Consider the following 115,858-nt stretch of genomic DNA (forward strand, 5'->3'; position numbering starts at 1 on the left):
TCTTGAGGAGCTATTTCAGTGATGTTGAGGGCACTGAGGAAGACTAGTCCTAAATCAGGTGAAAACCTGTTTTTGTCAAGTTTCAGCTTCCCAACACACAATGGTTGTCGAGTTTTAGCTTCCCAGCACACAATTAATGGCTGCCTGTGTGTTATTGTAGGCTGCAAGAGGAGCCGAATGGGAAAAGTAGAATTCCATATGAAAAGGCACAATGGCCTATCCAAAGGAGCAATGGCCTACCCAAAGGAGCAATGGCCTACCCAAAGGAGCCGAGGCCTATCCAAAGGAGCCGAGGCCTATCCAAAGGAGCCGAGGCCTGTCCAAAGGAGCAATGACCTGTCCAAAGGAGCAATGCCATATCCAAACGAGCAATGCTATATCAAGTCAAGAATCAAGCAATGCGCTGCAAAAGGCGACGTGTGCCGATTATGTGCCCAGGAGGGGGCAGTGTGGTTGCCTTTGGTTATGGGTGCACGACGGAAAGGTTGCAGGTGTGGCCAGTGTTTGGGGCTCTGACGGTTGGTCTTGCTTAAGGTGTGCTGTGGTTGTGACTTGTCTGGATCCAGCGTTGTCTTGTGCTTGGTTGCCATTGACGGCTCACTTGGGGGAGGACGTGGTGACTTGGATGGAGACAAAACTGAACTTTGACGCGGAGCCCAATGTCCAAGCTTGCCATATGACTTGTACCATTTTGTCTTTTTCTAACCTGCCACTGTTGAACTTGCTGCATTCTTTGTTCTACCCCCTTCGGTGTAGGGCGGCGTTGGAGCGAGCCGATTCCGAATGTCCAATTTTGCAATTCGACTTGTACCATTTTGTCTTTTTCTAACCTGCCACTGTTGCACTTCATCTAACCCTAACCTACCACTGTGGTACTTGCGTTCTTTGTTCTCCTCTAGGTGTAGGGCAGCATTGGAGCGAGACGGTAACGTTTTGTCTTTTTCCAACCTACCACTGTCGTGCTCGATCTAAGCTGCGTGTCCTTTGTTCTCTAGGTGTAGGGGGCGGTGTTTATGCGAGCCGGTCCATGAGGAAGACCTAATGATGCGAGCAGCGCCCAACTCATTGAATGTTCTGCCATTTGCAGGCCGGACGCAAAAGGGGGGGGGGCGCACGGCCCGATCCGACCCGGCGACGGTCACCAAAAGCAGCTAGTCGCTGTGATCAAGCAAGCAAGTGACCGACAACTTGGGGTGCTCTTTGAGTTTCTAACATTTGTTTCTGTTTCTGCAGATGGCGACCGGGACGTGACACAATCTGATCAGAGGTGGACTGACTGCTGTGGCATTGATCTGAAGTCGCCGAGTTCTGAGGGAGACCCGCTTCCCTGGAGGCGTCGACCTGCGCAGCTTCAACGTGTGAAGTGGATTTTTTTTTTTTAAATTACACCAGCGGTGTCCCAATGTCTGCTTGAGGGCTGCATACTGAAACAAATTCTGAATTATTTGACACAAATTCATTAAATCAATCACGAAATGTTGCCATTGATATTTTGTGCCACAAAGCAGTGTTGCGTTCATTCGAGTGGTGTGTTGATCAAGTTGCCCCGAGGCTGCCATTTGGACACCAATGGTGACATGTGTGTAGGGCTGCACGTGTATTGGAAAACTGACATATGGTGGTCTAGGTTATTGACATGCACTTTAAGACAGCAAAGATTTTTTGTTTCATGTCTCAAATGAAACTTGTTTTCTTGCCTAACTATTTGTAATGAGTTAAGACGATAAGTCATTGATGTAAGTTAAAGTTAACTGATCTCATTGCGATCAAATAGTTAACCTCCATCCAAGAATTTTGCACAACTTGCCTGAATGCAGTGGTCTGGCCCAATACTGCCATATCATTGATTTTCCAAAATGTTGTGCAGCCCTCATTGAGTGCCAAACGCGCAGCGACGGCTAGCGCAAGCGACCGCGCAGCGACGGCTAGCGCAAGCGACCGCGCAGCGACGGCTAGCGCAAGCGACCGCGCAGCGACGGCTAGCGCAAGCGACTGCAAGCGCAAGCGACGGCTAGCGCAAGCGACTGCAAGCGCAAGCGACCGCGCAAGCGACCGCGCAAGCGACGCCAAGCGCAAGCGAGACTTTTGTGCTTGTCTTGCAAGGTGGAAGAGACGATGTATGAAACGGAGGCCACAAGACCCGCGATTGGTGAGCGAGGTGCAAAGGAAGGAATCACCCAAAGAAAGCAGTCGCCAAGTGTTGAAGAGGAGCCTGATGCATGGCTGGCCAGAGGCGGTGGTGACATGGCAATCCAATCTGCAACACACTTGTTAGTTTTAATTTGATTTCCTTATTTGTCTGCCGTTCAGGGTTGCCAGGGCGGCGGATGGGACGAGCACCAGCCTGCACCGAGAGGGACTGGGCTGCACCCACAAGACCAGGGAGGGGGCAGGTAATGAGTACGTTGACAGAAGTGAGCCGCATGCAACTGAGTGCCGTTTTTCTTTTTGCACCTGTGCGAGGCGGAAGACGAGTCCAGAGAGGGACTGGACAGGACCGCGAGACCAGAGGGTAATAATAAAAAACTTTATTTGTAGAGCACTTTTCATACAAGAAATGCAGCTCAAAGCACTTTACAACAAAGAAATTATAAGCATTGAATTCTTCATATAGGAACAGACATAAAAAGAAAACAAAAACATTCATGTATGCATACGCAATTAATAAAGGGAGCTTAAAACAGGAGCAAGCTTTAAGAGACAGGTAATGAGTACGTCCACAGAAGTGAACCGCATGCAACAGAGTGCCGTTTTCCTTTTTGCAGTGGCACGAGGTGGAGGATGAGTCCAAACGGCGAATACCGGCCGGGGGGGGCGGCCGACCTTCGCCCGTGATGAGCGGCCGACACGAGACGGACGGGTGCGGATGCGGCGAGGGCAAAGCGCCCAGCCAGCATTTAAGGAGAGTATGACTTTTTTTTCTTTTGTCCTTTCTTTCTTTCCGTCCCTCCCTCCACTTTTTCACTGGGTGTGCACATTGGCTATCTGCATGATGCCTTTCTTTCTCAGCGCGGCGTCATTTTGCAATATTGTTGTTTTACTGTTTTTTTAATCATGAAATGAACTGTTTGTACTGTAATTGTGTGTGTGTACCACTGAACTGATATTAAACTGTGAACTGAATTCAAGTGGTCCATTTTAAACATTGGCATTGCCAGTTTATCGTGCATACAAACTGGAATCATTTGAGACATTCTCAATGACAAGACAATTGTAAAGTTAGGCTGAAACAAAATTGACTTGTTAAATATGCAGTGTCAGGCTTTGTATTATTTTTTTAACTACACAAAGAAAAGCTGGATGCATTCTAAATTGTTGACAAAAGCCAAGTAGCCAGACACCCATACATGCAAACGACAAGCGTACAAACGGTCTCTGTTGCGATCAATAAATCATCTTTGGCAACCCTGCTTTAAAATGGCCACCGAACTCAGAATCTTGCAGAATGTTGGTACATTTGTCTGTATGAATAAAAGCTGTTATTTTAATGTAGTCAGAGCCGTTTTTTTGAATCGTCATGCAGCATGCGGGCATTCTTGTGAATAAAATCAACTGTGGTGTGTTTGCTTCCTGTTGGTGGTCTTGTAAATAAAGTCAACTTTGGTGTCAGTCATCATTCGCGATGTGGCTCAATCGATGTTGCTTCTCTTGAATGTGAAACTTATCGCATGTTTTGTTACAGGGCTTGATGTCTTCATTGGCTGTCTGACTACAAAAAAGGCCGTTGCTGTACAGTCCAGGTTGCTGCTAAAGTCAATTGAATTTATAAACATAGCGTGTAACTTCCGGGACTTTAGCTTTCAATTCAAAGCAGAGTTTCGGAACTACACGGCCAGCCTCGGCACATGTACTGGGTGGTAGCACCCAGTTCAGAGTAAAGGCCAGAGTGGTCTTATTCATGCCGGCATCCTTATGAAATTGACCATATCAGAAAGGCTAGATGAATTCCAAGTGCTGCCACCGACTAGCAGCATATTTGCCTCAACCTGTCTGATGCTGGCTCAATGCGATGCACCTTTCATTGTTTTGCCCAAAACAACCTAAGAAATAAAGAAGTACTGCCAATGTGCATGTGTGTTAAAAGTACAAAACACTCATTTGCATGATAGACCAAATGCTAGATAGTTGCCTCAACCTGTCTGATGCTCTATGTAACTCTACGTGATCATTTTAATTAAGTACGTTACAAATGGTTGGGTGGCGGGTCAGAGCTTGCTTTGACAAAGGAAGTGTAAGGCGCTCCTTCCCTCCGCTAGCCTATGGGAGGTCCTTGGGCTAGACTGAGTACCCATTTAGCCCCCCCTTGTCAGGGTCACGATGAAGCCACGGGAAGCAGGTGGTGGATGAAATTTGAAGGCAGCCAGAGAGTATCTTTGTTACTGGTTTTGGACTTCGTCGTGCTGAGCAGAGGATACCCTTAGGTACAATGGTCAGGACAGCCGCCCAGTATGAAAGACATGGAAAGACATTCAATTCTTTGGATGACAGAAGACTGGAGGGCCGTGGCCGTCAATGCCTTTTCCAGGCAAGACACCTGATGATGATGATAAATGATAGGCGCCCCAATTAGACAGCTGGGTCAATGTGACCCGTCTTTTGCGGTTTGTTCTGCCCAAAGCAACCTAACAAATACACATAAGCACTGCCGCCATCTCGACAATGTGCATGTCTCTCAAAAGTACAAAGCAAACAAGTTCATTTGTATAATACACTTCTAAACCACACGCTAAAATAATTCATGTGATGCAGAAAGTCTTCTGTAGCTTGCTATGATTTGCCAATTTGAGCAATGACGTATCCGGACCCGAGGCTGGGGGTTGCCCGTCCATGTGCCTAATCGCTCGGGCATTGATACATCAGCAATGCTTCTTTCTAGGTCTCCTCATGTCCTCAGCACTGCAAACCTTTGTGCCGGTACACCATATGAAGTAAATGACGGAATGTTTTTTTTTTTTTAATGATTATTACACCTCCTCTAATGTGTATCAAGCATACCAGATCGTGTTTTAGAACAGCCTAGAATAGTAAATTACAAAAAGTTAAAAAAAAAAAACTTGTAAAGTCCTAAAAAATTATTAATTCACTTATTAATCGCTGAAAGTACAGGTAAGCGTCTGCCTATTCGTAGCCATCGCAATGTAGCGAATACCGCAGGTCGGCATATGCAGTAGGGAGCGCAGGCGGCAGAGAGCGCAGGCGGCATGGTGGGCAGAGAGCGCAGGCGGCATGGAGCGCAGGCGGCGCAGGCGGCGCAGGCAGCATGGGGCGCAAGCAGCAAGGGTGGGGAATCGAACCCTGGATCTCAGGTGTTCAAGCGCAGCGACGGAGCCACTCGCCAAGCGTGGCGAGCTCGGCAGTCACCCCGCTTTCACTTCGAGTCATTCTTAGACGTTCAGTATTGCGCTCCGCGCGCGATGGGTAAGTACAAAAGGGAACAGACCGCCGCCGGCTGTCAGGTCACACTGGCCGACCGGTTAGTGACACGGCTTCTTGCCCCGTACAGTCCTGGTTCGATCCCAGGGGTTAGCACGTTCACCGGGCCACTTTTGTAGGTGTCTGGATACATGCATATAGATTGCATATCAAAGTATTTATTTATGTGTAAACGCCCAGTGTGGCCCCGCCCGGAAGTGGGCGGAGCGATCCAGCTGGCCCCGCCCCCATCGAAATGACCCCGCCCCTGGCCCCGCCCCCTGCCCTACTAAATGACAGTAGGGTAGGGGGCGGGGCGAAGCCCCGCCCCCTGCCCTACTAAATGACAGTAGGGTAGGGGGCGGGGCGAAGCCCCGCCCCCTGCCCTACTAAATGACAGTAGGGTAGGGGGCGGGGCGAAGCCCCGCCCCCTGCCCTACTAAATGACAGTAGGGTAGGGGGCGGGGCGAAGCCCCGCCCCCTGCCCTACTAAACGACAGTAGGGTAGGGGGCGGGGCGAAGCCCCGCCCCCTGCCCTACTAAATGACAGTAGGGCAGGGGGCGGGGCTTCGCCCCGCCCCCTGCCCCATCAAAAGACAATTAAAAGTGTATTGAAAGACAATAGGGTAGGGGGCGGGGCGAAGCCCCGCCCCCTACCCTACTGTCTTTCAATACACTATTAAAAGACAGTAGGGTAGGGGGCGGGGCGAAGCCCCGCCCCCTACCCTACTGTCTTTTAATAGTCTTCAATTCAATTTCAATACACTATTAAAAGACAGTAGGGTAGGGGGCGGGGCTTCGCCCCGCCCCCTACCCTACTGTCTTTCAATACACTTTCAATTGTCTTTTGATGGGGTAGGGGGCGGGGCTTCGCCCCGCCCCCTGCCCTACTGTCATTTAGTAGGGCAGGGGGCGGGGCTTCGCCCCGCCCCCTGAAGCCCCGCCCCCTGCCCTACTGTCATTTAGTAGGGCAGGGGGCGGGGCTTCGCCCCGCCCCCTACCCTACTGTCATTTAGTAGGGCAGGGGGCGGGGCTTCGCCCCGCCCCCTACCCTACTGTCATTTAGTAGGGCAGGGGGCGGGGCCATTACGATGGGGGCGGGGCCAGCTGGATCGCTCCGCCCACTTCCGGGCGGGGCCACACTGGGCGTTTACACATAAATAAATACTTGGATATGCAATCTATATGCATGTATCCAGACACCTACAAAAGTGGCCCGGTGAATGTGCTCACCCCTGGGATCGAACCAGGACTGTACGGGGCAAGAGGCCGTGTCACTAACCGGTCGGCCAGTGTGACCTGACAGCCGGCGGCGGTCTGTTCCGTTTTGTACTTACCCATCGCGCGCGGAGCGCAATACTGAACGTCTAAGAATGACTCGAAGTGAAAGCGGGGTGACTGCCGAGCTCGCCACGCTTGGCGAGTGGCTCCGTCGCTGCGCTTGAACACCTGAGATCCAGGGTTCGATTCCCCACCCTTGCTGCTTGCGCCCCATGCTGCCTGCGCCGCCTGCGCCGCCTGCGCTCCATGCCGCCTGCGCTCTCTGCCCACCATGCCGCCTGCGCTCTCTGCCGCCTGCGCTCCGTACTGCATATGCCGCCCTGCGGTATTCGCTACATTGCGATGCCTACGAATAGGCAGACGCTTACCTGTACTTTCAGCGATTAATAAGTGAATTAATAATTTTTTAGGACTTTACAAGTTTTTTTTTTTAACTTTTTGTAATTTACTATTCTAGGCTGTTCTAAAACACGATCTGGTATGCTTGATACACATTAGAGGAGGTGTAATAATAATAATAATAATAATAAAAAAAAACATTCCGTCATTTACTTCATATGGTGTACCGGCACAAAGGTTTGCAGTGCTGAGGACATGAGGAGACCTAGAAAGAAGCATTGCTGATGTATCAATGCCCGAGCGATTAGGCACATGGACGGGCAACCCCCAGCCTCGGGTCCGGATACGTCATTGCTCAAATCGGCAAATCATAGCAAGCTACAGAAGACTTTCTGCATCACATGAATTATTTTAGCGTGTGGTTTAGAAGTGTATTATACAAATGAACTTGTTTGCTTTGTACATTTTAGAGACATGCACATTGGCGAGATAGCGGCAGTACTTATGTGTATTTGTTAGGTTGCTTTGGGCAGAACAAACAGCAAAAGACGGGTCACATTGACCCAACTGTCTAATTGGGGCGCCTATCATTTGTAATGTACTTAAAAATTAAAATGATTAAAATTGTTAAAAATTATCACGTACAGTTAAATAGAGCATCAGACAGGTTGGGGCAAATATCTAGCATGTGATTTAGACGTCTATCATGCAAATGAGTTTGTTTTGTACTTTTAACACACATGCACATAGGCGGGATAACGGCAGTACTTTATTTCTTAGGTTGTTTTGGGCAAAACAATGAAAGGTGCATCGCATTGACCCAGCATCAGACAGGTTGAGGCAAATATACTGCTACTCGGTGGCAGCACTTGGAATTCATCTAGCCTTTCTGATATGGTCAATTTCATAAGGATGCCGGTATGAATTAGACCGCTATGGCCTTTACTTTACTCTGAACTCGGTGGTACCACCCAGTACATGTACCGAGGCTGGCCGTGTGGTTACTCAACTGTGCTTTGAATTGAAAGCTAAGGTCCTGGAAGTTACACGCTATTTTTATAAATTCAATTGACTTTAGCAGCAATCTGGACTGCTCAGCAACAGCCTTTTTTTTTGTAGTCAGACAGCCAATGAAGACATCAAGCCCTGTAACAAAACATGCAATAAGTTTCATATTCAAGAGATGCACCATGGATTGAGGCACATCGCGAATGATGACTGACACCAAAGTTGACTTTATTTACAAGACCACCAACAGGAAGCAAACACACCACTGTTGATTTTATTCACAAGAATGCCCACATGATGCATGACAATTCAAAACAAACCAAAAAATGGCTCAGACTAGATTAAAATAACAGCTTTTACTCATACAGAAAAATGTACCAACATTCTGCAAGATTCTGAGTTCGGTGGCCATTTTAAAGCAGGGTTGCCAAAGATGACTTATTGATCGCGACAGAGACCGTTTGTACGCTTGTCGTTTGCATGTATGGGTGTCTGGCTACTTGGCTTTTGTCAACAATTTAGAATGCATCCAGCTTTTCTTTGTGTAGTTAAAAAAAATAATACAAAGCCTGACACTGCATATTTAACAAGTCAATTTTGTTTCAGCCTAACTTTACAATTGTCTTGTCATTGAGAATGTCTCAAATGATTCCAGTTTGTATGCACGATAGACTGGCAATGCCAATGTTTAAAATGGACCACTTGAATTCAGTTCACAGTTTAATATCAGTTCAGTGGTACACACACACACAATTACAGTACAAACAGTTCATTTCATGATTAAAAAAACAGTAAAACAACAATATTGCAAAATGACGCCGCGCTGAGAAAGAAAGGCATCATGCAGATAGCCAATGTGCACACCCAGTGAAAAAGTGGAGGGAGGGACGGAAAGAAAGAAAGGACAAAAGAAAAAAAAAGTCATACTCTCCTTAAATGCTGGCTGGGCGCTTTGCCCTCGCCGCATCCGCACCCGTCCGTCTCGGCCGCTCATCACGGGCGAAGGTCGGCCGCTCCCCCCGGCCGGTATTCGACGTTTGGTCTCATCCTCCACCTCGTGCCACTGCAGAAAGGAAAACGGCACTCTGTTGCATGCGGTTCACTTCTGTGGACGTACTCATTACCTGTCTATTAAAGCTTGCTCCTATTTTAAGATCCCTTTAATTGCGTATGCATACATGAATGTTTTTGTTTTCTTTTTATGTCTGTTCCTATATGAAGAATTCAATGCTTATAATTTCTTTGTTGTAAAGTGCTTTGAGCTGCATTTCTTGTATGAAAAGTGCTCTACAAATAAAGTTTTTTATTATTACCCTCTGGTCTCGCGGTCCTGTCCAGTCCCTCTCTGGACTCGTCTTCCGCCTCGCACAGGTGCAAAAAGACAAACGGCACTCAGTTGCATGCGGCTCATTTCTGTCAACGTACTCATTACCTGCCCCCTCCCTGGTCTTGTGGGTGCAGCCCAGTCCCTCTCGGTGCAGGCTGGCGCTCGTCCCATCCGCCGCCCCGGCAACCCTGAACGGCAGACAAATAAGGAAATCAAATTAAAACTAACAAGTGTGTTGCAGATTGGATTGCCATGTCACCACCGCCTCTGGCCAGCCATGCATCAGGCTCCTCTTCAACACTTGGCGACTGCTTTCTTTGGGTGATTGGTGATTTGGCACCCCGCTCACCAATCGCGGGTCTTGTGGCCTCCGTTTCATACATCGTCTCTTCCACCTTGCAAGACAAGCACAAAAGTCTCGCTTGCGCTTGCCGTCGCTTGCGCTTGCAGTCGCTGCGCGGTCGCTTGCAGTCGCTGCGCGGTCGCTTGCGCTTGTAGTCGCTTGCGCTTGCCGTCGCTGCGCGGTCGCTTGCGCTAGCCGTCGCTGCGCGGTCGCTTGCGCTAGCCGTCGCTGCGCGGTCGCTTGCGCTAGCCGTCGCTGCGCGGTCGCTTGCGCTAGCCGTCGCTGCGCGGTCGCTTGCGCTAGCCGTCGCTGCGCGTTTGGCACTCAGTGAGGGCTGCACAACATTTTGGAAAATCAATTATATGGCAGTATTGGGCCAGACCACTGCATTCAGGAAAGTTGTGCAAAACTCTTGGATGGAGGTTAACTATTTGATCGCAATGAGATCAGTTAACTTTAACTTACATCAGTGACTTATCGTCTTAACTCATTACAAATAGTTAGGCAAGAAAACAAGTTTCATTTGAGACATGAAAAAAAAAATCTTTGCTGTCTTAAAGTGCATGTCAATAACCTAGACCACCATATGGCAGTTTTCCAATACACGTGCAGCCCTACACACATGTCACCATTGGTGTCCAAATGGCAGCCTCGGGGCAACTTGATCAACACACCACTCGAATGAACGCAACACTGCTTTGTGGCACAAAATATCAATGGCAACATTTCGTGATTGATTTAATGAATTTGTGTCAAATAATTCAGAATTTGTTTCAGTATGCAGCCCTCAAGCAGACATTGGGACACCGCTGGTGTAATTTAAAAAAAAAAAAAATCCACTTCACACGTTGAAGCTGCGCAGGTCGACGCCTCCAGGGAAGCGGGTCTCCCTCAGAACTCGGCGACTTCAGATCAATGCCACAGCAGTCAGTCCACCTCTGATCAGATTGTGTCACGTCCCGGTCGCCATCTGCAGAAACAGAAACAAATGTTAGAAACTCAAAGAGCACCCCAAGTTGTCGGTCACTTGCTTGCTTGATCACAGCGACTAGCTGCTTTTGGTGACCGTCGCCGGGTCGGATCGGGCCGTGCGCCCCCCCCCCCTTTTGCGTCCGGCCTGCAAATGGCAGAACATTCAATGAGTTGGGCGCTGCTCGCATCATTAGGTCTTCCTCATGGACCGGCTCGCATAAACACCGCCCCCTACACCTAGAGAACAAAGGACTGCTTAGATCGAGCACGACAGTGGTAGGTTGGAAAAAGACAAAATGTTACCGTCTCGCTCCAATGCTGCCCTACACCTAGGGGAGAACAAAGAACGCAAGTACCACAGTGGTAGGTTAGGGTTAGATGAAGTGCAACAGTGGCAGGTTAGAAAAAGACAAACTCGTACAAGTCAAATTGCAAAATTGGACTTTCGGAATCGGCTCGCTCCAACGCCGCCCTACACCGAGGGGGGTAGAACAAAGAATGCAGCAAGTACAACAGTGGCAGGTTAGAAAAAGACACAAAATGGTACAAGTCATATGGCAAGCTTGGACATTGGGCTCCGCGTCAAAGTTCAGTTTTGTCTCCATCCAAGTCACCACGTCCTCCCCCAAGTGAGCCGTCAATGGCAACCAAGCACAAGACAACGCTGGACCCAGACAAGTCACAACCACAGCACACCTCTTAAGCAAGACCAACCATCAGAGCCCCAAACACTGGCCACACCTGCAACCTTTCCGTCGTGCACCCATAACCAAAGGCAACCACACTGCCCCCTCCTGGGCACATAATCGGCACACGTCGCCTTTTGCAGCGCACTGCTTGATTCTTGACTTGATATAGCATTGCTCGTTTGGATATGGCATTGCTCCTTTGAACAGGTCATTGCTCCTTTGGACAGGCCATGGCTCCTCTAGACAGGCCATGGCTCCTTTGGATAGGCTATGGCTCCTTTGGATAGGCCATGGCTCCTTTGGATAGGCCATGGCATCTTCTGATAGGCCATGGCTCCTTTGGATAGGCCATGGCTCCTTTGGATAGGCCATGGCTCCTTTGGATAGGCCATGGCTCCTTTGGATAGGCCATGGCTCCTTTGGATAGGCCATTGCTCCTTTGGATAGGCCATTGTGCCTTTTCATATGGAATTCTACTTTTCCCATTCGGCTCCTCTTGCAGCCTACAATAACACACAGGCAGCCATTAATTGTGTGCTGGGAAGCTAAAACTCGACAACCATTGTGTGTTGGGAAGCTGAAACTTGACAAAAACAGGTTTTCACCTGATTTAGGACTAGTCTTCCTCAGTGCCCTCAACATCACTGAAATAGCTCCTCAAGAGCCTCATGCGTGCTTTGTATAGAAGGATGCTGGCTGGGCAGCCTTTTCTAGTGCTACAAAAGACAAACAGAAATTACTGCAACAAAAATCTATTTTAATTTTATACATACTAAGTAGAGTTTTGCAGTTGAAAAAATATATAATCATTATATTGTCGTATATTATGATATTATTCAGGATTATAATTCATATTTTAATTTCATCATTCATTAACTCACCTCACATTAGATAGATGATCCAGGTTGGCAGCGTCCAAAACGGGAGAAAATAACTCGCGCAAATGTTTGTTGCGTAACGGAACGAGAGCGGGTGGGCGCCATCTTTGAACTGATTTGGTCCGATTTGGACATGACGTAACAAATTCGTTACATATATCAGTTTGCATAACACGGAAATGGCCCACGCATGATATAAAATAGTAAAAAAGTGTTCAGTTAACTAGAATCAAACTAACATTTCAGACAAACACGCGCTTATCGCCGGCGTCATTTACGAACCTTCAACAAACAAACGTATGAAAAAAATGCTGGCCAGCATTAACACGAAAGACATTTGAAATACCGTAGCGGCAAAACGACCAAAACGCGCAACTACGCGACGCAAAGTCGATTGTGGCGTGCCGTGCCCAAACCTCAAGCACTCCCTAGACAGCGAAAATCCTGCAAGAAATAATAAATGGCATCGTAAGAAAGAGAGACGACAAGAAACGACGATCACTTACCTGAGAAAATGCCACGCACTCGGTGGCACCGGCATTTGAGAACTCCCCTTGAGCGCGAAAATCGTGCAACAAACACGGCGTCCGTCGCGAAAAACGGCAGGAGACGACAAACATTTGCTAGCGTGCTAGCTTACCTGAGAAACCGTCCGACCGCCGCCACGCACTCGATGGCACCTGCATATGATAACTCCCCTTGAGCACACCTGCCTTCAATTTACCTAAAGCCCTGACGTCACATCAGTCGATCAAATCTTCTTCTCCTGATCGTCCAACGGCGCTTGGCACACTGACGCCAACAGGTGGTCGCCTGTCATGGTGACCACTGTGGAAAGGGTTGCTTCGGACTATCCGTTGAAACTTTGAACACCGAACATGTTTGGGTGGATACCCTATCAATATGACCAAATCTTTTTTGTTTCCGAGCAGGCTCTGGTCGAGTGGTTAACGCCATTGCTTTCAATCAAATGAAAATATTTGTATCGATAGTTCATCCTAAAATGAATTGTTCTTGCAAAAATTCTGCGGCCGTTGCAGTGCTCCCGTGGACTCATTTTCAATTCAGTTGTTAAGCAACACCACACCGTTGCACAGAGACAATATATGACTGAATATATGACCCCACCCCCTCCACGTCACTGACTTACACACACTCAAAAACTCTGGGCACAAAAAAATGGGTGCAAACAAATGGTTTCAATGTTGTGATGCTGTTTGTTTTTCACAGCGCCCTACGAGATTGCGCAATCATTGGCTCCACAAACAAAAAGTGGTCTCATGTGTGCTGTGTGTTTGGGTGGAAATTGTTTCAACGGGACAATTTTGTCGTCGTCGCCTAACATTTTATCCCAAAGCGATGTTGACGAGAGGAGTGTGAACCGCTTGTAATTTCCTTTTTGGAATGGCTCTGACTATCACCTGGTGGCTTTCCCAGGGCGCCCTGAAACAATGTCATTTCTGGCAGCCGGCAATTTGTTTTCTATTTTGCAAGTCCACCTGCGTCTCGGCACAGGTCACCTTAGCTGCGGTCTATTCATGGGATCCTCTGCTGACCTTTTACGAAATGCTTCCAAATTGACTTTGATACGTTTGTTTTGCCCGTAACCGCGTTGGCTCCTTGTTCGACTCTAGCCTATTTACATCCAAACGTAAAGCTTCTGATAAGGCGGCCTATCCCGGGAGTACGTCACCCGTCGAGGGGAAAGCGTTTACACCTTTGAGTGCTTGTTTTGCAGCCTCTCAAAGTGTTTGCACATATTCAACGTGAGAGAAAAAAACAAAAATGACAAGTGCTAAATGGGGTCAGTGGCAAAACAATAGCACAGCTAGAAGCTGAGAAATACATTTTCAACAGCTCAGTGAGTCATGTTTTGGAACGACTCCAGAACTTTGTTTCTTCCAACCAGCCGAGTGATGCAATGAAAGAGAATTTGCGTTTCAGTTACTCATTATTAAAAGATCCAAAAGTGTTCTGTAAGTAAAGCTGAGCTGAGTTGAATGCCAAACTAATGTTTGTATGAACAAGAAGATGTACTCATCGAAAGCTTCCATTCTTATCGTCAGTCTTTAATTTTTTTTTTTTCTTTGGCTACTCACACCGACACACATTCATCAAGTTACAAAGTTGTCAAGTGCTATTTTTGAGGGAGGATACAAATCAGGTCTTTGAATTGTAGTAAATACTGCATTGAAAGTACACACAACTATTTAACACAGAGTTGGCATAGATATTTTTTTTTTTGTACAAAACTCCTTATTGTGCTGTACATTTAGAAGCCTCAACCGGAGGATGACAAGTGCAGATTTTTAGAGTTGGCAGGTTTCACCTATTAAGCCAACTTTTTTTTTTAATCATTAAATAATATAAAAACAAAATGACATTCAGTATTGAGCGGACAAAAGCGAGCTTCCTTTCATGTGTTCTTAATGTGAACGACATTCGTCACAATATTGCTGCGAGACGACAGGCTCGGATTTGCTATCTATACAAAACCTAAGGATTCTCCTAATGGCATCATGTTGTTTGCGAAAGGACATTTTGTCGTCGGGGCCGATATTAAAAGGCAGCGTAAAACACCTCAGGATGAATTATTGTCGTCATCAGCTCAAAAAAAGGACGCACACGCAAACACGCACACACAGTGGCTGGAAGGCTTAAAGCAGGTCACTGCAGAGAGATTGTCTGTGAATGTTGGCATGCATTTCCACGTGGACACGTACATCTCACAGAAAATCTGTGCTTTTCATCTGGAGCGATTGTATTTTTTTCTCCATTTTTTTTAAGGTGCCATAGGAGTCCCATGCCGCTACCTCCGCCAAGGTGGTTGTGTTCGGATGATTCTTTACAAAACTTTATGAAGAGGAATGAAGATAAATTTTTACATTTCTACAGTTTACTTAAAGAAGACATTTTTTTTTCACAATTTTAAACAATTCACATTCTTTTTGGGAATCAGCCTGTTTTGAGGGGGTGCTCCCATCTCATGCAAATGAGCTAACTCCTCTCTTTAGCTTGAGGCGGCTCCTTCTTTTAAGAATAGCAAGTAAAAATGAAACCAGTAAGGCATGGATTGTATTTTCACTTATAGAGGCGAAACTTCACTCTTGTCAATTTGTGAAGCTGATTCGTGTGACACCAGCAGTATTGAGTATTGTTGATGCTAATGCTAATCAGTGCTAACACTGGAGCTCTGCTTAGCTTTTGGTTTTGATATGATAGTACTTGTGCATAGTCCAACCGTGGCTTGAAAATGTCGGATCGTCAATTCAAATTTGTTAAACACGCAATAAAAAGTCAACTTGACTTGATCCTTTAACTTCATGCAAAGCACAATTCAAGCATTTTCAGGAGCTGCTTTTCTTCCACGGGGTTGCAATTTGCTCCAAATTACAGTGGAACCTCAAATTTCAAAATCTTAAAAAGGGTTTTAAAGTATGGCTAAAGGTGAAGATGCCATTTGCCATCACTTGATTTTTACCATTTCCAGTGATGAACTATTTAAGGCTTGCCTCTTCAACATGTCACATCAGTGTTTAAGATCAAAAGGGTTTAGTTTCATTTTTGGTTTCATTTCATGAAAGTGCTGAGGAAAAAGGTAGTTCAGACAATTTAGTGAAGAAAAAAAAAAAAGCAAATTATTCTAATAAAAAATATATTGAAATATTGGTGAATTTGGAAATACGTAAAATTCAAAGTAGAATAAAAATGAATATAAATATGCATAATTATATAAACATTATGTACAACTTGTATGATGCAAGGATTTGTGAACGTATATAAATATGCATAATTATATAAACATTATGTACAACTCGAACTTGAGACGTTCCACTGTAGTCTGAAGATCCAATCTATCTGCTGACTACTGCAAATTTTGGGGGCAACGCGTTTTTTCTTGATTGTCCGGCCTTGGCGGAGGTCTTCGCCCTTGTGATTCTATCTTAATGTGCTTTGAGCATCCTCACAGACTTATTTTTTTTCTCATTTTGGACTTTTGGGATGGAAGAACAAGGAAGTGGAGTTTTTTTTTTTTCCTCTTTTACACAGTTTGGCAGTTTTTGCATTGGTTCAAGTGTTTTCACTCTAGCAGGACTGCAGCTCCACCACCTGAGGCTGCACCGATTGTCTCTTAGGACACAGGATCTTGGAGAAAGCCCTTCGGAAGCTGCTGTGGCACAGCGGGTACAGGAACGGGTTGATGGCTGAATTGAGCCACAGTAGCCAGAATGTGAAGTCGTACCAATAGTTGGCCACGCACGCGCCGCTGCAGGCGGCTCGGATGATCATCAACAGCGTGTAAGGCGCCCAACAGATTCCAAAAATGCACACGATGACGGCCAGCGACTTGGCCACCTTGATGTCTCGGGAAAGGCGGGATCCCGGCGCCCTGCGACCCGGCATTGCCGGCGAGGGTTGGAACGGCCGAGAGCTCCTCTCCCCTGGCGACAGCTTCTCCCTCTGCGCCAGGATCTGGCCGGCGTTGAGGTTGGCGCAGGAGGACGGCGAGACCCCGTCGTCGTCCTCGATGACGGCGGAGATGGCGGTGGGCTCGCTGCACGACACCTTTGTGACAAGAAACATATGATGATCACGTGTTTTATTTAAACATGCGACTGGCAGTGAAGAAAAAGATGGCGAATAACCTTGCGCGTCTTGACGAAGAACACGGACCACGCCGCGCCGTCCCTCTGCTTCTTGGCCGGCCGGGGGGTCGGCACCTCATGGGGGCTGGCGCTTGCATTTTTGTTGCGCCGGTGGATGTTCAAGTAGATGCTAAGGTTGAAGTAGGCCACCGACACAAAGGGGGTGAAGAACTCAAAGGTGGAGGCGCACAGCAGGAAGTACCAGGTGAAATAGAACTCGGCGTAGCACTCGTGCGCCGGCACCACGCTGTAACCCACCGCCGCCTCCCAAAAGATGATGGCGGGGCCGTAGAGGAGAAAAGCCAGTGCCCACACCGCCACCATCTTGAGCACAGCTTGACGGGTCATGTTGCGCTGTGCTCTGTATTTCACCTGAGATGAAAAACAACCACGGGGCGGGTGACTTTCTGCCATGCACACTATGGCAGTTTATATTGTTTGCTAGCACTAAGCTAAACAGAGACAATGTACGCTAAGAAAATTTAGAGTCATATTTTGGCTCGCTGAAGTTCAGGCACTTGTCCACACTGACTGCTCCTAAAACAAATCTACTTTCCAACACTGGCGATGAATTCCATTTTTTATCCTCCGCAGCTGTCGGCGTCTTGGCCAATCTGAAAAACACCCTCAGAGCGCCGCGTTTAAATAAGCCCAGAGTGCTGCCACGCTGACAGAGTGATGGCGTAAATAAAAAGCCACTCATGATGCTCTTATTTTGCCTTGTGTCAGCGCAGACGAGGGAGAGGCACGGGAGGAAGGCTACCGGGGGAGTAAGGCTGCACAGCTATAGATAAAACAATTAAAATCAAACAGTCAATCAAGTAGTTTGATTTGTCATATATTTGTTCAACTACCAAAACTCAAATAAATAGAATTTAAGAGAGCAATAAGGGGAAAAAAAATATCTAAATTTGTAAAAAAAGGAAAGTATTGTAATAGCAAGAAAAACATTAAATAAAATTGCTATGCGCCCGTTGGCCACTAGGGGGCAGTGTGGTTGTGTATATGCTTAGATTAAAATAGAAGTAAAAATCACATTTGATCTTTTTTTTTTTTTCCAGATTAGAAAGTACATATACTTTCGAGTATTGCTACATTACCTGTCTGTATGTATTGCGACAGCATTTGTGTGCTGCTGCTAGCATTAGCAGTGGCTATGTTTGTAAAATAAAAATAAATATATGTGTAATCCTACACAAGCAACACGGGGTGCTTTGAAACACATGCTGTGCCCTTTGGCACGTTAATTGCTTTTTCTTCGAATCTTATATTTCTTTTATGATCGTGAGAAGCCAAAAATCGAAATCGATTAAATTTTGATTAATTCCGCAGCCCTACTGGGGAGTATCTATTAGGACAGGCTATGGGCGACAGGAGAGATTGTAAGAGACATCTGCTTGCACACTTCATTCATTCTCGTCATCATCATCATCATCTTTGTGGCCATCATGTGAGCATCACCCCATCTTCACTTCATCGCCACTCAGCCGAAATGGCAGCGTTCAAAGAAAGCACCGCTGCTCCACTGACACGTCAAAAAAAAAAATGAGTGCCTCGCACGTCAAATATGAAAAAGAAATAGCCATATAAAAATGAGTGGTTAGCAAATCTGCCTCGCAGTCAGAAGTTCTGGGTTTGATTCTCAGCTTCAGGGTTTCATTCATGTTCTTGCTCTCATTGTTAGGTGTACCGAAGACTTGAAATCAGGATTTGATTTTCCTCCAAAGTGGCCTGTGAAGCGTAACGGATATAAACTTACTTTTGATACATTGCCACTGTCTGTTGTGCTGTATGCTCTCTTCCATGTTATGGATGATTTTTTTTTTTTTTTGACAGCGAGGGGAAGTGAGGAGGGGGGGGGGGGGGGACAGGAAGCTTAAGCCATTTGCTGCCAATATACTACATCCGCTGTCAGATGAGCTCTATGCCCTTCTGTCAGAGAGCTCTTCGGATTGTTTGATGCCCCTTCAGAAATGATCATCGAGTGTGGGAGGGTGCATCCTCCCCCCCGTTGCAAGCCACTGCATATAAAAAAAGGCAAAGCTGCAGCATCACTTTTATAATCTTTGCCAATAACGCTTGAATTTTAATCAAAGTCGCCTTTATGTGTCCCATCAATTAGCTTTTGTAAGTTTTTATGCGTCAGTGTTTTCTTGCATCGGTTTTTTGCTCACTGTCTTAATGGGGAAGGGAACTTTGTGGTGCTGCACAATCTTTTCTCAGCGGCCATGTTTTGTTTTTGACAGTATTTTTAAATGGCAACTACTTTTATAAACGGACAGTGGGGGGTCTTCGGGGGTGTTGAGATTGTTGAAGGGCGTTTGATGTGTTTGGGTCTTTTATCATTTTTGCTTTGCGCGCCAGTTAAAAGGTAGGTAAAGAAAAAATAAATTGATTGAAGAAGCTAAGCACTTTCAAAACAACAGGCTCTAATGTTGCAGACACTCTAAGATGTTCAGATTCTCCCCAAAAAAAAAAAAAATTATAATAATCTGTGTCTGTAATTTATCTTCCTTTTTAAAAAGAAATCCTAGTCAAAACACATGAATATTTTAACAATGCTAATCTGACAACCAAACTTTTCATTCGGGCAAAGCGAGTAGCAAACAAAAAATAAAAATAAAAAAATGTTTTTACACATGACTAAAAATACCAAAAATGTAGGCCAACCTGTCAAAGAGATTCAGCTTGTGCAAGAAGTGAATTTTTAAAAGCCACCTAAAATATTCCAAACTGGCATCCATAAATCAACGCTGCTTGGTATTCTCAGGTTGCCAAAATTTTCCAAATTGACTCAAGGTTACATAACTGGAATTCTTGTGCCTTTCAAACGCTCCGACGTTCCACACCGGGGCGCTTGGTGGGTGTTCAAAATGCATAATGAATGTCTAATGTTGCCAAATAGTAGGGGGCAATGGTAAAATGAACATGAAATGGCAAGTCATTTAGTTCAAAAATTCTTTTTGAAACCTCGCCTCTGGCCATTTATTATTGAATTCCTCAAAGGTTCTTTCACCTTTCATGCAATTGCCATCCTGAAGTTTGTATTTTATTGAATTTTTTTTCCTCAAATTACTCTCCTTCCATGCTCCGGCCGAATTCAAGGAAGCGTTGACCTCCGAGAATAGAATGTGAATAATTTTCATTCGTTGTATGTATGTTTTAATTAATCGGTCAGGCTCTAATTGTCGAATTGTAACAAGTGCATATGAAAGACCCTGGGGAGCATACTCGAGAGTTGGGGGGGAGGTACGAGAAAATAATTGAGGGAAAACTGAGTTAGACAGTACAACTGTCCGTTTTTCAGTCGCAGTGGGAGAAGCACATTTTTGGCATGCTAATGTGTTCTTATTAACGGCAACTTCCGACAGACTGGAGACCCATTATAATTCAAACTACTACTTTGTGTGTGTGTGTGTGTACTTGATTAAAAAAACATCTTGTTGGCGAAGAGGAGAAGCTAAGGGGAAAAGGAACAATTACTGCGAAAAAAAAATCATTGTAAAAAAATCAATAATTGATAATCAATAGTCATCTCCAACCATTCAGAATGTGCACCCTATGCCAATCAGACAAGAAAACGTTGATGCTTCACAAAACCAACGACATCATCTCCCACCTCAAAGGTCCATGAATGATGCAATAAATAATGGGAAAAAAAAAAAGTGCTGACTAAGCAAGAAGCGGAAATAAATCAGCACCCAACTAAACTACATGGCTGACCTGTGCCTTCTGCCCTGCAATCCATTTTCATCAAAACATGCTGACTCAAATGTATCTATTTTCGCTCATTGGTTTAAAATTAAAAAAAAGTTTCCCGCTGTGGAGTAGGTCAGACGCAGAGCATCATGGACCATCTCAAACGGCTCAATTGTCCAGGAGAGTTAATTGATTTGTTCTCAAGTGATTGTCAACACTTGGTTAATAACGCATGAAGATATCTGTCCATCCATTTTTCTTCATCCTCATCAGAGTGAGTCAGATGAACTTCCACCAAGAGCCACTTGCTCACTCACATTGCCACCTACATCGTAAAAAGGCAACCGGGTGAGACGACGTCAAAGTACTTGAAGAAAAACGGATTGAGGACAAAACATAAAACTGAGGTATGAACCCCGTACTGTGAGGCACAGGTGCCAACCACTAGGGCAACATGCTGCTAAATTCATTCCTGTTGTTTTTTTTTTCATTGGGACGTTCAAACCATTCGAAACAGCTCTCAGTGTGACGCAGTGCAACCCACCTACAAAACTGAGCCTGGGCATCAAAAGCACAGTTTGTTCTTTTTTTTTCTCCCCCAAATAGCGAGTGCCGTCCAGTGCGGTGGCACACACAAAAAAAATGGCTCCCTCCAGCTATTAAGTTGCCCATTTCTGGTAGAGAACAAAAAAAATCCATACTGCAGGTAAGCTGCAGCCTATTCCAGTTGTCACCCTGGATTGGTCGCTGACCAATCACGGGGCCCCACACATTCACCTTCAGGAACAATTTGCAATCATCAGTAAAGCTGGCAAAGAAAACGAAGCAAGCATAGAAGAGAATATTCGAAGCTGAGATTCGAACCCAGAGCCCAGACTGCGAGGCAGACACGCATCGTGCTCATCCATTCATCGCGCCAGTTAATTAGGTCAGTTAGTGGCCAATTTTTCCGAGACGGTCGAACAATGAGGAACATCTCGTGACGCAGTGCGCCCCACCTTCAAAAGTGCAAAACTCAGCTCAGCATCAAAAGCACAGTTTTTTTTTTTTTTTAAGTACTCACAGCTCTGGTGACAGACAGGAAGCGGTCGTAGCTGATGAGCACGATGTTGAAGACGGAGGCGGTGCAGAGCAGGTAGTCCATGACCAGCCACACCTTGCACAGACCCTTGCCCAGCATCCACCTGCCCGTCAGGTTGTACGGGATGTACACCGGGATGCAGAAGGCACCTAGGAGCACATCATCACGCACATCGGAATGAGGATCATGACAGTTTGCTCACGCCAGGGAGGGAAGATGAGCAACGTTTTGGGAATGCAATCTGAATCCCTGCAGTGGTTTGATTGGAGAAGAGGGGGGGGGGGGGGTTAAATGTATCCTGTGCTGCAGATAAGAGCAGCACAAAGAAGATGTGAGGAAGAACACCCACCAACCCCAAAAAATCATAAAATGGACTCTATTTTTTGAGCAACAAATTGTCCACTCCATACTGAGTGATTGGGAGATAATTGCAGGGAGGAACAAAAGACTTGGGAGGCAGGGAAAGCGGCGAGGAGGGAGGGAAGGGGGGGGGGGGGATCCAAAATGTGCACGCAAAAATAAGAGAGGGCTAGACACAAAGGGGCAACTCACCCACGAGGAAATCAGATATGGCCAGGTTGAGGAAGAAGTAGTTGCTCTGAGTTCTCAGGGTTTTGTCCACCACAAAGGCCAGGATGACCAGCGCGTTGCCCGCCACCACCGTGGCCACCAGCGTCACCATCAGCACCGACAGGAGCAGCGCCAGGTAGCCCGGCAGCGGCAGCGCGCCGCCCGACACCGCCGGGGTCAAGTTGCCGCTGGAGTTGGACTCCAACACGCCCATGGTTAGCGGCGCTCCCGCAGCATCGTCGCCGCCCCCTCGCCTGGCTGCCACTTCCTAAGTTCTGAGCTGCCAAAAAGACATCAGGGGAGACCCTCGGGTGGAGTCGTGTGCCATTGTTTGTTTGGGGACTTTGGAGAAGTTTTGGGAAGAAGAGGAAAAGAGGGCACGGTTCATTGAAACAAAAGAGGGGGGGAAGGAAAAAGAGGCATCCGCGGGTCACCTCGCGTGGACGGTGGAGCGCGGGAAGATTCTCCTCGCGCGTGGCGCGCGCCTTTATTCCTTGTGCGCATAAGAGGTGTGAGCGCACGTTCTTTTTTTTCTTTGTCACCCATCGGCAGCTCTACTTCCGTTCAGAGCTCTGCAATAAAAGCGTCTCCACAACCACGACAAGGTCACACGAAGGAGCGGGAGAAGAAAAAAAAAATCGATGTAGAAATATTAAGGCGATGAAAAATGTCAATGTATCATTCAGTAATGGTAGAAGAGAAATGGAAGAGGATTAAAAAAAAGTTTGCACAATGTAGACATTTTCAAAAATGTTGGCATCACATTGTTCTTAAGTACAGTTTAAATTTAAAAAAAATCTGACACACTTGTTCTTTAAGTGTCTTCTGGATTTAGATGAAGCTTTCCCCCTCTTCATGCTCGATCCCTTTCAAAGGGACTCCAAAATAGACTCTAAACCGGGTCGCCCCCCCTCCCTTCAAATTGTTCACCCACCACGTGTGCTCTTTTATTTTGAAAGAACGCAAGCATCCGGCAGCGCCTCTTTGTCCTCCTCCTCCCCCCCCCTCATTCCTGCAGTGTGCATTCACAAACCTTGAAGAGGTTCACTCCACATGAACTTGCGTAAGCCTCAGCTCCATTTAGAATCCAGCTCATGACAAATGTAATCCCTCCCCCCCCCGAAAAAAAATCAAATAAATATTAAGGTCTCTTTTTACGAGCCTGTCTGTGTGCACAGATGATGAGATGAGCACATATCAAGATGAGAACATCAAAGCTGAGAAAAGACTGCTTTGTCTTGAGGCGAAGATGCAGTGTCTTGTTTTTTTTTTTTGTTTATTTATGTCTAAATTGGAGGATCCGAATTGGAGCCCCGCCCGAGTTTTTAAAGTCTAACCGCGAAATGTCAAAGACGCCCTGCATAGACAGCTGCTGTGTAAAATATGCAAATCCACTTTGAAATTTAATCAATGAAAGCTACGCGTGCAAGAGTGTGTAGCCGGTGGTTATCTTTATTATTAGTTTAAACGCATATTTAGGACTGAATAACTTCTCGTTGTTGCTGTCGCTTTGTCTCGTGTGGCTTAAAAAGAACAACTTTGAAGTTATTCAAGTTATGCAGGAAAAACGATTTTTCACAAATCAAAGTTTCTTGACTTTATTTATTTATATTACAGTGCATATTTTAAGAACGTCTTCAAATGTCAAAATTTTTGCAAGCCAAAAAGAACCGTAATTGAAATTTTGGAAAATAAATTGTATTGAATTTGTGTGTTTAAATCGGATCCATAATCACAGGCATATATATTCTTCAACTTCGGAGTTTTCCAGCATAATTGAAGCAGAAATTTAAAACATCAGCGCCCACCGTGAGCCGCCTACAAAGGTATGTAATTCCCGTCAAGCGGATCCCATGTTGGCTCCGCTCAGCTCAAGGTGTTCCCCTCACAAGGATAAGAAGTCAAGCTCAAGAGGGATCATATTCTGGGATTATCGCAGCCGCCCGTGAAATAAAAGTCAAACTAGAGGCAAAGTTCCGTGATGCGTTTGATAGCTCATCCGCAATGCTCAAGATTACCGCTATGGGACATAGATCGGACTTTTGCAAAAGTCTTGGCCCTCCCAAGCATTGTTGATTTTAAAAGCATTCTGTACATCCGCCATTTTTATTAGTGATGGCCGAGTACCGACCCTGGGTATCGGTACCGCCGTTATTTCAAAGTATTGACATAAAAATACGATATTGGGATATCAGGTTTTCTTTAAAACGATCTGTTGTTTTCAAATGTAGTGGTATCGGTACTCGGTATCGGTGCCTACTGCTATCGGTCTGAAAGTGTTAAATCAGTAAAGCTTTTCAATTCAGCATCATCTCAAATACTTGCCTCCGATTTAAAAAAAAAAAAAATGGCGTATTGATGTTCATTTGTTCCTCCGAAAGTGACGAATGGTTGGCTATGTGTTGTCGGTTGCGTGTATTGGTTCTTTTCAAGCTTGTGGAGCAAATCTAAGCTGACACGATGATGATGATGATAATGATAAGCTTGTGGGGGCGTACTCGCAGCTCCTTGTAATTATTCTTGCAGGAACTTTGCACGTCAAAATGAACACGGCATCCTTAAAAAAGCCCCCGCCCCCCGCTCCCTCAGTGCAAAATGACTAAACGCTGAATTTGTATCAACATTTTAAAAAGGACTCGTGAGGGCGACGCGTGCCGAGAGCGCCGTAAGATGAACCCCCGGATATTTATAGGAAGCTGTCGGAATCTGCCTGAAGCCAGCAAGGGAGCGTTTTTAAAATTCAGATGATGTCTCCCCCCCTCCTCCCCTCCTGGTGAGGAAGTGACATCTCATCAGAGGTGAGGGAGCCCCTCCACAGCGAGACCCCACGGCGCATGCAAAACACTCGCCGATGACACGAGCAAGCACGGACATGAACAAACTTCACTCAGTCAACTTGGGTTCTGATTCATCGGAATAAATACGCGTCAATCCCATTTGGGTTTGGAACAAAAAGATCACGCGATGACGCTTATTCCGGCAGTTTTACATGTTTTGGAAAAGGTGTCGCATCACTCTGAGAAAAACTCTCGGTTCAAATGTTTTTGTGATAAAAAAAAAAAAAAAAGAGATTCGCATTAGTCATCAACACAAATTGCGTGTTCGATTAGAAAGTAAAATGTCGGCTTTTAATACTTACTAAAATGCTCTCCAACAAAGGTTGGAACATAATAGATTAAAAGTCTTTTCCGCCACAGTCATTTTGTCTTCTTGCCTTTTAGCCGCTTTGCCTTCCCTGCTGATTTGGTGACATCATCCTGTTAAACAGCCAAAAAAAAAAATGGATTAGGGACTTATGATTGTGCTACTGGCTGGATGGCGCTTTCGAGTTTTTGACAGACATTTGGGCTTTTTTGCTGCTTGCTGTGTCGCCGCCTGGCTGAACTATGTTAATCACAACCTACTGATTGGCCCCGGTTGCTTCTTCAACGTAAGCCCATAATTGCATCAAACGTTGCACTCCTCGAGCGCTCTACAAAATCGCCGTGAACTTTGAACCTCAGCTGGATGGAGCACACCAGCCAACGGGGCCAGAAGAGAAATCATCTGAGAGAATCTCACAAAGCCTGAAAGAAGCGAGCTTATTTCACCTTTGCCCGTAGCCATATCTTCCATCGTGTATCAGACAGCCATTAAAATCAAAACGCTTCTTGTTGCAAAGCATTAAGAATTTTTAGGGGTTAACAAAAAAACTGAGTCTTTATCTTTTTGGCTCCTCTCACGATTTCTTCAACATGCTATTAATGTGTTATTTTCCTGCACTGAATTTCAAAGGAATGAGGGGAGCCGCTTCCATCGACTGTGTTCACGCTCACAACGGCGCACATGCTCCTTTCTAACGGAATACGTCTGCGAAAATACCAAAAGAAGAGAAACGCCACGCCACATAATTGGACCGCGCTTTGCGCTAGACGAAATTAGGGCCGTTCCTGTTTGAAGGTCCGAACTGAAACGATTAATTGGCGCCCTCCACTGGCAGAAATGTAGACATGCAACAACGCTTCATCGGTGGCACAATTTCCGTCATTCTTTCTTTTCTTTTTTTAGTGACTGTTCTTGGGTTAGTTTTCAGCTGTAAACACAGAAGTGAGGCCAACGGGCACGTCGACACTCTTGTCTGGGTTTTACGGAGCTCGTAAATCACAATTGCCCCAATAAAAAAACCTTGTACCTCGGTTTGTTATTTTAATTCCTTCTTAATAAAAGTCGACGTTTAAATTAATGTGTCCTGATCTAACCTTTTTTCTTTAAAAAACATGGAGCGTCATTGTTGAGTAAATATAATTAATCACATTAATCGGGACACTTAAATGGGCCACAAGTCTGATACCATTGCCACGGGCTGGCTAAAAAACAACAACACTTTGATTAATTTTATCGATTACCTCCGCACGGGAACCTCGGGCTGGATTACGACGTACGAGTAAATACCGAGGATAATCAAACCGGGGCTACGACCGAAGAGTTTGTTCCCGCCGCAGACGCTACCTGGAGCGTTAGTCCGTGGAGGAATAGTGTGAATCTATAAGGACTCGTGACCTATTTATCACATGATGCTGTAAGTGCACAGTTTCGGCGCCACGGCGGCGTTTTGCAGAGCGGAGAATCAGGATGCAATTAAAAGTTCAGATTGGGCCTGTGATTGCATTCCAAATACAAAATTGAAGAGGTTTGTAAGCCCGCCGACTGGATTTATAAGGTGACCTTGGAGTAAACATGGATTTCTCTCCACAAACATATTTTGAGATTTTAGAGCGAACGAGCGAAAAGTCAAAGCCTGTTTTTTTAAGAACTGAAACGCCTTGTGATAGGACAAACGCTCCCCGCGGCTTCAGATGGCCCACTTAATGTGTGTCTGCACCAAATTACCGCTTTAAAAAAATAATTAAAACAAATAAATCTTTTCAAGGCTTCCTAATCAGTAAAATGAAGCCAAATCGAGCCCACCTGGGGTGAAATTGTTCATCTGAGCTGCTAGCTTGGTTGTTTAAACAAGACGAGTGGAATACGTACGCGCCAAATATTTTTTGTGGGTCATTCGCCAGCAAGCAAGCAGTCCCTGCATCTGTTTTGGCACGCAGCTTGACGTTCAGCTGGCCATTAAAGCGGAAATCAAGCAACAGTTTTTTTTTTTTTTTTTAACAGTAAACTGAAATCTTTTTGAAGTTTTTTTTTTTTTTTTTTTTTTAAATAGGACTACCTTTAATCTCTGTGTGTGACGTTCCAGCTCAAAAGCTCCATTGCGCTATCAATGAAACAAGTTTGCAGAACATAAAAAAAAAAGCAAAAAAAAAAAAAAGCTTCAAAGCGGACAGGCGGCTGACTTCGGGGAGGAAGTGTTTGATCTCTGAAAGCAGATGTTTCAAAATGGTGTCCGAATGTGAAGGCGAGGAAGCGGCAAAGTACGCACGTGCGAGCGGACATTTTGTTGCAGCGACTGAGCATCATTCAAAGAGCGCAGTGACGACTCTGCCCGCTAATGGCTGCCCTCGCTCGGCGGGGTAACGCCACTTGTCACTACGTCTCCCCGACCGGTTCCTTGAACCCGACACTCAGTCGGCCTCGGAGGCCTTTTCGCAGTCGCCGCGGGATGCCATTAGCGTGTCGATGTGACACTGCTGCACTCACTAATGTCTTTTTGCTATTTGAACATCTGACATTCACCTCGAATGCTATTTTGTGTTTTTGTGGGACAAGCTGTGGTGGCTCGAAATCCTGTAAACAAAAATGGGGACGACTCACCGATGAGGCGGCGTAGCCCTCTTGCAGCAGGATGCTTCGAGCGCAGTTGTTGATGTGCTTGAAACGGTCCGGACCTAGCAGAATCCCTCCGTACCACCGGGACACAACTACTAGCACGTTGCGTACGTCCAGAATCTGTAGCAAGTCACAAAGTGGACAATTTTTTAAACGATAAATGAGTGCTCCAACAGTTGAACCTTTGAAGTGATGTCCAGCAATCAAATGTTACATTCCAAAACCAAGTAAACGTTTTATTGCAAGGCCAGTTCTCAACACCAGGGAGCGACGCTCCATAAAAATGGGTGAATTCATTTCCTTGAACGTATTCCATAAAATCCGAATACCGTGGGGGTGCATACAAAATATTATCGCAAAGAATCTTTTAGACTTGACTTTCACTTTTAACTAAAAAGTCTTGAAGGAGAAGAAACTAAAACTGATTCACATCAAGTCAGTGTCTGCGAGGTGATGGCCCGATATGGAAAAACTGTGTCCTAGATTTAATTTGAGATTGAATCATGATGATCGGCTTTTAAAGAAAAAAAAAAAAAGATATGAAAGTGGGCAAATTCGCGGGTTGCCTTCATTTTCTGCATTGGTGCCTGCACTCATACTGACAATTACATTTCAACCGCAATGCTAATAGTTAGCCTAGCTTCCAACGCCTTGGAAGTGTCTAAAAAGGTTGTTGCGTGACATAATGTCAGAGTGGCTTTACACGTATCGTATAGTTATCGAGATCGGCGATGAAGATGCCCCATCCCCGGCATGTAACGAGCTCCGCCGAAGATGGATTATTCTCTAATCCTCTCATCAAAGTCCCAGTAAATCACTAATCATGCAATCCCTCCCTTTTAAAAATGCCCAACTCACACAAAGCTTCCATTCTTTCGACGGGGAGAGTATCGGAGGGGACCGTCCGCACATCTGGCAACCCAAATTATTAATCAGTGCCTTCTTTTATTCATGCAATCGGATGCTCACGGGCGTAAAAGCACCAATCAAGAATGAGCAAATGGGAAGAAAGGCTTGCTTGGAGAGCAATGAGATTAGAGCAGAACAGATTAATGCCAAAGTACTTGATGTAAATTGCTCCGTGCACTGCGAGTGTCACAAGGAGAAGATGAACGCGTGCGTTCTCTCACTGGGACGGACCAAAAGATAGAAAGTGTCACTTTGAGACAGGAATGGAATGCATCTGTGATTCTTCTCTCATGCGTGAAAGTTTGACGTCCAGCTCATGGCTGCTGCTTTTCCATTAGGAACTAAAAAAAGAACAATTTGAAAACAAATATGCGGAACAATAGGAGTGAGAAATTCCCAGGATTCAATTTCAGGGTTATTGGTAGGAATGGCTCTCATTCATTTGACTCTCGAAGAACTTTCCAAAGAGATATTTTAGTTTTCATTTGCTTGGCTAACTTTACTTTGCTGGATGAACTTTGGGTTGCGGCACAAGTAGCAACGAGCTCACTAAGCTAGCAACTAGCGTGGCTAAATCTCTAACTAAATTTCGACAAAGTGTGCATTTTTCTCACAATTAAGGACCTTGCTCTTCAAACTGTGTAGTCGAAGGGAGCAAACCTAAACGCTAATTGCTACTTTCCAATTAGCTCGGACTTTGACAGGGTCTTGTGGTATCAGAATTAGCCCACCAGCCACGAACAGGTGAGTTTTTCAGCAAATCCCTTCCACACACACAAAAAAAAAGCGTTAATTGGTGAATCTGTGAAAAGTGGATCGTGAATAGGTTCCGTAAAGTATAACTGAGACATCCAGACAAATTACATTTTCTGATAAAACTGCTTTCAGGAAAACAATGCCAGTTTCTCGGGAGGAATCCCCCCCCCCACAGATGTACAAATCAAATGTTAAAGCACACTTGGCATCAAAGCACCATAAAAGAATTCACAATGCCATCTCCCTGTTATTTTATAGACGTCCGCATGCATAATGTATATAATGCAAGACTTTTCTGGTATCAAAAAGAAAAGGAAATGAGCTAAGCGCAGAGCCGTCAAGACACCTCCTCTCCTCTCATCACAATCGCATCACATGGAGGTCAAACCTTTTTTTTGTCAGCCTCGCTCCAGTGTCACGAATCAAAGGAAAGACTCGCCATCCAAACCAACGGGACGACGCTCACCCGATGTGACTCTGCAACTTTAACGAGCCCGTCGAGGAAAACTTTATAATTACCCTATCGTGTTTTGATAACGAGCGGCGGGCTCGGCTTTTGTGTGGCACATCCGCATAATGCCTTGACAATTATTGGTGTGCGTGGGACTGTGAATCGCAATGCCATCTGACAACTGCAACCCAGATCAAAAAACAAAACGCGTCTCTTTGATTTGAGAAATGAGAAGATTAATATCATCTCTGCATGGGGAACAGATTGTCATTACACAATATGGAAATACTGCAAGTAATGTAACGTACCGAGAAGGGATGGGCGAGGATCGATACAGAGTATCGATGTCAAGGTATCGGTACTCGCGATACCAGTATCTTGTGGACGCTTTAGAAACTTCAAAATGAAAAAATAGAAGAAGAGAAACCTGATGTATTTTCAGTTAGCGCCAACGTGGAAAGCAGCACAGATTTTTAAAGGTCAGCGAGCGGGGAACTTCTTCCTCGTTAACAATCACACTCTAAAAATGCTCAGCAGACTGTGGAAGCGAACAGGCCGTGCGCTTGGAAGAGACGCAATTAAAATAAAATGTTTTCTTTTTGAACCGGCTGGGAAGTTGTACCATCTGTTTTTCCTCAACCAAAACTTTGCGTTGGAGCCTGTCGTGTGTGTGTGTATGTATGTATGTAGTATGTATATAAATATATACGTATATATAATATATATTATATTCAAATATATATTTTATATATATTATTATATACACACACACTCAGAGTCCTCAATGTGCCGAGCTTGTGCTTAATGGACCGCTCACCTGCAGCAAATGGAGCAACCTGCCACCTGCCGCTGTCTCACCGTCATCTTCGCAGTCCTGCAGGAAGCTGTTCTTATCCTCGCAGTAGATCCTAACACACACACACACACACAGAGTGTAAAAATTGTTTGGTCAACTTGTCACCGCTAGTGACGTCTGCGTTAAATGTCAGCAACTCCTCCCCGGTCGGCCAGGCAGCGCTTCAGGGGCTCCACCTCATTAGAGCATGCAAAAAAAAAAGAAGAAAAGAAATCGACACAAAAAGCCAACTGTGTGTGTGTGTGTGTGTGTGTGTGGACAAGGCAGTTCTTTCTTGACCTTTAATTGCGACATTTGGAGAGGAGGGAAAAGCTGGTGAGTGTCACCGACCTATACGCGTAGATGTTGTGAGTGGCGCTGGCGATCTTTTTGTTGTCATACAGCCGCTCCAGCGCGGCTTTGACCTGAGACGCAAGAACAAGTGTCAGAACTTCGCCACAAAAAAAAAAAAACTTCAAGCTTGAAACCCTCAATTGATTATCTGCTCTTTGCTTAAAACCCTAATTTGAAGCCGTAATCCTGATTTTAAAGCAATTATTTCAAATCGGAACCCAGGCTTGAAATTGCACCACTTGTTTGACACCCAACTCAGGCCAGGGAAAAGTTCCTGATCCGAGGACCTTGTTTCTCAATTCTTGAGTCCACCTCGTACTAAATGACTTTGAAGAATGAACCTTTCCACTAATACCTTCAAGCATGACACAGATGATAAAGAGAGTGAAGAGGGCGGAAAGGAAACACGAAACAGTTGGCAAACAGCAGCTGGCGCAACAAATTTTGCGGCTCCCTTTTTTTTTTTTTTTTTTCTTCTGGGAACATCAGAAGACAAACTGAACACTTCCAGAGCGTTGCAATGAGATGAGATGTAAATGTCACACACTGTTAACTGCCGCCGGCGCCTGCTCGTAGCAAAAGCAGATCCAAAAACAGACTTTGTTTTTTTTTTTTTTGGGGGGGGGGAGGATGGAGTGGCACTGTGGATCTCATTCAATTATGCAAATCAAGTGTGTGTGTGTTGTTTGAAGTCACCTGTCTTGGCATCACCACAGGCGCCAGGTGAGGCTGGAAGGTGCTGCGGCGGTCTGTGATGCAGTCGCCGTGTTTGATCGGCGGCGCCTCTTCATCTAAACCGGGACGAATTTTTACATCACCGAGGTGTTGAAGAGCCTTTCTGTGATTATGTCGTTAGGTTTGATGAACGGTGTGTTTTTTTCGCGCACCGTTTGCGTGTTCCAGGAAACGTTGCGCCTCCTCTGCACTCAATGTGAGACTCGTCAAGTCTGGCACGTCTTCGTCTTCCACGTCTTCCTCCGCGGTGAGGGTCACCTGCTTTGACTGCTCCACTGCGAGAGACAAAAACGTGTCGACATGTGAGCGTGAAGGGAAAATCCAAAATGGTCTTTACAATATGTTCTAAGCGGCCCCACTAGTGTTTTTACGTGCGTGTGGAGGCGACGGAGGAGCATGTCACCCGGGGCAACCGCATCGCTCATTGATGTGTTTGTAATTGTTTTAGCATGAAAGGCGCTTGGGTGACAAAAGATGTCATAGCTTTACACACACAGCGAGCCAATTAATTTTTGCAGGGGAAGGGGGAGGGGGGGGGGCGTTTTGGAGGGATGAGGCAATTTTAGCTTTAGAAGTAAACGATGGCACTAATTGGCATTTAGTCATCACAGGATCAAATAATAATCAAGCAAGCTTAACCTGATTTGAATACCTGATGAGATGCACGCTCGCTCTCACACCTTTGTTAACTCACACACACTTCCGGACAATTCTTCAAGCTAATACCAGGAGCTGTCAATCAGGGATCTTGGGTTCGACTTATTATCACATGAATTCCAAGAAGTGGACGTAGTGTGCTGCACAACAATGACACTCTGGCCACACCTCCAGGTTGTTGCTCAAAAGGAGCGTCTGGCGGAGTATTGCAATCCGTCGGGATCGGCCCACAGATAACAACATCCCCTCCCCTCCGCCAGAAGACGGCCTTCAGACAGACACGTGTAGGAAATCTTTCATTTGGTTATCTCGTCCACCTCAAAAGACACTGCTAAAGAAACGGCGGGCGTTAGGCTGATAGTCATCTAAATGCGATGCCGTCACTCAAAGCGAGCAAGCAGGCTTTTGTGTTCATCCGCTTGAAGCTTTTCGCCACATTTCGTTACATCCGCACCTCGCTGGAACTTCAGTTAAAAAAAAAAAGGAAAATCTTTTTTTACTGGAACGTAATCTGAGAGAGGCTGCTCGCTGTCACAGAGTGTGATGTTATTCAAGCGCAACAATACACCGCTAGTTGCCAGGATCTTTTATGCAAATGACTCATCAGTGAGACGCGGGATCGTGTGAAAGACGATTGCATCGGCTTGCGGGCGCTACGTGGAAAGTAAAATTTTCCGTATCCTGTTGACATACTGCCATGAATCCACCTTTGGTCATTCATTGGTGGAAATGAATGAAAAATATCAACACGGGGCCACGTCACACTTGTGTGCTGCATATTAAAGAGATACTAGAGAAAGAACTAATTTGATCATTTAATTAATTTTTCTCGTACAGTACAGTTGATGTCGAATGACAATGACATCACATACTCAGGGCTCAGGTAACAACCAATCACGGCTCAGTTTGCAAACGTCACATGACCAAACCCATAAAACCTTGATAGGTCATGTGATGTGATGTCAAATGCGTTTTTAAAGTAAAAGAAATCAGTGATAGAAAAATATGAACTTTTTACTGATGAAAAACAATAAATATTTCTTTTTCCACTATGTTGTGTCTGTCCATCTCACCTGTTTCAGAGTCTTGAGCTTTCTCGAGCAGGAATTCTCGGATTTTTTCCACCCACATGTAGAGTATGCTCTCCCCTGCATGCTGGCTGCAAAACATTCAGCGGGGTGACTTATTACGAAAACCCACTGGGGGTGGGGGTGACCACAGGGGGGTTTCTGTACCACCCTCTTGTCAAAAGCCAGAGATGAGAGAGGCACTCACACATAGAGGTCTTCCAGGCTGTTGGCCAGTCGAACCCTCTCAGCGCCCCGCAGCCACGCCGCACTACAAAAAAGCCGAGAACAAACGCAACGCTATCAAGTGGGGGCGACGAGTGGCTTGTTGTCAGATAAATTAGTCAGATCGCCCGAGAATTAAATTTGAAAGGCAAATGCACCGACTTGATCTGGTAGATTGGCGGGGCAGAGCTGGGATAATCAGGCGGGAGAATAATCTAGACGAGAGAGAGGGTACAAAAAAAAAGAAGTCATTATACAGATTGCAAGGGGAAAACAAATGATGTTGTGTTTTTTTTTTTTGTCTCTGCACCTGCAAACAAGCTGTCAGTTTGTTCTCTGCCATGTCATTTGATATTTTGATGCAAAATATTCTGGACGCCTCGTCGATGACACACCATTCGTCACCGTAGATAGACGACAGGGCCTCCACCTCCTCCATCTGAATGGAGTGACAATAACACATCAATCACATCATAAGACTTACCTCCTCTGCCTCGCAACTAAGACATCAAAAGTGTCGCAGATGGCACATTTGTGAGTTTTAGCCTGCATAAAAGACTATAAAACCCCAAAGACTGTAGTATAGTTGTTCCAAGAGTATATTTACAATTTATGAACTGTTCGTTCATTCTTGACTTTTTTTTTTAATCTGTGCATGGCACTTCATATAAAAAAAAACAATGTACAGCAATTTTCCTTAATTCACTTAACAGTTGTACATTTTTTTACTTTACAAAAGGAGGCAGTTTGATTATCTTGTCTTTTACAAATTATAATTAGTTTTATTAGCACGAGGTGTACCTATTATTTCAGGTATGACTGAACACGAATTACACGTTGTCCGTTTCTGTGCTTAGCTAACTACCCAATGATATCCATGATTGCAAATTAACTATGTTTGATGATCCTCGGATCATCACGACAACCTGCCAAGACTTCTTCAAGCCATACAGGGTTAGACTTACGCGCTCTCCGCAGGTTGCATCAAACCATTACAACACTCAAAATATGAAAGAAAGTAAAGAGGGGGGGAAAGAACGACACCTCGCCAGGTGGAAACAGGTCACTCACTTGTGACTGCAAATCATCTCCTTCATTCTCTATATTTATCGTGTCAGCCATTGAAACATCACTACGAGTTTCTAGTGTGAAATAAACACTTGTACGAGAGAGTTAACAAGTTGAGTAACTAAATACGACGAATTTTGAAGAATCGTGGCCACACGTGAAGACGCCGAGCGTTTGATTTCCGGGGAGTAACAGCTGATTAGCCTAACAGTGTTGTGTTTCCGCTTTGCTCCTACAAAATAAGAATATAAAACACTATGATGGAGTTTCAAAATCATTTGAAAAAACATAGTAGAATAAAGTGTATTATTTAAAAAATACATGCGTGTATTTTACTCTTACTTTAAACTCTATTAAATTATCAAGCTTAGATGACAAAGTTGCGTTATTATTTTATTTTGAAAAGCACCTCCTAACGATTTCCGCTACGTCCAAATCAGCTGATCCGAGTGTAAACAGAAGACGCGTGCAAAGTGTTTACTACACTCGACCTCGTATCGGAGGCAAATCCTTGTAATTGTTGTGCTTTTATAGTAGCTTGTTGATCGGATCATCCATATCACATGCAGCCGCACCGAGCAGGGAAGTGACACTGCTCTAGTTACTTTCAGTAAGTACTGCAATATACTCACTATTGTGTGTTGCGCCACTGACGTGTGTGACTTAATCAAAGGTGACAAAAATGCACACTTTATATACTAATGTAAAAAACGATGTAAATAGCAAATACTGGTCTGGTAAAGGTAAGTTTACTTTTACTAAGTGATAGTAACAAATGTACAGCATGTAATTGTTGGTTTCTTCTCACTCGTGCAGCTTGTGTAATTATGCGCTTGCCTCATCAATCCAGGCTACTTCATCTTTTCAAAGTGTTGCAAAAAGTTGCCCGACATGTAATTTACTTGTGGAAGTAATGTAAAAGCTGAGCCAGTCGTGAACAAAACATGATAAAGTCACTAAAACACATTTCATTCATGCATTTCTCCACGTGCCATAGCTAATGACATTTGAAACAGCACAATAAATAAGCTGTTAAGCCCATTAGGAAATCGAATCATACATTAAGATATCAATGAAATGAGCATATTTAGAAATGTGACCAACGAGTCAGTAATTATGACCCCCCGTGCAAAATTAAGAATGTCATCTAATCCCATCAACAGTAATGAATGGAAGCAATCAAGACATTTAGATAATAAAAAAAAAACTGTATGTAGCCATTTCCCTTAACATCCTTATGGATAAGCCGTAAATATTCAATTCTGCCGCAAATCCTCCAAAATTAGATTAATAGCATCAAAATGCCATTTCCTGAAGGCACAATAACGTGCAACGAGAATGCAGAGAAATGTCGTTAGTTGTGGTATGCAGAGGCATTTTTTTTTCGTCTGGATTTCTGGCAAGCTTTTTTTTCCTCTCCCCTATCCCAGTAGTCTCTTTCTGGTTCTTTCTGACTGATGATGACACAACCCACCGGGTGGGCCTTTCGACTTTCAACACTTCCTGCAGTAGAAAACATTTCCTCACTTTTAACACCATCCCGGCAACATTGATTGATTTTTACCCGTGCCCATGTGACCTTCTCAGCATGCGGACTTCCCGTTACGCTCAAGTCTTCTGATTCCCTTGACTCTCATATGACTTTGTTCCCCTCCCATGATGCAAATGACACAATAGAACGTTATTTCCTCAAACAAAAATAGCGAAATGTAATTATCTCAGATACGCAATGCTTTGAACTCTGTTGCTAATCAAAACAGCAGCATGCTCGTTTTCCTCACCGTCGTGTCGCCTTCAGGTGTTCATGGAGCATCCGGATCCGGATGAGCAGTTTCTGTGCTGCGCCAGGAACGGAGACCTGGACGCTGTTCAGAAGCTCCTGGCATCCAAGGTGAGCGGAGAGAGCACGTTGGACATCAACTGCAAAGGTTGGTCGCCATCACCTGCGTGTTGTACACTCTCTTCGTGTTTTCAAGAAAGGGTTTCAATTTCAAACAATTTAATTTGAAAGTAAAGTTTCAAGACAGGCTTGTTTGAGGTTACCTGACCATCATTTTGGATTCATGTTCCAGGTAAGAGTAAGTCAAACCGGGGTTGGACGCCGCTTCACTTGGCCTCTTATTTTGGACACACAGCTGTGGTGGATGAATTATTGAAGGTTTGTTCTTCAAAAATAGCAACAAAAAAAAAATCATGTGAAAGGTCCGACATTCGCGCAATTGTGTTAAAACAGGCCGGGGCGGAGGTCAACCTGCCCAACAATGTTGGAGATACGCCTCTTCACAAGGCCGCCTTCACGGGGAGAAAGGTACTTCAGCACATCCGCTCAACCCAATCGATCAAGCAATCAATCAACCAATCGATCAGGAGGTTGTCATGCTGCTGCTGCGCCACAACGCTAGCGCGAGCGTCATCAACGGGTCGGCTCAGATTCCCAAAGACGTCACTCAGAACGCCGAGATCAGACACATGCTGGCAGGTCAGAACATCGCACGGCGTGATATACAGAGTTGGGCGAATCGTTTCTGCCGTGTTGTTTTTACAGCGGTCGAGAGGACCGAAGAGCGAAAACGGGAATGTGAACTTCTTGAAGCGGCGGGAGAAGGCGACATGGCCACTCTGAGTCAACTGGTTAGATGAGAATTTCAGCATTCTGGAACAAACAAGCACAGCTCACATCTTGTGTTTGCTTCTTCTCTTCGATTTAACTTTGATTTAACTCCGCGTGAAGCTGAGCAGCAAGAAGCCGCCGAACATCGAGTGCACAGACGTGCTGGGCAACACTCCGCTGCATTGCGCCGCTTATCGAGGCCAGAAGCAGTGCGCCGCCAAGCTGCTGAGGGCCGGCGCCTGCACCAATGTCAGGAACAAGATCGGTAAGGATGGTACAGCATGGCGCAAATGTCTTCAAACTGCCCTTTTGACTATTTGGAAACAACAACAATGCGGCTTTCAAATGCATAATTAACTTTGGAACTTCTCCATCCAGCTTGTGTTATTGTTTGGATGGAACGAGGAAAACGACTTTCGTTTTGGCAAATGCCATCGACGCACCGAGTGCCAGGCGCACTTTCTTAATTATTGCTATTTGAACAGCAAATTGCTGCAGCGTGCCGGCATTCAGTTACGACCTGCCAAGAACGTTTTTTTTTTTTATCTCATCTTTTCGCTAGGATCTTACTCCCAAAGTACAAAAATAAGGAATGGATTCTCTTAACCTGGTGACCCAGTTCTTCGTATTAAATCCAATTGCAGTGACTATAATGAATATAAATATATAAAATCCTCAACCCAGTCCGCTGAGTATAAATTAAATATCCCAGCATTATAGCTCACCTAATTTGACCAAGCAGTTTGAAGAATGTGGGATAGCACTGAAACTAAAACAGATCTCCATAAAATATATTATCACGAATGCTTTTAATGCCTCCGATACGGCGACGGTTTGTTCTTTTCTTTCCGCCTGATTAAATGCTTGGTACTCAGTGATTAGCGCCGTGACTCAAGAAGCCATGATTACACGAGAGGCCTAACAGTGTTAATTAGCCTCGATGCAGTTGAGTTTTTTTTTTTCCTTTCTGTTTATGTTGATGATCCGTTTGTCTCATCTCAGATTGTGTGGGAGCAGTTGAAGATTTCAAAGTAAATTACACATTTCAAGTTTTCAAAATTGGCTTTCGTGTTGTTTTTTTCTCAGGGCAGACCGTGTTGGAATTAGCTAGCGACGCGGCCATGAGACAATTGCTCGAAGGGAACGCACGCCGGGTGAGTTTCGATACTAGTATAATTCCTCTGCTTGAGGTTTGGTTTCCTTCATGACGTTTCTCGTCTTTGCAGGGGATGCGACGTCACGCCAAAAAATTCGAGGGACTCCTCTGGAAGGTGAATTTCCAAGCTAACGCTTCAAAACATCCTTTCAAATTGGAACTCTCTGTTCAACGAGGATGCAGTCGGGTTAATTCACCGCATACATATCAGCTAGCAAGGTTTGCCTCGAGCAACACTTGATGAAGCGCGCTCTCAAAGTGCTTCAATACATCATTGATTGCTCCATTTCAGTGGGTTCAATGCAAATGTCCCCATAATGAAAATGTACTCGTGACCGAACCTCTTTGCTTACTCTCCTCTCGGGTGTCCGCCCGCAACCTCACTTAGCGGCCCGTGAAGCGGCTATTGATTAGCGTAATGATTCCGTAAACACCGAGACAGTGACAGAGTCAATGGAGTGTGACGAGATTACACAAGCATCTGCGTAAAAACAGGTGGCGATAAGTTGTTGAGTTAGCCGGCGTGTCGCTAAGCTAACCGTGGCGCTTGCTAGATGGGTTGTTGTATTGTTTTGAATAAAAGCAAATAAGAAATGGAAGTCAATACTTGACAAATATACGAATAAATGCTGGGGTTATTGTTCGAAGAGCCAAGGGAAAATTTCCTAGTGCGGGTTCGGAATATGCAAATGAGTTACCGCTGTCAAAATGGAGCGATGGTACTGATTCCTCCCTCGTGTGTCGTTCCCGCAGAGCTCCAGATTTTTGGGCTGGCGCTCCTACTGGGTAGTCCTCCACAACGGCGTTCTGTCCTGGTACTCCACACAGTAGGTGGCATCTCCGACCTTGCTCGCCTTTTGATTAGAAAGATGGCAGAAAATCAACAAAGGACCTGAAAAGTGCTACTTCAGTAAAAGTAACAGAAAAGAACTTTGGTGGACGTTTGAGTCATCTTGATGAATGCTACCTGTGGAAAAATCTTTATGTATCTGACATTTGCAAGATTATTTTTCAGGTATTAAATGTAATTTCAGTGAATATAAAGTCTACACCCCCCCGAATCAAATGCCAGCTTTTTATGATGATAATAAAAATGGCCATCAAGTCCATTTCCAAACTTTTTCCTATATGAGTGTAACCTAATGGTTGTTGCATAAGTGTGCACACCCTCTTAACTGGATTGTGGCTCACATTAAAACTCATATTAAATTCTGCTGGAGTGTTTGAACTAGATTTCAAGACTGTTAAACATGGATTGGAAGGTTGCTTGTATGTTTAAAAAAAAAAAAATGCGTGGTTGTGACTTGTTACCTCCTGCTGCTCGAGGTCTGATGCGGTCGCCAACGTCAGGAGGCAAGGATGCAAGTCCCTCAATCACGCTCAGATTCTGGTGAGAAGCAACTCCCCTTTAAACACTAGTTTAGCTCAAAATAGGGTTTTAAATTAGGGCTTCAAGACACTGTTTTAAAATCAGAGAGTTTGGATTTGACATTTTAACATTTAAAATCATCTGTCATTGTTTTTTTAGAGAAAACATTTTGTATGTTAATTTCTGCTAGTGGTATCGGTACTTGGTATCGGCAGTCTGGAAAAAAAGTGGTATTCAAGAACCCTATGATAATAATAACAATGGATTTTTTTTTTAAATAAAAGTATTTTTTTCTGCTCTTTTTATGTTTTGTTGATTTGTTGTTGTTGTTGTAGATTCGCTCCAAAGATAAGTGCATCTTCACCCTGAAGTGCTTCGATGACAGCGTCCATTACTTCAAAGTATCATCCAAAAAGGAGCCCGAGGCGACAAGAAAAGTACGCTTTGATGTTTCCACGCTTTTACACTTCTTCCAATGTCATCGCCGTCCCGCTCGATCAATTTGCAGGCGCCGCCTTCCAATTGGCGACTTCTTTTTGTGACGACTTGAAAATTTAAGCCTCTGCCCTCGCCATCACAAACACAGATGACACAAATCACCTCGCATTTGCTGTGACATTTGTCTGAGAGGAAAAAGTCAATGGCCGCCTTGTTTGTCATGCTTTGTAGTCTGCTATTTACCAGCCTCGGATGTCGATTCTTTTTTTTTTCCATGTCAGAACAGGCTGACAAGTGAATGGATTTCAATAGATGCACACTTTAGTGACCATAATTGCAAGGTTAAGCTAGCTTGAAATTGGGCTTTTGAGATGAGGTTAGGATTTTAAAAGATAGGGTTTTAAATCAGGATTACGGTTTCAGACACAGGTTTGGGTTTTAAGTTAGAATATCAAGGCAGGGTTCTAAACCTGATTAGGGTTTAGCCGAATAAAGTGAAACGTCACCCCCGTTGTTGACTTGTAGGGTTGGCTGGACGCTTTGGAAGAACACTCAGCCTTCAGCACACACTACTGCTCCCAGGAGCAGGATGGCCACGGGGAGGACGAAGACGAGGAAGAGGAGGAAGGCTTCTCGTCGGGTCGGATAGCCGACGCCCTGCAGGTGGCAAGCGCACACAAACAAACAACAGCAAAGCAGCAATTAGAGTCATTATCTAAAACCCAATGTGGCGCAAGGTTCACGCTGTGCAAAGACCCCCTACTCGCAATCACACTCCTGATTGTTTTTTTTTTTTTTTTATGGCTTCGAGACTTAATGGGAGGGTTGGGGTTTCACTCACATCGTGTCGATGATGTTTGTTTGTCTCTACCTATGGATGCAGGCGGCACAGGCGAGCCACGCCAAGTTGGAGCAGGAAGTGGAAGCCTTCCTGGCCGCCGTCAAGACGGACGACTTGCCACTAGGTGACAACAGCAACAACTTTTATTTGACATTCATTAAAATAGCCTCAAAAGATATGATAAGCCAGAGCGGCACTCAGACGTGAGCAGACCTTCGTCAAGAGCAAATACTCAGCATCAAACACACCTCTGAAATATTCAGGAATTTAAGCAAATGGATAAAATAATCGTTTGCAAGGTTAAAACAAGCAGTCGAATTAATCTGAAGGTTAAAAAACACTCACTTTTAAAAGTAATAGTCGTAAGGCGCGTTTTCAGGCTGGTTTTTAATTCGGGTCCCATGATTCCTTTTTCCTTGAGCAGAGTTTCCGTCTTACACGATGGAGAAGCTGCAGGCCATCCGCGAGCTGTCCGGAGAGACCAGTTCCCACCTGGCCGTCTGCCTTGGACTGGTCACCAAACAAGAAGTGGTGAGTTACTTCTTGACATTCACAATTCAAAAATATTTCAAAAATAGTTCTTTCTGGCCACTAGGGGGCAGGATAATACATACATGTATAGTATATAGTAGAAGAAGATGGTCACAATGCCTCAGTAGGCCGCATTTTTTTCCAAGAGGATAAAGAATATATGCTTGTGAATATTGTGTCTGTCTATATGTGTTGCAGCACCGTTTATGTTCAAATATCCGTTGTTGTTGGTTTTTTTTTTTGTCAAAGGCAAAATTGTTGAGTGAACTCTCGAATCGTTCATCCGTACCTAATGGAGTGTTGGTTTCACTCACAAACACGGCTAAACCTCCGATAGCAGATTGGCCACCATCTGCAGTGACAACGGCACCATTCATGCCTCACACACGTTTCCAGAGCTTGGTGTGAAAGAAAAAAAAAAAAAAACAGGAATGAATTAGCGTGCTCATTAGAGAGCAATCAAGCTGCCAGATCATCCAGCGGAAGAGCTGGGTCGCAGCTTTCTGGGTTCTGACACCTTGGCCCGGGCCTCCTCGCCTCAGCTGGGCGAAGCCTTTTCAACTGAGACGTGTGCAGGCATAAAAAGCTCACGGTCCCACCCCCTCGAATTCTCGCGAATAGGCTGGCTCTCAGCAGGAATAACCTGATTATTCTCCTTTTCCACGAATGAAGCAGCGGGGTGTGCATTTAAAAGATGCCAAATCATCTCCAGTGTAACTCCAACCTATAAGAAATACACTTGTTCAAAAAACAGCCTTTGTCTTTTTTAAAGTTTAGCGTTCGTCTTGTTATGTTCGTTGTATTTAGAAAATCTGACTCCAGTCTTGGGAAATAATAAACAAGTACTCCTAAAATCAATTTTAAAACTAGAAAAATCTGCAACTTCTTTCCCTTTTTATGGTAAATATTTTTTTTTTCTGTGAAAAATGTCATTGAAGAAGTTTTATTTTTTGAGTGCTTCCAGGGTTTTTTCTCCCAAGTTTCACTTTTCTGACTATTTTATATGGCGCACTACTAGTTTGGCCTAAATACTACCTTACTTATTTTTCACACCATCTGGTGAGCCAAATTTTGGAAGGAAAGTGCTTTTGCGATGCTCGCTATTAGCCAGGAAGCTTTGGCTAATGGTAGCGGCGGCCGCCATTATGGCTCGACCTCGAGCAGCTGCAGCGCCATCTCGGCGTAATTATGACGGCGGTGCAGAGGTGCGGGTTCAGCTCCGTCCTGATTGGCTGCTGCTCTTTTCGTTCTGATTCAAAAAAATATTGCGGTATATTTGTTCAAATGTTTTCATTAGTGAAAAAAAATTACTTAAAAAACTAAAAGTAGTAACTAAGAGTAATTATAGCTTTACCGTACTTCTTTTCTTTTTTTTTTTCAACATTTGTGTTCCTCTTGGTGTATACACAGAATATAGTGTTTCGTTGTGTGTGTGTGTGTGTGTGTGTGTGTGTGTGCAGGTGCGTAGCATGAAATTAGAGCTGGAGGTGGAGAAGAATAAGATCCTGTCCAAAGCGCTGCAGACGCTGGCCAGCGAGCATCACGAGTTGGAGCAGGTGGTCGTCAAGGGCTCCAGCGGGCTCAGCGACGATGAGTTCCACGACGCCTTGTCTGGTCAGTTGCATAGGAAGAAATGAGAAAAAAAATTTTTTTGACAATATTATGTAAGATGACAACTTTTTTTTAATAATCAGATTTCCCCTAAAAGTTCAAAAAAGATCTATTCTACCAGGTTCCGACTCGGAGCTCTCCCTGAGCGGCTTCGAGACGGTAGCGAGTCGTTCCTTCGAGGACGAGGACGGTGGCATCATGTTTGGCGGCAGAAGCAGCAGCAGCAGCAGTGGCCCCGACAGCGTGTCACAGGACGATTGCCATGGCAACGACCAGCAGATGCAACCCAATGGGATCACCAAGTATAGGTCAGCGGTGCACGCCGGCGTTGCAACTGAGACACTCCGGTCTTTGATCACACACACACACCAAAACCACCTCGGGGGCTTCAAAGTCCTAATATTGCGACAAGAAATTGTGATTATGAATGCAAAAATATTTTTACACACATTTTTTTAACACAACACCAGAGTATTAAAATGACCGTACGTTTTAAACACTTTTTAAAGTCTCGCCTCTTTTAAAGGCCCCTGGGTCCTTGTGCTTTTATGACATTTTTAATTTTGCTAAGAGCTGACCTTATTCTCAGAATATTATGACTCAATATTAAAATGCTTCACTTATTTATTTACATAGGAAAAAGTAGAACACCAAACTTTCATTTTTCTTATTTATTTTCCGAAATTCCTCATTACCGGGTTTTTATTTTAGTCTCTGGGCTCTTTCCACTTGATGCGCTGAATAATTTAGAGCGGCGCTGGCCCCGAAAGAGCGGCACGGAAAGGACAGGTGTCTTTGTCTTAGCCTTTTAAATATTAATGGCAGCTCGGTGTAAAACCCTAATCAGTCAGTTGTGTTGACCGCTCCCTGCGGGCAGCTTTTAATGAACTGCGTCAACACACACTTACTGTATAAACACGCCATGCAAAAGTCTCCATCACATTTATTTGGCCTCCAGCGGTCAAATCTCCTGTCCTGCTCTGATTACTGTTCTTGGTTGCATTTCTCACAAGGCCACTTGTTACTAGATTTCATAAGTCAACCTGGATTTACCCCTAAATCAGACTAAGGAGACGTTTTAGTTTTGTTCAGAAACAAAATGGCTGCTCTGGGTTTAGTGGCGGCTTCAAACGCAGTTCTTTATCCTTTGACAGCTTTGAAAGAAGGAACAGTCCAATGCACATCTTGAGACTTGCCGGCCCCGGCAGGCCACATATCATACAAGTGCCGCTAGGTTTTTTTGCAGCGTGTCACTCAATACACGAAGCGGCTCCTTAGCTGACTGAGACTTAAATAAGATATGACGTCCTGCAGCTATTGTGTATCTGCGATGTTTAAACAAATAAGAGCAGTCAGCTGAGAATCGTTTTCAGTGTATTTCATCAGGGATTGGGCTAAAAGTTAAGTATTAAAGGGGCAAAAACTTCTAAACTGTTTTTGTTGAAAATACGTAATTTAACCCCGCCCCCCTTCCCATTATTGTTTCAGGACTAGTTTACCTGCACCCATGTTTTCAAGAAATGACTTCAGCATTTGGAGTATTCTCAGAAACTGCATCGGAATGGTGAGATTGATTGTTTTCGTTTTGTCGGTTAAATGTTTTGCTTTTAAGAACTTTTTATGCTTTAAGTGACCAAATCTCGACTGAACTCAAACCAATGAGCATTTTAATACAATCATTTTAGTGACCCAACTCATCCTTTGATAGTTATAATATAGCCTAGACTAAAAACCTTGCCTTTCAATTAAGGGCCTTGAAGTCAACATACTTGTCACATGAGCAAATGTGGGACTTGCCAGAGAAAATACCCATTAAATAAATAATACCTATTAAGACAGGGCTCGTCCAGGATTTGAACCCGGGACCTCTCGCACCCAAAGCGAGAATCATACGACTAGACCAACGAGCCACATGCTGAAATGTGAAGACTCATTAGTTGTCACATGGGCCATCGTGTGCCAATGGACAAAAGCTAAATAGCCATTAGAAAAGTGGGCCTCCAGGACTTGAACCCAGGACCACTCACACCTGAAGTGAGGATCATACGTGGACCAACGAGCCACAGAGAAGTAAGACGTCCCAGCCCTTGTTGTATGGGCTACCATAGGCCATGGTAGGACACCGGCTAGAGTAAATGTAGGAGATGCCCAAAAGTAGGGCTCGTCCGGGATTTGAACCCGGGACCTCTCACACCCAAAGCGAGAATCATACGCCTAGACCAACGAGCCATGTACTAAAATATTAAATTATTAGTTGTCACATGGGTTCTCATGGGACAATGTAAAGCTAAGCGAAGGCCCATGGTTGGACAATGGCTCGAGTAAATGGGGAAAATCCCAATAAACAAGGGCTCGTCCGGGATTTGAACCCGGGACCTCTCGCACCCTAAGCGAGAATCATACCCCTAGACCAACGAGCCATGTACTCTTTGGTTAAATTATTAGTGGTCACATGGGTCCCTATGGGACAATGTACAAGAAAAGCCAAGGCCCATGGTTGGACAATGATTCGAATAAATGGGGAAGACGCCCAATAAACAAGGGCTCGTCCGGGATTTGAACCCGGGACCTCTCGCACCCGAAGCGAGAATCATACGCCTAGACCAACGAGCCATGTTCGAAATAGTTAAATTATTACTTGTCACATGGGTTCTCATGGGACAATGTAAAGCGAAATCAAGGTCCAAGGTTGGACAATGGCTCGAGTAAATGGGAAAGATGCCCAATAAACAAGGGCTCGTCCGGGATTTGAACCCGGGACCTCTCGCACCCTAAGCGAGAATCATACGACTAGACCAACGAGCCGTGTTCAAAATAGTTAAATTATTACTTGTCACATGGGGTCTCATGGGACAATGTAAAGCGAAATCAAGGTCCAAGGTTGGACAATGGCTCGAGTAAATGGGAAAGATGCCCAATAAACAAGGGCTCGTCCGGGATTTGAACCCGGGACCTCTCGCACCCTAAGCGAGAATCATACGACTAGACCAACGAGCCGTGTTCGAAATAGTTAAATTATTACTTGTCACATGGGTTCTCATGGGACAATGTAAAGCGAAATCAAGGTCCAAGGTTGGACAATGGCTCGAGTAAATGGGAAAGATGCCCAATAAACAAGGGCTCGTCCGGGATTTGAACCCGGGACCTCTCGCACCCTAAGCGAGAATCATACGACTAGACCAACGAGCCACATGCTGAAATGTGAAGTCTCATTAGTTGTCACATGGGCCATCGTGTGCTAATGGACAAAAGCTAAATAGCCATTAGAAAAGTGGGCCTCTAGGACTTGAACCCGGGACTTCTCACACCTGACGTGAGGATCATACGAGCCCCGAGGAGCCACAGAGAAGTAAGACGTCCCAACACTTGTTGCACGGGCTACCATGGTAGGACACCGTCTATATATAGGGGAGATGCCCAAAAGAGTAGGGCTCGTCCGGGATTTGAACCCGGGACCTCTCGCACCCAAAGCGAGAATCATACCCCTAGACCAACGAGCCATGTACTAAGATATTAAATTATCACATGGGTTCTCATGGGACAATGTAAAGCAAAGCCAAGTCCCACGGTTGGACAATGGCTCGAGTAAATGGGGAAGACGCCCAACAAACAAGGGCTCGTCCGGGATTTGAACCCGGGACCTCTCGCACCCTAAGCGAGAATCATACGCCTAGACCAACGAGCCATGTACAAAAATATTAAATTATTAGTTGTCACAGGCGGCTCGGTGGCGCACTGGGTAGCACGTCCGCCTCACAGTTAGGAGGGTGCGGGTTCGATTCCACCTCCGGCCCTCCCTGTGTGGAGTTTGCATGTTCTCCCCGGGCCCGCGTGGGTTTTCTCCGGGCACTCCGGTTTCCTCCCACATTCCAAAAACATGCTTGGTAGGCCGATTGAAGACTCCAAATTGTTCCTAGGTGTGAATGTGAGTGCGATTGGTTGTCTGTCTCTGTGTGCCCTGCGATTGGCTGGCAACCAGTTCAGGGTGTCCCCCGCCTACTGCCCGATGACGGCTGGGATAGGCTCCAGCACGCCCGCGACCCCCGTGGGGACTAAGCGGTTCAGAAAATGGATGGATGGATGGATAGTTGTCACATGGGTTCTCATGGGACAATGTAAAAGCCAAGGCCCACGGTTGGACAATGGCTCGAGTAAATGGGGAAGACGCCCAATAAACGAGGGCTCGTCCGGGATTTGAACCCGGGACCTCTCGCACCCAAAGCGAGAATCATACGCCTAGACCAACGAGCCACGTTCGAAATAGTTAAATTATTACTTGTCACATGGGTTCTCATGGGACAATGTAAAGCAAAATCAAGGTCCAAGGTTGGACAATGGCTCGAGTAAATGGGAAAGATGCCCAATAAACAAGGGTTCGTCCGGGATTTGAACCCGGGACCTCTCGCACCCAAAGCGAGAATCATACGCCTAGACCAACGAGCCACATACTGGTGTGTAAAGCCTCATTAGTTGTCACATGGGCCGTCATGTGCCAATGGACAAGCTAGATATTAGAAAAGAGGTCATCCAGGACTTGAAGTGAGAATCATATGACTAGACCAACACGCCACAGAGACCTAAGAAGTCCCAACACTTGTTGCATGGGCTACAATAGACCATGGTTGGACAATGGCTCGAGTAAATGGGGAAGACGCCCAATAAACAAGGGCTCGTCCGGGATTTGAACCCGGGACCTCTCGCACCCTAAGGGAGAATCATACCCCTAGACCAACGAGCCATGTACAGAAACAGTTAAATTATTAGTTGTCACATGGGTTCTCATGGGACAATGTTTAGAGAAGCCAAGGCCCAAGGTTGGACAATGGCTAGAGTAAATGGGAAAGACGCCCAACAAACAAGGGCTCGTCCGGGATTTGAACCCGGGACCTCTCGCACCCAAAGCGAGAATCATACGCCTAGACCAACGAGCCACATGCTGGAATGTGAAGCCTCATTAGTTGTTACATGGGTCATCATGTGCCAATGGACACGCTAAATAGCTATTAGAAAAGGGGTCATCCAGGACTTGAATCCAGGACCTCTCACACCTGAAGTGAGACTCATACGACTAACCAACACGCCAAGGCCCATGGTTGGACAATGACTCGAGTAAATGGGACAGACGCCCAACAAACAAGGGCTCGTCCGGGATTTGAACCCGGGACCTCTCGCACCCTAAGCGAGAATCATACCCCTAGACCAACGAGCCATGTTCTGAATTGGTCAATTATTAGTTGTCACATGGGTCCTAATGGGGCAATGTTCAGAAGAAAAGCCAAGGCCAGACAACAGCTCGAGTAAGTGGGAAAGACGCCCAATGAATGAGGGCTCGTCCGGGACTTGAACCCGGGACCTCTCGCACCCTAAGCGAGAATCATACCCCTAGACCAACAAGCCATGTACTCTTTTGTTAAATTATTAGCGGTCACATGGGTCATTATGGGACAATGTACAAAAGCCAAGGCCCATGGTTGGACAATGATTCGAGTAAATGGGGAAGACGCCCAATAAACGAGGGCTCGTCCGGGATTTGAACCCAGGACCTCTCGCACCCTAAGCGAGAATCATACGCCTAGACCAACGAGCCATGTACAAAAATATTAAATTATTAGTTGTCACATGGGTTCTCATGGGACAATGTAAAAGCCAAGCCCCACGGTTGGACAATGGCTCGAGTAAATGGGGAAGACGCCCAATAAACGAGGGCTCGTCCGGGATTTGAACCCGGGACCTCTCGCACCCTAAGCGAGAATCATACGCCTAGACCAACGAGCCATGTACTACTTTGTCAAATTATTAGTTGTCACATGGGTACTTATGGGACAATGTCAAGAAAAGCCATGACCCATGGTTGGACAATGATTCGAGTAAATGGGGAAAATCCCAATAAACGAGGGCTCGTCCGGGATTTGAACCCGGGACCTCTCGCACCCTAAGCGAGAATCATACCCCTAGACCAACGAGCCATGTACTCTTTTGTTAAATTATTAGCGGTCACATGGGTCATTATGGGACAATGTACAAAAGCCAAGGCCCATGGTTGGACAATGATTCGAGTAAATGGGGAAGACGCCCAATAAATAAGGGCTCGTCCGGGATTTGAACCCGGGACCTCTCGCACCCGAAGCGAGAATCATACGCCTAGACCAACGAGCCGTGTTCGAAATAGTTAAATTATTACTTGTCACATGGGTTCTCATGGGACAATGTAAAGCGAAATCTAGGCCCAAGGTTGGACAATGGCTCGAGTAAATGGGAAAGACACCCAATAAACAAGGGCTCGTCCGGGATTTGAACCCGGGACCTCTCGCACCCAAAGCGAGAATCATACGCCTAGACCAACGAGCCACATACTGGTATGTACAGCCTCATTAGTTGTCACATGGGCCGTCATGTGCCAATGGACAAGCTAAATAGCTATTAGAAAAGAGGTCATCCAGGACTTGAAGTGAGAATCATATGACTAGACCAACACGCCACAGAGACCTAAGAAGTCCCAACACTTGTTGCATGGGCTACAATAGACCATGGTTGGACAATGGCTCGAGTAAATGGGGAAGACGCCCAATAAACAAGGGCTCGTCCGGGATTTGAACCCGGGACCTCTCGCACCCAAAGCGAGAATCATACGCCTAGACCAACGAGCCACATGCTGGAATGTGAAGCCTCATTAGTTGTTACATGGGCCATCATGTGCCAATGGACAAGCTAAATAGCTATTAGAAAAGGGGTCGTCCAGGACTTCTCACACCTGAAGTGAGACTCATACGACTAACCAACACACCAAGGCCCACGGTTGGACAATGGCTCGAGTAAATGGGGAAGACGCCCAACAAACAAGGGCTCGTCCGGGATTTGAACCCGGGACCTCTCGCACCCTAAGCGAGAATCATACGCCTAGACCAACGAGCCATGTACTAGTTTGTTAAATTATTAGTGGTCACATGGGTCGTTATGGGACAATGTCCAAGAAAGCCAAGGCCCATGGTTGGACAATGATTCGAGTAAATGGGGAAAACGCCCAATGAACAAGGGCTCGTCCGGGATTTGAACCCGGGACCTCTCGCACCCTAAGCGAGAATCATACCCCTAGACCAACGAGCCATGTTCTGAATTGGTCAATTATTAGTTGTCACTTGGGTCCTAATGGAGCAATGTTCACAAGAAAAGCCAAGGCCAGACAACAGCTCGAGTAAGTGGGAAAGACGCCCAATAAAAGAGGGCTCGTCCGGGATTTGAACCCGGGACCTCTCGCACCCTAAGCGAGAATCATACACCTAGACCAACGAGCCATGTACTATATTAATAAATTATTAGTTGTCACGTGGGTCGTCATGGGACAATGTAGTAAAGAAAAGCCAAGGCCCATGGCTCAATTAAGTGGGGAATCCTCCCAATAAATAAGGGCTCGTCCGGGATTTGAACCCGGGACCTCTCGCACCCGAAGCGAGAATCATACGACTAGACCAACGAGCCACACAGACACTGGAGTCTCCATTACCTGTCACATTCAGGAGCTCTCAAAGATCGCCATGCCTGTGATCTTCAATGAGCCGCTCAGTTTCCTGCAGCGTCTGACCGAGTACATGGAGCACACATACCTCATCCACCAGGCCAACGACACTATGGACTCCCTTGAGAGGATGAAGGTAATGCAACAAGAGCCCAACACATACAAGCCCTGTCAGCAAAAGATTTGCTTGAGTGGGAATATCTTGTTGATTCAGCAACTTTTCATGTCAGTGCGTAGCCGCTTTTGTCGTGTCTGCGGTGGCATCGCAGTGGGAGAGGACGGGCAAGCCCTTCAACCCCCTGCTCGGAGAAACCTACGAACTGGTCAGGTAGGATCAATCCAGGTTTCTAATCCAACCACTCAAGGCAAATTTTCCATTCAAAAATAGTCTGACTGAAGTCATGTGATTTAAATCTCACCAATCCAGGGAGGACCTCGGTTTCCGGCTCATATCAGAGCAGGTTAGCCACCACCCTCCCGTCAGCGCCTTCCACGCCGAGGGCCTCCAGCAGGACTTTGTCTTCCACGGCTCCATCTACCCCAAACTCAAGTTCTGGGGGAAGAGCATGCAAGCCGAACCCAAAGGAGTCCTCACTTTGGAGCTGCCCAAGTGAGGACCGCCAAAATACACCATCACGTTCTTTTCCGCTTCCTAATATCACGCTAAAAGGCTTTGGTTGGCTGCGCAGCCACAACGAAGCGTACACGTGGACCAATCCCACGTGCTGCGTGCATAACATCATTGTGGGCCAGCTGTGGATTGAGCAGTATGGAAGTGTGGAGGTGATCAACCACAAGTAAGAAGATTTCCAAAAATAACAATTTCCTTAAAAATGAAGTTGCTATGTTGATGTTGATGCTATTGCTAATGCTAACCACAACACCAGCACCTTGAGTGAATCAAAATAGCAACCACAACTTGGATAAATGATTGTTGTTATGCTGCCACTCACGTTTAAAGCCTTGGAGAAGGTTTCTATAGGCTTCATGGTCTTCTGTATGTTTGTGCAGAACTGGTGAAAAATGCTGCCTCAACTTCAAGCCATGTGGCCTCTTTGGCAAAGAACTGCACAAGGTTGAAGGGTACATATTGGACAAAAGGTACGCACACATAAATCATTGGTTAACTGTGTGGTGTTGATTTGTCATCATATACAGTCAATATAAAAAGTGTAATCATTTTAATCGTGGAAAAAAATCGGACTTTTTCCCTTTTCTTGAATTCAACTTTTGTTTATTCAACTGTCAGTTGAAATGAATGTGTAACAGCTTGCAATTTAATTCCTGTCATTTTCAAATGTATCTACAAATGTATTTTTCATCGTCTCCTTAATCACACTTCATCATTCCTTGTGTACTTTGATTATTTCCAAACCCTTGTGCCGAGCGGGAAGTCCCATTGTCAACGCTCTCGCTTATGAGTGATCGAGATGAAAGACTTTGCGGCAAACGCAACACGCTCGGCGCCTATTAAAAGCACATCAAAATAACCCGATCCTTCATTATATTTCCGAGCCAGCGTGATTTAATGTGCTTTAAGTATACTTTACAGAAATCATTTGTAAATCAAAACCGCCACCGTGAAGAACTTTGGCTGGATGCCAATTTACCAGGAATATTATTAATTAGCAATTCCCCCGCAATTAATCAGTCGTTTGACTTGGAATACAACCTCTCCCAACGCCAGGAGCTGAATGAAAATTCACATCTTCAAGAAGGGTAGCCAAGTGGGATTAAAGGAAGGCAACAAAACCGTAGAGCAGATGGCTCATTGGAGAACGTGAGATAAAATGGGGAGGGTTTTTTTGGGCTGGGTTTGCAAGCATTTACAGCCGTTGACAGTGATACCGGCACTCGATGTGTAATGTGTGATATTACTTGGCGAGACGTGTAAAACTGATAAGGACAAGTTTTGTGTCTACAAGAAAACAATGATGGAAAAATGAAGAGAAACTACTGATGTTGCACTTTCCTAAAAAGTAGACAAGCTGTGGATATTCCTAAAATGAAGAAAAACTTGTTACTTAAGCGTATAATTACGTTTCCAAAATTGCAGGAAAGGCAGCCGAGTATTGAAAAAAATCACAGTTGATCATGAGATTGCCACTAAAAGCACATTTTTGTGATGATACTTGGCGAAAGCCACAAATGCTGATAACGACACTTACGCCATGTTACCTTGTCACCGCCGAGCCAGAAAACAAGCGAAAAATAATGACTTTGTGTGTGTGTGTACTTTCCACACGAAAGCAAAAAGAAGCTGTGCGCGCTGTACGGCAAGTGGACCGAGTGTTTGTACGTCATCGATCCCGCTGCCCTGGAGGCACACAGAAAAAGTGACAGGAAAGGAGGAGAAGGCAAAAATGCCAGCAGAAAGGTAATAACTCTACTTGGTGCTACTGTGACTACAGTAACACAAAAAGACTCAGCAACCATTTTTGGAGTCACATTTGGAACTGTCACACAAGTGTAAAACCAAGCACTGCAAAAAAAATAATTAGAGCTTAACGGTGGGCTGGAGGCAACATTACTTATATTATTTTATAGATTGAAAAATGGAACATAGGATAATAAACAGGAAGTGTAAATGACTCATGCTCGAACCAGACAATCGATGGATTTCCTAAAAAGAAGAAAAACGACTTTCACGATAAGCAGACAAATGATTGAGCTTGTACGTTTTTGCTAAATAAGAGACCAAAATGTATTGATCTGTAAAATGAGTTTAGCAATCCGCATCATGTGCAGGGCGACAGCGAGGATGACGTTCCCTCTCAAGCTCCCGACAGCGTGGACGTGATTCCCGGGAGCCAGCTACTTTGGAGGATCCCGCCTCGGCCCAACAACTCAACCCAGGTCACCTTTGAAAACGCACTCCTACTCACATGTGGTTTCAGTAATAAGCTTCTTACGCACTACTCCTTGAAATGAATCCAATTTTGCCGTCTGGTCTGATGGCAGATGTACAGCTTCACTTCCTTCGCCATGCAGCTGAACGAACTGCACGAGGACATGGAAGGCGTCCTGCCCCGAACGGACTGCAGGATGAGGCCTGACATTCGAGCCATGGAAAACGGTGACATCGGTAACCGTGTTTTTTTTATATTGTGGATGTCAAATAAATTGTATCCTACACAGATTCGATGACAAGTGTGTTTCTTATTTTTACCTACATTTGACTGCACTCATCTGCTCTATTATTTGGTCTAAAAAAGTTTGTTATTGTTGCCACAGACTTGGCCAGCGAGGAGAAGAAAAGACTGGAGGAGAAACAGAGGGCGGCCCGTAAAAAAAGCTCCAAATTGGAGGACGAGTGGAAGACAAGGTGAAAGACAGGAGGCATTTTGTAATTTATGCAAAGTCTTTGAATTGGATCCATCTTTGTTAACGACATGATGGATCCGTCGGAAACCGTGTGGTGTCCTTATCATCTCGCCAAAAACGGGCCATCGTTATTCACTGTGTCCGCTCTGGTTTGTTTCTGTTTAATGTGCTGAGCGGCCATTTTGAGTTAATTACTCGTACTCTAAGAATGATTGCAAAGCGCTTTATAATAGCCTGTAAATGCCACAAGATAGCAGCAAAGCACTACTTTTGGATTCGACGGAGCTACGGCTTGTCGAAATGAAATGTTTTGATTTTCACTCGCTCAGGTAAAGGCTGAGCGCTGGTTGTAAAGCTTTCCTGTAGTCTGTTTGTCGCTTGAAACACTTGAGCTAAATGGATATTTATTTCCCCTTCCTTGTCTGTTTTTGTGCTCGCGCACTTGGCCCAAGGTTAGACTTTGACAGCTACGTGCTCCACATGCATGATGGGAAATCACCAGAAATAATTGAAAGAAAAGTCTTTCATATCCTCTGCGTTGAGATATCATCTCGAAATGTGTGACCACCCCCCCTCCCCTCCTGTTGAGATGGGCTTGGCGGGGTCCACCGTGTGCTTTTATCGCTCATCTGCTCTACTTTTTATCTAGTTATCCACTTCTCTTCCTTCTTTTGACAAGATTCTTCCTCTGTGCACTTTAAACGTGACACACCGCAGAGTTCATACATACAACACTAAAAAGAGAGTTTTGTTACCGTGACGATGAGGTTAGAAGCCTGAGCTTTACGGGCTAAGTGAGGACATGATAAAAGATAAAAACGGTTGTATCATCTCACACTGGTATTCTGAAGATCCAACTTTCTGTGTACAAGTCTATTTTTTGTTCGTCTTACCTTTTGACTTCTTGTCTTGGTTGTCAGGTGGTTCCAGCAGGGTCCCAACCCCCACACCGGATCCCAAGACTGGATCTTCACGGGTGGATACTGGGACAGGAAGTATCCTCATCTACCGGATATTTATTAGAATTCTTTACAAGAAAGATGCACACATGAACTGCGGCCTTAAACTGATTTAACATTTTAAAAGTGTGTATTATAAATGTCAGTATCTCTGGACTTTTAGCTCCTATATGTGTGTGTGTGTGTGTGTGTTGTTTTTAACAGGCTGCTGTCTAAATATTTTTAACATTCCTGAAGTTCTTGTTTGTTGTACAGTATAAACACTTGCTGAGCCATCAACAATCTTTCACAATATGTTACAAAAAAGCAATTTACATGTCCATGTATAGAAAAAGGGGAAACCGGGGCAATATCTATTGATTGTTACACTAACTGGTCACTTTATTAGGTATACCTGTAAAAACAACCAAATATATGAACTGTATGGAAAAGTCTACCTCTGTTCTCTTTGCTTTACCAACATATTGTGACAGTTGACAAGACAGTGACGCCACACCCTCCTTCTCAGAGTGCGGGGCACGCTTTGACATCCACGGGGCCGAGCACCGTCACCGCCTGTGTCTCAAATGCAATGCGTCTGCCATTTATAATTACGTTTCTCAAGCAGCCCATGTACGGCGATGTCACGGGGGCAACACTTGAATCTGTGACCCCTGTAAAAAAAAAAAAAAAAAAAAAGCACCACTCACCTTTGGTATTTTTGAAAGCTATGATGTGATTTCTTACCTCCAATGTGAAGTAATGCCCGTTTCATGGAGGAAAGGAAGGCTGCGAAGGAGCCAGCCTTCTTTTCAGAAATGACGTCCACTGTTAGCGTCAGGCGTTTTGGTCCTGTGGAAACTAAGCAACAGTGTAACATGGATGAAACGAGCCCACCAAGAATTCAATTCTATTAAAAATGTCCGTTGTTGAAAGATTAATAGCTATTGTGACTTTTGCATCATGTGTTAGCATTAAGCTAGCAGACATAAGTTCACAATCTCCAAATTTGGGGGCACTTGTAAGTCAAGAAGACAAAATGGACCATCTCCTGAAAACAGAACTTTTCCAATCACGAGCTAATCATACCTTTAATCACATGAAACTCTCCATCGCAGAGGTTTTGTGGAGTCAGCGCGGCGCTGACACTGCCACCGCCATCATTCACAGTGACGCCCACCTGCAAGATCACAAAGTCACTCAAGTGGCCCCCACCCCTTTCCCTAATTAAACGGGACGGCGTCCAAGAGGGAAAGGTCACCGTGTTGTTAATTAAGAACACGTCGAAGCTGCTTCCGTGGGCCTGCGCATGGAAGAGAAGGCCGGTCACGCGATGGGGGCGCAGCTCGAAGGTCAACGCAAAGTGAGCGCCCACTGCAAAGGGATCGTCTGGAAAGGAGAACAAATACCTTAATGCGGTTGTTTGTCAGGAAAATAATTTAGGGCAGGGGTGGCCAAACTAAAACCCTCGGGCCACCTTCCCCGTTTCATTCTTTGATCCGACCTATCAACAATTTTCCATGGACAAACAAAAGTGCGTTGACGCAAACCAAATTGAACCAACTTAAAATAAACCATCAAGTTTTGAAAATCAAATGGTGCTCTGAAGAAACATGTTGTTAGGGCATCAAACCTAAGATGACGTGACCGCCGCCAAAGTAGGCCCCGCTCTCCGTGAGCCCGTCCAAGCAGGGCGACACTCCGCGGGCAGCTTCGGGTTTGCCCACCGGGTAATCGTTCATTCGGAAGTCCCGCACGCATCCCGAGATGCTCTTCAAGAGGATTTGGCGTCCCTGTGTGAGAGCATAAGCCACATGTAATAAAAGCGCATGGACACATCAAAATATATAACAATAAAGCTTGACACTGACTTTAGTGACCCCTGGGTGGCCCCCCAGGTAGACAAAACTGTGGAAGTTTAAGAAGGAGCCTTCCTCATTGGGCAAATTGCCGTCGATCACGCGGATCCCATCGACCAGAAGATGAAACGTGTTCTTCTCCACACTGCAATCCACCTGCCAAAAAGAAGCGTCAACAAAGGCATCATTGAGCTAACTCACAGCCATAATGCTATTAGCGAGATGAAAGAAAGAAAAAAAGTAATACAAAATATTGACATCCCTGGTCCAATTTAGGGTGAAAAATGGATCGTCCTTTTAAAGGTTGTTACAAAAATGGACCACGCGCTCTAAGTTAGCCGTAGCAATGACAAACATAGCTCGGGGTGGTGATTGCTTGAGCAGACTTTGCAGTCCATTTACTCTGTGCCAGTGTCCGTCGTTTGTCTTCAGCTTGTGGTGGATGACTCTGCTCGGCCCAAGTGACATCTTAATCTTGCCGTTTGTCACGTACAGAGCTAGCAGGGGCACCGGCCCCGTGCCCTCGACATAAAGGATGAGACCCTTAGAGGATTTGGTCTTAACGTCCAGGGAGAAGTGAGGCCTGAGTAGATAACGAGAAGAACAATCTGATTTTACCCCTTGGATTAAATACGAACTATTTTTTCACTGTGATTAAAATAGCCAGACAGACATTTGATACATTTTGAAAATATCTGGAGGTCATATTTTGCGCTGGAAAATTATATTCTTCAAAATTGTGCGAGGAAATTGTACAGCGTGTAAGGTCAAGGTGAGCCAGCCTGTCAGCATCTGTCTGGCTTGATGATCACACCGGCACACGGTTCCTGTCCTCAGGAAGGACCCGAGAGGATTACTTTGGAATGTGACACCACCTGTAATTAAGGTCCTGCTGGGACAGCTTGTACGCCAGCCAGCTGTCTCCCTGTGAGAGCTGGTAGCCGCGGCGGGGCGGCCGCTGACGTCCGCACTCGCCGTCTGTTTGGTCTCCAGTCTGACGTGACACACGAGTGGCGAGCGTAAAAACCAAGATGGAAACTGTAATTAGCTCTGAGAATTGTGTATGAAATGCTGAAGCCAAAAAAAAAAAAAAAAATGAATGTAGAACCTTTTCCCACTAATGGTGTGACCTCCCTTTATAAGTGAATTAAAATGAAAGCACTTACTTTTCGGAGCTTCTCCAACTGTCTGTTCACATCTGTGGGGAGTTGTGGTGTTGGCGTGAGCGAGCCGAGACGGCATTGACCCGGGGTGACACCTGCCGTCGGCGGCGGAGAATTCAGATCCACCGGCGTGAAGCTCTGCGCTGCCGACCTGCGTTGAGTTATGGATTGTAATTGCGACGGAAAGACACGACACCCCATTTTGAGCGAGAAATTAATAATGAAGAGTCCAAACCTGGAGTAAAGGTCAGCAATGCAGACTCTGAATTCTTCTTCTTGCTTCACCTCTGCTTCCTCTACTGATACGTTAAGATTGATGTCCACGTTGTCAACTTGGACTTCAAGCCTGACGACATGGCGTCATTAGTCATGTTGTTAAAAATCTGTGGGGTACTTGTCGGTAGAAAATGGCAAGCGGTACCTCGGCGTATGCGCCGTGCACAGGTAGTGCCATCTCCCGTCGTTGTATCTTTGCGATGACGTCAGACAGTGATGACCGAGGCGAAATTGCAGGAAGCCGTCGGCCAACGAAATGTGACTTAAGAAGGTGCTCTGCGGAATACACAGAAAAATACTCATGGAATCATCTGGACGGTTATATCTTTTTTTTTTTCAAGGGTTCTACCTGAGTGCTGCTCCTGAGAATGCCGCCGTTTTTGTGCATGCTCCTGAATCCCAAAGCCAAACGCAGTTGGTCTGGTGCAAGAAGCCTATCACCCGAAAGAGGCGAACGCAAAGTGGCTGTGCGAACACCCTGCATCGAAGACAAAACAAAAATGGCGTATGGAGTCATTATTTATTTTTGTTTGTCTCGCATGCTTTTTTTTTTTTTTTATCCCATGTGGTTTGAAATTTGTCTTTTTAGTAAATACAGGTACTTCACAGTCTCCACTTTGCACCGCATTGGTATGACATGGAATGTTCCTCAAGTTGCCAGCGGAGGATGAGTGTTGGGAATCTTGGCGATGACGCTTAGTCAATTGTGCAGAAACAATAGCGGCGTGTTTACCGGCAGTCCGAAGGGACACGCATCACTGACGCCTATTGTCGTGTTGTACTCCACAATTTGGCCATCGGCGCTCACGAGATCCACGCAGCCTTTCAGCGGCGGAGCGACGATATCGTGTCTGAGGTCAAAAAGGCAGCATGGATTTGGAATCATGTGATTTGGAAAGCAATCGGTATTGTTGATCTAATCTTTTGGCTGAGAGTGTTATTTTCTTCTTCTTTTTTTTTTTTTTTACCTGGTTCTAATGTGCTGCGGCACCCCTCCTATATAAAAGCTTTGAATAGGAATGTGAACATGCTTGACGGAGAAGAATTGATCTTCGTAGCTGACCGTGAACATGTCATCAATGGTGATGGTGAAGTGTTTGTTCTGGGAAAACACAGATGATGACATTCGGATACACAATAAATGTTCTTTTCTTTCTTTGTTGAACTTACAAAAAGAGACACTGAGTCAAGCCTCCAAGGTTGCCACTTTATCTCCTCCTGTTGACCTTGAATCATCAGGTTGCCTTGTTCCACCAGCACGCACCAAAACGACTCCTGCACAAGCGGCAAAAGTCGGAAAAATTTCACACAATCGAATCCACTGTAGCGAAATATTTTTTTCTTCCCTGAGCCTTACTTCGGTGCCGATGTAGAACAACAAGGCATCGCTCTCCCAGCTCTTTACGCGCAATTTAAAGATGCGCTTCCTCATCTTGTACGGCTCCTTCACCAAGACCTCGCGGTAGCCGCTTCCCTGGTAGTAATGGGACACCTCGGATCCGGGTAACCTGCTTGACGAGTGGTGTCTTTTGATTTCACTCGTTTGAAAATTTGAAGGCTTTGTTTTGGGCGCTTACATTAAAGCGTGCACACCGGGCTCCATGTTGACGGCGCGCTTGAAGTTGTAAAGGCAAAGTGGTTTGTCGTTGATGTGGAGTAGTTTCACGTAGCCTCGGTAGTTTGGATAGCGCAGCTCCTTGGGAGGCTGAAAAGGAGATATGAAAAAGTCAGCGCCCTCTGGTGGTATGCCAAAAAGTCACCTAAATTCATTTTTATGATTATACATGACATCAAGGTTTAATGATTTTTTTTTTTTTTTTAATGCATTTACACTGAAATGTTGAGGGTAGCCGCCCACGTAGAAAACCGTGCGTTGTGGATCCAGGTCAAGGATGCCACTCGCGGTGTTCGGAAGGTGACGTTTGGGGGTGAACGGGAGGGGCCACTCTGAAGTGAAGTTCGCTGTAATGTTGACTTCGGCGTCGTGGTAAATTCTGAGGAACCCCCCCCCCCAAAAAAAACAAGAAAATATAAATTATTCAAAAATATGAACCCCCGGCTAAACTTATCTCCCTTCATGGTGGATAGATGCCTGACCGCAAATAGCAAAAAAAACATGAATAATTGATGTTCCCTTATACATTGCTATGTAAAAAAAAAAACGCAAGAAGATGAGGCAGTAAACACACACACAAACTGGTTCCCGCCAGAAACTGGGACAGGTCCAATGTCATTTTCTAAACACATACAAACCTGTGGAAAACAACGTGGTCCAAAGCGGAGGGATTCACGCCAGTGAATGTAGTTATAGGACCGGCCTCCACCTCATGGACGTGGCCGCCTAGCTTGTAGATGCAAATCAGCACGCCGTGCCTGATGGCCATCCCTATGAAGTCGCCGGATGACTGAGACCAGACGAGATTGCATATTAGTTTTGCTCCATATTCACAGGTGACAGAAAGTTCATATACAATAGCTGTTTTTAATTGGAGGTAGTAAAAATAAAAAGCGGGCAGATAAAGAAGTGCCGGAAAATTTGTCTGTGGGGAGTAACAAAATATTTGTGTCCAGGCAGGTTACTCACATCCTCGTGGCCGAGGTACAAAACAAACATGTCGTCGTCTCGTTGTTGGTCTCTACTGCTCTCCGCTGGCTTTTTTTCCACACTGAGAAGGAGGCTGAGGGCCGTGAAGGCTTTCAGGTCTTCGGTGTTGCTCGGGGGACGAAGCTCAATGTGACCTTTCCCTCTGAACGCGGTGGCGAGCGAGATCTGCAAAAATGATGAAGACGCAACAATCATTTTTTTCTCATGAGGCGTTTTGGTACTGAAGTGCTGCCTCCACGATTGAAAATACAATCTCGCCTTTTACTGCTTTTTTTTTTTAGTGGTAGTAAATACTCTGGAGTTCTGCCTACGTGTTGTCATGGTAACAAAAATCTTCACTCAATAGGAGACATACATAATCGCTAATTGTCCCCGAAAGACCAAAATAAATAAATATTGGAATACGTCACCCTGTCAAGATAGCTCCTCGTCTCCTGGACCAGGTCTTTGATCATGCTAATGTTTTCTGTCATGTTGCCTCGAGCTGGTGACGTGTTTGCCAGGGCCTCCATTTGGACCAGCTTGTCTGTCATTACCGGGAGCACCCACTTCAACCTCCTCACTGAGAATTACAGTTCCAAATGGACCCACAAAAATAAATAAAATAAAGTGAACTATACAAAATATAACTACAATGATACTAGCTGTATTACTGCAATAACAATTTTTTGGGTGAGTGCTTCAGGAAGGGCTTTTTTTTTTTTTTTTTTTTTTTTTAAATGAAGTACTTACCAGAATGTTGTACGTGATTTAAAATGTTATTGAAAGCCAAAGCGCTGTTGTTCAAAGTCAATCTGGCCATTTCCTCTCCCATATTCATCAGTCTGTTAGTGACATGAGTGGCAGTGTCATTAGTAACAGAGGTTTCTCTTTTGGCAGATTGGATCATCACATTCATGTCGTCTGAAATACAAAAAGACATTTTATGATGTGACATTCCTACTAATCTTCTTAAAAAGTATATCATTAATTCTAAAACACACAGTATTGGACAATGATTCGAGTAAATGGGGAAAATCCCAACAAACAAGAGCTCGTCCGGGATTTGAACCCGGGACCTCTCGCACCCTAAGCGAGAATCATACGCCTAGACCAACGAGCCATGTACCCTTTTGTTAAATTATTAGCGGTCACATGGGTCATTATAGGACAATGTACAAAAGTCAAGGCCCGTGGTTGGACAATGATTCGAGTAAATGGGGAAGACGCCCAGTAAATAAGGGCTCGTCCGGGATTTGAACCCGGGACCTCTCGCACCCGAAGCAAGAATCATACGCCTAGACCAACGAGCCATGTTCAAAGAAGTTAAATTATTAGTTGTCACATGGGTACTCATGGGACAATGTAAAGAAGCCAAGGCCCAAGAGTGGAAAATGGCTCGAGTAAATGGGAAAGACGCCCAAAAAACAAGGGCTCGTCCGGGATTTGAACCCGGGACCTCTCGCACCCTAAGCGAGAATCATACGACTAGACCAACGAGCCACATGCTGAAATGTGAAGTCTCATTAGTTGTCACATGGGCCATCATGTGCTAATGGACAAAAGCTAAATAGCCATTAGAAAAGTGGGCCTCTAGGACTTGAACCCGGGACCTCTCACACCTGAAGTGAGACTCATACGACTAACCAACACGCCAAGGCCCATGGTTGGACAATGGCTCAAGTAAATGGGGAAGACACCCAACAAACAAGGGCTCGTCCGGGATTTGAACCCGGGACCTCTCGCACCCTAAGCGAGAATCATACGCCTAGACCAACGAGCCATGTACAGAAACAGTTAAATTATTAGTTGTCACATGGGTCCTAATGGGGCAATGTTAAGAAAAGCCAAGGCCAGACAACAGCTCGAGTAAGTGGGAAAGACGCCCATTAAATGAGGGCTCGTCCGGGACTTGAACCCGGGACCTCTCGCACCCTAAGCGAGAATCATACCCCTAGACCAACGAGCCATGTACTCTTTTGTTAAATTATTAGCGGTCACATGGGCCATTATGGGACAATGTACAAAAGCCAAGGCCCATGGTTGGACAATGATTCGAGTAAATGGGGAAGACGCCCAATAAATAAGGGCTCGTCCGGGATTTGAACCCGGGACCTCTCGCACCCGAAGCGAGAATCATACGCCTAGACCAACGAGCCATGTTCAAAGAGGTTAAATTATTAGTTGTCACATGGGTACTCATGGGACAATGTAAAGAAAGCCAAGGCCCAACGTTGGAAAATGGCTCGAGTAAATGGGAAAGACGCCCAACAAACAAGGGCTCGTCCGGGATTTGAACCCGGGACCTCTCGCACCCAAAGCGAGAATCATACGCCTAGACCAACGAGCCATGTTTGAAATAGTTAAATTATTACTTGTCACATGGGTTCTCATGGGACAATGTAAAGTGAAATCAAGGCCCAAGGTTGGACAATGGCTCGAGTAAATGGGAAAGACGCCCAATAAACAAGGGCTCGTCCGGGATTTGAACCCGGGACCTCTCGCACCCAAAGCGAGAATCATACGCCTAGACCAACGAGCCACATACTGGTATGTAAAGCCTCATTAGTTGTCACATGGGCCGTCATGTGCCATTGGACAAGCTAAATAGCTATTAGAAAAGAGGTCATCCAGGACTTGAAGTGAGAATCATATGACTAGACCAACACACCACAGAGACCTAAGAAGTCCCAACACTTGTTGCATGGGCTACAATAGACCATGGTTGGACAATGGCTCGAGTAAATGGGGAAGACGCCCAATAAACAAGGGCTCGTCCGGGATTTGAACCCGGGACCTCTCGCACCCTAAGCGAGAATCATACCCCTAGACCAACGAGCCATGTTTAAAGAAGTTAAATTATTAGCTGTCACATGGGTACTCATGGGACAATGTAAAGAGTAGCCAAGGCCCAAGGTTGGAAAATGGCTCGAGTAAATGGGAAAGACGCCCAACAAACAAGGGCTCGTCCGGGATTTGAACCCGGGACCTCTCGCACCCAAAGCGAGAATCATACGCCTAGACCAACGAGCCACATACTGGAATGTGAAGCCTCATTAGTTGTTACATGGGCCATCATGTGCCAATGGACACGCTAAATAGCTATTAGAAAAGGGGTCGTCCAGGACTTGAATCCAGGACCTCTCACCTGAAGCGAGACTCATGACTAGACCAACACGCCATGTTGATAATGATTTCAGAGTCTATTTCAGAAAATCAATTTTTTAAATGTATTCAAATTCGACTTACTTTAGTTACAATTGCATTTTTGTGGTTTCTATAATTGTGACATGTTGATGACGGTTTTAAGAGTGTGCTAAATTCCAACTGTATCGTCAAATTTTAACGTCACACACTAAACCACTGACCTCTTTTGAGGCTTTTGATTTCATGGCTCACTCTGGAGATGTCAAATTGCAGAGATTTTCTTTTGTCTTGCTGCCTTTTCATGCCATCTTTGCATGCGTTCAGTGACTCTGAGAGCGCTGTTGGACAAAAGATGTCATCATGCGTCACCTCCACATTTTAAATAGATCTTCACATTTCTTTTTTTTTTTTCGTGGTTACACACTTATGAAGTCATTCTGGGTGTGATTGGCTGTAGTCCACACGCTCGTGAAATACTCTCTCATGGACTCAGATGTCAAGAGCAGACCATCCTGTGCCATATCCTAATTTAGTCAAAGAACAATGTTAAACATTTTTTCATGAACTGAGCCACCGCGAACAAGAAAGGGCGAACTCCATTTTTGTCATTATGAAGTGAAAACAGAAAAGGTGAATTTGAAAATAGTTGGCACAATCCATTAGATAGATTTGACAGATTTGGGGATTTAGACCACTGTTGCACTAAACCAGTCATCCATAAAAAAACGTGCTCTCAACCAAAATGACAGAAATGGAGTTCACCCACTTTGGTTGTCAGTGGCGCAACTAACCCCGCCGGCACTTAATTCACCTTTAAGGCTTTGTCAGCAGCCTTGTCGGCCTGAACCGCAGCCATTGCTGCCTCCTCCGTGTGAGTTGTGATGCTCTTCAACCTGTTGGGCTCACTGGACCGCTTTGTGCCGTCGGCCGTGGGAAGCATTCTGTCGTGACATTCGGCACAGTGGTCAGTCGCTTGAAGAAATCGAATCGTTCATCTCTCAGATAAAAGACGATTTGATACGTATCCCGATATGAATGTGTGTGTTATTTAAAAAATGAAGTGTACACCAACTTTTGCATGTCTGTGGCCAGTCTGCCGAGCTCCCCCGCATGCTCCTCAGCCTTGCCGATGATCTCCGTTCTGACCACACGGTAGATGTTATTCATCCTATTTCGCAGCAGTCGCTCGGCGCCATCCAACCGAGCCGCGTTCTCCTCGAAAGTCTGCCGGGGCAAAGACGATAAAACGGCGTCAAACCGAAGCAAAGGAAATTTTCCGAGCAGAAGACCTGCGCTCACGTGTTTGACGTCCAGCAGCTTTAAGATGTCGGAGATGTTCTGTAACTGATTTCTTCTTGTTCTTTCATTCAATGCACGGATTGAACGTGTTTGTGTTGTGGTTGGACCTTGGCCATGCCGCCGAGTCTAAAAATTCAAGATGTCAGGTATTTGGTGGAATGAAACGATGCATGCTATGTCATTTCAATTTCAACTAGCGTGCTATTTAGGCCAATATGCTAGCAAGCTGACTTACCAGCACATGTCGCAGAGTAAAGGCACTCTTCAAATTAACACGTCTCGCACTTCTAACTGCGAACTTTGCACCTGACACAAGGCCAGTCATGTGCCCCAGAAGAGCATGTGATGCCAGCAGAGAATTGGCAGTCTGGTTCAGAGTCTGCTGATTGGGTCTCATGGCGGCCATCTTAGTTATCCCATCCAGCACTGAGAAGGACATGAGAGAAAATGTATTCTATTAGTAATGAAGTAGCATTAGTTTGAATGTCAGAGTTGTGGGGCGTTCATTTCTTTCTGGGTGGGGGCTTTTAGAAATTGTTTACTATTATTTTGTTTTTACATTCAAATTCCTTTTATTTTTTTCCTCATTCCTTTATATATTGTTTTATATTTACACTAACTAGCAAAACGTTGTCTGACTCAAGATGGATGAAAAAGCTGAAGATAAAATCTGTCATCCTCATTTATCAATTCATCCAGTTCAAATAATTGCTACACATCAGCTATAAAAAATGTCACGTAGCTGAGTTTTGTATTCTGTACTTCCACGCCCTTATTATTCGCATGTAAATATTGCTTGGTCTACATCACATTTTTTCGCCATCTCCCTCTGGCCGCGGGTTGAGCCCTCGGTCGTCGCCTCTCCGCAGACCATGCGGCTCATTTCCTCCACGAGCCGGCGAGTCTCCTCCATCACGGTCGCCTTGTCGCTTCCGCCCAGCCTGATGGCATCTGCCGCCCGGCTCGGCCGCTTTATTAAATCTGACAAACAACAAAAGCACACGAACACGAGGAGCCATCGGTGCAATGACGTGATGTTGTGTTTAATTGCTTACCTGGGAATGACGCCATGATGGACTCAGCATGGCCGAGTAAAATTTTAGCCCTTCTCTTTGACCCTTTGCGACTGTGAAGGCCCTCATTCACTCGAGAGGACAGTTGAAGGACCTACACAAACAACAGATTTTTTTCACCGATATTTTAATGATGAGTATGTATGTTATTTATAAAACTATTTATGTTCACACTGATCCCTTCGACTGCGGGCTTCAGGAGGTCTACCTTGTTTCTAAGATGATTCAGATCCTTTCTAATCACGTTCACATCTTCTTCCAGCTGCTCAATCTCCAGATATCTCCTGGCACCTCTGTAACTCTTTACTACACTCTGAAGGGGGAAAAAAAAGCAATAAAAGAGAAGGCTATTGAGGTCACTGTAGTCTCTGAATTTCCAGGAGTGTCTAGGTCACGGCGGTACCTCCACGTCGGAGACGATCGCCTGAGGATGGATCAGTGTTAAAACAGGAGCAGAGATGCGAGCCAGCCCACGCAAGTCGCCCTCGTTGGCCCTCAAGTGAGGAAGCAAAGCTTCGGTGCAGCACTTCAAGGCTGACACGGAATCACAAGGAGAGGCTTCATTACTACAAAAGTGGTCCACTGGTAAAGCTTAGTGCTTAGGGAGGAGATTGGAAGAAGCTCACCGTGGAACTGATCCTCACAACTGTTGTTACCAGGTGAAATGTATTCTATGAGAAAAGTAAATCATTAAAAAAAGAATAGATTTAAAATAATGATAATTGTTTCAATTATAATTATCAATTATTTTTATATTGTAATTCATTTAAAATACTATATATAGTAGTTACAATAGTAGTAGAATAATCTTGCCTTCTCTAATACTGTGTTTACTGTATTTAATGACAAAACTGGAAGTCTTTGCACTAATTTCTCATCCCCAAAAAATGTTTACCTCCAGTCAGGGAATGACAAATGTTCCCATCGCCGTCTGTGTCGCACTTGCATGGCTTGCAGCTGCCACCGTGCGTTTCTGGGTTACCATAGTAACCAAACGCACATCTTCAAGGCGGGAAAAGAGCAGAACAAAAAAAGACTGGTTTCATTTTGGGCAGAATATGCGGATGATATCGCAGCGGGACAAACCTCTCACATCTGGATCCCGCATAGCCGCGTTTGCATAAACACTCGACCACCCCGGCGCCAACGTTCATGCACGCCAAAGCTCGACTTGGACAAGACAAATAAGCAGAATTAGACACCAACAAGGTGCAGAGCAGGACGCTTAGCTTTGGCTAAGTGACTTACTTGTTCCACGTGAAGGGACACGGACAAACGCGGCAGGATTTTTGGGCCGCGTCGCCATAGTAACCTTCTTGGCATCGTTCGCAGTGGTCTCCTGCCGAGTGGAACTGACAGTTCTGGAAGTTGTTTGCATGACGGCAACAAAAATGTCATCAAAATGTTTTCAACGGGCAACAGTACGCAAAAATATTTTACCAACCACACATTTCCCCGTGAGCTCGTCACACTGGTCGGAGAGTCCGTTGCAGCTGCATGGTACACATTGACCTCGTAAGGGCCCGCTCCACTTCCTGTAGAAGCCAGAACTGCACTTCTACAAGGACACACACACAGTTTGATTGTGGGTCAATAAACAAACACTCCAACACATCTTGACCCAACTCGGATGAATCATGGCACAGCAATCAGAGCGCAAAGTGATACATTGCACCTCTGTGCACTGTTCCAAGTGTTGTGTCAAGCTCACTCGCAACTCTATTTGTCACACACCACATAGACGGCGCTCAGAACGGAAGCGAGAAATGTCACCGTGTAATACAAAGTGCCTGCACTTCAAAATAGAGCTTTCTTGTTTTTTTCCCATCTCATATTTTTATTTCCAAGTACTTAAATGAATTTACATTTTGCTTTATTCCTCAGTGATGAATGATGAATTTGGAAAAAAAGGGCAGAAGAGGAAGCAAGTGCATAATTTGGTGCTGATCCAAACAGGATTATTGCTCGGTGTTATCTTTGTAAAGTCAGACTACTGTTTTCGCTGCAGCTCTCTCGTCAAACGCCGTCAGATCGTGCAAGTATAGCTAATAAAATCAGCCCATGCATATTACCTGCGCAATGAGGCTTCCCGTCTGGTCGCTCGGGGATGGATCGCTGAACCTTTTATGGCCTGGTGGCATCTGATGTGCAATAGAGGGACTAACCCATGCCAATGAAAACACTAAAAACCAAAGCCAGGCTTTTATATTCTTTGGCATTATTCAATGGCGGACACAATGTTCCTGCTCTGGTGATGAATCGAGTTGAACCTTGGAGCTTTTTTTTTTTTTTGCATGAAACAGACGAAAAGGGAAAGTGAAAGAGTGTTCATTGGGGTTCAAGGTTCAGTAAGGTGTGGTTGCACCTTGTTGAGTTATTTGGTTAGAACACTGCTTGGACACGTAACACACTGTGCATGTGGTTATTACACTGTAAAAATAAAAATAAAAAAGCTGGGGGAAGGCCCTGCTTTTTTTTAATTAAACAGTCCCAAATATAATAAGAAAAAATAGCCCAAATGTTTTTTTTAGTTTTTTTACCTGTTCAGCATTGTCATACAAAATGGTGTCCCTGACTCTGCATTTTTTTTTTTTAACTTACAGTATAGCTGTGCAAAGCGATTTTCAATTGCACCCTCTGTGGTTATTCACACTATGATGTTTATTGATAGTGCTGCCAAACAGAAAGAGATTGGAGGGGCAGACGGAGAGAACAGAGGTGACACTGGAAATAGGAAAATGAAACCACAGCAGAGCAGTAGCTGAATGTTTATGATATATATGACAACAAGAACATTACAAAATCTTATCTCTGCATGGAATGACAACCAATTTGGAACGGATGCGGCAACTACTAATCAATAAGAGGGAGGACATGGGAAAGGAAAGGACAGGGCAGGACCGGGGAAGTGAGTCTGGACAAAATGTTTGGTGAAGAAGTCTGTGGGGCCTTTTATTTTAGAGCTTCACAGAGGGCAGGGAAAGGTCACCGCACTCGCTCAGATACATAGAACGAAAGTGCTCACCATCCACTTGTCTTCATAATCGACTCGCCAAACTTATTCATGGCCACGGCGAACCGGGTCTCCTCCCTGTAGGAAAATCTTGATTATTCTCCTCAATCATACGCTTGTTCTGCTCCCAGATGATCCACTTGTGAGGGTCATCCATACACAGTCACAGTGAGCCGTGTGTGTGGTTTCATGGTGTCATTTTAGGACACGTCATAGCTGCTCTTCCACATCTCCCAGTCGGTGATGACCAGCTCATCTGAGTCGCATGAAACGCAAAGCCGTACACATTAACACTGTAACAAGCTTACCAAAAAATCAATGAAACGCATCTACTCTTCTCACAAAAGTTCAGAATATTAGCCTCCCGTCTCAGGTGAAATTGAAGGATTAACCTAAAATGCACTTTAACCTTTAAAGGTGAATTCAATTTGACCCACTCTAAACGTTTGAACATTTCTGTTTTAGTATTTTCCACAACTTGCCGTTCTCTAACAAGAAGCTAACTGGAAAAACGAACAACAGGTGTTTTATCCTTGAAATTTGTACCTTGAAAATGGCCTCTTCCTTCATGGAACATCTTTGTTGGGGAGAAATTGCAATGTTCGGTGTCGTTTTAACCTAGTTTGGTCGAAATGTGTGCAGAATAATTCAAGGATTAAACTTGTGTTTAGAAGTTTGACCTTGAGCTCACAAGCCCGCGCAAAAGGTTAGCAAGGCTTTTACTTTATGTGCGTACGTGTATCAGCAGCGCCCCCTAGTGGCTCGGAAGGTTTATCTCAGTGTTTGAAAGCAGCACTGCGGATGAAGCTACTTCTTGGCATACCTGCTGCCGCATGCCCGCTGTGGTTGTGCGGATTCGAACACTTCACTGCTCAGAATGAACCAGAAGGAAGAAACATGACAGCGTGAAAACTACAGGATGTCTTTCAAGGTAAAATAAATGCGCATAATATGTTCCCTCCCATAACACCATGTTTTCCTCCATCATGGGCAATGCGATTGGCTGCTTGCATGTGATGATGCAGAGCCCATCGCATGTGTGCATGTTTTTTTTTTTTTTAATCTAAGCAGGCTTGTTTTTGTGTGTCCTCAAGAAGGACACACCGCTGGCCAATGCCGTGTTCTGGGCGGCCCACAAGGGGAACGTGGCTCTTCTCCAGCTGCTGCTTAACAGTGGACGAGTGGATGCAGACTGCAGGGACAAAGTAGGAGCTATAATCATGCATGAAATACGAAATGTGGGCAAAATGCATTTGGGGGGGTACAATGGCCTGTCCTCAAAGGTTCTCTTTGCTGTGTACAAATACAATTTTGATCTGAGTGGCTCTCTTTTGGGAAGATAAGTCATTTTGATGCTTTCCATTCAGTGCGGAACAACGGCGCTGATGGTGGCGTCCTATGGTGGCCACAGAGAGTGCGTCAAAGATCTCATCATGCAAGGAGCTGACATCAATTATCAGAGAGAGGTATTATGAGAATACCAAAGATGGTTGTGCAATTTCACGACTGGACCATGCATGTTCTGTAGTAGGTCTTCTTTTATATTTATTTTTGATTATTTTTATGGTTCTCCACAGACAGGTTCTACCGCTCTGTTCTTCGCTTCCCAGCAAGGTCACAATGACATCGTCAAGCTCCTCTTTGAATTTGGTGCCTCCACAGAATTCCACACCAAGGTGTACTTTTGTAAAAGTTTGTTAATCACATGATCACTAGATCTTTATTTGGTTGACATTTTGTCTCATGGCAGGAAGGAGGCACTGCTCTTACCGCAGCTTCCCAGCATGGACACACCAACGTGGTGGAGACGCTGCTAAAAAACGGTGCCAATATTCACGACCAGCTTAATGTGAGCAGCTCTCTCTGGAATCTTGTAAAATGGTGCTCTTTGTGGTGTGCACACATTGGCCACCAGGGAGAACGTAATAAAAAACGCAGAAAAAACAAAAAAGTGACTCAGGAAGCTGCAGTGATATTAGTTGTTTTTTGCAGAGGATAAAGAATATATGCCTGTGAGTAGCTTTATTTTATATAAATGTGTGTTCATTTCCTAGTCTGCCTATTTAGGACTGAGCTCCTCTTCCTTTCGATTTGCCATAGGATGGTGCCACGCCTCTTTTCCTGGCCGCACAGGGCGGTCACGTGCCCGTTATCCGTCACCTGCTAGCGTCCGGCGCCAAAGTGAACCAACCAAGAGAGGTACGGATGCCTTCTCCATCTCATTTTTACTCTCATTTATAATAATTTTCTCTTACAGGATGGCACTGCCCCCCTGTGGATGGCAGCTCAGATGGGGCACAATGACGCAGTCCGAGTGCTCCTCTTGCGCGGTGCGGATCGAGATGCCTACAGAGAAGTCAGTCAGGCTTAATTATGACCAATCAGAAGCAGCTTTTCCGCAATAGTTGTGACTTCCGATTATATTTGGCGTATTTTTAATATTCATTTGCTTTCTGTCATAAGGATGGCTCCACGGCGTTATTTAAAGCGGCTATGAAGGGACACAGTAGCGTCGTTGAAGAGCTCCTCAAGTTCTCGCCTTCACTCGGCCTCCTCAAGGTAGACCAACCATTATAAAATCTGGTTGACAATTATAATGTTTAATTCCTGTTGTCCACAGAATGGCTCGACGGCCCTCCACGCTGCCGTCGCAAGCGGGAACATCCAGAGCGTTCAGCTCCTCCTCAGCGCAAACGCCGACCCCTCGCTTGCCAACCAGGTCGAGAGCTGAAAAGCACCAAAGACAGGAAGTGACGTCACCTTCACTTCTTCTTCTCACCTGTGTTTTACAGAACAACCAGCTCCCGGCCGACATCACCAAAAGTCAACGCATTTTGAGAATTCTGCGTCCTAAAGTCTTGAGTGCGATGGCAGATGACAATCATTGTTCCTGTCTCAGCATCTGCTTGCACTAAAATCAAACATTAGCATTGGTGCCTTGAGATATGAGTGACCTCAGAGTTTTTTTTTTAATTAGTGAAGGTTTACTGTCAAACTAGTTATAATATGGCAAGTGACACATTGTGCATTCAAAGCAACCACTTTAGTTCGCTAGCTTAAGGCTAACGCTAGAATAATTAGCATCGATATGGCTGTGTTGGTACAACGCTTCAATGCAGCAATAAAACTTTTGTCTCAAGGCACCATTGTGTGATGTCATGAGTGAATGTTAAATTATATTAAATAGCACAAATAACCCCCCAGCCCACAAAATATGCAAATCATCACAACAGTGACATTTTTGCTGTTTCTTTGCCGTTTTAATAGGTGCATTAAAGTATGGAGAATTAAATCTAAAAGGCATTAAATAACCTTATGAGGTATTTTGTGAACAAACATGTAAAATAAACACACATATCATTATGAATACATTTAATTGTTAAAATACATTTCTTGGATAAACAGTCAGGGATTTAGTGGGGACATTCATAATATATTAGCACAACTAGCTTAACAACTTTGCTTGTAAATAACATCCTTCACTTAAAAAAAGACTTGTTGAAATGAAACAAAATACAGGAGATGCCACTCCGAAACAAAATCACATTTTAAGTGGAGAGAAAACTCAAACTCAGTCAGGAAATTAGAAGTCATTGACCTCACGGAGCAGCCCACTTGAAAACCTTTCTGTCTGAAATGCAAATCGGGAGTGTAGCTGGTGTAACTAAAAGCTTCCATGAACTTGAACATATAAAAATAAAACATTATCAATATAGTGAACAAAACACAAAACAATGATATGGCTTTTAAGCTGAAAAGTACAGTGTATTGCGTTAAAACAAGGAGTATTTTTCTGTTAGCCATTTTTAACCTTCGAAAATCTACGTCGGTTCTTGTCAAGCATCACATAGCGATGCGTTGGAGAAAGTGCTGGATTTAATTTAAGATTTTAGGACAAGGCTTCCTACACGGAGAGGAAATCATATCGGCTCTAGTAGAACAACACAGACACGCAAACTACTTAGAAGACAGAGAAGAGCGAGCCCAGCGCCAGACCCGTGGCCGCTCCCGCCAACATGCCCATGGCCACGTCGCCGCCATTGTCGCGTTGGCGCTCCTGAATCACCACGTGGTTGACGCCGGGCGCGCCGTAGCCACCTACCAGGGAAGAGCACGTGCAAAATGATCACACTGATCCATTTTAGTGGTTCAACGTTACTAATCTTACCTTGGTACTGGTAAGGGTAGGCAACGGCGTAGGACTGCCCGTCAGCGGCGTATACGATCTGAGTCGCTTGAGGAGAAGCTGCGACGTAATCTCCATATGGGCCTTGAGTGTAAAACTGATGAGGGCAAAAAAAATAGTATCATGAGAGTTCTCTCAAGACTTGGTGGATCATATAATAAATTTTATAACTTTACTTGGGGTGGGGGATCATATTCTGAGTATGGTGGTGGAGCAGAGGCCATTAAATCTGGCGTGAAGCCCACCTGAGAAGCAGTGACCATCTGAAAATGTCAAATAAAAGACAGATCAATACTTTGAATTGCGCAACTACCCTAACTACAGCTTACCGTGTTAATTCTGGAATCCTCTAGTGCCATAGTCCATGCCCTGGAATGAAGAACAGAGACAATTTTGCAACCACAATGAAGGACAATGAGATGATTAAAAGGGGTCTTACAGGGCGTCATCTGCACTGTCTGCACACAGGCTGATAACCCTTCCGTCCCTGCACACAATCTGGAGCAACGCGTCACGCGTCTTGCCGTCCGGAGGGTTCAACTCTGCGACAGAAAAGGTGTCACCTACCAAAAACTTCAACCATGGAATTCAATAAAACGTTACCTTGACACGCGGCGGAACTGCGAATGTTGATGCAGTCCACCCTCATGTGGATGTCGTCCTCCAGGTCCCGCCGTTGCTGGTCGTTGTAGAAGACCAACCGTCCGTCAGACCACAAGTCGAACCAGTTCTTCTTCCAGCGTCGCAGTATGGTACCTGTTGAGGAGGTCAGAACATTGGAGGGAAGTACGACGACGGCTGTGCAAATGATGTGCCTTACTTTGCCTGTGGAGCCAGCCACTCTTCACCATAGCCATGTTGGAGACACCTAAACACACAGTTAGCCCGACTGTCAAATTTTACTAAATTGGAACAAAAATTATTTCCTACAAATAACATATTCGTAAAAGGCATGCAGAGCAATTACAAGCTTTGCCACTAGATGGCAATCAACCTGTGTTTATTTTATTTTTTTATTGGGGGGGTTATTTGGTAGCATGCAATGGATGTTTTTCTGATGTTAGTGTTTTTTTTTCAATGTTGGGAAAGGCTGTCAGTGTCGGCGTGACGACGGGTGTGGTGTGTCCAAACAAACCTTGTGACCGCTGCAGCCTTCCACAACATGTCCTGCATTCGATTTGTTCTGCTACTTGTTACAAACGCCAGTACTTAATGTTGTAGTTTTTAGCACAATGAGCACAAAACACGTCCATAAAGTTCATAATTTGACAAAATAACTTGCCTGGTTTGTGATCGTTGTGGGAAAGATAGGCTCCAACTTCCAACGTAAACGCCGAAGTAATATTTCTTTAACAAAATAATAAAATAGACTCTGCTCCTGGCTTGTAACGTGAGGAACGTTAGTTAAAAAGTTTGCGTTAAACCTTCAAGCGAGAGTTTTAAAAGAGTCGGGTGATCGAGTATGGTGGCTTGTTACGAGTTGAAAATTCTTAAACAGGAAGTATTTATGCTCGATGATGTAATCTGTCAGATGACACGTTTGGAAAGTGCTAGCAAAAAGAAGGGTGTCTTCGTTTTGTGTTACTTATTTCCTAAAACAGTCACATGGAAGCCTATTCCTGGTTTGTTCTGTATATATGGATAATACAGTATATTGCATGCTCAATGCGATCGCAAATATTTATTGGTTTAATATACAATATTACTGCTTATTTTTCACTGAATATGTGAGGAACAAGCAGGTTAATTTATTATATTGTACTTTTACACCCGTCACTGTTCCACTAGCCACCCACCAGCGGTCGACCTAGTGTTACAAATCAAACTTCACACGCAAAAAAGTGCCTGCCCACAGTTTGGCAGCACTAACGACGTGACGTCACATGCTGGCGCTTTACGTTCACGCAACTAATCCGAAATGGCGACGGCAATATATTTGGAACATTATTTAGACAGTGAGTATCTGTTACGGACAGTAAAAGCGAGTACTTTGCCTTCTTTGTGCTTATTTGAAGTTAACGTTAGGCCTTATTCTTGTCTTGGGCTGAAAAGTGACAGCAAGTCGCTGTCAGCTCGCGAGCTACTTTAGCACGTAGCATTCTCGCCTACCTCCTCTCTAAGTTAATAACATATGAATTAAGATAACTGCGGCGTTGTAAAATTGTCAGTGACGCATTTCAAGTGCCTATTTGGACACGGGACTCGTATAAAATGTGATGTCTGTTGAATCACGTATATTAAATAGATACACAGCATGCTTTTGCAACCTGTTGGTTCTGGCAGCCGCCTTTTTCTGTAACCATTTACGCCCCGGGCAGATCTATTAAGTCTAGATCTATGCTAATCAGCGGTTAATATTTGTATTCTAAAGCCATGTGACTCAATAAAATGTAACTGATGTTAATAAAGGTTAATCTGTCATCTGCTTTTAGGTATTGAAAACCTTCCATGTGAGCTGCAGAGGAACTTCACACTAATGCGAGACCTGGACAACAGGACGGAAGGTGATTATAAAAATCGCACGTGTTTTGGTGCGCCATGTCAAGTTTGGATTACCGTTGTCATCTTGTTAACACTCGAATACGGTGTCCTCTCAGAAAAGAAGGTTGAGATCGACACGCTGGCCGAGGAGTACATAGCCAAGGTGAAAAACCTGGCGTCAGAACAACGGGTGGAGCACCTGCAGAAGATCCAAAGCGCCTACAGCAAGTGCAAAGAGTTCAGCGACGATAAAGTTCAGCTAGCCATGCAGACCTACGAGATGGTTGGTCCCAAACACTGAGGAATAAGGACTGATACAAAACCGAGCACACAGGTACAAATCGTTGAGTACGCTTTGTTGACACAGGTGGACAAACACATACGGCGGCTGGACGCCGACCTGGCGCGCTTTGAGAACGAGCTGAAGGAGAAGCTGGAAGTGAGCGGCTATGAAAGCGCAGATGGACGAGTATTGAAAAGTCAGTATAGTTGTGGGCGAGCCTTCATTTTGGACAAAAATCACACTTAATGATTTTTTTTTTCCGCCAACAGAAGCAGAGTCCCGCAGCCTCAGAGAGAAGCGCAGCTCTCGGGGACGAGCAAGGAAAGGTTCTGATGAAGATTCTCCGAAAAAGAAAAAGATGAAAAACAGGTGTGTTCATGTATTTTCCTCATTGTATGTTTTTCGTCACCTGTGATAGTTTTTTTCCCGATAACACAAAATGTCTGACTCGCAGCCCGGACTTGACCGACGCCCTCCTGCCCATGCAGCCGTCTGACGTGCTGGACATGCCGGTGGACCCCAACGAGCCCACCTACTGTTTGTGTCACCAGGTGTCGTACGGGGAGATGATCGGCTGCGACAACCCAGACGTAAGCTCTCGCGTTTGAGCGATTCGGCTTTCTGATTAAATGATCGCGAACTTTGTGTCTTGTTTCCAGTGTCCCATCGAGTGGTTTCACTTTGCCTGCGTCGACCTCGCCACAAAGCCAAAAGGAAAATGGTGAGCAAGCGCTAATCGGGGTCACCTCATTCATTGCAAACTCTAAACCATTGTTTCTCTCTCAGGTTTTGTCCACGATGCACACAAGACAAGAAGAAAAAATAAGAAGAATATTGCGGTAGTAAAATAGTGTGATTATATACAGAAATATATATTTTCGCTCCTCGTCGTACAAGCTTGCTTAATAAGACCGACTGTGGATTTTGGAAGTGATGTGATTCCAGACAAGTATTAACTTTAACAGCTTCACGCTCACCCATTATAAGACAGTCTACTTTGCTTGTAATATATTTTAGGATACTTGAAAGTTGAATTTATGAAATTATTTTTTTTATAAAAGCCTGCTGAGAAATTAAGCTTTTTTTTTAACAACCTCACTGAGATTTGTGTCAGAGCGTCCGATATTTCGTTGACCTACTACCTCCAGCACAGATGTTTAAACAAAATCAGATCTCCTCAAACCAAACCCATAAACATGAGGTTCCTAGTCTGATTATTTTTTTTCCACGAAAACAAATAAATGAATCAAAATGTGACCTTGTTGAATGTATTGAGGTACTGGTGGTATCAAAAGCACTTTTGACAAAATGTTTCCCTTTTGACAATGCAAAGTTTATATACTTAAATTTAATTTCAAACCTCAGATTATATGGGGAAATATATATCAGATGATACTTTGTCAAATTTTTGTGGGGGTTTTGTCCACTAACAAATTGTTTAATCAGCCTTAAGTGTCTTCTCTCATGGTTGAATGTGAACGCAAATCATGTAAGCCACACATAAAGAGCCAAAGGCAATGTATTTTGTATATTCAATATTTTATATATCAAATAAATATCCTCTATGAATCAACTGTTGTCTGTCATTGTGTAAATGCATTCAAATCATGACTAAATATTAAAATCCGTTAGATTCTTCATCCCAGCTACATTTTTCATCGTCCGCCTGGCCAAAGTCCACCTCCAGGTCATACACAAATTCGGGGTCCTCTCTTTGTGTTCGGTTCTTTTCAAACAGCTCGTCCATGTGTCTCTTCTTGCGAGCCAGTGCATCGTCGTCCAGCTTGTTGAGGTCCTCAGCTGGGTCCACCTGCAGCGAGGCCAAGCTGCGCTCCAAACTGATGCCCTGCAGGTGGTCGCGCAGGATGATGTGCAGCCTCTCCAGCTGGGTCTGGGAGACCCTCTCCAGGTAGTCCTTGTGCCGGGGGTGGTTTTTCAGCCTTTCGGCGGCCAGGCTATAATCTGCAATGAGTAGAAAAAAAAATTAAAAAAATCTGAAATGTTTTGACATGAACTACTATAAAAATTGTTGGACTTTCGGGAGAAATTTAATACAGATTAATAAATATGGGAACGTACCGGAATACTGTGAAAAGTTTCGCACGGGAATGATTCGTTTTCTCACTTTGTTAGTCTCTGTATTTTTATAAATCAACACGATGGAAGGTGGGCTGAAGCATACTCCGCAACGCTTCGCCTCGAAACGCATGTTTAGTCACTGTTTCTACAAGTACATCAAAACAAACAAAAAAAGCTTTGCATTCGCTGTATGTAACTAAATTATTTGGTACCGAGCCTACCCTAGTAGCCTAGCAACCATTCGGATTAGGACCCTACTCTCTTTCCGGCCACATCGTTCCTGACTTTAATGTTACAAATAATGACGAATGGGAATATGTTTTGTTGTAATCACAAAGTTGTAAGTATGTTTAAAATGTTAATTTCACAAACAACTCTTTTGACATAATGTTGTTTTGACTAATAATTTAATTATATACTTATTTGCGTTAGGCATTACTACGGCCGCCCTAACGTTAAAAAGGGTCCTTCGATTTGCACTTCCGTAAACAAATTAAAAAGCATTCTTTTACGTTTATCGCTAACAATATACGATTATTCCTTAGAAGTATGTGATGCATTTGACACTTTTCTATCACTCTTTCTTAACCATTTTATTAACATGTCGTCATTTGACTGTGAAGGGTAAGATGTCCTCATATCTGCTATTTTCAGACCTCATAGTAAACTTTCAAAATGTCCATAAATATTTCCACTGTTTTTGAACCCAACTTTTATTATTTCTGTAGCCGAGAACAGCTGTGCTGCTCTAAAACAGTTGCTCCAGTCAACTACAGTTTCATTAGAGATCAAGAACAAGGGTTTTCACAGGTATATTTTCGAATTAGTCTTAGAATTTTAACAAAATAATGGAGGATACAAACATGTTTTCTTTTAGGGAGGCAGAAACGACTATTGAGCTCCAGCCTGGTGGTGCGTTCGAGGACGTCCGAGTTTTGCTGCTTCACGCGTGGCCCAGTGGGGTCTATGTGGACCCTTACCAGCTTGCTTTACTCGGCGATGCAGTTAATTGGCAGGTAAACATTAATATAATATAATAATAAAAAAATAAAGCAATAATTATAAGGATGCAGTAAATTTGACAAGAATGTTGCAAAATTATTATTTTGCTCTACACTGCACATGTAATTGTATTTTAATGCATTGTGGTAGTAATTGCTTATCTTTGTCAGATATTAGTAGATTCCGCCATTGACCTGGAGATGCCTGCACACAAAACTCTGGGATTCGTCACCTACGTTTATCCCGCCTTCAGTGAGCAAACGCCCAGTGTGCTCAAAGTTAGCATCCCTATTCACGGCCGCTACCACCAACCCTCTTTTACCGGGGAAACATTTTCATCAGTCGTCATAGAACTCCCAAAGCTGCTTTTGCGCATGGAGAAATGTAAGTAGTTGGATTTACTCAGAAAGAGCAAATGTTTGTCTTTTGACGTGCTTTTCTATCCAAGGTTCCCTGGCTGATTTGGAGCCTCACACGGCAACGGAAGCACCCTGCAACGCTGACAATACGAGCATGTGTCTGTGGTTTCAAGTGCAACATCAGCAGGTGATTTGCTTTTAGACGTCGTGACAATTGTAATATTATTTGAGAAAACATGAATGAAGCTGTAAAGATGAAGCATGATCCTAGGTGTTAAATTTCCATGGTTATTTTGGGCTGTCTTCCCGCAGAGCCCTCGTGACAAGACCTTGCATTTACCAGTGGGCGACGGTTCTCTGGTGACGCCCGTCTGCGGCCTGACGCTGGCCGTCACCATGATCTGCTGTTTGGCGCTTTCCAAATACACGTGGAAGTATCGGATAGTTTAAAACATCATGGCGCTTGCTGTCTGTTAACCAGATTATTCCTGCTTTACAGTTTCTAAGAACAGATCGATGGCAACAGTCATAATTTTGTCATTTTTTAAATTTCATTCTAGTTATTATATTTTAAATTATTTTCTGAAATATACATATAGCATTTAATGTGGAATATTCTTGTTAAGTGTTTTTGTATCTCTAATTTTCACTCCACTAGTGTATGTTTTGGAAGTGCTTTATAAAGAAACTTGAGTTGAGATTAATATTAATATCTTAATATCCGTCACACAAATTCAACAGTACACCATAATTACACTTTACACAATATTTTATTTCTCTGATTGTTTTCATGGTGGCTGGAACATATCCATCTGTTTTTAGATGGAGGGAGCCGACATAATAATAGCCGACAGAAAATTAAATACTCCGGAAAGAGGGACTTTAAAAATCTATAGTAACGAAGTATACTTTATTATGTCGTAGTATATATATTTCGTTACTTCCCACCACGGCCCATCACAAGTCGCTAGTTCCGTTTCCCCCTTCTCGACATAGCGGAATTATCATCGAAGGGCCCCAAAAAGACACAAAGGGGTGAAAAAGTTGCACTGCACATTGTTGTCACCTGTTTTACACTTGGTCTTATTTATGGACGAGTTTCGGATTAAGTACTGCACTTTTTTTGGATTTACGAACCTTTTTTAAAGCACAGAGGAAGGACCGACCGCAGGGAGTCGAGGAGTTCTGTTCACATTTAACTGCCCGGTGAGAAAGTGACGAGAAAGCGGCTTGTGCTGGATGCTCGGCCGGCTTTTTTTCATCGATTTCATTCCCTCTACATAAAAAGGGCATTTATTTTCCTTTTAAGTCACCACTTTATTATAAGCGAGTTGTCATGGAGGAGTTACCGTTAGCTGCGGGCTAACTGTCGGCCAATGAGTTGAGACGCTAACGTTAGCTCGTCCGCTAAATTGCGCTATCGAAGCTAACGTTAGCTTCGCGCGAACGCCGTCGTAAACCATAGCGGCGGTTAGCTTCGAGCTAACAGGCGTGCTAGCTCCAAGGCAAAAGGCGAATTATAGCCTGGAGTTGCTCCACTTGTTGGCTAATATAACTAGCGGATGCTAACGTTATCCTGCTAGCCGCCGCTGTTGTCCAGTAATCGGGCCTTTAAAGTACTTTTGGTAAAATAGACTTACGGAGAAAAAAGTTCTTATTACATAGTTACACAAAGGAGATAATTTAATTTGGTTGTATGTGAGCGAACCTCATTGTTATTCTATTCTCCGCAGTTTAGCTTCCTGGTAGCTTTATAAAAAATGATTAATATTTGCACAAATTACAATGGGTACACACAACTTAAATACAACAACTATTGTTTGTAAAGCAAAAAAAAAACGTTGTGTTGTCAGTCTGATAGCTGTTGACATAACTGGTGCCTTTGTTACCACTGTCAATGTTGTTTTAAACCTGTCTGACATCTTTTCACCCATTAAAACTTGTATAGTTCAATTTGAATATTACACAGTGACCTATGAGATATTTTATTTTTTTGTTTGTCTTAGGTTTGACCAATAAATGCTTTTGTTTCCCCCATTTTAGTATGAGTACTTTTGCCACCCCTGATAATGTCCATGGTAGTTTTTCACAATGTGCTTTAATGCTAAAATATTTGTATAAACAAATCTGGGTTATTTGTTTGGCTACAAATATCCTGTGTGGAACCATTATTTGATTGTGTTTTTTTTCCTCGGTATAGTTCTTCCTTCCTCCCCTGGCTGCACATCCTGCGGTGCTGCATGAGCACACGTGTGCTTCATGCTGATGTGATCCTCCCTCTTCGCTTGCCGCCCCATCCATCCTCGCCCCCTCCGCCCCCTCTCCTGCGAAAACAACCCAAACTAACTCCAACCTGAACGATGTGCGACAACGGCGACCCCGAGGACAAGCCCCCCGCCCCGCCTGTCCGCATGAGCAGCACCATCTTCAGCACCAGCTCCAGTAAAGACTCGCTGTCGGCGAACCACAGCTCCAAGCCGCTGCCCTCGGTGCCTGAGGAGAGAAAGCCACGCAGCAAGATCATCTCAATTTTTTCCGGCGCAGAGAAAGGTGAGTAAGAGTAGAGTGGAAAAGAAAAGCGCCCTTGGGTTAGTTATTAAAAATGTTTGTCACTTGCAGGCGGGAGAAAGAAAGATCGAGACAAAGAGCGACCGGAGATTTCACCGCCTTCCGATTTTGAGCACACCATTCATGTTGGATTCGATGCTGTCACGGGGGAGTTCACTGTAAGTGGGAATCTTCATGAACCTACAATTAGGCAGTTATACCGTTTAGAGTTCATATTTTTATTTGCTGTACCTGTCAGGGTATGCCGGAGCAGTGGGCCCGGCTTCTGCAGACCTCAAACATCACCAAGTCGGAGCAGAAAAAGAACCCGCAGGCCGTGCTAGACGTCCTCAAGTTCTACGACTCCACGGGCAATGGGCGCCAGAAGTACCTCAGCTTCTCGTCTTCTGGTGAGTTTCTCAAGACGAGCGAGGAAACGGTTAGCAAGAACTTGTGAAGCCATGTTCTTCTTGTTCCTTCACAGAAAAAGAAGCATTCACTCCAGGGCCGCAGTCCGTAAGTATATCGAGATGCTGAGAGACAAAAAAAAAAAAAAATCACGCTCATGGTTTCATGGGTGTCCTCGCTCTCTTCCTCTTTTCTCGAATCCAGCCAGTCAAAAAAGGTGCAGAGCCAACATCTCCGACTATCAAAGACATTGACGACGACGATGACGACGAAGCCCCGCCTCCCGCTGTGGCTCCCAGACCGGAACACACCAAGAGCGTAAGACGACGACGACGTTTTGTTACGTTGGACTGCAAAATGACAGCGATTTCCGTTGCGCCGTTGGCTTTTGTGCGGCCAGGTGTACACGCGCTCCGTCATCGAGCCCCTCCCCACCCCCGGCCTGAGCACGGACGGCGACTTGGCATCCAAGGCTGCCGACAGACAGAAGAAGAAGGGCAAAATGTCAGACGAGGAGATCATGGACAAACTGAGTAAATTTCATTTGTTCAATTTCCAACAATATTTCCGTAGCATGAGATAATAATGATTCATCCCAAGCTGACAATCATTAAAAGTGTCAATTTAAAATACCTGTTTTTATTCACTCCCCTCTGCCAAATAGGAACTATTGTCAGCATTGGTGACCCTAAGAAGAAATACACCAGATATGAGAAGATTGGTCAGGGGTGAGTAGTTTTTATTTTGTTCTTCTTCCCAGTTTTTAAGGTTGAATCCAACTTTTTTTTAACCATTCTCATGACATATTGAATGTGTTTTTTCTTACAGAGCTTCTGGAACAGTCTTCACTGCCATCGACGTCGCCACAGGACAAGAGGTGAGAGGAAGACGTAACGCATCTTCTCCCCGACTGACATTTCAAATCATAAAGCTGGTGATGATGACACAAGTATTCTGCAACCATGTGGCAAAGTGTTTGTCTTGTCCCCCGTATGTAGGTGGCCATTAAGCAGATCAACCTCCAGAAGCAGCCCAAGAAGGAGCTGATCATCAACGAGATCCTGGTGATGAAGGAGCTCAAGAACCCAAACATCGTCAACTTCCTCGACAGGTGACGCCGGGATATGGGTGGGAAAAAAAGAGCATGTCATGTGATCCACTGCATCTGTGTGTTTTAGTTTCCTGATGGGGGAGGAGCTATTTGTGGTGATGGAGTACCTGGCGGGCGGCTCACTCACCGACGTGGTCACGGAGACGTGCATGGACGAAGCGCAGATAGCCGCTGTCTGCAGAGAGGTGTGCCCACGCAATGAATGGCGGGAAGAAAAAATAATAACACTAACGTGCCACCTTACTCTCTGCAGTGTTTACAAGCGTTGGACTTCCTGCACGCCAACCAGGTCATCCACAGAGACATTAAAAGTGACAACGTGCTGCTCGGCATGGACGGCTCCGTCAAGCTCAGTGAGTTGTGAAATATTCCCGTGGATTTGATACTACAAAAAAACCATCAAGTAAACGTATGGCGTTGCCCTCGCCAGCCGACTTCGGCTTCTGCGCCCAGATCACTCCGGAGCAGAGCAAGCGTAGCACCATGGTGGGCACACCCTACTGGATGGCCCCCGAGGTGGTGACCCGTAAAGCCTACGGGCCCAAAGTGGACATCTGGTCGCTGGGCATCATGGCCATCGAGATGGTGGAGGGCGAGCCCCCCTACCTCAACGAGAACCCCCTGCGAGTGAGTACAAGCACTTTGGACCATCGTCTTGCCAGTTATGCAAACAACAACAGGGTTTGGGCAAATGTGAAATATTGCCTGTCTTCTCAGGCCTTGTATCTCATCGCCACCAACGGGACGCCCGAGCTGCAGAACCCTGAGAAACTGTCGCCGGTCTTCCGAGATTTCCTCAACCGATGCCTGGAGATGGACGTGGAGAAGCGAGGCGGAGGCAAAGAGCTCCTGCAGGTGACTTAATGATCGCCTATTAAATGTGCCCACCATAAAAACTTTTAATTAGACCTTTGATAATTTAATTAATTTGATTTGTGTGTGTGTGTGTATCTTTTTCTCTGGAACAGCATCCCTTCCTGAAGCTGGCCAAGCCTCTGTCAAGCCTCACACCGCTCATCCTGGCCGCCAAGGAGGCCATGAAAGGCAATCGTTAAGAAGAAGACACGCATACACACACACACACACCCATCACGTGCCAACGATTTACAATTTGTGCCAGACAAAAGGTTAAGAATATAAACAAAAAAAAAAGTCACTGTGAAGAAGACCAAAAATGTCAAGCATGAAAGACACACACACACGCACACAAACACACACACACGATCCGCTGTCCATATGAAGTCTCTGACAAACTCTGGTTAGGACTGGGCTTGTATTTAATGAAGATGATGCCTCGTCCTAGTTTCTAGTGTTGTTGTTGTTGTTGTTGTTTTTTTAATCGACTGCCTTAAAAAAATGCAAGTGTTGCCTAATGTATTGTTGATTTTTGTCCCCCTGTGATTTTTACTACTTTTTTTGTAATTTTACTTTCCTCAGCTCTGTCAGTGTCTTTTTAGTTCTTTTGATACTTGAATCTCTGTCTCTCGCTCTACTTTTTCATTCGACTGCTTTTATAGGAAACGTTTCAAGAGCACGATGATATCTTTTTGTTGATTTTACATACGCACCACACACATACACTCACACACGACAGAGCTACTGTACCATGTTAGCCCCTTGATAGCAGAGGTGCACCTTACAGGCAAGTTCATTTTACATGGACAAGGTTTATATTTTCCTCTCTATTGTTGATATTAAAAGTGGAAAAAGTGTACAGTTGTTTGTCAATAGTGTTAAATCAATGTGGTGTTTAGAATATGCCAGATAGGTCACAAAAGATTTTTTCAGCAATAATTTTGATCTCAAAATGAAATTACTTAAATGATTTTCCCCACAATATAGACTTTTTCAAAAAATACAAAACAACTCAATAATTGTTCTCACAAAAATATCTTCTGGAATGCCTTCCTTCCAATTTTTCCAGGTCTAAAACGCACAATTTTAATATAAAATAGTTATTTTTTTAGGTAAACGTTCTCAAGTGTCTCCAAATGGAGAAAAATATACGCCCATCTATTAAAAAATATGATTATTGCCGGGTTAGCTATATGCTTTTATTTTGAAAGGAAAGACCCGGATGATGTATGGTATCCCCGAAGAGACCGATTAAAACAGCTCCAGCACGATAAAAGAAATTAACAGCCTCGTTTAGATTATTTCACAGCATTTTCATGTCATGTCGGGGCACATTAAGGATAAAGAAGCGTACCTAAGACTAAATTATCTCTACCAGGTGAGTGCCAACCATTATGACTCGAAACGGTCTCGTTTTGAAATGGCTAACCGCTAACTAGCTTCTTTTCCATCTCATCCTGTTTACAGGCTGCACATTCCGTTTTGGCCGAAAACCCAGCCAATGTGGAGCTGTCTCGTTTCTACTGTTTTACTCAGCGGACTATAGCAAAACGTCTTGTTCTACGACAGTAAGTTAGCCAGCTGCATAAAAATATTTTATTTTGAAGGCGTGGCTAAGAATAACAATTTCCTGTAACTTTATTAACCCAATGGCCACTGATCAAAGTGTTAATATAACTCTGCGTTGTATACCATCTTAATTTCTTAATACAATTTGTATTCCTGCAGAGATCCATCCGTGAAAAGAACAATATGCAAGAAATGTTGCTCCCTACTCATCCCAGGATTGACTGCGACAACCAGACAACGTAAGCCGCATTTATACCCTTCCCACCTGAAGGAATAAAACTGTTTACTAAAAAATGCGCCTCTGCCAGGGAAAAGAGGGAAAAGAGGCAAGAAGAGGCGCGTGACGGTCCTGCGATGTCTCAGCTGTAAGCAGAGCAAGACGCTATTGAACGACCCAGATTATTGCTTGTGGCAGGACCGTCCGGAGGCTCAGGCTCCACTCCAACAAAAACAACCACGTAATCCTCATCCCGCCTGCATTTGTCAAATTTCCGTAAGTAAATATATCGTAAGTAAATATATCTCACCCTTATTTTTGTTGTTTCCTATCCACAGAACAAGACGCATCTAAAAATCAGCCCAAAAAGTCCAAATCTGGTCGGGTGGATTGTTCCAACCCAAGCACAAGTACTGCCGCTACACAGCAAACACCTCAATGACAACACGAAATGCAAATGTACAAACTCTTTTGTTATATATCAACTGAAAAATGAGTCATTTTATTTATTTCAGTTCACGTTACTTGAACAAGTGATGGTCACACGGCAAACAAATGTGTGATTTTCTTTTTCAAATGACTTTTGTTAAAACTAGCAACATTTTTGCATTTTCCCTAATTTTGAATTTTTTGTTCTTGATACCTTCTTTTGTTTGAAGGATATATTGTAAAAAAAAAAGCAAAAAATTAAATAACAAATGTCATTCATTTCTTCTTTTCTTTTTCTCCTCGTTTCCGCACCCGGAAACGCGTCTTATAGAGGAGGTTCTTGGTAAAGATCCTTGGGATGTGGCCCATGTACAAGAAGAGGGCCAGGGTCATTCCTGGAAAGCACGCAAATTCACTTGTATAAATGTCACACTTTATAAATGGGCAGGTACTCCACAAAAAGAAGAAAAAAAATAATAGTTTACCTGTGATGGGGGCCAGCCAGTAGACTAACGCATACTCTGTCAAGGTGAATCCCGAACAGTTGAAAGTGAGGCCGTAAGCTAGCGAGGGATTGATGTAAGATGATGTGTAACTTTTGGCTGCCAACGGAAAATCATTGTCGTTTCTTCACAATCGGGACATGAAATGTACATTTGGTTCTTCTCAACATATTTCTGTTAACTTTTCCAAATATAGGACACTCGCATGCTTACCTATGTGTGACAGGAAGGTGAGGAGCACGGCTCCGACAGGCACCTTGAGGAATGCGCTCCTCCCTCTGAGGGAGAGGTGCGCCAGGTAAAATAGAAGCCCACACACCACCTCGGTGAAGAAGCCCTGCACGGGCGAGACCAACAGCGAGGTGCTGCACTCACTGGACATCAGGTTCTTGATCATGTGCATGTCAGTCAGCTCCAGGTTCCAGTAGTATTCAGCCGCCAGAATGGCCAGGAAGGCCCCAATGAAGTGGGAGGCCACGGCCAGGACGGTGGTGAGCAACGTGGCGTCCACCTGAAGGAACCTGAGTATGCTCACGCTGGGGTTCCCCAAATGGTCGCCGCAGACTATACCGTGGACCAGCAGCACCGCGAACAAAATGGTCATCGTCACGTCCGGGCCCAAGCCCCCGGCCCACTCGCCCACCTCCACGATGGTTTGCACCTCCAGCCGGCACGCCACCAGCATGAACGACGAGGACAACTCGGATAGGAAGGCGAGGCGCGGACATCTTTTCAGGGGTGCCCGCAGCGAGGCGGTCAAGACCACGCACGCCAGGAAGTAGCCAAGAGAAGCGTTGAGTCCCGACATGTTCACGGAGGGTTCGCTCTCTTCTGACAACGTGGCGCACAGAAAGACCCGTGCTTCTTATCACACTGCCGACACCTGCCAAAATACACATGGGCCATTGCAAGGTCAGGTCATCAAGCAGGTCACAAAATTGTCATTCAATAAGACTGGTCAACAGCAAATTTGAATAGGTAAAACATTTTTCGGGTTTTTTAGATATTTTCAATGTTTGTCTCTGAGTTTGACCTATAAATGACTTTTTAGACTATGCGTTGTTATTCATAGTGAGGGCATTTTTATTGCTGAACCTAACTCTTAATTCATGCATATTAAATATATTACTATACATATTAAATTATTGTATTTCTTGATAGGGTCGATAAAAAACTATTCGGAATCACCTCAAAATATATCATCATGAAACCTTCATTGTGATTGGATACTGAGATGACGTATGGGCTCAAACCAGGTAGTGATTGTCAGTAAGGGCGGAAGTAATTTAGAAGTATATAAAACGCGACATACTTTGATTTAACCCACACTAATTCTGAATTTGAAAGTTTGAGATTGATCAAATACATAATTTATTGATACAATGATTGATGTACGGGAAAATCAATACGTAAAACTCGAGTGCCTACGTCACGTAATTGCGCGTGCACGAGCAAGCCAGGCAAGCGACTGAATGGCAGGGCGGCCGAAGCCGACGGTCCACAGTGCGGAATGACAACTCATCGGGGATGGCGGACAAACCTCCGACGGTTTTCTTGAAACTCTTCGCCGCCGGCTTTTACGCAGTCAGCTCGCTTATCATCGTTGTGGTGAACAAGAGCGTGCTCACCAACTACGGGTAGGCCGACCGACCAACCGTCCGACCGGGTCAACTCAAGCTAAGTTGATATCCAAGTTAGCTCAAGGCAACTGTTGCGGATTTCGCCGTTTAAATAGCCGCGGTGTGAATTTGGACACTCCAAGTTTGTACACTTTTCGCTCATTTAACATCCCTTTTTATTTCTAGGTTCCCGTCGTCGATATGTGTTGGGATCGGGCAAGTGAGTTTCGCAGCCATTTCTCCTAAACACAAGATTCATTCACTTAAAGTTGAGATTCAGCTGATTTTTTTTTTCCTCCAATGTGTGTTTGTATGCGTGCAGATGTTGGCCACGGTGCTTGTCTTGTGGGTGTGCAAGGCAGCGAGGGTGATCACCTTCCCAGACTTGGACCAGAAAATACTTGGGAAGGTACGTAAAACCACCTGGATATTGTGTGATTATGCCTTATTTGACATCTCTGGTTATTTTTTTATCTTTAGACATTTCCTCTACCTCTCCTTTATGTGGGCAATCAAATAAGTGGTCTATATGGAACCAAAAGGCTCAAGTAAGTTCTCGTGGTCGAATGGAAGTGAATTAAATGATTTATTTGATGATTCTACTCTGTTTGCACTAGCTTGCCGATGTTCACCGTGCTCAGGAGGTTCTCCATCTTGTTCACAATGTTGGCTGAGGGATTTCTCCTCAAGTAAGCGCTTTGCATTTTCAACTCAATTTTGGAGTTTGGTTTCAACTGGTGTCTTTCCTCGTTGCCACAGGAAGAAGGTCTCCAGGTCAGTCCAGATGACGGTATTTACGATGATACTTGGGGCCTTCATCGCCGCCAGGTAAGAACTGTTTTTGCTTACATACTTATGAAATAATCACATTTGAAGTGAATCATTATTTTCGTTGCATTTTTAATAATAGCTTTTACTGACTCTTCCCATTCCTCTTTAATACTTCACTGGCTGCCATCTGCGGCTGTTTTAATTATTTTATGAAGAACCCAACCTAAATATAGAACATTAGCGTCATATTTAATACTCCTTGTTTTTACTGTAGTCGAGATTTACAGTGGGTGTTTTTTTGTATTTTGATGACGTCAACCTGCCAGATTTCTTTCTGCTGTTGACCTAAGTAAAAAAATCAACATAATGATATGAAGTGTTGATTTTTTTTTTTGTTTTTACTATCAATAACTTTTCAGTATTTGCTCTTGTATTTGAATCTGATTAAAACATATTGTCAAAGGCCTGAAAAAACAATTATGCCCACCTCTTCATGGTTTTACAGCGCAGACATGTCGTTCGACCTGCAAGGCTACAGCTTTATCCTCCTCAATGACGTGTTCACGGCGGCCAACGGCGCTTACGTCAAGCAGAAATTAGAAGCCAAGGTTTGTGGCGACGCCGGCATGTGAATAGCACTCATTGTTTTGGAAAGGGGCGGGGCGGTTATGTCAACATGGAAAAATGTAGATAAATTCAAGTTTTACATTCAGTATCTTGTCTGTGTTTGGCAGGAGCTGGGCAAATATGGCTTGGTGTATTATAATGCGTTATTTATGATCTTACCCACTCTGCTGCTGGCTCACATGACTGGAGACATCCAGAAGGTAAGCAGCAGAGAGCTCCACCTCCTTAAAAATACTCGTCAAATGATCACGCCCTATCGTTAATGAACAAGCTGCTGCTGCTTTTTTCACGTGAGGCCACAGAACTCAGAAAGACACAAAGGCCGCCATTATGTACCTTCCATCCAGTCACTGATTTTTTTTTTTTTGTGTGACCAGGCTATGGACTACGACGGCTGGTCAGACATCTGCTTCCTCATTGGGTTTTTCTTGTCCTGCGTTATGGGGTAAGAATGTGTCCATGAGGGGTTGAATGACTTTGGGTGTTTTTGTTGTTGTTGTTGGTGACTGATGCCAAGGTGACAATGTGACTCATTGTTTTTTTTTTTTTGTGTATGCACAGGTTTGTCCTCATGTACGCCATCGTGGTTTGTACACATTACAACTCTGCACTGACCACCAGCATCTTGGGCTGCATCAAGGTGAGTGAGTGGCAGTATAAACGGAATTGATATAATATAATGTGCTTCAGATTATTGTCACTCAGTTGCCATAATACAGACAATTAGAGACAGTTGATATTATTTCCTAAGGCAAAATGAGTTTTGAATGTTGTGTTTTGTTTCAATGTTGTGCTGTAAACTCCTGGCTTGTTTTTCCAGAATGTCCTGGTGACATACATCGGAATGGTGTTTATGGGCGACTACATCTTCTCCTGGACCAACTTCATAGGCTTGAACATAAGGTACGGCATTTTAAAGTATATTAAATGCGATTTTTGTCAGCTTAGCAAAAAAAAAAAAAAAAAGTCTCCTGTTTGTGTAATACCACTATCGACCACAAGATGGCAGCACACCCGCTAGTGTAAATTAAAAAAAAAAACAGGAAGGATATCAACACAGCTAGGTTTTTGTTGAAAATGATCAAATCACCCTCTGTAATCTTGCTTTTTAGGCTATATATATTATTTAAACCATGCATCACGCCTAGAGAGTATTTTTATCTTGCGGATTTGACTTGTTGTGACAAGTTTTCGTTTTGTGCCGGCAGCATCGCAGGCAGCCTGGTTTATTCGTACGTCACGCTACGAGAGGAGCAGCCCAGCAAGGCCAGCGAAAGCACCAAAATGGACATCAAGGGCAAGGTGATTGTATGACACTGGACTGTTTTTTATTTTTTTATTTTTTTTTATTTTTGCCATGTATGGGGTTTTTATTTTTTTAAACAATTTTATTTATGTCTGAAGAGGAGGTGATGGTTTTAAATCAACGCTCTCCTAAGTTACATTAACGTTACAATGCATTTTTTAAAGGGACAGTAGCATTTTTAAGTGTTGAAGGGAAAAATATTTATGAAATTTTTTATACACATTGTACTGAAGACACACATGAGAGCCAGCTGTTACTTTCTGACTGGTTTACCTGAACTGCCAGATGAAATTTTGAAGATTTGGACTGTCAAAAAACATCTCGAAACGGTTACTCGATTATCAAAGTAGTTGTCGATCAATATGCAGATCAATTCATTTTTAGATTCTGATGTATACGTCAGATTTGTTTACAAGGAATGTAACATGGATGCCTTCAATGTCGTGTTTTCTGTGCACTCTTTTAGTCTGTTACCACATTTTTGCACATGCACTGGTACAACTTTGGGAGAGGGTGCAAAAGGAGCAGTTTACTTTTAGCTTGGTCTGTTAGTGCAACAAAATTTGAGTGAGTTTGTGGTGGGCTGTTATGTTACACGTTTATCTGAACAGCCCTCCCCCGCAAAAAAAATGTTTTCGTTGTATTTTGCAGGTAACTTTTTTAAAGGTCTTATACAAATGTTTTGTTTTTATCCATTTTATTTTAGCTTAAAAGTAAGAATTTTATTCAAGTATGGCTTTGTTACTGTATTTTTTTACAAAAACGCTTTCCGATGTTGCAACATTTGTTCCTGTCTAATTAAAAGATGAGCCATTTGGAATTTTTGTCAGCTTGCTGTGCTTTATTGAATCTTAATCAACTTGAGGTTAGAACATTTTTAAACAATCACAAGTTGAACAGTTTTTTCTTTATTTATTTTTTTTAATAAAAAAAACATACAAGTATAAATGACAAAGTAAAGATTTAATTTTCAAAGTCAGTCTCTACTACTGTCCATCCAAAAATGTCCAACTTTTAAGTAGTGACGTCAAGTTTCTTGATCTTTCCCTGAGCATTGCAGGCCAAACCTGATTAAATCCACAAAGTTTTACTCCCACTAAAATGCACCAATACCTCACAGCAACAAAAAAAACCAGTATATAAAACACATTCAGACATAAGACAGAAAAAAGGACATATTAAATAGTTAACTTATAGCTTGCATGTTTAAAATAAAAAATAAAATACCTCACAGTGTGCTAAGGTTCCCGGCCATGTAGCTGAGGCTGCAGAAGTTGCAAGCCAAGCAGCACAAATTGCAAAGTGACGACAGCAGCCTGTAAAGTCGCAGACGCCCGCTCAGGTGGCGGTACTTGGCGTCCGTTTGGCTAAGCTTGGCGTAGGCCTCGCGGTTGGACGACAGGCCGATGTCCTGGCCCAGGCCGCACGCCTGCTCCACCAGATGCATGTCGGCCATGATCTCCGACGTCATCTGGCCGAACCACTGGGCGTTCACCGCTGCCACGGTCACTGACACGAAGAAGATGAAGATCTGTTGGGGTAGAAGGAAAGTTATGAAGATAATATTTCCTCACAATGACCTAGCCCTACTCAGCAGATCATAAAACTAATAGCATCTTAAATAGTCAGATTAGAGGCAGTATCCTGTTTATATTTGTCTGCATGATTATTATACCGCCTCCTAGTGGGCAAGTCGGGAACACCAGAAGGCACAGTACAATAACTGGATTTTATCCCATCAATCAAGACTGTATGGTTAGTGTATGACGTCACTGGTGGAGACAGAGTGGGAACCCACTTGGAAGGCCTCTCGCTCGTCCAGCAGGTCGCTGGGATGGTAAACGGTGAAGATTGCGAGGTTGAAGAAGGCGCAAGCCGAGCCCAGGTGAAGGTAGAAGGGGACCAGGCGACTCTGAATGAAGCCGTAAGTGTGTCTGTTCAGATGGTTGTCCATTACGAAACCTAATCGGGAAAAAGCTCCAATTTAGTTTCTATTTTGTCATTATGCAAATCCAAATCTGTACTTTTCTTTTTATTAAACAGTGTGACATGCCAATTATTTTGCAGACAACTCGAGCAGCACCTTCGAGAACCACTTATTAACTTACCGTGTTAAGTTAAAGAAAAACTAACTAACAGTTTAGCCTGAAGCCAAGTTGCTGTGACGTCCAACTTGATAGACGACCTTTGCTCTACTTTCTCTGCGTACTCAAAGTTGTCATAAATCAGGGAGAGTTATTTTGTATCTTGTCGCCTTGCAACAGGACATATTACGACCAATTAAGGTCTTGTTTTTAAATTTATGATTTAAACCTTTTTTTTCTCTAAAAATCTGCAGAATGTGTAGCGTGGGTGTGGTACCAACTTGAAATGAAGGTGACCCAAATCTGCATTCCCCAGTAGGTGGAGAGGAGCAGCAGCTGGGCCAGTTTGACAGTGAATGACGGCTCCTGGTCGGTGGCCATGCTCCCAACGCTCGCCTCCGTTTGGGGTGGTGGTCTCCAAAACCAAAACCAAAATTTCCGGGAATGATCAAGCCAACTCTCTGTAAGACACGTGTAAAGCTGTGACACACCCAAAGGACAACTATAAGCAATTCTTATCTAAAGCAAAATGAGCGCTGTTGTCATGGAAACTGCGTTTGCGCGCACCCAATGCTTAGCATATTATCGCCGATTTTAAAAGCATATAACCGACTAAACGCTTTTATTGGAGGCTATATCATAAACAAACAAAGCGCGAGCAGATTAGCTGTAAATGTTAAATTTCCGGGGTAGAAGTGGCTGGGGTTGCAAAGTTTGACCGAGCGAACAAGTAGGGCACAAGGTTACAACTTCCAACCCACAAAGTGCAAATACGGAACACTATTTTAAAACCCGCTTTTGTGAATATTTAAAAATCGCTGAGAATATCTACCAGTGCGACAGGCGCTGAAGTTGAAGGAACCACCTAAGAGGAGGAACGACGGCAAGTCAACTGCAGTAAGGGAGGGAAAAGTTCCAGCCAGCACAACAAACTGGTTCCACCGAGCTTCGAGCGCTTGTCACATAACTTCTTTGAAACTGCTGCTGAAATATTGGGAGGCGCAAACAATAAACGGGAGCAATAAATGAGTCTGTTACGATAATCAGTTTTTTTTTTATAGGTTAGACCGATTGCCAGAATAAAAGCAAACAAATTAGCTATTAATCAGAAGACAACAATGCGAATAAATCTGTGCTTTCGTGAAATAATGATGCAAAAACAAGTGGGCAGCACTTTTTACATTTAACACTCAGTAAATTAAATAAAAAAAACACAAACAGAAAAATTAAAATGATTCATTTAAAGCGTTTATTTGTGTTTTGATCGCGCGCAAAAAAACAACAACATACAAACACACACAGAAAAATTAAAATGATTCATTTCAAGCGTTTTTTTGTGTTTTGATCGCGCTTCCAGGATTAAAACTGTAATTTCCAAGTCTAGTGAAGTATGCCTACCACCTGTGTGGGCGCTGTAGTGGGGGAAGCCAGATCGTGACAGTCAGTCAGCAGCGGGGCTGTAAACATGGCGGCGTGCACGGCTACAGGGCTGTGCCCCAAACCCCGTTGCTCCTAGGCTACGAACACGGAGACACCCCAAACATGGAGACCGAAGAGGAGCAACACATCACCACGCTCCTCTGCATGGGCTTCCCGGACCCCGACGTGATAAGGAAAGCGCTCCGTTTGGCCAAGAACGACATCAACGAGGCGGTCGCGCTCCTGACCAACGAAAGCCCGGGGCTCGGCTACGGATATGAGCCCATGGAGAGCGGGCCTGCCCCCGCCTTGAGTACAAGCGGCGACGGGGAGACGGGCGGGAGAACCGGTACGGGGGGTTTCGATCCCCCGCCGGCTTACCACGACGTCGTTGACGGAGAGGTGAGATCTCACTCCCGATGTTACGCTTCGGTACTCGGAACTCCCGGAGTGAGTGGCTTCGCCCATTTAACTAGCTCCGTGTTAGCATTGATGCTAGCTGCGCAGCCACCCCGACGTGAGCTGTCAGAGCAGGCGTGCGTGGGGCTGTGGATCGCTACCTCGGCGCATTGGCGCCAAAGCATGTCACCGGCTCGCAGTGGCCAGGAACTCGAACCTGCACACGAAAATACTTTTAATATCCATTTTTAACTTACTGCACAACCTCGCTAGTAGTAGCTGCCCGGCTAGCTGAGGAGAGTTGCCTGCAAAAGGGGAGCACGCGCTGCACCGCATCAATGGGAAATGCACAGTTGTAAAAATAAAGAAATAAATATATAAACTTGTTTTTTATTTGGAAGTATCATGGTGGAATGAATGCATCTTTTTGCATTGGTTTAGGGGACCCCCCAGTGTTCAGTTAGGTTTAGGGGACTCCCCCCTGGCCCTCATGTCATGGGGGTTGCATTCCATTGCAGCTGGACTTTTTTGAGTGGTTTCGCAATTCCTGTGGACTACGTGGCTGTTTTATTGTATTTTGTTTTTGCTTAAGGTTGACTCACACATCTACACCCAAAACAAACTCAGTCCTACTTGGCTTAACCTGTTACATCCATTTTTACTAGTGTTCAACTCATGCCATCTTATCTCAGAAGACTTTGGGGTACGTTCGGAACTGATTGCCAGCCAATCACAGGGCTCATATCGACAAAAGATTCACATTCACACCTCCCAAAACAATCTGTTATTATTTCACTTCCACATTCAAGTGAACACCAGCGTGCATGTAAACAACCCGTTGACCACTTCCCGCTGGCCCGTCCATCCGTCCGTCCGTCTCCGTCTGGCTCCTCATCAGTGCTGTCACACTGTGATGCAAGCTGTTAAATATAAACGGACAGTTGTCAATTTGCTTCACGCACAAATAGTCGCCGTGTAGAGAGAGCGAGAGAGAGTCTTGTTTTCGCAAGCGTGATCGAGCATTTTCTGCTTGTGATAAAAATAAATGTAAAGTTTCCACAATAATCACCTCCTTTTACGTCAAGGCACTCGTGTGAATGAAATGATCTTGCAGTTTGAAATTTTGGACCACCGAAACATGAAATTACAAAATGTTCCTTTTTTTTTTTTTTTTAACCCCCCACCCCCCTTCCGCGTCGCCTGCTTAGTGTCATCGCTCCTAAAATAGCCCTGCAGTGTCTTTGACAAATCCATTGCAGACTTTGCCAAAGGGTGAGAAAGGGTTCGCCAAAACAAAGATGAGCTGATCTTTTTAAGGGCGGAGAACATTTAGGAGCAGAATTGTGATGTTCCACTTTGTAAAATTCCAACGAGTTCAATCGCAAACCTATTTCCAGTAATAATTGCTTGTGTAATTTCACACTTGATGTGTGAGCAGGTTCCCCAGAGACCCATTTGTACACAATCAATTAAAAAGTCGATGCCCACCCTCCAAAGATATCCCCTTTAAAACCGTCCCGCTTTTCATTTTCATCCTCTCCTCATCTATCAATGCATTTGTCATTTTTAATATTCTCCAAAGAGGAAACACTGAAATGCGATCTCGCTTAAGGACCTTCACCACTTCTTCCTGTTCTCATTTTTACTGTCACCGATTGGTTTGGCCAGTAACACCAGAACTCACACTTATTGTTTACCGCTCATGAGTGAAGATGTATTACTCAAAGCATAAAAAGCCAAAGGTCAAAGAAGTTGATTTTTAACCCGTGCTCGGAATTGAAAGCGGCTCAGTAAAACAACAAAATCAATATTATTGTCAGAGTAATCGCTTAAAAAATTTTGCTGATTAATTCAATCGTTTATTTTCCATTAGTTCTGTTATTTATTTATTTAATTTTTTTGGGGGGTTGCAGAGGAGCAACGATGAGAACGGAAACTGCTCCGGCAGCAGCAGCAGCATGGAGTTCCCCACCACCAACTTGTACGAGCTGGAGAGCCGAGTGTTCACCGACCACTGGTCCATTCCGTACAAGAGGGAGGAGTCGTTGGGCAAATGCCTCATCGCCTCAACTTGCCTCGCCCGGCACGGTGAGACCGATTTTGTGTCAAGAAAGAAATATCGGTTCGTAAGATGGCCGACGTTTCAATTCAACCGCTCCGTTTTCATCAGGCCTCGCCGACGCCGACGAGAACTGCAAGAGGTTCGTGGAGCGCTGCATGCCGGAGGCTTTTAAAAAGGTGAGCCGTCGGAGTCTCCAGATAGATTCTGAAGATCTCAACCATGACTGACCTCTTCATCTTGCTAGTTGCTGACCAGCAGCGCCGTGCATAAGTGGGGCACGGAGATCCACGAGGGAATCTACAACATGCTGATGCTGCTGGTGGAGCTGGTGGCCGAGCGGGTCAAGCAAGACCCGGTTCCCGTCAACCTGATGGGTGTCTTGGCCATGGTGCGTATTATTTATATCCATTTCGCCATTTTCTTTGAATACTTAATAGTAAAACTAGTTGACTTTCTTTGGTGTCCACCAGGCCTTCAACCCGGACAACGAGTACCATTTTAAGAACCGGATGAAGGCGTGTCAGAGGAACTGGGCTGAAGTTTTTGGAGACGAGGCCAACATGTTTGCAGTTTCTCCGAGCAATTCTTATCAGAAAGTAAGGCCGAACTCACCTGACGCTTGATATTTACAAGATTGTAAACTTAGGTTTAAGGGTGTGAGGAATGTTAGCTATTATGTTAGCGACTGTAGCGAATGTTAGCTACCATATAGAATGTTAGCTACTATAGCGAGTGTTAGCGACTATAGCGAACGTTAGCTACTATATCGAATGTTAACTACTATATCAAATGTTAGCTACTATATCAAATGTTAGCTACTATATCGATCCTAGTGGAAATTCCGTGAGACACTCCGCGCTCAGAAGTGGGTCAGCTAAAACCGTAGTCCACTAACGGCCCATAAAACCACGTGTCTGAATGTGTTTAGGAAAACTGCACTTTAAAAACCCTTTAGGGGGCAGTTAAATATTTAATCTAGTTTTATATTCAGCCGGCTAAGGGCAGCCAGAATGAATGTCTTGAATATTGCTACTAGCAGTAAGCCTCCACAAAGGCACCCATTATTGAATGTTGCTTGAAGTCTCCTCGGTGTGTTGAGGTCGGTTTAGAATAACGAATTAAATGGTGCTGAGGGGCAGGCCAGTGAGTTCTTCATCTCCTCGTGTTGAGCCGCAGACGTAAATGTATGACTGACATACAGCAGCCGTCAGCATGACGCCGCTTAACGCACAATGATTTTTTTTCAGGAGCCGCACGGTTGGCTGGTGGATTTAGTCAATCAAGTAAGTCAATGCTTTCACTGTTGTTTAAAATCACCTGGGATGGTTTTATTATGTATGTTGGGGGATTTGCTGATGTCAGCGGTTTCGATCATGTCAAGCTTTGAGTTCTTCAGTAACGCTACCACGCCATTGGCAAACGTCCCATACATATCAGATTTTTAACCACTTATGGAAGTGGCCTCCATAAGGATATCCGATCTCATCTTTTTTACATTTTAATGTCTTCCCCAGTCCGGACTGGAGTATTAAAGTATACATATTTCTTACCTCTGCTTTTGTATTTGCTTGTTTGATGTAGTTTGGTGAGTTGGGAGGATTCACCGCCATCCAGACGAAACTCAACGTGGAGGAGATTGAAATAGCTGTAAGACTATACACACACATGTCCCCTCCGCCTTGCTTACAAACAGCCCGACATACCTTTAAGAGACACGGCATTCTTTCCACGCTGGTTCCGAACAGAGAGAGCGGGCTTGAGGTTCCGCTTATCCCGTCACCCTGTAACGGTTGAAATGCGCCATTGTTTCGTCTCTTCTGAAGCATCCTTGTGCTTCAGGGAACCTTGCCGGAAGCGTGCTGATGGGAAACTGTTGATTTTTTATTTATTTTTTGGCTCCTTAAGAGGGATCGCGAAAGCCTGAGAAGCCACTGCCAGTGTGTCAAAGCTTTTATTGACATGTTGGATTCACAAATAATGTTAGCATCTATAAAATTAAATTAAATTTGTCAATGTAGCCACAGGGTTGCAAAATGTGAATTTCAGCTCGACCAAAAAAATGAGCTTGTGTGACCCTTGGGGTATTTAGGCAAGACATTTTTGTTTAGACACGTTTTATAAAAATGATGAAAACAAAATGGAGATTGCTTGCTTTTGAAGTCAGCTTAAGTGAGAAGCCAGTGAAAGTGAGAGGTGAAAACACAACAGAGTAGGAGGATGGTTTCCTCTATTCCTGGCTCCCAGGGGCGACCCATTCATTTGTCTGCTGAGAAACAGGAAGTCGAGTGTAGCAGTGAATAGCTGAGGGGAGGCGGCAGTCGCAGCACGAGGCTTCGACTTGATCAAACCGTGCCCGGCTGAAACGCACAAAACGTTCATTCATTCGTTCATTCATTCAGGCACTCTGAAAAGAAGTGATTTTATTAAGCAAAGTAGCACAATGTAGTTTATAAAAAACATACAATAATGACATGATGGAATTTTGAATGTAATCTTGACTGAGGATAAAGAATCTACGCCCGTGAGCGTTGCTGTATTATCGAGCTAACCGAGCAGCTAACATTTAACACATGCCAACAAAGTCATATTTTTGTGTCCCGCAGTGTGTGTCTGCTTTGGTCCAGCCTCTCGGCGTTTGTGCCGAATACCTCAACTCCAGCCTTGTCCAGGTAGGTGTTCTATTTTTTTTTCCCCACTATGAGCCCAGATTAAAAAAAATATGTGTGTTCCAGCCGATGCTTGATCCAGTCATCCATAAGATGATCACATATGTACAGAACCTGGAGGAAAAGGACCTCAAAGACAAGGTAATACGGCCAACATACAAAAGTCTGGTTTCAATTTCCACACCGCCTCAAGCGGAACGACCTTGTTAGTGTTTTTCTCGCTCATCTGAAGATCAGGAGATCATTTGCAAGCCCGTAAATTCCGTTGTTCGTGTTTGAACTAGCGGCTCGTGAGCATCCCTGACCTGTTGTCGGCCATCAAGCTGCTGTGTATGAAGTTCCAGAGAGAGATGGTCACCGTGGTGGATGACCTGCGGCTCGACACGTTGCTGCGCATGCTCAAAACGCCCCATTTCTCCACCAAGATGAACTCCCTCAAAGAGGTGAGCCGCCGTGACTAACTTTAAGGTCTCTCTGACCGTATTTTGACCCTTTTTTTGCCTTGCAGGTGACAAAGTTAATAGAGGAGAGCACGGTGGCAAAGACTGTGAAGAATGCCATTGATACGGATAAACTACTGGACTGGCTTGTGGAGAACTCTGTTCTGTCAATAGCGCTAGAAGGTCAGGAATCATCCATTTATGAGCATGGCCACAACCTTTGGTATTTAATCATGTTGGAATTATTCCCTGTTGTCGCAACAGGCAATATCGACCAGGCTCAGTATTGCGAGAGAATAAAGGGAATCATCGAGCTGCTGGGAAGTAAACTCTCCCTGGATGAACTTTCCAAAATCTGGAGGATACAGGTTAGCATTAGCACACACACACAATGGTGGTGTAGCCCAAAAAAAAAACGGACATGTGAACCCTGTCGTGTGTTTGCTTTTCAGGCCGGCCAGTCGTCAACTGTGATCGAAAACATTCACACAATCATCGCCGCCGCCGCGGTCAAGTTCAGCTTCGATCAGCTCACTCATTTGTTTGTGCTCATACAGAAGGTCGGCGACAAGTCACGTTAAGTGAAAAGTGTCATTTGGCTAAAATGTGTGTGGTGGCTCATTCAGAGCTGGGAGGTGGAGAGCGATCGCGTCAGGCAAAAGCTGCTCAGTCTGATCGGGAGGATCGGAAGGGAGGCGCGCTCTGAAACCACCACCGGCAAGGTGAGAGTTAGCTAATGCTAATTACGGTTAGCACTTGTATGGCGTTTCATGATATATGGTAGCGTTAAGCTAGCTGCTTTTCATGAGAGGAAACATTTTGGGGTTCAAATGTTTTTTTTGTTTTTTTTTACATGCCAGTTTTACCACCTTGGAGTGACATACAAACATCTTGAAGCAAGCACGCTGTGCCTCTTTTTTTTTTTTTTTTTCCCGGTCTCATTGTCTTGCAGTTCAATTTCAGTCAAGCTAGCAGATGTTCAAGTTGAAGTTATTCCATTCCATCCTTTTGTTTTGTTTCCGATTTACACCGCCGTGACAGAAAAAGTCGCACTTGTCACTTGAAGATAAATCCAGCCCGACATACCGATTGCGTGCGTTGCGTCCAGGTGCTGGAGGTGCTTTGGGAGTTGGCGCACCTCCCCACGCTGCCCACCAGTCTCGTTCAGCAGGCTCTGGAGGAGCACCTGGGGATCTTGAGCGACGCCTACGCTGTCAAGGAGACCGTCAAACGCAACTACATCATTAAATGCATCGAGGACATCAAAAAGGTGGGGTGGGGGGCGAGCAGCCCCGTACTCGTCCCTCCTCGTTTATTTGCTCCTTGAGCATTGGCTTTTATTGTATATTTTTTTTATGGTTCTAAAGTTGAGGGGGCTCAAGGTTCAGCGGGTTCGTTTTTAAAGCAAGCGTTGCGTTTCATCACTTGCTTGCGAACGCTTTTGTGTGAAGCTGCCACGTCCCCGTTAACTGCACTTCGGTTCTTTGTGGAGTGATTTGTGAGAAACACAAGTTGACACACGATTGTTATTTTTTTAAACAAATTGCATTCTTGGAATTTTCTGAAGATCAAGACAAGATTATGAACAGAAAAGCAATCATTGGACGACATTTCTTTAAGTAAAATGAACTACTCATTTTTGCGTAAGTTTGCACCCCCTAAGCAGCACTGGAATTCGGGTGTCATTTTTGTCCCAGATCGCGCAGATGTTATTGTGTCAAATGAAAATATGTGCTGTCCAGACTCAAGGGGACCCAAAAGGCAGCGACACTCAAAGTTCATTTCTCTCCGGCTCTTGGGGAAAGCGGAAATCTCTGTTGGTGAAAGTAAGAGAAGACGCCCGATTTTCTGGTCCCCCCCCCCTTTTTTATTTTTTATTTTAAATCCCACCGACTTCTCTGGTCTTCAATCTCGGTGCTTCACCAAACGAGTGGGCTTTCATTGGTCGCACGTGGATAATTTCAGGTGTATGCTAATTTTGGGTTTGGGTCATCTTATAGCGGGTGTGTGGAAAGGAATCCAATCAGAGCCATGGATTTTTTTTTTTAAGTGTAAATTCCACGCTTTGTATCCATGGCGCTGATTCTCTTCCTCGCTACAAAAAATGCAAGGTCAGCGATGGCAAGGCCGTCACGGTCTTGCTTTTTTTGTCGTCTGTGCTTTTTTTATTGCTTTCGTCCGATCGTCTATCTCGTGCTTGTTCCTCTGGCAGGCTTCTCAGCCGAGCAGCCCTCAGGCAATTTGGGTGGTACCCGCCCTGCGTCAGTTGCACGAGATCACCCGCTCCTTCATCAAGCAGACCTACCAGAAGCAAGACAAGGTTACCCCCAAAAAAAGTCACAGCGATAAAAATATATATTTTATAAATCAAAATATTTCATACAACAGAGCATCATCCAGGATCTGAAGAAGAACTTTGAGATCGTCAAGCTGATCACGGGTTCCCTCGTTTGCTGCCATCGGCTCGCGGTGACCGCGGCGGGAAACGGTTGCCTGTCCGGCTCTACCATGGTGGACGGGAGATACACCTACCAGGAGGTTCGGATCTTTGTCTGGCTTCAGCATAATTCCTGCTACTGAACTTCTTGTGGACCCGCTTTCCTCTCCACTTTCAGTATCTGGATGGCCACCTGCGCTTCTTGGCCTTCTTCCTCCAGGAGGCCAGCCTCTACCTGGTGTGGAACAGGGCCAAGGAGATCTGGGAGTGCCTGGTGTCCGGCCCGGATGTTTGTGAACTGGACCGAGAGGTACCCAGACGATGCTGCAAACGCGGCGTTCGCAAACGTCTCATCTTCTTCTCATTCCCAGATGTGCTTCGAGTGGTTCACCAAAGGCCAACATGATCTGGAGAGCGACGTCCAGCAGCAGCTCTTCAAGGAGAAGATCCTGAAACTGGAGCCGTATGAGATCACCATGAACGGTCGGTCGGGCGTGCATCTCGCAATCGAGTGTCTGCTGCACCTGCTAACATCCTTACGTGTCCCTCAAGGTTTCAACCTGTTCAAGACCTTCTTTGAGAACGTCAATCTGTGCGATCATCGACTGAAACGCCAAGGAACCCAGTTGGTCTGTCTCCACTCGCGTTATTCCATAAATAAGCAAAAAGAATCGTCCTCAATGTGCTCAAACGCTTTCAGTGTGTGGAACGGCTCGACCTGGCAGGGATGGACTTTATCTGGCGTATCGCCATGGAAACCCCCGATGAAGAGATAGCCAATGAAGCCATTCAGCTCATTATTACATACAGCTACACCAACCTCAACCCCAAAATGAAGAAGGTCAGCGGCAAGAACTTAAAATCGTGTTTCCACAATCACTAACCAATTAAAATCTTCGCAGGATTCCGTATCTTTGCACAAGAAGTTCATCGCCGATTGTTATAAGCGACTCGAGGTGAGTGTTGCGCAACGGTGATGAACATCTCAAGCGCACCCCTGAGAACTTTTTTTATTTATTTTTATATCAGGCAGCCAGTTCTGCTTTGGGCGGCCCTACTTTGACCCACGCCGTGACTCGAGCCACCAAGATGCTGACGGCCACCGCCATGCCCACGGTGGCCACGTCTGTACAATCACCTTCCAGGTACCATCTACCATCAAGATGATTAAATCCAACCCCACGTCACAACCGTCTTTCTCCTCCAGATCCACTAAGCTGGTCATAATAGAAAGACTGCTGTTGCTGGCCGAACGCTACGTCATCACTATCGAGGTTAGAACTTCCACCTCCGCCACAAATCTGTTTCTATTCTTCTGTAAAACCACTTCACCTCTTCCTGGCAGGATATGTACTCGGTTCCTCGCACCATACTACCTCACGGGGCTTCGTTCAACGGACACCCCGTCACTCTTCACATCACTTATGAGTCTACCAAAGACACGTTCACCTTAGAGGTTCTGCACCCTAAATAACCCTTTATTGATTAACATCTCCAGAGGAAATCTCAATTCCTTCTCTCTTCTTTGCAGACGCACAGTAATGAAACGATAGCAAGCATCCGGTGGAAGATATCCGAGCACTTGAGCTGTCCGGTGGATAATGTCCAGATCTTTGCCAATGATAGTGTGGTAGGTGTTGCTAAAAATAGGAGCTCTGTGTTCCTCTTTTTTTTTTTTTAATACTATTCTTATGTCACTCCCTCATTAAAGTATTGTGCTCCTCTCCCGGTCATGTGTTTCCCCTGAAGTCAATTGTAGCTAATCCATCTGGCGTGTAGCGAGTGGCAAGGGAAACACCACCTTAAGCAACATCCCGATTTTTCTTTCTTTCGTTCTCTCATTCGATCCCTTCCGCTTTCCCCTTTCACCTGGTGTTAGTTGACCATGAACCGGGACCAGAAACTGCTGTCCCAGCTCGGCTTTAGCGACGAGCAGAGCTTGACGGTGAAGAGCTCGGGCACGGGCACGCCTTCGGGAAGCTCCGAGTCGTCCGCCTCGGCCTCCAGCGGTTCCAGCTCGGCCGTCTTCAACTCCGCCTACGCTCTGGAGCAGGTAGAGCGGTAACGCGTCCATTTTTTACGCTTTGGTTTGGTTCCAACGTGTGTTATTGTCGTCTTACTAGGAGAAGTCCCTACCTGGCGTTGTTATGGCGCTGGTGTGCAGTGTGTTTGAGATGCTTTACCAGCTGGCTAACTTGGATGAAACAAGGTAGAAAACGCTAAATAGAAATCATTCAAGTTAAATTGAATTACAGAATTAATTATTGAGTGTGTTTTTCTTTTCTCCCAGGATCACTCTCCGTGTAAGAAAGCTGCTCCTCCTGATCCCAACAGATCCCGAGGTGCAGGACGCTCTCGACAACTTTGTCCCCAAAGAATCCAGCGTATGGAGCCATCAGGTAAAGGCCACGCTTTGTTATATATGTTTTTAAATTTCCCAAACATAAATGACAAAACGGTTGGAACGTGAAACCATTTTTGTTGTAGTACCAAGACTGACCTTTTGGAGGCAGCACTCCTACTGTGTTGTTTATTCTTCTTGTAGAAGACGTTGTTCACCCTCGGCCAGGGGACCGGCTCTCGCTCACCATCGACAGCTTCTAAAAATCAACATCAACCCAGCGCCGCGTCCATCCTGGAGTCCCTGTTCAGGTCCTCGGCCCCGGGCATGTCCACCTTTCGAGTGCTCTACAATCTGGAGGTAGGCGACGTCATGTTGTGTGTGTGTGTAGCTCACCAAATGAGATGCTCACTTTTTTTCATTCACGCCTCAGGTGCTGAGCTCCAAACTCATGCCCACGTCTGATGATGAGATGGCGAAAACCAGCAGCAAGTCCTTCTGTGACAACTTCCTCAAAGCAGGAGGACTCAGGTATGACACATGAAGCATATTATCAAAAGAGTTAATCCTAGGAGGGGGGCGGAGTCATGATAGACTCGATTTTGTTCTTCTCCTAAATGGAGTTTCTGTTCATTTGCAGTCTGGTGGTGAATGTTATGCAAAGAGACTCCATCCCTTCAGAAGTGGACTACGAGACCCGACAAGGCGTCTACTCAATCTGTCTTCAGTTGGCCAGGTGAGGCCAAATGCATTAGAGGGCGCCAAAAATTTAGTCTTCCATGCTCACCCGCCTTTTATTTTTTATTTAATTTATTTATTTAATTTTCTTCAACCACAGGTTCCTTCTGGTTGGCCAGAGCATGCCCATGGCCCTGGATGATGATGTCATCCGGGACGGGGATGCGCTGTCGTCCCGCCCGTTTCGCAACGCCGGCCGCGCCGGCCGCCAGCTCTCCCTCTGCGCCACACCGGAGAAGTCCACCTACAGACAGATGTCCCTCTCTGAGCGCTCGTCCATCAGAGTGGAGGAGATCATACCCGCTGCCCGTGTGGCTATTCAGGTGATGCGGGCTACTTACTGCTTCTCAAAATGGCCGACCCAGCACACTACACAGAACCATTTTTTTAGACCATGGAGGTGGGCGACTTCACCTCTACCGTGGCGTGTTTCATGCGACTGACCTGGGCGGCGGCGGCGGGGCGACTGGATCTTGTCGGCAGCCCGCAGCCAATCAGAGAGACCCACGGCTCGCTTCTAGCTCAGGGAGTGCGCACCAGAGTCAGTAGCACAGGTGAGAAAAAGGTTGGAAAGCATCTTCTCTAGGAACATTTCTGAGTAGTCACGATACTAACGAAGTGTTGGGTGGCTTCACAGGAAGTAACTGCAGCTCCAGCAGCGAGGGAGAGACCACGCCCACCGCCCTGCACGCCGGCATTTGCGTCCGGCAGCAGAGCGTCTCTATAAAGGACGCCATCATCGCTCGCGAGGCTCTGTCGCTCCTGGTCACCTGCCTGCAGCTACGTTGTCAGCAGCTGTGTAAGAATCTCAAGTCACGCTCGTGCCATTCATCTTGAGGGCCTTCTGATGTTTTCTCTCCACAGCTTCTTTTTATAACCTGCCCTCTGTGAACGACTTCATCATTGACGTGCTGCTGGGATCTCCCAGTGGAGAGGTAAGGAGAGATTTTTTTTTCTTCTCAGGGTTCCAAATATCTTACTGTGAGCTTCTTCATCGTTTTTCTTTCAGATCCGCCGCGTGGCCTGCGACCAGCTGTACACGCTTAGCCAGTCAGACACGTCCGGCTTTGCCGACGTGCAGAAGCCCAACTTGTTCCTGCTCTCGGTCATCCTCACCGCTCAGCTGCCACTGTGGAGTCCCACGTCGGTGATGAGGGGAGTCAACCAGAGGTAAATCCTAGAAGAAGTCCAAATAAGATCGGAAAGGGAGGAACATGGCGCTCATGTCGTTGCTTGGATTGCAGATTGCTGTCGCAGTGCACGGAATACTTTGACCTGCGATGTCAGCTCCTGGATGATCTAACAAGTGAGCGTTAAGTTGAGCTCCACTCGAGTGCTCCGATTCCTTATCAACTTTTCCGTTTACCTTTTAGCTTCGGAGATGGAGGCGTCGCACGTCATCACCGCCACCATGCTGGAGGACGAAATCTCTTGGCTGGACAATTTTGAGCCCAGCTGGAGCTCAGAGATGGAGACCAGCGAGGCGGACAACATCCTCCTGGCGGGACACCTGCGGCTCATCAAGACCTTGCTCTCACTTTGCGGCAAAGAGAAGGAGCATCTCGGTATGTAGTAGCGGACAGAAGTATTGGGACACCGAGTTGAAAAGCTCGTCGACACTGATCCTTAAATTTTTTACACAGGCCCGTCGCTGATCCAGCAGCTGTTGGATGACTTCCTGTTCCGAGCGTCACGCATCATTATCAACACCTCCAATTCCACCGCCTCCCCGGCCCCCAGCCACGATTTCCATCCAAAGTATAATAATCGCTCAAGATTATTTTTCAAGACAGAAAATAAAATGATTTTTTTTTTCGGACTACCTGATCCAGGTGCAGCACGGCCAGCAGCCGTCTGGCGGCCTACGAGGTCCTGGTGATGCTGGCCGACAGCTCCCTCTCCAACCTGCGACTGATCACCAGCGAGTTGCTCTCCATGCACCACCAGTCCGACCCGTCGCTCTGTAAAGAGTTTGATGTAAGGCGAGATATTCCACCCGAGCTCTGACGTTCAATTTTCTTATCTCGTTTTTTTTGTCAGTATCTTCCTCCTGTAGAGAGCCGCTCCGTTTCGGGTTTTGTGGGTCTGAAGAACGGCGGAGCCACGTGTTATATGAATGCCGTTTTCCAGCAGCTTTACATGCAGCCGGGTCTACCAGAGGTACCCTCGGCATTATTATTATTTTTTTTTTTGTTATATATTATATATATTTTTTTTGTTATTTATTATATAAATATTATGTTTTTTTATTTTTAGAATTTTTATATAATTTTTAATCTATATATAAATATATATTTAATTTTTTATTATTATTTTATTTTACATGCTGTTTACATAAATTATCGCTTCTCAAGGCGTTCCTGTCGATCGAGGACGACACAGACCAGCCGGATGAGAGCGTCTTCTACCAGGTTCAGTCTTTGTTTGGTCACCTGATGGAGAGCAAACTGCAGTACTACGTCCCGGAGAACTTCTGGAAGGTATTAGAAGATTTGATAAAAATAAAAATGAAGGACTTAAAAATATGGGCTCCATTTTAAGATCTTCAAGATGTGGAACAAAGAGTTGTACGTGCGAGAGCAGCAGGACGCGTATGAGTTCTTCACCAGCCTGGTGGACCAGCTTGACGAACATCTCAAGGTATGATATTCTTCCAATATAATCTTACCGTGCACTAAATCCAACTTTTTCCCCTCTTCTGCCAGAAAATGGGCCGAGAGCAAATCTTCAAAAACACCTTTCAGGGCATCTACTCCGACCAAAAAATCTGCAAAGACTGCCCTCATCGGTGAGTCTGTGGCCACTACATTAGGTATTGTATCTTTCATCGAACCTGACAACTAAATGGAAACTGAATTGCAGGTACGAGCGGGAAGAGACCTTCATGGCGCTGAACCTCGGCGTGACCTCTTGTCAGAGTCTGGAGATCTCCCTGGACCAGTTTGTCCGAGGGGAGGTTCTGGAAGGCAGCAACGCTTACTACTGCGAGAAATGCAAGGAAAAGGCATGTAAAGCTTCTCGTCTTTTTTATTTATTTTTTTGATGACCAGCGTTCCTAAAAGGTTTCTTGTATTCCACAGAGGACCACTGTGAAGAGGACGTGCATCAAATCGCTCCCCAGCGTTCTCTGCATCCATCTCATGCGCTTCGGCTTCGACTGGGAAAGCGGACGCTCCATCAAATACGACGAACAGATTCGGGTGCGTACGGAAGGAAGGTGTTATCCATCCATGTCGAGACCGACGAGACGTCAACTCGTGTTTTGCAGTTCCCCTGGGTGCTGAACATGGAGCCGTACACCGTGTCGGGGATGGCGCGCCAAGACTGCAGCGGCGAGGGCGGCGAGGGCCGAGGCGACGGCACGTCTGGCGGCTCGCCCAGGAAAAAGGTCACCATCTCGGAGAACTACGAGCTGGTGGGCGTAGTGGTCCACAGCGGCCAGGCTCACGCCGGCCATTACTACTCCTTCATCAAAGATAGACGGTAAGTTGTGTACAATTTAGTATTTGTCCGCGTTGATCATATTTTTGTCCACCGGGTGCGCAGCGGCAGCTCGCGAGGACGTTGGTACAAGTTCAACGACAACGTGGTGGAGGAGTTTGACATGAACGACGAAACTCTGGAGTACGAGTGCTTCGGAGGAGAATACCGGCCCAAAGTTTACGATCAGTGTGAGCATCACGTGCAAACTGTTTGGAGCTCCATTAAGAGCAACGTTTTGATTCCTGTGTGTGTGTGTTTGCAGCCAATCCTTACCCGGATGTGAGGAGAAGATACTGGAATGCCTACATGTTGTTTTATCAGAAAATCAGCGATCAAAACTCGCCCGTCCTGCCCAAAAAAAGCCGGGTCAGCATCATGAGGCAGGAAGCAGAGGACCTCACACTGTGAGCGATGGACACTTTTTATTATTAAGTCAGCAAAGGTGGCAAAATTAATGAATGAAGGTTTTTTTTTTTAGGTCCGCTCCCTCCTCGCCCGACGTCTCACCGCAGTCGTCCCCCCGCCCCCCCAGGGCCAACAACGATCGCCTCACCCTACTCACCCGCCTGGTCCGCAAGGGTGAGAAGAAAGGCCTGTTTGTGGAGAAGATGCCCACCAGCATCTACCAGGTGGGCGTCGAGCTTCCCGCGTCCTGATTGCGTCACCGCCTTGACCTCCCGGTTGTCTTTGTGACCCCGAGTAGATGGTGAGGGACGAGAATCTCAAGTTCATGCGGAACAGAGACGTCTACAACAGCGACTACTTCAACTTCACGCTCTCGCTGGCCTCCGTCAACGCGGTGAGTTTTTTTTTTTTCAGGTGCAGACAACTCCGTAATTATTGAAGACAAAATTAAATCTTGTTTTTTTTGCAGACTAAACTGAAGCACCCAGACTACCAGGCCATGGCCAAAGAAAGTCTCCAGCTGGCCGTCCATTTCCTCTTCCATACCTACCTGCACACCAAAAAGAAGCTCCGGTATGAATAAAGACGAGTACCAACATGAGCAGTTGCATTTATGTCACCATGTCTTCTTCACTCGAGCAGCGTGGACACCGAGGAGTGGATGGCCACCGTGGAGGTGTTGCTGTCCAAAAGCAGCGCGGCTTGCCAGTGGATGATTCAGTACCTGGTTGGATCAGAGGGACGGGAAATGACCAGGTGGGAATTATCAGGCGCCCTCTAGCGGCCTTTACTGTAAAGACAGCTTGAGTGAAAAGAACAACAACAAAACTCTGAGGACACTTTCTGTTCTGCTCATCACCTCTAATGATGATAATGATAATAACGATGATGTTCTTCTTGCTGTAGGATTTGTCTTCTGGAATGCGGCATGAGGGAAGTACGGGTGGTGGTGGCGTCCATCCTGGAGAAGACCCTGGAGAGCGCGCTGCACTTTGCCGACCCAGGTCTGGACGGGCTGACGGACGCCCTGCTCTCGCTGCTGGACAAGGACGTCCCCGAGAACGTGAAGAACTGCGCGCAGTACTTCAGCCTCTTCAGTAACTTCTCTCAGAAGGTAACGACGGCAATTTCACACGTCGTGGTTTCCATACAATTGAATTTTTTTTTTTTCCACTCAGGGTTGTGAAGCTTGTCAACTTTTGTTGAAGCACTCGGCCTATCGCCGGATGCTCCTTTTCCTTTTGGGACCCAATCGCCAAAACAATCAGGTAGACTTTTAATCACAAGCAGGTGCGATCACCATCTTGCTTCGTCTTTCCAACAAGTTCTCCTCTGGTTCTCTGTAGAACCGGCGGTGGAGTCCAGCACAGGCTCGAGAGTTTCTCCACCTCCACAGCACTCTGTCGCTCATCACAATGCACTCGGACCTCGATTCCCAGCGGACGCACGGTGAGTACACGTCCCCGACCCGCATATTTGTTTTCACGTTACAATCAAGCTGATTACATCCTCGGCGCAGCTCCGGAAGGTTTCTGCCTCCGTGTCGGCAGCATCCCGTCCTCCACGTCGCTCCTGCCTCTCCACCCGGACATCCTGGCAAACATCTTCACCCCAGAGGGACAACCCTACCTTCTCGAGGTCATTTAAAAAGCACGTTAAAAGAATATGGAACCAAAATTTAACATCATAAATGTTCAGGTGATGTTCGCCATGCGAGAGCTGTCGGGTCCCTTGACGTCTCTCATCAGCATGGTGACCTACTGCTCCTACTGCAACGAGCCTTTCTCCTTAGGGGTGCTTCAGCTCCTCAAGGTAAGCGACACAATCTTCCGACGTGGCTTCTCTTCATTTCAACCCCTTTTGTGTCCCGGCAGACGCAGCTGGAGACGGCGCCGCCTCACGAGTTGAAGAACATCTTTCACATGCTGCAGGAGCTTCTGGTGAGTACTCAGGCGATACCGTGATGATGTCACCAACAGGTTGGTGAGTGTTATTTTGTCTGGTTAAGGTGGTGGAGGACCCGCTGCAGTCCCAGAGGCTCAAGTACGCCTTTGAATCGGAGAAAGGCCTGCTGGGTAAGTCAGGGATCATCTCACATATTGCTCAAAACTATTTTTGAAGGATAAATAAATCCACGATTTGATACTCCGCAGCTTTGATGCACCAGAGCAACAACGTGGACAGCAGACGTTGCTACCAGTGTGTCAAGTTCCTGGTCACCTTGGCCCAGAAGTTCGTAGCAACCGCTGTAATCCAGTCAAATGTTGAAACTATGATTTGTTTACACTTTTTTTTTTTTTTGCCGCCAGGTGTGTTCCAGCCAAGGATTATTTCAAGGATTTATCTGGTCACTGGAGTTGGGCAGTGCAATGGCTCCAGAAGAAGGCACGCTTATATTCAGTTCTAGAAAAAGACATTGTAAATGAATTATCATCATCAATGTCTCCACTTGTCCTCAGATGACAGAACATTATTGGACGCCGCAGAGTAACGTGTCCAATGAGACGTCAACCAATAAGAGCTTCCAGCGCACCATTTCGGCGCAGGTATGCACATATCGGATTTCATTTTTTGCATTCCAAAAAAATCCGATCAATTGAAGCAGGGTGTGTAGACTTTTTATATCCTCTGTGATATACATCTGTCTAGTGTGTGTGTCTGTATTCATATTTATGTATGTGTGTGTGTGTGTATATATATATATATTTTTTTCACGTGTTTGTACTAAAAAATAGTTGTGCCTTGTATTGTAAAAATACGCACACACACTGCCGCCTCAACTCTGTCTGTTTGTGTGAACCCATGAAGGACACGCTGGCGTACGCTACGGCCTTGTTGAACGAGAAGGAGCAGTCGGGCAGTAGCAACGGCTCCGACGGAAGCCCTGCCAACGAGAACGCCGAGCGCAGCCTAAGACAGGTAAACCCAACGACACACAGGAAGTCAGCGTTTCTTTTTTTTTTTTTTACAACCCAACTCTCCTCCTCGTGTACAGGGATCCGAGTCTCCTATGATGCTCGGCGATTCCAAGAGCGACCTGGAGGACGTGGACCCTTAATCTCCTTTTGAGGGCAGACAAACCCCTCCGGAAGGCGCCCGGGCCGAGCTCCACAAAGCCCCTCAGCCATCCCCGATTCGGGGTGCATTTATTGCCCGAGGACGTTTTAAGGAAAACAAACAACAAAAAAAAACGAAACCGCCAATCGGAACAACAGAAAAGAGGAATAACGTACATGTGAGGAAAAAACCGAGAAAATCGTGAATTACTTCCACTGATTTATAAGGGCAGTTTGGATTCAAGGGGAAGCTGCCGATCTTCCTCCATCCATCATCTTTTTACAGCGAGGGAATGGTGGGGCATTTTACCCTTTGTCGTTTTACACACACACACACACTAGCCAATAACATTTTGTCGCATAGATGTAAGATAATGTTTTAAAAGTCTTCTAGAGGAACCTCGACGTGAACACACACACAGACACACACAAGCACTTGCTTGGCGGGGGGGGGAGGGCGTCTTGATTTGGGGGCGGGGTCTTAAGTCTGCACTTTATTTGTTCACTACGCGCTTCCTCTAGAGCCTCGTCGCCTTTTTGTGTGCTTTCTCTGCTCATTTTAACACTACTACTCAGTACTAAGCACACAACACGCTTTTTTTTTTTCTTTTTTAATACGTGCGCTCTTTTTTTCTTTTACGCTCTCCATCACCTCTTTGGGCTCGGGTGCGAGCCTTATGCAAGAAACTGAATATTTGTAAATGCCAATGCCTCACACTTGCACGCACACACAGGCCAACATCCAAACCACACGCTAACGTTACCTCTGCCATGCTTTTATTTGCATTTTTGTGTCTTTTGTGCCATCGACAATACACACACATGCTCATACACGCTGTTACCTCGGCCAAGCTTTTATTTGCCTTTTTGTCTGGTGCAGTCTTGAATGGATACTCACACAAACACACACAGAAAGACTTGTAGCTTTGACTCAATAACGCACACACACATGTGTAGCCCAGTTATCGGGAGTTCCGAAGTGCCTTAATCTCCCGATAACTCCAACTGTCACCCCCCCTCCCTACCCCGCCGCACAATGACGTTGATGTAAGTGTGTGTGCTGGGGAAGGCTTCAGCAGATCAATGTTTACACGGCGAGGACCTAGGAAGCAATTTCAATGGTCATGTGATCACAACCCCCCCTTCACCCACCCGCCACTCACCCAACTACCCTAATGTGAGGCGTGTGTGTGTGACGAAAACCCCTTGTTTGTGTGTTCAAAGGAAGCAAAAAAAAAACAAAAACTTAATCTTTACTTTTAATGACAAGGAAAACCTGGGTTATGATGGAGGGGGGTCGGGGGGGGGCAATCATAATCCAAGTGGATTTTACCATCAGGTTCTTTTGGACAATTCACAATCTGCCATCACGTTCTTGTGTATGTGTGTGTGTGTGTTTGTAATGCATGTTAAAACACTCAAGTTTTAATTTGTACGACAACAGTTTGATTGGGGGGGGAGGGAGGGAGGGGGGGTTATTTGATATAAAATAAACTGGAATGCACAAGCTATGTGTAAACATCTGTTGTTGTTTTTAATTTGCAGTTTTGTTCTCTAGAGTGCCGATGACGTCAGAGCAGACGTAGAGCGGGGCAGCTGCTGTGCCTCTTTAAGGGTGTGTGGACGCAGGAGGTGGCTGCCTCTGCGTGCCTTCCATCAAAATAAAGTGACACCAATGACAAGTTGATCACAAAGTGTTCAATTGTTACTCCAATATATTTACATTAAGAAATACTGCATATGTGAATAATGTGTGTGTGTACCTCTCATGTTGAGTAGGACGTGCTACTTCCTCCAGGTTCTCATTCCACATCCCGGGAGCGAGAACAATCTAATAATACACACATCAGTGTCAACAATAACCGACTTTAATTTGCAAGGAAACCAACCTTAGGGTAACACTGGCACAGGCTCCACGTGGTCCCGACCAGAACCATGGCACCGCCCAGAGCACACATGGTGGCGTAGACGTGAGGCCTCTCCCTGGTCATGATGAAGAGGCCCAAAGCAACCACGCACCAGCCGGCAACTATCAGCCCATAGCGGTACGGCTTCCCTTCCACCATGACACTCAAGCTTGAAGGTGAGGTAGTGTGTGTGTGTGTGTGTGTGGGGAAAGAGGAAGGCGGTCAAGGTTCCACTCTGCTGCCTATTAAAGCCCAAAGACAAGC

At 45.0% G+C, this 115,858-nt stretch overlaps 15 protein-coding genes, 1 long non-coding RNA gene and 34 other non-coding genes across 58 annotated transcripts; 8 read left to right on the forward strand and 42 right to left on the reverse strand.

Moving 5' to 3' along the window:
- Positions 1-8,381: 8,381 nt before the first annotated feature.
- Positions 8,382-12,749, reverse strand: LOC125967041 (uncharacterized). Its single transcript, XR_007480651.2, has 4 exons — positions 11,977-12,749; positions 9,473-11,874; positions 9,354-9,402; positions 8,382-9,103 (listed from the first exon to the last, which is right to left on the reverse strand). It is a non-coding gene; the product is annotated as an uncharacterized lncRNA (long non-coding RNA).
- Positions 12,750-14,297: 1,548 nt separating this feature from the next.
- Positions 14,298-25,502, reverse strand: LOC125967027 (histamine H3 receptor). The gene is made up of 5 exons (XM_049717694.1): positions 25,385-25,502; positions 22,228-22,525; positions 21,658-21,824; positions 16,896-17,267; positions 14,298-16,815 (listed from the first exon to the last, which is right to left on the reverse strand). The coding sequence occupies exons 2-5, from the start codon at positions 22,457-22,459 to the stop codon at positions 16,336-16,338; spliced, it is 1,251 nt and encodes a 416-aa protein (XP_049573651.1). The 5' UTR covers positions 22,460-22,525; positions 25,385-25,502; the 3' UTR covers positions 14,298-16,335.
- Positions 25,347-36,986, reverse strand: impact (impact RWD domain protein). 2 transcript variants are annotated; one of them, XM_049717717.1, is made up of 11 exons: positions 36,841-36,986; positions 34,302-34,430; positions 34,154-34,206; positions 33,975-34,037; positions 33,773-33,858; positions 32,195-32,317; positions 32,004-32,098; positions 31,305-31,378; positions 30,936-31,026; positions 27,988-28,122; positions 25,347-25,502 (listed from the first exon to the last, which is right to left on the reverse strand). In XM_049717717.1, exons 2-11 carry the CDS (start codon positions 34,428-34,430, stop codon positions 25,443-25,445), a joined length of 909 nt encoding a protein of 302 aa, XP_049573674.1. In that variant the 5' UTR covers positions 36,841-36,986; the 3' UTR covers positions 25,347-25,442. The 2 variants fall into 2 exon arrangements, with proteins under 2 accessions (XP_049573674.1, XP_049573663.1); XM_049717706.1 differs by lacking the exon at positions 36,841-36,986 and adding an exon at positions 35,063-35,259.
- osbpl1a (oxysterol binding protein-like 1A) lies at positions 35,505-55,846 on the forward strand. The gene is made up of 28 exons (XM_049717680.2): positions 35,505-35,669; positions 36,858-36,987; positions 37,132-37,217; positions 37,293-37,367; positions 37,427-37,538; positions 37,605-37,690; positions 37,791-37,935; positions 38,757-38,824; positions 38,897-38,941; positions 39,580-39,653; positions 40,153-40,216; positions 40,531-40,632; positions 41,159-41,296; positions 41,517-41,598; positions 41,899-42,005; positions 43,466-43,619; positions 43,738-43,924; positions 45,105-45,180; positions 51,131-51,265; positions 51,360-51,457; positions 51,557-51,739; positions 51,819-51,926; positions 52,141-52,230; positions 53,380-53,506; positions 53,878-53,985; positions 54,091-54,214; positions 54,364-54,454; positions 55,374-55,846. The coding sequence occupies exons 2-28, from the start codon at positions 36,864-36,866 to the stop codon at positions 55,474-55,476; spliced, it is 2,892 nt and encodes a 963-aa protein (XP_049573637.1). The 5' UTR covers positions 35,505-35,669; positions 36,858-36,863; the 3' UTR covers positions 55,477-55,846.
- trnap-ugg (transfer RNA proline (anticodon UGG)) lies at positions 45,455-45,526 on the reverse strand. The gene has a single exon. It is a non-coding gene; the product is annotated as a tRNA-Pro (tRNA).
- trnap-ugg (transfer RNA proline (anticodon UGG)) lies at positions 45,774-45,845 on the reverse strand. Its single transcript has one exon. It is a non-coding gene; the product is annotated as a tRNA-Pro (tRNA).
- On the reverse strand, positions 45,965-46,036 carry trnap-agg (transfer RNA proline (anticodon AGG)). Its single transcript has one exon. It is a non-coding gene; the product is annotated as a tRNA-Pro (tRNA).
- trnap-cgg (transfer RNA proline (anticodon CGG)) lies at positions 46,158-46,229 on the reverse strand. The gene has a single exon. It is a non-coding gene; the product is annotated as a tRNA-Pro (tRNA).
- trnap-agg (transfer RNA proline (anticodon AGG)) lies at positions 46,350-46,421 on the reverse strand. Its single transcript has one exon. It is a non-coding gene; the product is annotated as a tRNA-Pro (tRNA).
- On the reverse strand, positions 46,542-46,613 carry trnap-agg (transfer RNA proline (anticodon AGG)). The gene has a single exon. It is a non-coding gene; the product is annotated as a tRNA-Pro (tRNA).
- On the reverse strand, positions 46,734-46,805 carry trnap-agg (transfer RNA proline (anticodon AGG)). Its single transcript has one exon. It is a non-coding gene; the product is annotated as a tRNA-Pro (tRNA).
- On the reverse strand, positions 47,045-47,116 carry trnap-ugg (transfer RNA proline (anticodon UGG)). Its single transcript has one exon. It is a non-coding gene; the product is annotated as a tRNA-Pro (tRNA).
- trnap-agg (transfer RNA proline (anticodon AGG)) lies at positions 47,230-47,301 on the reverse strand. The gene has a single exon. It is a non-coding gene; the product is annotated as a tRNA-Pro (tRNA).
- trnap-ugg (transfer RNA proline (anticodon UGG)) lies at positions 47,796-47,867 on the reverse strand. Its single transcript has one exon. It is a non-coding gene; the product is annotated as a tRNA-Pro (tRNA).
- Positions 48,283-48,354, reverse strand: trnap-agg (transfer RNA proline (anticodon AGG)). Its single transcript has one exon. It is a non-coding gene; the product is annotated as a tRNA-Pro (tRNA).
- On the reverse strand, positions 48,476-48,547 carry trnap-ugg (transfer RNA proline (anticodon UGG)). Its single transcript has one exon. It is a non-coding gene; the product is annotated as a tRNA-Pro (tRNA).
- trnap-agg (transfer RNA proline (anticodon AGG)) lies at positions 48,754-48,825 on the reverse strand. Its single transcript has one exon. It is a non-coding gene; the product is annotated as a tRNA-Pro (tRNA).
- On the reverse strand, positions 48,942-49,013 carry trnap-agg (transfer RNA proline (anticodon AGG)). The gene has a single exon. It is a non-coding gene; the product is annotated as a tRNA-Pro (tRNA).
- Positions 49,132-49,203, reverse strand: trnap-agg (transfer RNA proline (anticodon AGG)). Its single transcript has one exon. It is a non-coding gene; the product is annotated as a tRNA-Pro (tRNA).
- On the reverse strand, positions 49,320-49,391 carry trnap-agg (transfer RNA proline (anticodon AGG)). Its single transcript has one exon. It is a non-coding gene; the product is annotated as a tRNA-Pro (tRNA).
- trnap-agg (transfer RNA proline (anticodon AGG)) lies at positions 49,511-49,582 on the reverse strand. The gene has a single exon. It is a non-coding gene; the product is annotated as a tRNA-Pro (tRNA).
- trnap-cgg (transfer RNA proline (anticodon CGG)) lies at positions 49,701-49,772 on the reverse strand. The gene has a single exon. It is a non-coding gene; the product is annotated as a tRNA-Pro (tRNA).
- trnap-ugg (transfer RNA proline (anticodon UGG)) lies at positions 49,893-49,964 on the reverse strand. The gene has a single exon. It is a non-coding gene; the product is annotated as a tRNA-Pro (tRNA).
- Positions 50,192-50,263, reverse strand: trnap-ugg (transfer RNA proline (anticodon UGG)). Its single transcript has one exon. It is a non-coding gene; the product is annotated as a tRNA-Pro (tRNA).
- trnap-agg (transfer RNA proline (anticodon AGG)) lies at positions 50,457-50,528 on the reverse strand. Its single transcript has one exon. It is a non-coding gene; the product is annotated as a tRNA-Pro (tRNA).
- trnap-agg (transfer RNA proline (anticodon AGG)) lies at positions 50,649-50,720 on the reverse strand. The gene has a single exon. It is a non-coding gene; the product is annotated as a tRNA-Pro (tRNA).
- On the reverse strand, positions 50,837-50,908 carry trnap-agg (transfer RNA proline (anticodon AGG)). Its single transcript has one exon. It is a non-coding gene; the product is annotated as a tRNA-Pro (tRNA).
- Positions 51,021-51,092, reverse strand: trnap-cgg (transfer RNA proline (anticodon CGG)). Its single transcript has one exon. It is a non-coding gene; the product is annotated as a tRNA-Pro (tRNA).
- A 70-nt stretch (positions 55,847-55,916) lies between the features above and the next one.
- lama3 (laminin, alpha 3) lies at positions 55,917-70,535 on the reverse strand. Of its 3 annotated transcripts, none has more exons than XM_049717668.2 (39): positions 70,352-70,535; positions 69,818-69,883; positions 68,237-68,350; positions 68,041-68,153; positions 67,879-67,962; positions 67,688-67,794; positions 67,419-67,463; positions 67,196-67,326; positions 67,001-67,105; positions 66,775-66,886; positions 66,530-66,700; positions 65,955-66,145; positions 65,720-65,845; positions 65,493-65,644; positions 65,232-65,361; positions 64,845-64,944; positions 64,642-64,758; positions 62,027-62,197; positions 61,705-61,856; positions 61,274-61,459; positions 60,943-61,094; positions 60,521-60,683; positions 60,267-60,394; positions 60,047-60,197; positions 59,860-59,964; positions 59,658-59,791; positions 59,423-59,540; positions 59,039-59,167; positions 58,835-58,965; positions 58,649-58,759; positions 58,417-58,564; positions 58,126-58,244; positions 57,653-57,833; positions 57,263-57,406; positions 57,025-57,184; positions 56,653-56,780; positions 56,481-56,571; positions 56,139-56,252; positions 55,917-56,065 (listed from the first exon to the last, which is right to left on the reverse strand). In XM_049717668.2, exons 2-39 carry the CDS (start codon positions 69,818-69,820, stop codon positions 55,917-55,919), a joined length of 4,866 nt encoding a protein of 1,621 aa, XP_049573625.1. In that variant the 5' UTR covers positions 69,821-69,883; positions 70,352-70,535. The 3 variants fall into 3 exon arrangements, with proteins under 3 accessions (XP_049573625.1, XP_068508239.1, XP_049573616.1); XM_068652138.1 differs by having other exon boundaries at positions 69,818-70,061; XM_049717659.2 differs by lacking the exons at positions 69,818-69,883; positions 70,352-70,535 and adding an exon at positions 68,865-69,061.
- Positions 62,325-62,396, reverse strand: trnap-agg (transfer RNA proline (anticodon AGG)). The gene has a single exon. It is a non-coding gene; the product is annotated as a tRNA-Pro (tRNA).
- Positions 62,515-62,586, reverse strand: trnap-cgg (transfer RNA proline (anticodon CGG)). Its single transcript has one exon. It is a non-coding gene; the product is annotated as a tRNA-Pro (tRNA).
- Positions 62,705-62,776, reverse strand: trnap-agg (transfer RNA proline (anticodon AGG)). The gene has a single exon. It is a non-coding gene; the product is annotated as a tRNA-Pro (tRNA).
- On the reverse strand, positions 62,985-63,056 carry trnap-agg (transfer RNA proline (anticodon AGG)). Its single transcript has one exon. It is a non-coding gene; the product is annotated as a tRNA-Pro (tRNA).
- trnap-agg (transfer RNA proline (anticodon AGG)) lies at positions 63,171-63,242 on the reverse strand. The gene has a single exon. It is a non-coding gene; the product is annotated as a tRNA-Pro (tRNA).
- Positions 63,361-63,432, reverse strand: trnap-cgg (transfer RNA proline (anticodon CGG)). Its single transcript has one exon. It is a non-coding gene; the product is annotated as a tRNA-Pro (tRNA).
- Positions 63,552-63,623, reverse strand: trnap-ugg (transfer RNA proline (anticodon UGG)). Its single transcript has one exon. It is a non-coding gene; the product is annotated as a tRNA-Pro (tRNA).
- Positions 63,744-63,815, reverse strand: trnap-ugg (transfer RNA proline (anticodon UGG)). Its single transcript has one exon. It is a non-coding gene; the product is annotated as a tRNA-Pro (tRNA).
- On the reverse strand, positions 64,043-64,114 carry trnap-agg (transfer RNA proline (anticodon AGG)). The gene has a single exon. It is a non-coding gene; the product is annotated as a tRNA-Pro (tRNA).
- trnap-ugg (transfer RNA proline (anticodon UGG)) lies at positions 64,235-64,306 on the reverse strand. The gene has a single exon. It is a non-coding gene; the product is annotated as a tRNA-Pro (tRNA).
- Positions 70,536-70,571: 36 nt separating the features above from the next.
- On the forward strand, positions 70,572-72,948 carry ankrd29 (ankyrin repeat domain 29). 2 transcript variants are annotated; one of them, XM_049724727.2, is made up of 10 exons: positions 70,572-70,736; positions 70,900-71,010; positions 71,173-71,271; positions 71,383-71,481; positions 71,556-71,654; positions 71,906-72,004; positions 72,063-72,161; positions 72,269-72,364; positions 72,426-72,524; positions 72,598-72,948. In XM_049724727.2, the coding sequence occupies exons 1-10, from the start codon at positions 70,725-70,727 to the stop codon at positions 72,718-72,720; spliced, it is 936 nt and encodes a 311-aa protein (XP_049580684.1). In that variant the 5' UTR covers positions 70,572-70,724; the 3' UTR covers positions 72,721-72,948. The 2 variants fall into 2 exon arrangements, with proteins under 2 accessions (XP_049580684.1, XP_049580692.1); XM_049724735.2 differs by having other exon boundaries at positions 70,903-71,010.
- A 214-nt stretch (positions 72,949-73,162) lies between these two features.
- Positions 73,163-75,511, reverse strand: plekhb2 (pleckstrin homology domain containing, family B (evectins) member 2). Of its 2 annotated transcripts, XM_068652215.1 has the most exons (9): positions 75,274-75,511; positions 75,127-75,177; positions 74,812-74,859; positions 74,595-74,747; positions 74,431-74,533; positions 74,321-74,360; positions 74,168-74,254; positions 73,974-74,088; positions 73,163-73,903 (listed from the first exon to the last, which is right to left on the reverse strand). In XM_068652215.1, exons 3-9 carry the CDS (start codon positions 74,846-74,848, stop codon positions 73,767-73,769), a joined length of 672 nt encoding a protein of 223 aa, XP_068508316.1. In that variant the 5' UTR covers positions 74,849-74,859; positions 75,127-75,177; positions 75,274-75,511; the 3' UTR covers positions 73,163-73,766. The 2 variants fall into 2 exon arrangements, with proteins under 2 accessions (XP_068508316.1, XP_049580706.1); XM_049724749.2 differs by lacking the exon at positions 75,127-75,177 and having other exon boundaries at positions 75,274-75,510.
- A 324-nt stretch (positions 75,512-75,835) lies between these two features.
- ing5a (inhibitor of growth family, member 5a) lies at positions 75,836-78,328 on the forward strand. The gene is made up of 8 exons (XM_049725599.1): positions 75,836-75,946; positions 76,424-76,495; positions 76,589-76,755; positions 76,840-76,951; positions 77,025-77,124; positions 77,210-77,345; positions 77,415-77,476; positions 77,542-78,328. The coding sequence occupies exons 1-8, from the start codon at positions 75,910-75,912 to the stop codon at positions 77,579-77,581; spliced, it is 726 nt and encodes a 241-aa protein (XP_049581556.1). The 5' UTR covers positions 75,836-75,909; the 3' UTR covers positions 77,582-78,328.
- On the reverse strand, positions 78,276-79,109 carry cep19 (centrosomal protein 19). The gene is made up of 2 exons (XM_049725691.2): positions 78,835-79,109; positions 78,276-78,717 (listed from the first exon to the last, which is right to left on the reverse strand). The coding sequence occupies exons 1-2, from the start codon at positions 78,962-78,964 to the stop codon at positions 78,374-78,376; spliced, it is 474 nt and encodes a 157-aa protein (XP_049581648.1). The 5' UTR covers positions 78,965-79,109; the 3' UTR covers positions 78,276-78,373.
- Positions 79,110-79,289: 180 nt separating this feature from the next.
- pigx (phosphatidylinositol glycan anchor biosynthesis, class X) lies at positions 79,290-80,808 on the forward strand. Its single transcript, XM_049725586.2, has 6 exons — positions 79,290-79,458; positions 79,563-79,644; positions 79,712-79,850; positions 80,007-80,220; positions 80,285-80,382; positions 80,508-80,808. The coding sequence occupies exons 1-6, from the start codon at positions 79,389-79,391 to the stop codon at positions 80,643-80,645; spliced, it is 741 nt and encodes a 246-aa protein (XP_049581543.1). The 5' UTR covers positions 79,290-79,388; the 3' UTR covers positions 80,646-80,808.
- Positions 80,809-81,098: 290 nt separating this feature from the next.
- pak2b (p21 protein (Cdc42/Rac)-activated kinase 2b) lies at positions 81,099-85,973 on the forward strand. Its single transcript, XM_049725503.1, has 15 exons — positions 81,099-81,401; positions 82,396-82,745; positions 82,815-82,921; positions 83,002-83,152; positions 83,227-83,258; positions 83,355-83,468; positions 83,551-83,683; positions 83,815-83,878; positions 83,979-84,027; positions 84,149-84,261; positions 84,329-84,446; positions 84,515-84,614; positions 84,692-84,888; positions 84,979-85,116; positions 85,230-85,973. Exons 2-15 carry the CDS (start codon positions 82,556-82,558, stop codon positions 85,314-85,316), a joined length of 1,593 nt encoding a protein of 530 aa, XP_049581460.1. The 5' UTR covers positions 81,099-81,401; positions 82,396-82,555; the 3' UTR covers positions 85,317-85,973.
- A 331-nt stretch (positions 85,974-86,304) lies between these two features.
- Positions 86,305-87,519, forward strand: rpp21 (ribonuclease P 21 subunit). Of its 2 annotated transcripts, none has more exons than XM_049725678.1 (5): positions 86,305-86,494; positions 86,584-86,684; positions 86,845-86,924; positions 87,003-87,143; positions 87,241-87,519. In XM_049725678.1, exons 1-5 carry the CDS (start codon positions 86,438-86,440, stop codon positions 87,342-87,344), a joined length of 483 nt encoding a protein of 160 aa, XP_049581635.1. In that variant the 5' UTR covers positions 86,305-86,437; the 3' UTR covers positions 87,345-87,519. The 2 variants fall into 2 exon arrangements, with proteins under 2 accessions (XP_049581635.1, XP_049581627.1); XM_049725670.1 differs by having other exon boundaries at positions 86,307-86,494; positions 86,994-87,143.
- aqp12 (aquaporin 12) lies at positions 87,317-88,713 on the reverse strand. Of its 2 annotated transcripts, XM_049725573.2 has the most exons (3): positions 88,048-88,713; positions 87,817-87,933; positions 87,317-87,726 (listed from the first exon to the last, which is right to left on the reverse strand). In XM_049725573.2, exons 1-3 carry the CDS (start codon positions 88,640-88,642, stop codon positions 87,608-87,610), a joined length of 831 nt encoding a protein of 276 aa, XP_049581530.1. In that variant the 5' UTR covers positions 88,643-88,713; the 3' UTR covers positions 87,317-87,607. The 2 variants fall into 2 exon arrangements, with proteins under 2 accessions (XP_049581530.1, XP_049581521.1); XM_049725564.2 differs by having other exon boundaries at positions 87,317-87,933.
- A 404-nt stretch (positions 88,714-89,117) lies between these two features.
- On the forward strand, positions 89,118-92,977 carry slc35d1a (solute carrier family 35 member D1a). The gene is made up of 12 exons (XM_049725528.2): positions 89,118-89,471; positions 89,640-89,673; positions 89,776-89,862; positions 89,934-90,001; positions 90,071-90,142; positions 90,213-90,281; positions 90,730-90,832; positions 90,959-91,051; positions 91,229-91,296; positions 91,413-91,491; positions 91,672-91,754; positions 92,060-92,977. Exons 1-12 carry the CDS (start codon positions 89,362-89,364, stop codon positions 92,163-92,165), a joined length of 972 nt encoding a protein of 323 aa, XP_049581485.1. The 5' UTR covers positions 89,118-89,361; the 3' UTR covers positions 92,166-92,977.
- Positions 92,978-95,243, reverse strand: si:ch211-121a2.4 (transmembrane protein 205). Its single transcript, XM_049725611.2, has 4 exons — positions 95,074-95,243; positions 94,523-94,702; positions 93,956-94,119; positions 92,978-93,688 (listed from the first exon to the last, which is right to left on the reverse strand). The coding sequence occupies exons 2-4, from the start codon at positions 94,620-94,622 to the stop codon at positions 93,386-93,388; spliced, it is 567 nt and encodes a 188-aa protein (XP_049581568.1). The 5' UTR covers positions 94,623-94,702; positions 95,074-95,243; the 3' UTR covers positions 92,978-93,385.
- Positions 95,244-95,621: 378 nt separating this feature from the next.
- usp24 (ubiquitin specific peptidase 24) lies at positions 95,622-115,381 on the forward strand. 2 transcript variants are annotated; one of them, XM_049725368.2, is made up of 67 exons: positions 95,622-96,062; positions 97,973-98,147; positions 98,230-98,297; positions 98,366-98,509; positions 98,592-98,717; positions 99,369-99,404; positions 99,703-99,768; positions 100,725-100,790; positions 100,854-100,928; positions 101,072-101,230; positions 101,296-101,410; positions 101,492-101,595; positions 101,680-101,787; positions 101,854-101,949; positions 102,336-102,497; positions 102,970-103,053; positions 103,440-103,547; positions 103,616-103,765; positions 103,843-103,974; positions 104,036-104,147; positions 104,217-104,293; positions 104,365-104,505; positions 104,567-104,620; positions 104,694-104,809; positions 104,872-104,938; positions 105,010-105,120; positions 105,196-105,294; positions 105,544-105,717; positions 105,788-105,873; positions 105,955-106,063; positions 106,210-106,365; positions 106,439-106,536; positions 106,646-106,741; positions 106,844-107,066; positions 107,135-107,297; positions 107,381-107,542; positions 107,608-107,678; positions 107,753-107,913; positions 107,988-108,049; positions 108,117-108,308; positions 108,387-108,501; positions 108,576-108,720; positions 108,784-108,903; positions 109,098-109,223; positions 109,285-109,383; positions 109,449-109,531; positions 109,606-109,747; positions 109,824-109,943; positions 110,012-110,226; positions 110,290-110,414; positions 110,489-110,630; positions 110,705-110,855; positions 110,930-111,025; positions 111,101-111,204; positions 111,274-111,387; positions 111,538-111,745; positions 111,810-111,899; positions 111,978-112,080; positions 112,151-112,269; positions 112,330-112,443; positions 112,506-112,571; positions 112,640-112,706; positions 112,785-112,863; positions 112,941-113,016; positions 113,091-113,177; positions 113,440-113,550; positions 113,627-115,381. In XM_049725368.2, the coding sequence occupies exons 1-67, from the start codon at positions 95,784-95,786 to the stop codon at positions 113,687-113,689; spliced, it is 7,863 nt and encodes a 2,620-aa protein (XP_049581325.1). In that variant the 5' UTR covers positions 95,622-95,783; the 3' UTR covers positions 113,690-115,381. The 2 variants fall into 2 exon arrangements, with proteins under 2 accessions (XP_049581325.1, XP_049581332.1); XM_049725375.2 differs by lacking the exon at positions 102,970-103,053 and having other exon boundaries at positions 95,625-96,062.
- The last annotated feature ends 477 nt before the right edge of the window (positions 115,382-115,858 follow it).

The sequence above is a fragment of the Syngnathus scovelli genome, chromosome 10 (genome assembly GCF_024217435.2).
Source record: "Syngnathus scovelli strain Florida chromosome 10, RoL_Ssco_1.2, whole genome shotgun sequence".
NCBI classification, from domain to species: Eukaryota; Metazoa; Chordata; class Actinopteri; order Syngnathiformes; family Syngnathidae; genus Syngnathus; species Syngnathus scovelli.

Excerpts from the sequence above, each read along its gene's own strand:
- pigx (XM_049725586.2), top strand. The coding sequence starts at position 79,389 with ATGCATTTGACACTTTTCTATCACTCTTTCTTAACCATTTTATTAACA. Across the intron at positions 79,459-79,562 it reads TCGTCATTTGACTGTGAAGG|CCGAGAACAGCTGTGCTGCT; the intron begins GTAAGATGTCCT and ends TTATTTCTGTAG. Across the intron at positions 80,383-80,507 it reads TTCAAGTGCAACATCAGCAG|AGCCCTCGTGACAAGACCTT; the intron begins GTGATTTGCTTT and ends GTCTTCCCGCAG.
- osbpl1a (XM_049717680.2), top strand. The coding sequence starts at position 36,864 with ATGGAGCATCCGGATCCGGATGAGCAGTTTCTGTGCTGCGCCAGGAAC. Across the intron at positions 51,458-51,556 it reads GAAACCTACGAACTGGTCAG|GGAGGACCTCGGTTTCCGGC; the intron begins GTAGGATCAATC and ends TCACCAATCCAG. Across the intron at positions 53,507-53,877 it reads GCAAAAATGCCAGCAGAAAG|GGCGACAGCGAGGATGACGT; the intron begins GTAATAACTCTA and ends CATCATGTGCAG.
- LOC125967027 (XM_049717694.1), bottom strand. The coding sequence starts at position 22,459 with ATGGGCGTGTTGGAGTCCAACTCCAGCGGCAACTTGACCCCGGCGGTG. Across the intron at positions 21,825-22,227 it reads CATATCTGATTTCCTCGTGG|GTGCCTTCTGCATCCCGGTG; the intron begins GTGAGTTGCCCC and ends ATGTGCTCCTAG. Across the intron at positions 17,268-21,657 it reads TCCTGTCTGTCACCAGAGCT|GTGAAATACAGAGCACAGCG; the intron begins GTGAGTACTTAA and ends TTTTCATCTCAG.
- rpp21 (XM_049725670.1), top strand. The coding sequence starts at position 86,438 with ATGTCGGGGCACATTAAGGATAAAGAAGCGTACCTAAGACTAAATTAT. Across the intron at positions 86,685-86,844 it reads AAACGTCTTGTTCTACGACA|AGATCCATCCGTGAAAAGAA; the intron begins GTAAGTTAGCCA and ends GTATTCCTGCAG. Across the intron at positions 87,144-87,240 it reads ACTCCAACAAAAACAACCAC|AACAAGACGCATCTAAAAAT; the intron begins GTAATCCTCATC and ends TCCTATCCACAG.
- cep19 (XM_049725691.2), bottom strand. The coding sequence starts at position 78,964 with ATGCGTTTCGAGGCGAAGCGTTGCGGAGTATGCTTCAGCCCACCTTCC. Across the intron at positions 78,718-78,834 it reads AAACTTTTCACAGTATTCCG|ATTATAGCCTGGCCGCCGAA; the intron begins GTACGTTCCCAT and ends TACTCATTGCAG.
- si:ch211-121a2.4 (XM_049725611.2), bottom strand. The coding sequence starts at position 94,622 with ATGGCCACCGACCAGGAGCCGTCATTCACTGTCAAACTGGCCCAGCTG. Across the intron at positions 94,120-94,522 it reads TTGGGTCACCTTCATTTCAA|GTTTCGTAATGGACAACCAT; the intron begins GTTGGTACCACA and ends TTTCCCGATTAG. Across the intron at positions 93,689-93,955 it reads ACGAGCGAGAGGCCTTCCAA|ATCTTCATCTTCTTCGTGTC; the intron begins GTGGGTTCCCAC and ends CTACCCCAACAG.
- aqp12 (XM_049725564.2), bottom strand. The coding sequence starts at position 88,642 with ATGTCGGGACTCAACGCTTCTCTTGGCTACTTCCTGGCGTGCGTGGTC. Across the intron at positions 87,934-88,047 it reads CACCTTCCTGTCACACATAG|CCAAAAGTTACACATCATCT; the intron begins GTAAGCATGCGA and ends TTCCGTTGGCAG.
- lama3 (XM_049717659.2), bottom strand. The coding sequence starts at position 69,011 with ATGCCAAAGAATATAAAAGCCTGGCTTTGGTTTTTAGTGTTTTCATTG. Across the intron at positions 56,572-56,652 it reads TGTTCTTAATTAACAACACG|GTGGGCGTCACTGTGAATGA; the intron begins GTGACCTTTCCC and ends GTGATCTTGCAG. Across the intron at positions 56,253-56,480 it reads AGAGTTTCATGTGATTAAAG|TTTCCACAGGACCAAAACGC; the intron begins GTATGATTAGCT and ends ACTGTTGCTTAG.
- slc35d1a (XM_049725528.2), top strand. The coding sequence starts at position 89,362 with ATGGCGGACAAACCTCCGACGGTTTTCTTGAAACTCTTCGCCGCCGGC. Across the intron at positions 89,472-89,639 it reads AGCGTGCTCACCAACTACGG|GTTCCCGTCGTCGATATGTG; the intron begins GTAGGCCGACCG and ends TTTTATTTCTAG. Across the intron at positions 90,833-90,958 it reads AGCAGAAATTAGAAGCCAAG|GAGCTGGGCAAATATGGCTT; the intron begins GTTTGTGGCGAC and ends TGTGTTTGGCAG.
- impact (XM_049717706.1), bottom strand. The coding sequence starts at position 35,113 with ATGGCTGACACGATAAATATAGAGAATGAAGGAGATGATTTGCAGTCA. Across the intron at positions 32,318-33,772 it reads AGCTCAAGACTCTGAAACAG|TGGAGCAGTCAAAGCAGGTG; the intron begins GTGAGATGGACA and ends TGTCTCTCGCAG. Across the intron at positions 31,027-31,304 it reads CACAACATCTACGCGTATAG|GATCTACTGCGAGGATAAGA; the intron begins GTCGGTGACACT and ends TGTGTGTGTTAG.
- ing5a (XM_049725599.1), top strand. The coding sequence starts at position 75,910 with ATGGCGACGGCAATATATTTGGAACATTATTTAGACA. Across the intron at positions 76,496-76,588 it reads CCTGGACAACAGGACGGAAG|AAAAGAAGGTTGAGATCGAC; the intron begins GTGATTATAAAA and ends GTGTCCTCTCAG. Across the intron at positions 77,125-77,209 it reads AAGAAAAAGATGAAAAACAG|CCCGGACTTGACCGACGCCC; the intron begins GTGTGTTCATGT and ends TCTGACTCGCAG.
- usp24 (XM_049725368.2), top strand. The coding sequence starts at position 95,784 with ATGGAGACCGAAGAGGAGCAACACATCACCACGCTCCTCTGCATGGGC. Across the intron at positions 106,742-106,843 it reads ATCTGTCTTCAGTTGGCCAG|GTTCCTTCTGGTTGGCCAGA; the intron begins GTGAGGCCAAAT and ends CTTCAACCACAG. Across the intron at positions 107,914-107,987 it reads ATGAGGGGAGTCAACCAGAG|ATTGCTGTCGCAGTGCACGG; the intron begins GTAAATCCTAGA and ends CTTGGATTGCAG.
- pak2b (XM_049725503.1), top strand. The coding sequence starts at position 82,556 with ATGTGCGACAACGGCGACCCCGAGGACAAGCCCCCCGCCCCGCCTGTC. Across the intron at positions 82,922-83,001 it reads CTGTCACGGGGGAGTTCACT|GGTATGCCGGAGCAGTGGGC; the intron begins GTAAGTGGGAAT and ends TGTACCTGTCAG. Across the intron at positions 85,117-85,229 it reads GAGGCAAAGAGCTCCTGCAG|CATCCCTTCCTGAAGCTGGC; the intron begins GTGACTTAATGA and ends TCTCTGGAACAG.
- ankrd29 (XM_049724727.2), top strand. Across the intron at positions 71,272-71,382 it reads ACATCAATTATCAGAGAGAG|ACAGGTTCTACCGCTCTGTT; the intron begins GTATTATGAGAA and ends GGTTCTCCACAG. Across the intron at positions 72,005-72,062 it reads AAGTGAACCAACCAAGAGAG|GATGGCACTGCCCCCCTGTG; the intron begins GTACGGATGCCT and ends TTTCTCTTACAG.
- plekhb2 (XM_068652215.1), bottom strand. The coding sequence starts at position 74,848 with ATGGCTATGGTGAAGAGTGGCTGGCTCCACAGGCAAA. Across the intron at positions 74,361-74,430 it reads GACAGTGCAGATGACGCCCT|GGCATGGACTATGGCACTAG; the intron begins GTAAGACCCCTT and ends TCTTCATTCCAG. Across the intron at positions 73,904-73,973 it reads CTACCCTTACCAGTACCAAG|GTGGCTACGGCGCGCCCGGC; the intron begins GTAAGATTAGTA and ends CTTCCCTGGTAG.